At 48.5% G+C, this 144,179-nt stretch overlaps 1 protein-coding gene across 3 annotated transcripts; it reads left to right on the top strand.

The window, feature by feature from the left end:
* Window positions 1-24,997: 24,997 nt before the first annotated feature.
* Window positions 24,998-129,055, top strand: LOC146796804 (leucine-rich repeat neuronal protein 1-like). 3 transcript variants are annotated; one of them, XM_085629518.1, is made up of 2 exons: window positions 24,998-25,130; window positions 126,005-129,055. In XM_085629518.1, exon 2 carries the CDS (start codon window positions 126,204-126,206, stop codon window positions 128,358-128,360), a length of 2,157 nt encoding a protein of 718 aa, XP_085485644.1. In that variant the 5' UTR covers window positions 24,998-25,130; window positions 126,005-126,203; the 3' UTR covers window positions 128,361-129,055. The 3 variants fall into 3 exon arrangements, with proteins under 3 accessions (XP_085485644.1, XP_085485645.1, XP_085485646.1); XM_085629519.1 differs by lacking the exon at window positions 24,998-25,130 and adding an exon at window positions 49,247-49,362; XM_085629520.1 differs by lacking the exon at window positions 24,998-25,130 and adding an exon at window positions 87,557-87,678.
* Window positions 129,056-144,179: the final 15,124 nt, after the last annotated feature.

The raw sequence follows: 144,179 nt of genomic DNA, 5'->3' as shown, positions 1-144,179 counted from the left end.
AGGTGTATCATCCCTAATCCACACAAAGGCCCTTCGGGAATATGAGGAGTAGGAGGTGGCATACAACTGCCCTCAGCACCTGCACCACAGGCTTTCTACTTCTTTACCAGTAAGATGAGTTTCCTGGAGGAGAGCAAAGTGTGTCCCTATGCGCCTAAGATACCTGTGTATGTTGTGTCACTTGATGGCAGAAGCCATCCCCTGGATGTCATAGCCGTAAGACCCTCATGTGGATTAGACATCTAAACAAACAGTCCAGGTGTCTCATGTACTCGACCATTAACCAATACCACCCACTCCGCCACAGCACGCACCACAGTCCTAAGACAAACAATAAACACCCCAACATCAAACTCCCCAACTCAAGAGCATCCCAGCAACCACTGGCGACCCAAACTCATGAGAAACAAAAGTTGTCAGAGGCATGTCTCCGCCAGATTCCTGGCAAGGACCAAGATTTGAGGGGCAGGCAGATGTAGAGTATCCCCATCAAGTCCGTTCCAGCACAGAGAAAGCATGTCACCCGAGAGCAGACCACAGCCCCGGATACACCAGTCAGGTATCCCCAGGCAAGAGGTGTAGATCAAAACACAATGGTGTTCTGTGTGGGCCCCCAGGTGCCCCAGAGGCTAGGGGATGGGAAGGTCATCAAGAGGTCAGTGACAAAGGCAGGGGTCTCTGACTTTACATCCGTACGAGGTGAGTGAAACCCAACAGCCTGACCCCCCAAGCCAAATCAGTATGTGTGAAGACTGTGGGGTCACCTTTGGGGGGCCCCCATCACCTATTGTCGGCCCCTCTGATTCTGACTCCACCGACTGGTGCTCCGATGAGGAGCCTGTCTCCGAGCCTGACGCCTGGGGCACTGTGAAATCTGCTGTTGCCTGAAGAGCCCTCTCAGTCTGCGATCTAGATGGCTTCCTCATAGAGCGTTTATGAGTGTCACTTCGGGAGCATCCCCTGGGTCTGTGCCTCGCCGCACCCTGAGGGCCGTGGGACCAGTGGAGCCAATCCTGATCTGTAGGCTTCCAGCCACTCCTATGCAGCTTTGAGATCGTCACAAAAGTGAATGGCCCCATCCTACATGATTTTCAGTTTGGTTGGGAACCTTAATGAGTATTGGAGAACTTCTTCCCGGAGCGCATTTTCACCTTCAAGAATGTAGCTTATTAAAGTTGTACAGCAACAGTGAAGTTCAGGAACATCAATACCCTCTCATTGTCTATGGTGAATAGGCCATTCACCCGCACCCTCTATAGAATCCCGTCTACATCTCTGAAGTGAAGTAATCGGGCACCATAGGCTGGGGTGGGTAGCCCGGCGCCAGCGGTCAAGCAGAAACCCTTTGTGCCCGCTCCGGGTTGAAGAGGGACAGGTGATTCGGGGCTATTTTGGTCCGCGGCCATTGTTAAAGGTAAGAGACCATGTCTCCACCTTCCGTAACCTCGGGGAGCCCTACAAGGTTGATAAAAGTATAACACAATAATATTGTTAAAAAAACAAGAAAAACTACAAAGTTGTCGACGCGGCGTTTCGGTGAGACATGGATCAACACCTTCTTCAGGACGGAGTTTTCTAAAGACAAAATGAAATAATATAGCAGTATAATAGCTAATACATCTAAATGTTCTTCATAATATACAACATTTGATTATCCTATATGTTGCAATTGCTACAATACAAAGGACGAAGTGATGAGAGATATCGCGCTCTTAATACCTGTAACATAAAAATTCCACTTGCCTTTTTAGTGATACAGGTTTTATTTCCTGCTCTCTTCAGGTTATTCCTGATTCTATTATCAATATCAAAGGCAAGTCTGTTCCCCAATTGAACAAGGGAATTGAGACCTTAGTGTCTCCTGCTTATGAATAGGTAGGTTTATTTAATATGAATGGATCATATGTTGTTTGGTGTTGTAGTTATAGTGTTGTGTTATTCATAACAACAGGGTTAAAATAAATATTCAGTCCTTTGTATTGTAGCAATTGCAACATATAGGATAAGCAAATGTTGTATATTATGAAGAACATTCACATGTATTAGCTAATATACTGCTATGTTTTTTAATTTTGTCTTTAGAAAACTCTGTCCTGAAGAAGATGTTGATCCATGTTTCATCGAAATGCAGCGTCGACAACTTTGTAGTTTTCTTGGTTTTTTAACAATATTGTTGTGTTATATTTTTATCAAATTGTTTTTAAACTGTGTAATGTACAAGACCCCATGGTCTTCATTTTTAAAACATGACGAATAAAAACTGAATTGTAATAAGTTATATGTTCTTTTGCTTTCCTGTGCTACATACTAATTCAAAACATACAAATCTTTTTTGTAACTTGACCCTAGAAGAAATGTGTATTAATAATTAATGCTGTTAATCTATAATTCTACTTAACACAACACATGATCCATATAACGGTCAGATAGGGACTTTTTAAGTTTTTTGATGATTACCCTGTCCCTATTCCAGTTAGAAAGGGTTCCTCCTCTCCTTTGTCAGAACAGTACATTCAGACAATCCACAAGCACCATGCCGCTCACAAGGTAGGGTTTCAGTTCCAAATGCCAATGGGAACATGCCAAGCTGAGATCAGCGATCTTAATCTAGGTGTGTAAGCCACAGACTCCATGCAGCTCGCTGGGTAGGTCTTCAGTTCCCATGGGTCGCCAAGTCGCTAGAGAGGCTCCACATGAGGCTCATGAGGTCCAGAAGGTAGGCAAACACCCTAGGCCCAGCCACAGCACTCTCTCTCTGTCTTCAGGGGAAAGTGGGGGCAGAATATGTCCCCTGGGTCACAGATATGCCACCAGCCAGCACAGCAATCTCAGGCACTTGTGGCAGGGTACACTGGGCACAGCGTATCCAGGTATCGGCGTGTACCCCAGCACCATAGTCTTGCCTCTTCTTGCTCGTAAGCTAGGTTCACAGGCCCACATCACTACAGATGCCCTGGAAACTCCTCACATTGCATGCGAAAAGAGCAGAGTGCAGGGGGAGTCCTCAGGAGAGTCAGGTAGCCTCCTCTCAAGAGAGGCCGGCACCGGGCACCAGCTTGTACCCTGGAAGCTCTTGCATGCAAAGAGGCAGTACCCCAGATAGGGCCGACGATCTCCTCTCCTTCAGCTGTCACTGCAGCAGCACCTCACAGCAGGTGGGGCACCTCGCAGGTCTCCAAACACCCTCAGCAAGAAGGCGACAGCCAACCATCTGTCTTGCGGCCCCCACACGGCACTGCCAGCATTCACCGCACTGCAGCTCAAGAATGTTGAGGAGCAGTTGGCCGTGATGGGAGCACGTCTGACAGCAGTCAGCCAGCAGGGCCTCTTCTCGATCCACTGGCAGGACATAGGTGTAGCATATCACCGCGGCGACCCTGCTGTGCTGGTTCTCAGGACAGTGCAGATGGAGGGCCACATCTTCTAAATCGAAGGTCGCCACTGGGGTCCAACACCGGCCAATACCGCTTCAATGTAAAGGGCCGCGACATGGCCCATCTGCATCCGCCGTCCGAGATGCTGATCTTCCGCCCTCCAAGGGGCCCACCAGCCTAGGCACACTGCCCCCACCAAGGCCCCTAAGCGACCGATGGCAAAGGATAAAGTATGGGCCGGAGCGGAGCCGATCAGTCAAGCAGCCGCCATCTTCGGCATCAAGCCTTGAGAGGGATAACATTGAGAGATGAGAGATGCAGGTAGGGGGTGTGGCCCCTGGGGAGAGGGATAACATTGAGAGAACTGAGCTTCAGGTAGAGTGTGCTGCCCCCAGAGGAGGGAAAACATTGATAAGTGGTACACACTTCATAGCATCTTACAGTCAGCTTACATATTATACTGTACCCTGTAATTTCAGACAACTATGAACTTACAGTATACAGGAGCTTGAACCCACACACCTCACAACGCACCTCTGCATGAGACCTCAAAGCACTTTGTAGGGAGACCACAAGACATCCCGCACATTTGGTCACAGACGCCACAGCATGCTACAGACTGGTCACACCACAGAGAGAACATTCCAACCCCAGACTTCACAGTGATTTACAAACTGATTACACATTACACACCCCTCACAAAACTCACAAATTACACATTATATCACTCCTGCCCGCAGGCCTCATGGCACTTTACAAAAAATGGTACCCCTGGCACCAAGGGCATGAGATACTGAAGAGGGTCCCTAAGAGCAGCAGCAAGAATTGTGCCACCCTAAGGGACCACTCACCAAGCAGATGCAAGGCTACTATCGCCCTTGGTACAGACAAAAATTAAAACACGACATGTCACATATCCTTGTGTGCCATGTCCCCTAACACTGCATGTAATATGTGTACCCCTGCCGCAGGCCTGACAGGCCTGATGCAGGGTGCTGAATATTCCATGCAAGGGCATACCTGCATGAGCAGATATGCCCCAGTGCTGGTCAGTCCTATTACTGCCAGTACAAGATGTGCTGGTAACTGGAGAAAATGAATTCCCCAGCTACATTACGGCTTCACTGAAAATAGGGATATTTGGTATCAAACATCTCTTACTGGTAAACCCACATTGATGCCAGTGTTGGATTTACCAAAACATGCACCCAGAGGACACCTTAGAGGTGCCCCCTGAAAACCTACCCGCCTCTTGTGTGCTTACTGGCTGGTTTCTGCCAGCCTGCCACCTGAGACCCCGTTCTGACCTCCTATGGTGAGAGCCTTTTGCTCTCAGGAGACCCAGGAGAAAAGCCTGTCCGGTAAGAGGGTGCAACAGAATGATCTGCTGATTAGCCTCCGTAGGCCGGCGAGCTTCAAAGAAGCTGCTGCCTTTGCAATGCAAATCTGGCTCCCCTTACAAGAGAGGAAGCCAACCCCCACTCCCCCCCCCCCTGTCCAGAGAGCCCTAGACACCTGGAAAGGCAGGAAAATTAGCTAGTCAGGTAGGCATGCCACCTCCAGGCTAGTGCCACCCCTAAGGTGGGCTACTGTGAGGTGGATACGATTTTTCAGAAGGAGTCATCTTTATGATGTCATACTTAGGAATTCTGGGACAGGGTTATGCCCACTTCCCACAGGAAGTTGTCATATAGGCGGGGTAGTGACTACAAGGGTCAGTAGTCCACTGGCTACTACCCAACACTCCTTTAACACCCCTAAATTCAGTATTTAAGGGAGCCCGTAGCACCAGAGAAGCAGATCCTGGTGACCTAAGAAGAGAGAGCAAACAAAAGAGCCGCAAAAGCAGAGAGGAGAGAAGAAGCAGCTGGCCTGGTACCAGCCCCGCCGGCCTGTCTGCATCCCTCATTGAAAACTGCACCAAAATTGACTCATCCTGCAACTGTTGACTCCAGAAACCTGGGAGTACTGCCTGCCTTCAAAAATGACTCAAAACCTCTCATGAATAGGAGACCTGTTTTGAAGAAACTCCAAAAGAGAAGATTCTTCTCCCCTGAACCGCCAAAACCCGACACCCGAAGTCACCACTGCACCTGTCTCCTCTGGCCCGAGATGAAGTAAGCCAACGGTGTCAACTGGGTCACCCAGAGCTACAGTGCTGGAGTCCAGCGTGGTTCCATCCCTCCTGGAATCTCTGACATCACCTACAGCCTCTGCACGTAGGTCCCCTCCCCATGACTGCTCCGGTAAGGAAAAACCTGATGCCTAAGGACACTCTTGCATCCGTCATCCTGGGGCCTTGGAGATGAGGACCAAAGGTGTCCCTTCATCCCCCAGCATCGCACGGCCTGAACTCACTTGCTGGTTCAGCCTGACTGGCCTCCTGGCCAGAGCCTCTTTCCGCAGTGACCGATCTCCATTGAAGTACATTCGGTTCCCAATGCTGTTTTGCACCATTCACCCGGCCACCCCTGTGCCGCTGGTGGTATACTGCATGTGCTGCCTTGAACCTTGCTCATCACTCACCTTAACTCCTGGAGATTGGTCTTGTAAGTCACTGTACTATACCTGTTTGCAGAACTTGTTCTTCCTTCCATAGGATAACAGTGCAGAGATCAGAAGTAGCACTGTGTCCGCTTTTTAAAGCGAAAAGGATTTATATCTAAAAACGTACTTACCTGAACTATTTTTTCCTAATGCTTAAACATATATAGAGATACTTGCTATTTTTATAAATTGGTGTGGATCTCCTTGAGTCGTGTGCCTTTAATTGATCATTGTGTGTATTTGCGAATGTCTTGCAGTCCTCTGTGTTAAGTCTAAGGCTGCTCGACCACACTGGCCCCTAACAGAGCACTTTGGGATTGCATAGGGGATAAAGGAACCCCTGGAGTCTTTACATGGTATATCAGATTTTTTGATATATCACATAAAGAGGCAGTTTCCTACACATTCTTCCTGACAATGGGTTGCAATTCACATCAAGAGAGATGGAGGAATTTCTTGGTGACAGGAGCACTGATCATAAGAAATGTGATATATCATCCTGAGACCAATGTGATGGTGGAGAGGTTTAACCTGACTCTCACGAAAACAATCAAAATTGCTAAGTATAGTGGAGGTAGTTGGATTCAGGTGGAAAACAATAGGGTGGAGGAATATAGATGCAACCCTTACTCTACTACAGGATAAGCCACCTTGTGATGTTCAAGAATCGCAAGCCATACACTATTATGGGCCCCCCTTGCATTAGAAACGTACAGTAAGGATTCTTTGTGTTCTGAGAGTTTAAAGGAACATGTGAAAGAGAGGGAAATGCAGATGAAGAGACAGATGAAATTTGATGTTCTCCAAGCTGTAAAACCTTTTTCCGTATGTGGTAACGGTAAAGTTGCCAGAAAGAGTTCGAGGTGTCTCGCGCTTTAGCAAACTTTACAAAGTGACACAAATATTTCAAGGAGCTGCCAAAATGGATGATGGTCGCATTTGAAATTTCAACTGAGTTGTAATAATGAATCAACCATCGAGTTTATAGCCTGTCAGTTGTTCTCTTTCCTTTATTTGGTTTTGGGAGGGAGGGTGGTAATGGGTAGTTATATTCTTAGGTTTTTGCTCTATGTTTATATTGTATGTTTTTCTCCCCCCCCCCCCCCCTTAGATTTTTGTTAGTGTTATGTTCCATGTAGAATGTTTATTCTTGATTTTGGAAACTATGAGAAGCAGATACTGGGGAGGAACTTGGATACGGCATTTATTTATTTTTATTTTTTTTATTTTATGCGTTTTTATATAGCGCGGACTTTACCCGAAGGTGTGGGTTCTTTCCTTGTGGAATATACCTATTGTCTTCCTACCGTTTCTTCGTATTTCTTTGAGACATTTGGAGACAACAAGCGAATTTCACAGAAGAGTTAGATGACGGGGGAAAATAAGCCGAAATTAGTGTCCAAGTTTTGCTTTTCTAGGTCGGAGGGGATGGCTGCCTTGTATGTGGGTGACGTGACATTCATTAATGCTAAAATGAACTAACCAGGGGGGAATTAAACCGCCTGCCTCAGATAAATAAGAGCGAAAAGCGTCTCTCTATAACTCTAGAAATTTAATTTCAAACCGGATTGAGATTGCCAACCTGGGAATAGTTAACTCCCAAAGCCTAATCGAATATTTGTAAATATTTATTAAAGTCAACATAGAAAACAATATTTTTGAATATAATATTATGACGATCTGCTTTACAAAAAATACATAATTTTCTTTAAAGAAACTAATAGCAATGAATGCAGTTATGATTTCATCCCCTACAACTCACCATGAGTCCTTGAAAGAAGACAAAAACGAAACCAGAACAGCATTACTCTCAATCTATTCGGCTCACATACTTCAATCATGCACATTCCACCAGCAGACTCAAAATACAAACAAGTTCAAATGGAAACCGAGGACAGGAACAAACTCTAAGACTAGGAATAGAAATCCTAGGTGAGAATATTCGTGGGCTAGCCATTTGAGGAAGTAAAACATAGCTCTTTCTGGTTAACATAGGAGCACTACATTTCGTTTTGTGGTATATGTTTCCAATATTTGATACGTTTTCTTAGTACAAAAGCAGTCTTCTTCTTGCACAAAAAAAAGTTTTTGTCTTTTTTAAATACAGCCAAAGGTTTCTTTTAAGAAACACCACTCTATTGTTCCTGTCACGAGGTGTGCCATTCATCCCTATATGTGACCTTGTAATGCCAGCTCCAGATAGGTGGACCATTTAAACCAGTAATATGAGTGGCTGGCAAGGCAGTGCCTTAGGACCAATGAAAAAAGGCAGAAAGACAGGAGGCGGGCATAAAGGAAGTGGGGTTAGGAATCAGAAGCCTTTTTGCAGCCTGCAGACAGCAACACCTAGTCAACAACACCCTGGGTGGGTGCAAATCCAGGGTGACGTCAAATGCCTTGTTTGCACACCCTTCCCTCGTATCACTTATGCGAGCAAAGTGGTGCATAGAGAACATACAAGTACTGAAAACCCCATACTGCAAACAAAAAAGCTCATACACATAATATGAGCAACACACTCACTCACGTACATAACACATAAATGCAGAGCACAAATGCACGGAGCACACAGATGAATACAAGTGTACCCACAGCACCACATGCACCATATAAAATATAAATGTGCATAAAATATCTTACACTATATTCACGAAACATGCGAAACACGCTACTTGTGCAAGGGAAAAACGTACAAAAAACTCCTTCACGCAGGACGTACACAATGTACACAGAATGAATAAACTTGGGGATACTTTGCGAGCATGCGGACGTTCATGCATGCAATGCGGGCTGCCCGACAAAGTCACCGCAGGGGACCCTCATAAGAGGGCGGCCCCTTCAGTGCCACAAGATGGCACACTGGGCAGCCTAGTGTCTTGTCCAGAGACCCCTTTGGGGTCGCGCTCGTCACTTCCGGCTGGGGTGGGGTCGGGGAGAGGTATAAATTCCTCCCCCGTTCCCCTGGCAGCCTCTTTGTCCCCTCGCCCTGACGCCGATTCCCTCCCTACCGCTTACCCGGCGTAATCAGGGTGAGAGGGGGGAAGGATGTTCTAATCTTTTTATTTGTGTTGCAGGCGGAGTTACATGGTGATCCAGAGGCGGAAAGGTACTCAGGGGTACCCTCTTCAGGAGCACAAAGGGTGCTGAGGCTGAATATCTCCAGGAAGTCTGTGCGGTGGACCCTGGGGTGTGACGGCGCCCCATCTGTCCTACGGGCGGTTGGAAACTTGTACAACCGGGGTCGCTTAAACGCTCCGCCCCTCGTAGGGGGGGGCGTGAGTTATATGGTGGACCAATGGTTCACCGGAAGTGGGAGGGACTATCCCCTCACCATAACCGCTAAGCACCGATTGGCTAAGACCACGATGCAGTTGGCCCATCAGGTGGTAGGCCGCGAGGGGCGGCTTGCCTTTGGATCGCCTGTAAGATAACCCACCATGTTGGCATATTTGGCATGCTAATAAACCTGCAGCATGTTTCACCACCAAAAAAGTTGTCTTGTCTGCTTATTTATGCTACCTGTATGTTGCTGCGAGAGGGCTGGTGAGTGTGGCCGATATTGGCACTATGCACAGACACACAACCTCTATACAGCGCAGCACGGATGCAGAGATGTGTAACGCAGTCAACGAACACAATAAGGTACACACACAGTAAGGCATGCAAAATAAAGCACACACAGACTCCCAGTAGCTCAACAGACACCGTACACGTCCATTCACACAACTCACCTGTACAGACTCATACTCAACAGTTCACACCGGTAGGAGAACAGATGGAAGGAAGCCATTGCTTTTACTCACGCCTGCACAACATATATACAGACACATGTAAACACAGCGAACATAAATAAATGCTGATACACACAGTGAGAGAGTGCGTCTGAGTGTGTACTGCGCGTGTGTGTTGGTGTTAGCGCGCGTGTGGGCGCCGGTATATGTTCGTGTGTTTACCAGACACCAAAGTAACGAGGAGAAACAGGAATACAGCTGAAATCAATAGAGGCCTCGGTTCCCAGCAATTACTCATTCCTCCGCATGGATGGAGCGGAGACCGCAGCACTCCAGGAAATGCAACCCGAGATCGGCACAGAGAGGGACACTAAACGGGTCGTGCTGGTAGCACTAGACGGAACACGGCTTATACAGAAGGAACAGAAAGACATGCTTAATTTGAGCCGGTGGGGCCCACTGGCACAACTTTTGGGGGGTCAGCACCTATTTTCCCTTAACAGCAGGGCTTTAAGGGGGCCGGGTCTCACCGGGCTGAGCACCGGCAGTTTTTTTAAAGGGGCCCTGAAGCGGGTCTCTATCGGGCTCTGTTTCGTGCCCTGGCACACGTGGTCCGTTTTTTTCCGCACTTCAGTGACAGAAGGCCCATGGATGTGTGTGCACTCACACTGCTCTTCTCACTAGTGGGGAAGTTACGGCATGACGTCATGCTAGATGAGTGTTGTAGGAGAAGGGACATCTTTTAAAGAGAGTCATTTTCTCTCTGGATTTTCCTTCTCTTTTTTAAACTCAGGAGCAGAAACATTGTCCTGGTGTCAGCAGGGCTTTAAGTGGAAGCTTTTTCAATATTATATACAACAAGCCATAGTTGCTGCTTATTTATCTTATGCAATTAACAACCATTGACAAAGCCAATAGTCCTGCCTTGTAGCAGGTATGATGTTACTTGTTGTATCATATATCTGGATGAAGTGATAGAAACAGCAAAATCCAAGTCAGGCGGCACACTATGCTAAGCACAGATTTTTAGCTTATGTGTTTTAAGCCACGCCCTTAATTACATTGGCCACACCCCTTTGAGAGACCCCCCAGTTTGTTCATCCCACTTAAAGCCCTGCTTAACAGACTTCGATCTAGAAACAAGTGACAAAAAACTCCAAATGGGGTCGGGAGGGAGGGGGGGGGGAGGTTTAAGACCGAGAAACACTGTCAAAAGGAGGAAGCATGGATAAAACCGAACCTGCCCAGTGAAATAAAGAGGCAGGGAGTGTCTGGCGGTGGATGAAAGAGGCCTGACTGGAATGACGGCTGTGCTGCGTTAGCATTCAGCACCTCGACCTTTGATATCTTCTGAGCAAAACTGTGCGCCCCGCCATTTATTCTTTTACAAATTAAGCACTTTCCTCTCAAGGCATAGATGTTTGCCAAAATATGCACAACGTGCGGCTGATCACACAGCAAAACACAGAAAATGCACAGCACACGTGTGGACGAGCACATACATGCACACTAGCTTGCTCACGTGTATGCACAGCAAAGACAATATAGGAATGCCCGAGATACAGGTAGCCAAATGTTTCACATAGTGCCAGGGCCTGTCTGAACAGGTCTAATAGGTCAGTATGTAGGCTGCCTTTTTGGCTGTTAAAACAAGCATTGGCTGCAGCAAGCTCAGATCCATGCAATCTCCCATACCTTGAGAAACACTCATTGTGTCTTTACAAATACAAAACAACCCTAATTTACAAACATGGGCTACTTTTTTAGCTATCTAATTCACTAAAGGGGGCCACTATTATTTTGGTGCCCCGGCCTATTTTCTGTCCCAGGGCGAACCTGCATACTGTTACTCATCGGTATTAGCCAGATTGTAGGCACGTACAGTTTTGGTAAGTATGGAAACTGAGGCAAGGTACATGAGGTGATATGCCCAGGATCACAAAATGAGATCAGGTTATGTAACAAGATTAGACTGCTGGTCGCTTAAGTTAGCTGTAAGGCCTGAAGATGAAATGTCCTCCTGAGAAAAATACAAGGCACAATAAATTAAGATACAAATCATTGTTATGTAGTGTTATGTTACTGGCATACCTAGAGACGGTTACTGCCACAGTAATGGTCTTGTACTGCTGTATTACCAAATAGCTAATTACTGTGAATACAGACCCTAAGCTTTCTGTTTTACGAGACCCCCTCCCCCAGGACCTGTTAATAAACATATGGGGGCCCATCCCCCAGGCCCGACCTTTTAAAAAATATATATATATATATATATTTGGGAAGGGGAGACACGCAGCTCCCCTCCCCTGGCTGATGTCAGTCTCAGGGACCCCATTCCCTGGGGTCCTGCCATAATTACGTGGGGGAGGTGGCCGCGCGAACCTCCTCCTCCCCCTCCCCCCACCTGCCTCCCCAGGCCAATTTCGGCCTTGGGGCCTGGTCTTTTATTATTTTAATATTTTATTAGGGGAGGGGGCCAGGTGGCCCTCCCTCCATGAGCCGATTTTGGCCCCGGGGACCTCAACTCCCTGGGCCTGACCATGTCACCTGTGTGCAATAGGACCGCGGGGGGCCTCAAGGTCCCTGCAGTCCCAGCCAGCTCCCTGCCTCCTGTGGGAGTCGGCCTTACCCTGACAGGTCAGGGGCTGCTGAAAGGCAGCTCCTTGTCTGTTGGAGCAAATGTTTTAATCTGTTTCCCTGCACGCATATGCGTGCAAGGAAACCGATGAAAACTCCGCTTTATGCAAGTCGGAGCTGTTCGACAGCTCCAGCTTGCAGAAAGCAGAGTTCAGTTTGCTTCAAGCAAAAGCAAACAGCTACCTCCCAAGCGTGGGCACCTCTGGAGGTAGCAGGAGCCGGCCCAAGGTGCTGGCGGTCCCCAAGGCAATTAAGGGTACACGAGGGGGGCCGCGTAGCCCTCCTTGTTTTTATTAAATATTCCTGGGGAGATGCCAGTCCCCCGGGGCCGCAGGGGGACTGCATTGGATGCCTGCATTAATTTTATCAGTGATGTCACTGACGATGTCATGAGTGATGTAATGTGTAAGGTCATAAGCTGTGCATTGCGGGGGCGTAAGTTATAGTTAGGCCAGGTAACTGCTGAATTTCTATGGTTGTGTACAAGTGAAATCTGAGCCTAACTATAATGTCCCTGTGACCTTTGTTTTTTTCACTGGGTTTCTAAGTTTTTTAAAAAATTCTATTTCCTAACTATAACATCCCTGTAACCTTTGGCTTTTTCCAGTGAAGTTCTAAAGTTTTTCAAATTCTATTTCCTAACTATAACGTCCCTGTAACCTTTGTTTTTTAATCAAATTTCTATGGATTTTTAACTGATAGACGCATTTGCAGAGTAATGGAGAAAGGGGGCCGGGCCTCTGAACAGCTCTAAGGAATCCCGCTGTGTTGGATTACTGGAGGTTACAGGCGGGCTTCTTGGCCCCCAAGGACCCTCAGCAACCAAGAGGACTTCATCCCTCAATGACTAGTGCGCCAGGAGGCACATTTGCAAAGTGGTGGAGAAAGGAGATGGGGCCTCTGCCCAGCTCACAGCAATCTTACTGGAGGTAACAGGAGGTCTTGTTGGCCACCAAGGACCCTCAGCAGCCAAGGGGACTTTTGGCCAGGGGTAGCCATCCCCCGGGGCCCAGCCTACCTGTAAGTGGGGAGGGGGCCGAATAACCCACTCCCTAGGCCGATTTCTGCCCTGGGGACCCCATCCCCAGGGGCCTGCCCTTTGATAAAAATATATATTGCTAGTAGGGGAGGTTGGCCCCGCGGACCCCTCCATGGGCCGATTTCTGCCCCGGGACCTAATCCCTGGGTATTGTCCATTTAGAGATGGGGAAGGGGGCTGCTCTGCCCCCTCCCCAGACAGAATTTAGCCCCGGGGACCCCCTACCCTGAGGCACAATCTCTCTTTTCTCGGTGCCCATAGGGCACCCAGTGACCTGTATTGGGGACTGCGGGGAGCCTCAAGGCCCTGCGGTTCCTGCTGGTTCACTGCCTCCTGCAGGAGCTTGCATTGCTTTGACAGACAGGGGGCTGCTGAAAAGCAGAACACTGTCTATTAAAGCAATGTTTTCATTTGTTTTCCTGCAAGCATATTTGCATGCAAAGAAACAGATGAAAACTCGTCTTTCGGCAAGTCAGAGCTGTTTGACGGCTCCAGCTTGCAGAAAGCAGAGTTATGTTTGCTTTAGCTTGGTGGGATCTGGCAGCTCACACCAAGCAAAAGCAAACAGCTATATCCTGAGGGTGGGCACCTCGGGACACAACAGGAGTCATAGCGGTCCCCAGTGCCATCCATGGCTCCATGAGGGGGGTTGCATGGCCCCCGGCCACAATACAAGTTAGCCCTGGGTGGTGGTGGTCCCAGGAGGTCAGCGATGGACCCCCTACATTATTGTGTTTCACCCCTTTATTTTTGATAAAATTGCCCCAGGGAGGTACTGGTCCCCGGGGCTGCAGGAGGGGGGACCTGCAGGCCCTCCGCATTCATTTGATAATTATCTCCAGGGAGGTGGTGGTCCCCGGAACGGTGGGGGAGGCCCTACAGCCCCCGCATTAATTTTAAGTGCAGCTCAAGGGAGGTAGCGGTCCCCAGGGCTGCGGGGGTGCGCAGGTCCCCCACATTATTTTAAGATTATTTGCTGTGGAGAAGTGGCGGTCCCTGGGGCTGCCAGGAGGCCCACGCAGGCCCCCCAATTATTTTTCAAAGATGTGACCCGGTGGTGGTCCCCGTAGCTGTGGGAGGGCCCAGTGGGCTCAAACACACATTTTATAAAGTGCTGCGAGAAGGTGGCGATCCCCAGGGCTGAGGGGAAACTCTGTGGGGCCCCCACATTCATTTACATATATTTTATGGGGTCAGGGTATTCCTACCCTGCCCCCTTTTTTTTATTTTACAATTGTTTTTGGGATTCATCTGAAGACCAGTCTCAAGATGGCTAGTAACACTTCCTGGTTGAAGTGTTGGCAGCCAATCAGAGCTTTGCATTTCCCTGAATGAGTTTGTTATGTTTTGCAAAGTCATCGTTGCCACAGATACCACTAATTCTAGTTTCTTCAATTTCTCAGCAACTAATGAATGGATTTACATCAAATTACAAAAAGCCCATTCTGCGTAACTAAAGGTTTCTGCCAAATTTGGTGCAATTCCATTCAGAAGTTCGGGCTGTAAATGTGTCCAAAAGTCCTATGGGAATTAACATAGGAAAACACACTTTATTTACACCCCTTTTTCTCAGCCACTGCTTGATGGCTCACCCCGAAACTTTCAATGCTCAACAAGTCTCACTATGACACTTCAGTTAGAACATTTTGAGAAGATTCATCAAACGGTGCCAAAGATATAGGCAAGTCAACAAACACTTTCCCAATAGACCTGTAGGTCTTGTAACAGCACCACTCTATGAAGTGGAACTTTCTGATGTTCTTGATGTCAAAGATAATCAGTGTTAGAGTCACTAGAACTTGCTTGTTCTTCCTCTGGTGTTTTTCGTGCCCCAGTGGCATTGGCTGGCATGTCATAAGAATTTTCATAGAGGTGATCATATTTGTGACTGTAGGTCAGAATTCTTCCTGATTCATAGTCCCCACAGTCCCGATGAAGCTTCCTTTTTTCCTCGCCTTGATGTTGTCTTCTAAATTCTTTAGTCTTGGTTTCATCTCATCCAAGAATCTAATTATTGTATCTTGTTCCTTGCTCTTGTTCCATTTTTCCTTGATACGGGTGATTAAAATGGAAGTCAACTACTATTGCATGCAGATGAGAGCACGGACACGAAGACTGAGGTGATAGAGATCATTGTAATGTATTGGGCCTCATCGGACCCTGTAGTCAAAGAAGATGCATTTCAGCTGATAAACACCCTTTTTCAATCCAAAAAACGCAATTTTCCCCACACTTTTATATGCTAAACACATAAACACAGAAAGCATATGAAATGTTCATTAATTCTCCTTTACCCCTGTGGTAACTGTGAGAGGCTGGCCTGGTATATGATGTCCACTTATGTAAGTGGGCACCTTGCACAAGTCCAGACAAACGTTATGGTGATTTAAGAAGTCTTAGACAACATTAGAAAGTGGTAGCTGCGGACAGCAGCCTTGAGGCTTAGTCCAGAAGGAGTGTAAAGCAGCTTGTTTTACCAGAATGCAATCCTATAGTATAGATTAAATGAAAAAGAACCACACAAGGTATTTATAAAAATATGTATTCATTATATAATACTCTGTAACACTTTTAGAATATCTACTTCATGGAGATAAGCACAATGCACACAATACTTTGCATAGAAATACAGTAAATAGCACAGAATACACAGTGGGCCCCAGGGAGGGACCAAACCATATACTAAGAAAGTGGTATAAGAACCATGACTCGGGTCAAGACAATGTTGAGAGGACGTAGAAGTGCTGGGGACCCACTGAATCACCCAAGGTGAGTGACTAGGGACCCCACGGGAAGCGTGTGCAGTGTGGAAACATGGCCGCGTGCTCTGTACAAGTCTATGAGTCAGTCGGGGTTAGATTTTTAAGGATTAAGGACCCTTCCCAGTGGACCCTGATGAAAACCCTGTGGAAGACAGAAGGTTGGAGAGCCACCCCACCCATCGATACCCTAGTACCCACGTTACCTACACCAGGGAAGCCGGGTGCATAGATGTGAAGTGGTATCCGAAACCGCCGTCAAAGTCAATGGAGGACTTCAAGAAAGTGCCACTGTTGAAGAAGGAGAAAGTGTCCAGTAGAATCCAAAGGTGGATTCTAGTTGAGAGGTACCTGCAAGCTGAGGGGACAGAGTCTATGTCACTCAGGAGTGACCAAGAGACTTGGAAGACGAATGCCCTCTGTTGCTGGGTGTTGCAGGAGAGTTGACGATGACTTTGAATCTGCAGCTGTGAGGATCAGGCATCACTGAGGAAGACCAGGACCCATCCATGAGCTGTCCCACGAAGGATGTCGAGTGTTGAGGGGTCGGTGTCCAGCGGGAGCACCAACAAGCCTTGGCAAATGCAACCAATGCAGGAGTGGAACAAGCAACGTTGGGACCAGCAAGGTCCAGGGGACTCACCACAAGCAGAAATCCAGGGCCGGCCCTGATCAATCAGGGGAACCCAAAAGGAACAAAGGTGACACTCGACAAGGCGCACAGGCCGGAGGCACTGGAGTCGCAAGAGGACCTTGAACAGCTCACCAAAAGATGCAGGCCATGGTGCACACTATGCAATGTGGATGAAGATTTTGGTCACTGGAGGTGCATGGGGTTGGGGCTACTTGGAGCTCGAAAATCTTGGTGGAAGGAAGCCAACAAGCCTTTGCAACTACAAGTTGACAGAGTGCACAGGTGTTTGGTTATTGCTACCCTCACAAGGGATATTGGCCTCAAACTTGGTGAGAGGACAGGGAAGGCCTCGAGAGCTGTGGAAAACTATCACCTGTGTTGCAGAACCTTACGGATTCTGGAGGAGCTCAAGTTCAGCAGATTGGTCGACTTAGTTGTGAAGCCTGCGAATGCAGGGAAGTGACTCCTTCACTTCAAGGGAGATTCCTTCAGGTGTCTTTGATGCCCACAGGCCTTGGAAGGATCCTGTATGGTGCACAGGCACAGACAATGCATCAGACTGGAAGGGAGCATAGTCGAGCCCAAACGAAGTCCAGCGAAGTCCAGAGTGCCCAGATGGTAGAAGAAAAAGAGGTGTCTGATCTGATATCTTGTCCCACGACGAATCTAGGGACCTACACCCAGGTAAGCCCTTAGGTACACTAAAGAAAGGGTTGGGATGATTCAGGGAACCCTCCAAGGGGAGGGTCTGGACAGGGGGGCTACTCTCATGTTTTTTGTCCAGTTTTGCACCAGAGCGGGAGACAACAGCTCCTAGGACTGTTTTGAATTGGACTATACACAGGGACACCAAATGTGCCCCTCATGCAGACTTAGTGGCGCTGGCAAGCACACCCACCCAGTCCCAATACAATAAATCCTGTCTGCTCCCTGTGACAGGATGCCTATTGTTCTGACTTTCCCTGCTCGAGCTTGGCTCAGCAGCAGAAGGGCAGAATCGTGTCTCTGGTCGGCAGCAACCATTTTGAGCTGTCCGGGTCTAGAAGGCTGGTACCGGAGACACTGGAGGGTGCTTCCAGTGCTTGGAATCATACCTCCCACACTGTTTACAGTGTGGGGGTATGATTCCAACATGTTTGATACCAGCCATGATAGGATTAGTTGCAGCCAGTTGCGAGATGGTCATCGCGTAATTATGCGGTGCCCCTCTATATGGTATATGGCTGCTTCACTGAAAACCCAGGAGAATGGACTCCGTAGCCTGTAGGGGTGTCCTGCTCATGCAGGGGCACCCTCTCACTTAGAACAAAGCACCCTGCCTTCAGGATTGCAAAGGTCTACTAGAGGTTTGACTTATAGGTTTTAAGTGCAGTGACCCTAGATACAGGGAACCTATATCTTTTGTAAGTGGTGCTAGCACCAGCTCACACAGGCTGCAGTGGCAGGCCTGTAGTTCCATTTTGAATGGTCTCTCGTAGGCGGCATAATACATGCTTAAGCCCATGGGAGACCTCTGGGGTACCTATGCCTTGGGTACCTTAGTACCATATATTAGGGACTTATAAGGGAACCTCAGCATTCAATCTGGCTATACCTAAGTATTGAACACAACCATTTAAGGGAGAAAGCAGATAGACTGGGGTCCTGATTAGCAGGATCCCACTCAGACTAGTCCATAACAGCTTAGCACCAGGCAAAAAGTGGGGGTAAACATAAAAGAAGAGCCAACTTTCCCACAGTCACATAAAAAGAAAATATGAATAATCAACATAATCACACAGGGTTCAAATGAGTTGAAATGCTGTAAATTTAAAACTGATAAAAATGAAAGTAAAACTTAATTTTAAATCCTTTAAACACATCGCGGATAACAGAGTAAATACATTAAATGGAATATCACAAAATCACATTTATATAAAGGCCTTCATGGCCTGACTTTGGCCCCGCAGTTGTGAGCAATCTTCATTCCGACCATGTCGGCACTCACGCTGCTAATTTTCAATATTAGCATTGTTTTACGACCACACAATACACACTGATTCTGTTAAAGTTGTCCTGCCACTGTTTTTTGATGATTTGATATAGCTCTAGGTTCACCAGCATCACACCAATGGGCAACATATTATCCTAAATACATATTGCCGATACTACTAAACATGCAGATATCGCTCCCTGCTGGGAACTTAAACGTCAAGATTCTAAATCAAAATAGGATGTCATACGTAATAGCTACTGAGAACATAATGTTGACAAACCCATAGAAATTCAGCAGTTATAGTTATCTTAAATAACTATAACTTGTTTCCTGAGGTAACTATAACTCGCGCCCTTGCCATGCACAGTTTTCTCATCAATAGTTTAATTGCAAATGTTGCAGTGATATTATCAATGATGTCATTTCAGATGTCATGAGTGATGTAATATGTGGGGTATTTAGCAGTACCTGGCGAGAGTTGGAGTTACACATACCTTAGGGCACAAGCTATAGTCCCTCACAATGCACTGCTTATGACCTTACATGTTACATCACTCATGACATGGTTAGTGACATAACTCATGACATCACTTATGACATCTGAAATGACATCACTGATGAAATCTCAAATGACTTCATCCAGTGATTCTGAGTTTTTTCTAAAAGTTACTGAGTGTTAAACATATATTCTAAGGTATGTTACTGTTGGAGGGCCTTATGGGTGAGTGAGTGGGTGTGTAAGTGGTGTAGAGAGGAGTGAGTGAATATGTGAGAGACTGTATACATGAGTGCATGGCTGATTGAGTTTTTGTATGGGTAAATGAGTGGGTATGTTAGTGGCTGTAAAAGGTGACGGAGAGGGTGCATGAGTAGCTGGATGAGTGAATGAGCAGGTATATAAATGTCAGTATGGGTCAGTAACAGGGTACACGAGTGACTGTATAGGTGCATGAATGGGTGTGTAAGTGGCTCTATGGGTGAGTGAGTGCGTCTGTGAGCGGCTGTATGGCCAATTAAGTGAATGTGAGAGAGATTGGATGGGAAAGTATTTGCTTGCCTCAGTGACTGTATAGGTGAGCACATGTGTTAGTATATCTATGAATAAGTGAGTGGGTGTGTGAGTAACTGTATGGGTGAGTGAGTGGATGTGTAGTGACTGTATGGGATAGTGAGTAGTATGGGTGAGTATCTGAATGGGTGACTGATTCAGTATGAGAATGGCCGCATGGGTGTATGAGTGGGTGTGTAAATGTCTGTATATCTGTATGAATGGATATTGTTCAGTGAGTAGGTGCATCAGTGGCTTTATATGTGAGTTAGTAGTTGTGTTAGTGGCTGTATGGGTGAGTTGATATTTTAGTGGCCCTATGGATCAGCGAGTAGGTTTGTCGCTTTTTATATGGGTCTGTGAATGGGAATGTCAGTGTTTGTGTGGCAATGGGTGTATGAGATGTTGTACAGGGTGTAACTGTGTGTATGTCTGGTTCTGTGGAAGATGTCACCAGTGATGTCATTTGAGAAGTCATCAGTGATATCATGGCTGATGTGACTGGCATGTCATGAGTGATGTAATATGTGAGGTCATAAGCAGTGCATTGCGGGTTAATTATAGTTTGCTCAAGTAACTACAACTGCTGAATTTCTTTGGTTTTGTATGAGTGGAATGTCAGCCTAACTATAACATCCCTGTAAGCTTTGTTTTTTTTCAGTGAATTTATAAGGTTTTTTAAATTCTAGTTCCTAATTATAACGTATTTGTACCCTTGGGCTATTTTGGTGAATTTCTACAGTTTTTTTAAATTCTATTTACTAACAATAATGTCCCTGTAGCTTTAGTTTTTTTCAATGAATTTCCAAGGTTTTTTTAATGGTAATTTCTAACTATAACGTCCCTGTAACCTTTGGTTTTTCAGTGAATTTCTAAGGTGTTTTAAAATTCTATTTTCTATCTAGTGGAGAAAGGAGGTGGGACCTTCACAGGCTCTCAGCAATCCCACTGTGTGGGACTTACTGGAGGTAACTTAAGGGGTTCTTGGCCCCAAGGACCCTCCGCATCAAATGGGACTTCATCCCCCAACCAGTAGTTCACCAGGAGGTGTGTTTGCAGAGTAGTGGAGAAAGGGGGCATGGCCTCCCCCGATCTCTCAGCAATCCTGCTGTGTGAGACTTACTGGAGGTAACAGGTGGGGTTCTTGGCACCCAAGGACACTTAGCATCAAAAGGAACTTCATCCCCCAACCAGTAGTGCACCAGCAGGCGTGTCTGCAGAGTGGTGTGGAAAGGGGGTGGGCCTTGGATGACATCTCAGCAAACCCCTTGTGTGGGACTTACTAGAGCCAACATGAAGGGTTGTTGGCCCCCAGGGACTATCAGCAGCCATGGGTACTTCATCCCCCAACAAGTTGTGTGCCAAGAGACCCCTTTGCAGAGTGGTTGAGAAATGGAGCAGAGCCTCCTACAACTTCTCCCGGGGCAGGTGTTCTATTTTTTTTTTTATAGTTATTTTTCCAATGGGGAGGGGGGACCACACGGTCCCCCTCCTTCGACCAATTCCAGCCCCGGGGACCCCATCCCCCGGGGTCCAACCATTACACGATGGAGAAGGGAGATGTGCAGACATTCTCCCCGGGCCGATTTCGGCTCCGGAAACCCTATTCCCTGATGCCCGGACTCTTTATTCTGTGTGGCCCCAGGGCACCCAGTGATCTGTGTTGGGGTATGCGGGGGGAGCCTCAAGGCCCCAGCTGTCTCTGCCGACTCCTCACCTCCTGCAGGAGCCAGCATTGCTGTGAGGGACAGGGTTGCTGAAAGGCAGCACCCTGTCTGTCAGAGCAATGTTTTCATCTGTTTCTCTACACTAATATTTGTGTACAGAGAAACAGATGAAAACTCTGCTTTCTGCAAGCCGGAGTGGTTTCACAGCTCCAGCTTGCAGAAAGCAGAGTTATGTTTGCGATTGCTTGGTGGGAGCTGTCAGCTGCCACCAAGCAAAAGCAAACATCTAACTCCCGAGTGTGGGCACCTCGGGAGGCAGCAAGAGCCATGGGGGGTGGCACTCCTCAGGGCCATCCATGGGTCCATGAGTGGCCCACCTCCATCATAGCAATTAGCCCTGGGGAGACGTTGGTTCCCAGTGCTAGGGTTCCATGACAGACCCCCTACCTTAATGCATTTCAGCTCCGGGAAGGTGGCAGTCCCCGGGGTTGCAGGGGGTCACATGGCCCCCCTATATTTGAAAAATTGCCCCAGGGAAGTGGCGGTCCCAGGGCTGTTGGTAAAGCTGTACACCCCCCACTTTAATTTTAAGTTTAGGAGGTGGCAGTCCCAGGGGCTGCAGGGAAAGTTGTACGGCGCACCTGCATTCAATTTAAGTTTAGTCCTGGGGAGGTGGTGGGTGCCGGGACTGGGCGTGGGGGGGCACCGGCCATTCCGCATTAGTATAAACATTTGCTGAGGGGAGGTGGCAGTTCCTGGGGCTTTTATGGGCTCTAGGAGGGGAGACCTGCGTGCCCCCCTCCTATTTCATTGGCATGCCTCCGGAACCTGACCCACCCGGGTGTTAATTAAAAACAAGTGCGGGAGTCTGTGGTTGGTTTTTTTTTTGTAAATTCACAAACTTTGCGATTTTGCTGTTTTTTCTAGCCTTTCAGGGTTCCTCTGGGACCCCAGGACCAACTTTATGGGGTCCGGGTATTTCTACCCTGCCCCGTTTTCTTCTTTTGACTTTTTTTGGCATCTCGGTTGAACCCGAATTCCAAGATTGCTACCAATACTTCCTGGGTGAAGTGTTCACAGCCAATCAGAGCTCTGCATTTCCCTGCACAAGCTCCTTATTAGGTCTCGCCTGACCCAGCGCATGCGCTGGTCTGGCAAGACTTATTGAGAGGCCTCCAAAAAGTGCTACCAGGCCAGCCTAGAGCTACAGTGCATGTGCGCGGGCGCGCGCCGGCGCCGCGCTTAACCTCAATTACTTTCACTTTCGCGGCCGCACGGCCGCTTTGATGTTTGATCGTGATCCCGCACGGCCGCTTTGCATAGCCAATAGGTCTCGCTTTTGGGACCTTATAAGTATTTAGTTATGCAACTGTTGCATGGCTAAACACTTATAAGATCCCAAAGGCGAGACCTATTGGCTATGCCAATGCTTGTTTTTCATGAAGTCGTTGCAATCACAGATATCAATAACTCTATTTTCTTATATTTCTTAACAACTACTGAACGGATTTACACCAAATAACAAAAAGTCCAATCTATGGACCAAAATCTAGCTTTCTGCCAAGTTTTGTGCAATTCCGTACTGCAGTTTGGGCTGTAGGTGTGTGCCCCCATTTGATGGTTCACCCCGAAACTTTCCATGCACAACTAGTCCTAACTTGACACTTTTTGGGGAAAATGTTGTGAACATTCTTCAACCGGCGCCAAAATTATAGGCAAGTCAAAAAGTGCTTTTCCAATGGAAACATGTTTCGACCCAGTTTAGACCCAGCTATATGCAAATCAGTCTTGATCCTGCTCCTATTGGGAATAGTCCAGCCCGAACTGCCAAGCCAGGTCCTCCCTGGATCAGAAACAAGCATCCAGGGACAGGTTTTGGGGTATCACCCCTCATCAGCCAGGCTAGCTTGAATCTAGTTGCACAGTGAGCCCAGGTCCAACATCTAGGCAAACCCTTAGGGTGAGAAAGAAAAAGCCACACAGCTTGGACCTGGTCTTGCAGTTCAGGCCGGATTATTCCCATGAGGAGCAGGGTGAAGACTGGTTTGCATATGTCTGGGTCCACACTGGGTGGCATGGTGAGCAAAAGAACGATGGAGTTAACCCAGATCTTTTGACTGGGGTTGAATGTTTGAAATTTCCACCACTCCGTCCGTCATCTAGTGTTTGCTATGTTGGCCATGGGTATGCCAGACGTGGGTCTCTTGCTCATTGTGCCACTGGATTTAAGCTGGCCTGGCTGATGAGGGGTGATACCCCGAAACCAGTCCCAGGATGCTTGCTTCCGGTCCATGGAGAACCTGGTTTGGCAGTTTGGGCTGGACAGTTCCCATGGGTAGCAGGGTCAAGACTGATTTGCATGTGGCTGAGTCCAAACTGGGGTAGCATGGTGAGCAAAAGAACAATGGATTTAAATCAGATCTCTTGACTGGGGGTGAGTGTTTGACATTTTCAGCACTCAGTCCATCATCTTGTTGTATTTGGTGTGTCAACATTGGGCCTTGCTTGCAGAAGGCAAGTGGACAGGATCTGACCCAAGGGCACATATAATGAGTATCCTGCAGCTGTTGGCTATACAAACACAACTTCCCTGTGCACTGTTTATTACCTCATGTGACCTCACAAATTGGAACACTGCTGACACCATTGATTGATGACCAGTGCTTTAAATGGGCCGGTACTGTCCGGTACAAAGTGCTGTCACTTTCTTTAGTTTGAGAAGGGGAGTACCTGCACTTCTAAGGAGAAATGCAATACTTTTAATTGGAGAGTACCAGCAATTCTCAGAAACAAGCAGGTACTCTTGTACAGAGTACCTGCACTTTTATTTTTCCATTTCAAGCACTGTTGATGACATCACCATTGACATTATCAAGTATCCTGTAAATGCCCCTTTATGTAGGTTTCATGTAGTACATTGTGTTGCAGGTAGAACGTGTTCAGAGGTCATCCCATTGGCGTCCTATTCTGTTTACAGGACATTGATGTGCAATTGCTGAGGTGAAGTCATAGGTGACGCCACTAGAGTGCTCTGAGGATAGATAGATAGATAGATAGATAGATAGATAGATAGATAGATAGATAGATAGATAGATAGATAGATAGATAGATAGATAGATAGATAGATAGATAGATAGATAGATAGATAGATAGATAGATAGATAGATAGATAGATAGATAGATAGATAGATAGATAGATAGATAGATAGATAGATAGATAGATAGATAGATAGATAGATAGATAGATAGATAGATAGATAGATAGATAGATAGATAGATAGATAGATAGATAGATAGATAGATAGATCTGCCCCTCACGAACACACACTCTCACTCCTGGTTGTGCCAGGGGCCAGGGCTGAGCTCATCCTTCGGGCTGAGCTCAGAGCACCATCAGCGGCTATTCCTATCAAGCGTGCAATCTCCATCCCTGCGGACCAGAGCGCCATGACATCATCCCTGCCGGTAAGACCCACGCCACCTCTGCCATTGGAGGGCTCTCGGTACTCCACGCTCTCTGATTGGAGGAGAGAACGCCAGTCACCCGCAGAGGGGTCTGATGACAACAACCCCTCCCTTCTCTGCACAGCCTCATAACAGGCAGCGGCAGCCGTCAGGGCAGTAGAGATCAGAAGCTGACCCGGAGCGGTGGCGCGAGGACAGCGCGCGCGGATCTAGCATCCTTCATCCCTTCTGCAGACGCTTCATCGCACTCTGAGGTAAGGCGGGTTCTTAGCTTCACCCCCGTTTGATGTGAGATGTTTACAGTCCTTCTGCCCAGATAGCTGGCGTCACTAGGTGACTCCCTACCAGAGAGCGCGCCGTGTTCCCGTCCTGGGCTTCCCTTTTTCCGAACAGTCTAAATCTGACACCGTAGCCCTTCTAGAAATGTGCTTTTCTTTCACGCGCCTTTTAAAAATAAGACACTTCAGTGCTGCAGGCATGTGCAGTGCTTTCACATGTCATTGTGACCCGGCGCCTTGCTGGTTCGAATCAAGTGAAAAAATACTGGAAGTCGCAGAATGCATTATGAATTGGAACATGGTACGCTCTATGTTTTTAAAAGTCATTTTATACCGTACTTTGAGGGTTTCCAGGCGCTGTTTATACTGTGGTTTAATTGTGGTCATCTTAAGGAATCTTCGAGAGCAGCGGTTGTACTTTACTGTATTTTACGGAATGTATTGCAATGGTATGCACCTTGGCCTATAGGTGAAGGATTACATTTTGTGCCTGGTTGCAAGTTTCTGAAAGGCCAGTAGGGCTGGGGCAGAGTCGGTCCTCCAGAAACCAGGAAACACTATATGCCAGTAGGCCCGCAGGACGCGCCCACCGAGGCCTGCCGTCGTTCACCCATGGCTTGATTGCTGTCCCCCGCGGTCGATATTCACGTTAAGGCTTGGTGAGCAAATCGAAGCTCCGGGGACAGGCCGTCCTCGCTAAACGGTCTTTTCCAAGGGGACCGGCAAGGCCTGCTGTACCAACACCAGCTTCAGAATAGCGCTTCCGCCTGCTGCTTCTAGGCCCTCCCTCCATCCAAACATGCTACCCACTGTCCTCATTTATTTATTTAGGAGTTTTGTAGAGTGTTGCCTGGAGTCTTGTTTTTCCTCATTCACTTATTCAAGCGAAGGGAAGTGATTTCTCTGTGATCTAAATAAATTAGGCCACAAAGTGCCTCGAGGTTATTTAGTTAGCAGAGCTGAGCTATATAGTTCTGTTCATTTATTCATGTACTCATTCCCAGGCAGTCTAAAGACCTGTTTCATTTATAGAAGCTCTCCCCGTACAGTTTGATGGGGCAGCACTAACGCGTCCAGCTGGTAGTTCTGAAGGCGAAGCCGGGTGAGCGCTCAGCTGTGGCACAATGCCATAGTCTTAGAGGTGCCACACAATTTCCGAGCCACCAGTGGTATCTAGTAGAGAACAGCTCTGATTATATATTAGTAGTGGGCGTAACACACATAATTTGCTGTAGCGTAATTATGCAAAATTAGAGAAAAATAATGTGAGATTACGAGGGATTAGGCGAGGAGCATAACCCAGCATTTAATACAATTTTCTTAGCAGAAAATGCACCCTTGTGTTCAAAATGGCCCCGGGGATTTATTTTGTGCTAAGAAAATCACTCTAGATGCAATAGAAATCAAACCGCAGCAGCCGCTCGCCGGGCACTCACTGAATGCATTGTTCCTGTGCTCCTTCAGTAGAATTGTTGTGCCATGTTACTCATCATTATGCGAACCGGCGTAATCACATAATTTTCAATAATTCTGTGTCAAAAGACAAAATTACCAAAATGACTTCGATTACTCCAGTGTAATTAAAATTTCACCCATGACTAATTACTTTGACAATTTCAGAAGTAGAAAACCATCTTTCAGATCTCATGGATGCTAGCCAGCACTGTGTGATCCTGGGCAAATCACACTCTCTTTCCAAGATAGTTCCTGTATCTTCCAATTGGAGGCACAATCTGAATACTGGTCTTGAGTTATGTAAAAAGTGGACGTTTACGTTCCATGTGAACCGGCTCCACTGCCGAGAAGTCCTACCATCAACCACCAACTGTTATGTTATGTTACAACAATTTATTATGCGCACTACTACCCGAAGGTGTCTAGGCGCTCACGGTCTCCAAAACTGTGTCAGAAAAGCTAATTTCTAAAAAGCCATGTTTTAAGCAATTTCCTGAACTCAAACGAGGAAGAGGACTTCCTAAGAGGGAGCGGAAGGGCATATGGTATGTGTTGGGGTTGCAGCTGAAGGGTGGGTACAAGCCACCAACTCGCCCGCCCTGGCACTCATGGGAGGCAGCCCCACTCCTCATCCTGCTTCCTGTGTTTTTAACTCGCCGGTTCCTCTCGGCCTGCATGGAATCGCCGGCAAGAGGGTCGAGATTATTAATGATGGTAGCGAAGCTAGGGATTGATTTATTGATTCGGCAGCATTTTTCAAACCACAATGATTTTATGCAGACTACAGCACTGTCTGAAGCCACAGCTTCTACAGAAGGACTGAAAGAGAAGGAGGGAGTGGGGGTGGGGCTGATGGATGGGTGATGGGCAGCTGTGGGAGCAAAGGAAGCACGCACACATCTGGACTGGACGCGACAGAGCAGAGTCCAACCCTTGCTTCAAGCTGCCGCGCAGGAGTGTCAGATCACATTAGGATGTAGTAGGCAAGCTGAGTGTGAGTCTTACTGCTGGAGTGGTAGCGGTGGTGCATTGGGTTGAGGTGCATTGCTTGAGCTGACAGTCGATGTTAATGCCTGAATTTTAGAGTTGGAGGAACAGGTCGAAGTTGATTTGACAAACTAGGTCTAGGCCTTAGCACCAGAATATAGGGTGTGATACAGTAGGTCGAGATGCATGGGTCAAGGTGACCTTCGGGCATGGTACCAAAGTAAGAGGCGTAGTTGCCCACCACAACGAGATGAGTTAAGGCCTTGGTGCTGGAGTTGTAGTGATGGTAGATCTGGTTTTGGTGCATTGGACGATCAGAGCAGCTGTCTCACTACTGGTATAGTAGAAAGTAATCAATCACTTGTGGGCTTTACAAGAATTTTATAACATAACATAACACTCTGGAGTTAATTGGATGTGTTCGATGTAGGTACTCGTACAGAATCGTAGGACTGGTAGAGCACATTGACTTGCATTGGAAGAGCTAAGTGTAGGGTTAGTAGTGGTGGAAAATGAGGTCATAGTGCATTGGGTGAGCTCAGTCTATGTCCTACTACCAAATCAGTTGAGGGCGGGTACATTTGATAGGGGTGCATTGGGTGAGCCAAGTGGTAGTCTCTTTAAAAATAAGTGTGTGGCAGATCACGATTGAAGTTCATTGGACGAGTTGAGTTTAAGGTTTCGGACTGGATCAGTAGGGGCAGAAGATCTTCTTCTGGTCGTCTGAAGATTTCCCACTCCGCCCTACGGTCACACACACTGACAGCTCTTACACTCCCCGGCCCTGATCCTTCAATCCATCACCCTTTGCAATCCACGCTTCCTCTCCTTCTGCCCGGCCCACTCTAAAACTCTTGTTTACAACGCTTTGTGTTTTTGTAATTAACGTCAGGCAGTGAACATACATGCAAACATAGCACCTAGATTACCCATGACCCCATATCCGCCCCAAGCCCTGTGCATTAGCACGTCTGGGCCTTAGTCAGGGAGGAGGCTGCAGGGTGCAGCCAGTGCCATGATCCAGTGACACCCGTAAAAACGAAAATGGACTCTCTGCAGGCAGCACCAGGGGATGCTGACACCCTGGGTGGGCCATGTGTGCTGCCCTGTACATTAGCATCACGACTTCAGGCAAGCTGCCTCTGCGTGAGTGAGATAACTGTCTCATTAGTATTGGTTTTACATAGTCCTGATTAATTAACCAAGCCTCTTGGACTATGTGGCCTCAGCACAACATATGCCTGCCCGTTGGCCATATTCCGCAATCCTGATGATGACCATGGCATTGATCGTTGGGTTGAAACATCATCACATACCAAAAAGCTATGGACAGCTCCATCCAACATGCCAATAAACCTTGTCTGAGGATTGTGTACAAATTATTTTCCTTGTATTCTTCTGTTCATGCCCTTGTAATTTCAAGAGCATACATGAGAGCTGGCTTGGAGCACTGAGCAATGCATGTTCTGAAACTGTTATATACATACGTCATGAAATGATGCATTAAACATCTCTAAGGATGCAAGACTTGCTGCGGGAATCCAATTTGTTAAGCGATTCCACTGCAGACATTGATTTCACGGTTATCATAATTTTCTGTATTTTAAATTTACTTCAGATTAGGTGTTGGAACAACTCACCTCACAGCAATCTTCTTTAGGTCTGGTGTTAGCCAAGACCTTTTGATTTTACTGAAATTACATGCATAAGATACTTTTAGCAGCTTCTAACCAGCCCTTTTCATCTGTGTGTCAGTTGTTGTGTTACCCACATTTTCTTCTGACCACTACAGCACGGGGCCAGCCCACTTCGGCCTGTGGCAGACTTATCTGTGAGTGACGTCCTTCTGTCCTATCACAAGGATCACATTCGCACACAAGGTAGTTTCCTTCAGTGCCAGGGGCTGTAATGACGATATGCTCTTATAGACCAAAACAATACTTAAAGACTGGCATTTCTATTGACTTTGCCAATGCTTCTTTTTAAAGTGATGTTTGTTTATACGAACCTTCTAGAAACACTGTTCTCTGTGGTGTAACCCAAAAAGCTTTGCCCAGCTGAGGGAAAGGTTGGCTTAAACTCACTTCACTCTAGCAGGTGAAGGGTTAATTAGGGTCCCATGGGTGCTCACACCCGCCACACAATGTTGTGCTGCACTGGTGGGCGTTTGATGTGTATAGTAGTAACTAGGCGCTATGTTTTGTTACGTGTGTGCCCTTGCAGAACTTTAGTAACAGTCTCATAACATACACTGCAATTATCTTACAAATGGGTGTGATTTGCTTTCTACCTTTCGAAGGCTCCTGTGAAAAAGGGTCACAAACTATATTAAATAAACGTTTCATAAAATCAGTTAGATGAAATCTGTGCGGCTAATATAGAGAATTCTATTTACATCCTCTACTCTTTCTGGTGCTAACAGGGGGTCGGGGAGGGCAGGAGTCCCACACGCTCCCCGATGTGAGGAGTCTGTCCATCCTTCAGTGGTGTCCTGGCCATTGGTCACCTGAGGTGTCAATCATGGGCTACGTCACACAATGCCACTCTGCTGTCGCATCTGCCCCTTCCCGTGATGCCCTGCCAGGGGTCCTTTCATATGATCGTCTCTCCTGGCACCAGCCCTTGAAGCACCAGGAAGGGTTGAATGCAAAAGTGTTTCTTACTTGCACTTCGTGCCCAAAAAGTAGTGGAAACCCTGTCGTGCTGTGAAAGTTGTAATTGACATTAGCTGCAATGTTTCTCTCAGTAAAAAGATTGATTCCTCCTTGTTTAATTCCAAACGGTTTTCAACCAAATAGGCAGTTTACGTTTGTTTTATTGATTGTTTTTTGTCTATGTTGATTTTGTTAATTTTTTAACTTTAAAGCTTGTCCCTAAGATTACCACGGCTTTTTAAAATGTAATGCTTGTTTCGGTCTAATGGGTATTTTGACCACGAGTTTTCTTTAACCCTGCAGTATTTGCGGGGCAGCGTTTTCAGTTCACCTTTCTTTCATAGCCCACATATCTCAGCATGCATTCGCACAACAGCAGAATCACGCGGCCTCATCGTCCTCCCGCCCCCCCCCCCGTACCCCCCTCCCCTTCCCCAACCCTGCACAATATCAGCAATTTTCTGATGCTGCATAGCATCGGCAGAAGACATTGGCAAAGTCAATCGGTTAACAAAGCAAGCTCTATTGTCTTGCCAGTGCTTGTTTCAGTATGTACAGTCTCCGTCTAAGGTCACCTGCTCTTTACTCGCTCTTTACCACGGTCTGTAGGGCAGGGTGAACTTTATTATTTATAAATACAGAGGGGAGCGGATCATGGCGCGAGAGAGAGGGGTGGGGGGGGGGGGAAGTTAGAGACAAAGAGAGTGAGGAGAGTGAGAGAATGGAAAGAGAGAACATTCTTGCCACGGCAGCTTTTGGTTCAACAGTCTGTCCCTGGGGGGTCCCGGACACCCATGACATATCTGCCCACAAGAAGCTTATTATAAAACACTCCAGTGGAGCGCCCTTGCTGTTCTTCCCCCGCTGACGGGCTTGGGCCCTGTGGAGGGAATGCTGATCCATCGGCACTGCAGACATGTTTTGGCCCTAGAAACCACAATGGACTGCCCTTCAGCAGGTCACACCAGAGGAGAAGCACAGTGGAACCACAGGACACCATGAAAGAGGGTGCGTTCACACTATGAGCGAGGGTACAGTGCCTCTATTCCAGCACCATAAGAGAGGGCACAGCCAAAGCTGATGGGCACCACACACCAAGTGAGGGCACAGGGATAGCTTAGGAGAGGGCACAGAAGGACACTACACTGACGGCTCAGTCGCACAATTGTGGTACAACAAGGGCAGCATGAGAAAGGACCCAGTAACATCATAAGGGAACCATGGGAGATGACACTGTGACATCACCAGGGCATCAAAGGAGAGAGCACTGTGGTATCACGAGGGCATCAAAGGAGACATCACTGTGATATCACGAGGGAGCCCTGGGAGAGAGCACTGTGCTCCAGGAGAGGGCACTGTGAGATCACTAATGTACCACAGGACAGTACACTGTGACATCACTGTGGTACCACAGGACAGTGCACTGTGACATCACTGGGGTACCACAGGACAGTACACTGTGACATCACTAATGTACCACAGGACAGTACACTGTGACATCACTGGGGTACCACAGGACAGTGCACTGTGACATCACTGGGGTACCACAGGACAGTGCACTGTGACATCACAAGGGCATCAAAGGAGAGAACACTGTGACCTCACAAGGGCACAATGGGAGAGGGCAGTGGGACATCATAAGAGTTCCACTGGAGATGGCACTGTAACATCACTGGGGTACCACAAGAGGGGGCGCTGTGACATCACAAGTGCATCATAGGAGAGGGCACTGTGACATCACTGAGGTACCACAGGAGAGGGCACTGTGACATCACTGGGATTCCATAGGAGAGGGCACTATGACATCTGGAGGGCACTGTAACATCACTGGGGTACCACAGGCGAGGGCACTGTGACATCACTGGGATTCCATAGGAGAGGGCACTGTGACGTCACTAGGTTACCACAGGAGAGGGCACTGGGACATCACAAGGGCACCGTGGGAGAGGGCACTGTAACATCTGGGGGCATTGTAACATCACTATGGTACCACAGGAGAGGGCACCACAGGAGAGGGCACTGTCACCTCACTGAGGTATCATGGGTGAGGGCACTGTAACATCTGGGGGCATTGTAACATCACTACGGTGCCACGGGAGGGGCACCACAGGAGAGGGCACTGTGGCCTCACTGAGGTACCATGGTAGAGATCACTGTAACATCTGGGGGCATTGTAACATCACTACGGTACCACAGGAGAGGGCACCACAGGAGAGGGCACTGTGGCCTCACTGAGGTACCATGGGAGAGGTCACTGTAACACCTGGGAGCATTGTAACAACACTACGGTACCACAGGAGAGGGCACCACAGGAGAGGGCACTGTGGCCTCACTGAGGTACCATGGGAGAGGTCACTGTAACATATGGGGGCATTGTAACATCACTACGGTGCCACAGGAGAGGGCACCACAGGAGAGGGCACTGTGACCTCACTGAGATACCATGGGAGAGGTCACTGTAACATCTGGAGGGCATTGTAACATCACTACGGTACCATAGGAGAGGGCACCACAGGAGAGGGCACTGTGACCTCACTGAGGTACCACTGGAGAGGGTGCAGCATGCAGGGGTATCACAGCCGATGGTGAAGGGGTACCACTGGAGAGGGTGCAGCGTACAAGGGTATCACAGCCGATGGTGCAGGGGTACTAATGGAGAGGGTGCAGCGTGCAAGGGTATCACAGCCGATGGTGCAGGGGTACTAATGGAGAGGGTGCAGCGTACAAGGGTATCACAGCCGATGGTGCAGGGGTACCACTAGAGAGGGTGCAGCATGCAAGGGTATCACAGCCGATGGTGCAGGGGTAACACTGGAGAGGTTGCAGCATGCAAGGGTATCACAGCCGATGGTGCAGGGGTAACACTGGAGAGGTTGCAGCGTACAAGGGTATCACAGCCGATGGTGCAGGGGTACCACTGCAGAGGGTGCAACATGCAGGGGTATCACAGCCAATGGTGTAGGGGTACCACTGAAGAGGGGGCAGCAGGCAGGGGTATCACAGCCAATGGTGCAGGGGTACCACTGGAGAGGGGGCAGCAGGCAGGGGTATCACAGCCGATGGTGCAGGAGTACCAATGGAGAGGGTGCAGCATGCAGGGGTATCACAGCCGATGGTGCAGGGGTACCACTGGAGTGGGTACAGCGTACAAGGGTATCACACCCGATGCTGCAGAGGTGCCACTGGAGAGGGTGCAGCATGCAGGGGTATCACAGCCGATGGTGCAGGGGTACCACTGGAGAGGGTGCAGGGGTATCACAGCCAATGCTGCAGGGGTACCACTGGAGAGGGTGCAGGGGTATCACAGCCAATGCTGCAGGGGTACCACTGGAGAGGGTGCAGCGTACAAGGATATCACAGCCGATGCTGCAGGGGTATCACTGGAGAGGCTGCAGCAAGCAGGGGTATCACAGCCGATGGTGCAGGGGTACCACTGGAGAGGGTGTAGCATGCAGGGGTATCACAGCTCATGGTGCAGGGGTACCCCTGGAGAGGGTGCAGTGTACAAGGGTTTCACAGCCGATGGTGCAGGGTTACCACTGGAGAGGGTGTAGCCTGCAGGGGTATCACAGCTGATGGTGCAGGGGTACCCCTGGAGAGGGTGCAGTGTACAAGGGTATCACAGCCGATGGTGCAGGGGTACCGCTGGAGAAGGTGCAGTGTGCAGGGCAGGGTATCACACTTGATGCAGTGACAACACCAGACAGTTGTCAGTGACATCTCACATGGACACAACGATGCAGGAGCTACACTGTGATTGATGCACAGATCAAACCGGAAGTGACAGCGGGCTGGGGCGATGGCCGCTAGAGTGGGAGGAGCCAGGCATGAGTGATATATGGGTTGGGTAGGGTGTAAGTGACGTAGTGACAAGCCTGGGGATGATGGGGGACAGGCTGGGTCTGACATAGGAGCAAACCAGAAGTGAGGAAGGGCAGTGGTCAGAAAGGAAGTGACCCTGGGGCAGATTCTGCCGGGCGAGGTGCGGTTGGGATACAGACAACAGTGGTCCAATCGGAAATAACGAATAAACTATTTTCATCATGGAATTCCCAATTAATCAACTCCTCCTAGTTTTCTTTGAAAACTCCAATCTGATTCACTCACAACAGATATGAGGTCGCAAAATCAGTACACACACACAAAAATTATATTCTAGAAATGTTGATGATTGTATTACAAAACCACAATATGAATACAATTTACATTAAATTCGTATCTCCAGATGTGTGGTCGGGGGCAGACCACAAGGGATCAATCCGGGACGGTTCTACCAGATCTCAGCGACTGAGGGATGTAGGGTCAGTCTGGAAGTGAGGTCAGACTGTTTCTAACAAAGGGGGAACCTTGATGGAGATTAGAAGTGATGGAGGGGCTCTCTTGGAATGATGAGGGGGATGACTGAGCGTGATGGGGGGACAAATTAGAAGTGATGAACGAGAGCATGCTGGGAATATGGAAGGGAGCAGGCTAGGAGTCATGGCTGGAGGCAGACTGAGTGATGGAGGGAAGTAGATTGGGAGTGATGGGGGGCAGGCTGGGTGCGATAGAGGGGGGCAGACTGGGGGTGATGGAGAGAGGCAGACTGGGGGTGATGGAGGGGGACAGAGTGGGTGTGATGGAGGCAAGCAGATTGGGGGTGATGGAGGGGGACAGAGCTGGGGGTGATGGAGGGGGACAGACTGGGGGGTGATGGAGGGAGGCAGACTGGGGGTGATGGCGGGAGGCAGACTGGGGGTGATGGAGGGGGACAGAGTGGGTGTGATGGAGGCAGGCAGATTGGGGGTGATGGAGGGGGACAGAGCTGGGGGTGATGGAGGGGTACAGACTGGGGGTGATGGAGGGGGACAGAGTGGGTGTGATGGAGGCAGGCAGATTGGGGGTGATGGCGGGAGGCAGACTGGGGGTGATGCAGGGGGACAGACCAGGGGTGATGCAGGGGGTCATGCTGCCCGTGATGGGGAAGGCAGACTTGGGGGTGATGGGGGAGACAGACTGGGTGTGATGGGGGAGACAGACTGGGGGTGATGGGGGAGGCAGACTGTGTGTGATGGAGGGAGGTAGACTGGGGTGATGGAGGGGGCATACTTGGGGTGATGGAGGGGGACAGACCGGGGGTGATGCAGGGGGACATGCTGCCCGTGATGGGGAAGGCAGGCTCGGGGTGATGGGGGGAGACAGACTGGGTGTGATGGGGGAGACAGACTGGGGGTGATGGGGGAGGCAGACTATGTGTGATGGAGGGAGGTAGACTAGGGGTGATGGAGGGGGCAGACTTGGGGTGATGGAGGGAGGTAGACTGGGGGAGATGGAGGGAGGCAGACTGGGGGAGATGGAGGGTGGCAGACTAGGGGGTGGAGGGAGCAGACTAGGGGTGATGAAGGGGGCAGAGTAGGGGTGATTGAGGGGGCAGACGGGGTTATGGAGGGGGACAGACTAGGGATTATGGAGGGGGCAGACTGGGGGTGTTGGAGAGAGGCAGACTGGGTGTGATGGGGAAGGCAGACTGGCTGTGATGCATGGGGCAGACTGGGGGTGAAGGAGGGGGCAGACTGGGATGTTGGAGAGAGGCAGACTGGGTGTGATGGGGAAGGCAGACTGGCTGTGATGCATGGGGCAGACTGGGGGTGAAGGAGGGGGCAGACTGGGATGTTGGAGAGAGGCAGACTGGGTGTGTTGGAGAGAGGCAGACTGGGTGTGATGGGGGAGGCAGACTGGGTGTGATGGGGCAGACTAGGGGTGAAGGAGGGGGCAGACAGGGGGTGGTGGAGGGGGCAGACAGGGGGTGTTGGAGGGGGCAGGCAGGGGGTGGTGGAGGGGGCATACTGGGTGTGATGGAGGGGGCAGACTGATGGTGATGGAGGGAGGCAGACTGGGTGTGATAGAGGGGTGCAGACTGGGTGTGATGGAAAGAGGCAGACTGGGGTGATGGGGAGGCAGACTGTGGGTGATGGAGGGAGGCGGACTGGGGGTGATGGAGGGGGGCATGCTGCTGATGAAGGGGGAGGCAGACTGGGGGTGATGGGGAGGCAGACTGGGGGGAAGGGGATGGCAGACTGGGGGTGATGGAGGGAGGCGGACTGGGGGTGATGGAGGGGGGCATGCTGCTGATGAAGGGGGAGGCAGACTGGGGGTGATGGGGGGAGGCAGACTGGAGGTGATGGGGAGGCAGACTAGGAGTGATGGAGGGAGGCAGACTGGGGGTGGAGGGTGGCAGACTAGGTGATGGAGGGAGGCAGACTGGGGGTGAGGGAAGGAGGCAGACATGGGTGGAGGGAGGCAGACTGGGGGTGATGAAGGGAGGCAGGCTAGTGGGTGATGGAGGGAGGCAGACTGGGGTGATGGAGGGGGCAGACTGGGGGTGATGGAGGGGGCAGACTAGGGGGTGGAGGGAGGCAGACCGGGGGTGATGGCGGGAGGCATACTTGGGGGTGATGGAGGGAGGCAGACTGGGGGTGATGGAGGGGGGCAGACTGGGGGTGATGGAGGGGACAGACTGGGGGTGATGGGGGAGATGGGGAGACAGACTGGGGGTGATGGGGATGCAAACTGGGGGTGATGGAGGGGGCAGACTAGGGCATGGAGGGAGGCAGACTGGGGTGATGGAGGGGGCAGACTGTGTGTGATGGAGGGGGCAGACTGGGTGTGATGGAGTGGGCAGACTGGGTGTGATGGAGGGGGCAGACTGATGGTGTTTGAGGGAGGCAGACTGGGGGTGATGGAGAGAGGCAGACTGGGGGGATGGGGAGGCAGACTGGGGGTGATGGGGGAGACAGACTGGGGGTGATGGAGGAGGCAGACTGGGTGTGAAGGAGTGGGGTAGATTGGGGGTGATGGAGGGAGGCAGACTAGGGGTGGAAGGAGGCAGACTGGGTGATGAAGGGAGCAGACTAGGGAGTGGAGGGAGACAGGCTGGGGATGAAGGAGGGGGACATGCTGCCGGTGATGGGGGAGGCAGACTGGGGGTGATGGGGGGGAGGCAGACTGGGGGTGATGGGAAGGCAGACTGGGGGTGATCGGGAGACAGACTAGGAGTGATGGAGGGAGGCAGACTAGGAGTGATGGAGGGAGGCAGATGGGGGTGGAGGGAGGCAGAATGGGGGGATGGAGGGAGGCAGACTGGGTGACGGAGGGAGGCAGACTGGGGGTGAGGGGGGAGGGAGGCAGACTGGGGGTGATGGAAGGAGGCAGCCTGGGGGTGATGGAAGGGGCAGACTAGGGGGTGGAGGGAGGCAGACTGGGGTGATGGAGGGAGTCAGATGGGGTGATGGAAGGGGGCAGACTAGGGGGTGGTGGGAGGCAGACTGGGGGTGATGGCGGGAGGCAGACGGGGTGATAGAGGGGGACAGACTGGGGGAGATGGGGAGACAGACTGGTGGTGATGGTGATGCAGACTGGGGGTGATGGAGGGGGCAGACTAGGGGGTGGAGGGAGGCAGACTGGGGTGATGGAGGGGGACAGACTGGGGGTGATGTGGGGGTGTCAGACTGGGGGTGATGGGGGAGGCAGACTGGGGGTGATGGAGAGAGTCAGACTGGGTGTAATGGAGGGGGATAGACTGGGGGTGATGGAGAGGGGTAGACTGGGGGTGATGGAGAGGGGTAGACTGGGGGTGATGGTAGGGGGCAGACTGGGGTGATTGAGGGAGGCAAACACAAAGACAAATTAGAAGTGATGAACGAGAGCATGCTGGGAATAAGGAAGGGAGCAGGAGTCATGGCTGGAGGCAGACTGAGTGATGGAGGATGTAGATTGGGTGTGATGGAGGGGGCAGACTGGGTGTGATGGAGGGGGTTAGACTGGGGGGGTGGAGGGACGCAGTCTGGGGGGATGGAAGTGGGCAGACTTGGGTGATTGAGGGAGGCAAACACATTGGAAGTGATGGAGGGAGGTAGGTGGGAGGGATGGAGGGGCTGATAGTGTTAGAGGGAGGGAGGTAGGTGGGAGGGATGGAGGGGCTGATAGTGTTAGAGGGAGGGAGGTAGGTTGAAGGGATGAAGGGGCAGACAGTGATGGAGGGAGGTAGGCTCAGCCTGATGAAAGCAGACTGAGTGATTAGAGGAACAGACTGTAGTCGGCCCATTTGGACGACAGACAAAAAATAGAATCAGCTGTTCCCTGGTGGCTGAGTTATTAATATTTTAAACCACGGCCCTAATCCTGGAGCAGCTGCAAGCGTGATACCCAGCAACGCATGACATAGCACTCGCTGCGCCTGGTGATGTGTAACGTGCACACTGTAGCACCACTGGCCTCAGAAACAGCAGTTGCCACGCCCCCTGACATGTAATGTGCACAGCGTGGCCTCTCTAGGCTCAGAAATAGTCCTGGCCCTACTCCTGACAGGTAATGTCAACAGTGTGGCCTCTCTGGGCTCAGAATTAGTATTCACCACGCCTCCTGACATGTAATGTACGCAGTGTGGCATCTCTGGCCCTAGAAACAGCGCTCACAGCACTTCTCGCGTGATGCTCGACCCACTGTGGCCTTGTAGCCCCCATGCAAAATCATAAGCCAAGCCTACTCACTACTGCCCAACTCTACAAGGGACATCCTCACAGCCAGACTGGCTTACACCATACACTGAGACACTGTAAAAGGCACTGGAGATCGCTTGCAGTGCCTACTTACTCCTACCAAAACACAACACAACATAACATCACACAACACAAGTGGCGACCCACATAGCCACACTGGCTTCCAGCAACAAACTGTGGCACGGGAACCCACTTGTGAAATCACACATATTGTTTACTCACTGCAACCCAACATGACAGAAGACAAGCATCCTCCATCACGGACACACTGGCGCACATCCAACACATAATAACACCCCAAACATCGAAAGTGGGGGCAGTGGAGGGACGGCTGTCAGCAGTCTGCAATGGAAGTAAACTCTAGCATGGCAGTCCTGCTCCTATCCTTATACCAGTGTACCACGGTAGTACGACGTTACAGCGCATGCTTTTACCGCACATGCTTTTACCACACATGCTTTTACCATGCATGCCCTTACCACGTAATTTTTACAGCGCATATATTTATCACGCATCTGTCTTTACCACACAAGTACGTATAAATAAGGTAAATTAAATATATATGTATATGATTTTTTTTTGTTTTTGTAAGAACGATCCCCCAAACTCCCCATTTGTTTTTGAATTCATTTTTTTTTTGTATTTGGGAAACACCCTTAGTTCCCCTTTAGTAAATACCCATATGCCCCTACCCACACCAAAACCCTAAAATACCCATACCAGCTAATACCCTTACCCACCCCTAACCCCTAAAAATACTCTTTCCACCCAATATTCTTACACACCTAAACCCTAAAAATAGTCTTACCACTTTATGCCCCTACCCACCCCTAAACCCTAAAACACCCTTATCATCCAATACCTCTGCCCACCCCTAAACCCTAAGAATACCCTTACAACTCAATACCCTTACTCAAAAATATCCTTACAACCCAATACCTTTATCCACCCCTAAGCCCTAAAAATACCCTTACCACCCAATGACCCTACATTGCCCAAACCCTAAAAATACTGTATCATCCTATATCCCAACCCACCCCTAAACCAAAAAAATACCCTTTCCAAGCCTTGACACTCTAGATTTTTTTTGTAGGTTTTTGTATAGTGAAATCTTGACTGAAGAGTATTAAAGCGCTTTAACAATCGAACCAGAGTGAGTTACACATTCTTAGGTGTTGCCACCCAGACATGTCTGTAGGCTTAACCCTCTTGAAGACCAAAAGCTTAGTATGCCTAGAGTCCGTCCACTGCTTACCACTGTTTGGCTTCCTTGACGCTCTCACATGCTTGATTATAATTTGATGGCTTCCCTTCCCCTCCTTGTGCGATCACCCCCTCCCCCCCCCCCCCCAGAGCATGGCCCTTCACCACCCTCTTGACTGGCTGACTTGTACCCTTCCTCTGCTCCCATTCAGGAGTTTTTTCTTTTTCTTTCAGCTCTCCACAAGAGTGCATGTGTTTTGTAGCTCTCTCCCTCGAGTGCTGCATCTCCTCAAACACTGCTTCCCCACACCCCGCTCCATGTTGTTTTTCATGTCTCTCACCAAGCTTGTCCAATGCTTTCCCCAGCCCTCCCTGCTTTTTATTATATTTGTAAAGGACTCCCTGTACCCAGCCTCAAAAAACCTCCTTTGCTCCTTCAACCCCGGCAACTCCCTGTTATTTCCCCAACCCGCCCCGATCTGTTTCTTTGCCTCTCCTTGAACGTCTCATATGTATATATATATATATATATATATTTTTTTTTTTTTGTTTGTTTTTTTTGTTTTTGTTTTTGTTTTTGTTTTTTTAGGTTTTTTTTTAGTTTTTTGGGGAGGGTCAGGTATCTGTCATTTGATTCCAAGCCACTCTTCAGTGCTAAAAAGTCCTTTAAAGCCACTAAGATTATTTTTGTTTATTTTTTACCAATCCAAGCATCGTCCTCAATCTTTGATCCGTGAATAAAAATACAAAAATGAGACTTGCGTCATTTTCTCGGCACGCATGATGTGTATGGTAATGCATGCATTTCCTGACGTCATTGTGTTGGCATGCTTCTAGGGAATGACACGGCCTCCAGAAGTGGCCGCATTGGCATGCATTTTGCTGCTACACAACACCCGCTAAAAACATTGGCAAAGCCAATAGGTCAGTAAGGCATTAGGCACTGAGCTAAGAAGTGATTTTTTCCCCCAGAATAACAGAATGTTAAATTGAATCTAGGATTCAAACCCGGTCCCAAAGTCAGCAGTTCTAGCCACTAGGCCACATCACCACCCCTAGAAAGTAATTTACACAGTTTCCTTCTAAGAAAGCAAGATGGTGGATGCAATGTATTTCCCTCCACGCCATCTTAAGGCTGTTGCCTTTAGGCAAGGTAGAACAATAAAGCAAATCCTTGATCATGGTCCAGCGGCACAGCTCACATATTCTTTCAAAATGTGGAGCAGAGCTGCACCATCCAGAAGGTTCCATTTGAGAATAGGAGTCTCAAGGTAGCCCTGGACCAACGTAACTGTCAGTGGTTCCTCCTTACGCTGCTGAGGTACCAACATGGATGCCAATCGGCCCTACCTTGGACCAGGAGCACCTCTTGTGTGATCATTCATACTAGCTGCTGACTGATCGTGTTAGGTGTCCGTGGGCTCTGCCTTGATGAAGACTGCCTGATACCTACCGCTTAAATCAACACCTTTGTCAGAACCATATCTTATGGGGTCCTTGACGACACATGAAAAATTTCTTTTAACTAGGTTCCGGCTCAACCTTTTTCATCTCCTGCTAGCAAGACCTAAGGGGGCTTCCAGAGGTCAAGTGCTAGCGTCCTGTGGCTGCGACGGAACGTCTCCTCAGGATTTGCTGCACTTTATGTTTTTTTGTAACTTATATGAAGTCCCCAGGAGGTATTTTTTAGTTCCTATTTTAAAGAAATTATATTTTAACCAAGTCAGACCAGCTCTTATGTACCTTCAATTGTTGAAGGATGATTGTATTATTTTTATAGTAGGGTTTTTAAAACCATCTTTGAAATCTAGGCACTTTATGGACATGTAGAATTTTCTCTTTTAGACATGTCTTTAGATTATTTACAGTGAGGTAACAGAGTCTGTTTTTTTCTAAAAAAAATAGTGTTAATATTTTTTTGTCTTTATGTATTGTATTTTTGTAACTTTCATGGTTTTGCAAACAAAAACCGAATAAAGTTTATTGAATTGAATTGACTGCCTGATACCCCACTACAGAAAATTCCAGATTTTTAAAATACTTTTGCCGGTTGCTCTTAGATGGCCTTGTCATGTGCCAGCTACAAAAAAAACAAGTAGAACTATAGTTGCCCCCTGGATCCTTGATGGATGACTTAATTTTTCAAGTCCTGGCCTTTTTACTACAATTTAGTTTTTTTTGGACTAGTGGTCTTGATTTGCTTCCTTAAAATGTTGAAGGTTTCTTTATTGGGTTAGGTGCCTCATAGACGTTTCTGAAAAAATGTCTCTTTTTGTTTTCTCAGTAGCTTTGTGGTGAAGACTTGTGCCTCTTGCCTCAGGGTTCTGCCTTCTTAACACTGTGATTTACGTTCTTTTCATTATAGTTCACTTAGCATGTTTTTACATCATGATCAACAGTGACCTCCTTGTTGGTGAGTCAAATGCCCAGCTTTGGTTTCATGGGTTTAGCAGGATCTACAATGTCTACGTCAGTTGTGATGTTGAAATAGAAGTTATCAAGTAGTGTTTCGGGATTGACAGCATAGGTTTGGACAGCAACAGAGGTGGACTCAAAGACTGATGGGTTTATATTTCAGAATGTTTTTGTGGGAATGGGAGAGGAATTGTGTCTGGTTCACGTGGTTGGTTTAGAGATGAGTTCAAAGAGGCAGGTGATGACAAAGAAGTGGTTAGACCAGACTTGCGGCTATAGAGACATATTAGAACTTTCACGATTACAAGTAAATGTGTGTGCTCACCTGAGTACATTGGTCTTTGCACCACTAGTTTGAGCTCAGAACCTGCATGTTGGTGAGGAGTTCTTTGGCAGGTTTGGGGTCTGGCCTATCAATCCACCTGGTTAAAGTCTCTTAAAGTCTAGGTTGTTTCCCGGGATGAGTTAGACTACTGCTGCAAAGAAGGTGCTGTTCAGGTTCATGGTTCAGTGAGCCGCTATACATTCGAAGGATGTGTATATGGCAGGAAAATCAGTGTGTATGTAGCGCTGCTACCCTCTCCGGGCCCTAAATTCACTAGAGAGTTTCTCAGTCCCAAGGAGAGAGAAGGCCTTCGTAGGTGGTTATTGCACCGTCCTTGAACCCAGTCTCCAGGAGGCTGAATAAGTGGCAGTGATAGTCAGGCCAGAGGCCATTGATATCATGGGAATGCTTTGAACCTAAGCCGGGGTCGATTAGAGTACGGTTCAGGTCTAGGTTCAGGATTTGAGGTAAATCACCATCAAAGAATTGTACTGTTAGAAGCAGTGGTGAAAGTAACTAGGCAATGGCAGGTGAAGTGCCCAAGGCAGCAATGGAACTCGGTTGGTATTGATCAGAGGTCTCCAGGAAAGCGGTGCATCATTAGTTGATGGAATGATGCTGAGCTGGTTGGTTGAACAAGCAGATGCTTATGCCATTGCACAAGGCTGCTGCCCTGGCTGGCGGTGATGTGTATGAAGTATGGTAGATTTTAGGGGCAGATGAAGTTTTTGATGCGTATCCGGAGAAGGTAAGTGTGGTGTGTACATCAGTGCATAGTTTTGTGTATTTGAGATGCTATGTTGTATTGTAATGTGTTGTGTTAAGTTATATGTTACTCAAACTAGACCCTAGGAAAACACACAGTGTGGTTCCTCGCAGAGGGCAACAGATTTTGTCCCATCAACCCAACTCCTTTCCTCATTGCGAAATTTTCGAGTGATCTTATATCACTCCCCTACTTGCCTTGACCAATTGACAAGTAGTGCCAATCTGCTTTCCAGCTGGATTCACGCTATAGAAATAGACGCACAAAGCTGCACGTGCGTTCCTACTGTCAGGAAGAACCCCTACCGGTGTTTTAGTCTCCCATATACTTCTGCCTCCACCCATGTAGCGCATGCACACCTATACCCACTTCCCAGCACAAGTGCAGTGTGTACCACCTTGTTAGTGTGAACCTGGTGATGTGTGTTTTCCAAAATATTATAGGCCTCACGCCTCGAGTTAGATTTATATGGGATACTGTGAGGAAAGGTGTTTTTGGCTTGACTTAAAGGGAGAACAAACTACTGTTGCCAATACATTCAAATGTACAAAGAGGGGCCTTAGGGCCAGGCAGAGAAGTAATAACCCTCTCACTCCATGCCGTTGGTTGTTTGGTGGAAAAAAGAATTAAATTCAAGTCACAATGCCTAGCACATAAGGCATTACAGGGAAAAGGACCACTGTATTTGAGGACACACCTCAGAAGATATATGTCTGCCAGAAATTTAAGATCCGCTCACTCACAACTACTGTCAATTCCCAGGTACAAGCAGGCTTGCTGGGGGGCAGAAGTTTCTTATTAGGGTCAGCGAAGACCTGGAATCATTTACCGATCCCGATAAAGAATAGCACGTCGCTCATGTCGTTTAGAAGGCTGCTGAAAACTTGGCTATTCGTTTAGCGGGGCCTACCAAAGTTCAGCACTCCTGCCAAATTCCAGCGCCAAGATGCCCTCGGGCATACGTGCGCTTTACAAGTCTATAAATCAAATCAAATGAAATCATTCCGCCTCCAGTGAGGGACTACTTTACTTCTCGAAAGCGTTCTGAGTCATCACACAATAAATTAGTTATCTCCTAGATGCACTTTATACAGAATTTAATATGCGTGATTTCTTTCACTGCAGCAGTCTTTTTAGGTCTCGCCTGGCGTAGGCTGCGCGCATGTGCAGTCTTGCTGGCGAGATTTATTGATATGAAGTATTTTCTGTAAGGGGCATTGAGCCCCCCCCCCCCTCTTTTCCATTGGCTGGCGTCACAGTTTATGCTAAACGGTGGCCAGCCATTGGAAAAGAGCTCCTTGTGACGTATTTGCTCTACTTTTTCGGCCATCCCATTTGGACGGCATTGCCTGCTTTGCTTTCATCGCAAAAGGTTTCTTATCTTTATGGGGCCAAACACGTGGCCCCATAAAGACAAGAAACCTTTTAGCAGGCGAGAAAACCGAGCAAATACGTCATGGCAAGCGCTTGTTTTTAAACAGCAGCTCTTTCCTGTGACCACTTGCACTTTCCTGTGGTCGGACCTCCCCATCCACAGAGCGCCCATCTTTGTGTCAGAACAAGGCGCTGCACCAGATTTAGGCCGCAGCCTGCCTGCACCTGGCCGAGATCGGGGATCCGGCCTTGGGCTCTCATCCGGAGCAGCGCCGGAAGGCCGCTCATGTGCTCGACAGCCCCAGGCCTCCCGGGGACACCCTTGGTGAGTGTTCGTGGCTGATAATGACTGCCAGGCGCACACGGGTTGCCCTCTCGCCACCTGTGGTGGCGCTGTGGGTTGTATTTGGTCGCCAAATTTGTCTTCCACCCTTTGAGATGCCATGGGGTCTTATGGTGTGGTGTGTTTTTTTGCCTCACGTTGACCTCACATGTTCCTGCCAGAGGCCTGTCCATACAATTGCTACCATTGGTGACAGTGGATCTTAAGTTGTGTTTCATAGTTCACAGCATGGTTACCTTCTTTATATGTCCCCTTAATGTCTCGCGTTTACATCGGTCTATCAGTCTATACGTAATTGCCTAAACCTACGCACAATTTTGGGTGTAAACCTATGAGCTACCTTCCGGTGCTCTCTGGTCTGCTTTGGTCATGCAGCAGAAATGTGTTCTTCAGAGCTTGATACATAGTTGCCTCGTCTTCCGCTGCTCCTGCAGTTGTCTGACCTCGCAGTGTGCCTTTGCTGCGGTGACTCCCAGCTGTCATCGCGGCGCATGCTTCCAAGAGGCTTTAACTTGTGCTGCTGTTCGGACCCACAACCCCCTCCCCCCGCCTTGCACAGAGCCTTTTGTGCATGGAAAGAGCCCGCAGCCTGCAGGGTGAAGCAAGCAAGGTGTGAGCTATGTCTGGCACCGCCCCCTGCTAATGAATGACCAGAGAAAGCCCGCGTTGACATTGTGCGTCGCTGCTTCTGGCTGTTAACGATTTGCCAGGGATCGCGGAGCTGGTCCAACCGGACTGACGCCTTCGGATTACTGGTTCGCTTGTCTCCTCAGATGCACTCACTGGGCGTGCATGGCTAGTATGTGGCCCATTCGTTTCCATTCTCCATAGTTCTCATTACCCCCTAACAAACCCCTGCTGGCATGTATGCCCCTCCCCCTCTCAGTCGTTGTAGCTCTCCAGTTGAATCCGCATGCTGCTGCTGGAAGCTGCCCTGTGTGCGCACGGTTGGCTTTCTTGGCGGCCGCCAGTTCATTTCGCAATGACGCTGCGTGTGTACTCGCTCCTCGTGGGCACTTTAAAACCACGAGGGGCCTGGCCTGCTTTGTTTTCCTTATACTAACGACCACTCTACGTTTGAGAGGCGTCGGAGAGGTGAAGGGAGGTCTGGGGGTGCGTAGAGGTTAATTGGAAAACGCGGCCTGGTGTGTGCGCGTCCGGCAAAACAGCGAAATAGAAAAGGTAAAATCATTCCATGTGCTGGGCACTAACACTATGCTGCTGTCTCCTCTGTGAGCCATGCGGAGATCTGCATTTATTCATTTATTTGTGTGCCTTGTTGAGAGTATTTCCCAGCATGCTCGATGGCCAATTAAATGGCGCTGGAAATTAAACTTGTTTGACTTTTAACCCCGGTACAAGTTGTTACCTTTAGAAGCAGAAGTCGCAGTACGAGACAAAGTGGGGAGGGGCTGTATGGTGTGGGGGGGCTCTGGAATGACAGTAGAAGCACACATGCATACAGAACGACACACATAGATTAATCGATATATTTACATCCAGACTAAACCACGCAGGACAGCCATGTCCATAGATCATCTAGGCACCCCTACAGGTGCACATGCAGTTATATACTTATAGACAGCCGGAACTGATAGGAGGATATGATCGAGTCAGTATCCGCCACTAGCAATAGACACATTCCATACCATTGTTTTAAGCTTGTCTGTTTCATTGTAAACGTGGAACTGTTTCACCCCCACTCCCCCCCAGGGCACACACTTGTGCACGGATTTCTACTTCCAGACAGTCTCTGGCTCTTTATCTGACTCCTGCAGGGAACTGCTCTCTCACTTTGTGACTGTTTTTCCATCTTTCTCTTCCTCCGTCTTTCCCCTATTGTATTTTCCCTTCTACTACTTTCGGGAAATGTCTGAAGAGGAAGTATAAGTGCCAATCCCCAACAAGCATTTGCAATGCAATAGGTCTCGCATTTAAGCGAGTTTAAGCTAATGGCATTCTAAATGACATTGCCTTTTATTGATCTGTTTTAAAAACCAAAACATAAATAAAAGGCATTGTCATTTACAATGCCAATAGCTCAAACTCAAGTAAATGCGAGACCTATTGCATTGCAAATGCTTGTTTAAAATATGTTGCTCTGGACTCTGAATGCCAGCCAGGCCTTTTGACTTTGCCAGTGCCTGTTTGAATCATTTTGGCAGCGGAGTGCTTTTAAGCATCTTTGCTCAGTCTACTGTCTTTTATGGGGAGTGGGGACATGCAGAAACAGGGGTGCGGGGGGAGGAGGGGGTCGTCAGTAGCAATGGGGCTCTATTCCGGAAGGAAGTGTGGGGGACGGACAGACTCGAACTGGCTTCCGCCGGATCCATCCTCTGAGCTTCGCGTCCGCTGTCCAGGGTACTGAACGCTGCCCCGGGCCCGGGGATTGCGCTGTCCGCCTCCAGGGCCTCTAGAAATCCTTATTGTTCATTTCCCTTCATTTGTCGCGTGGCAGCAGGGTGCGCTGAGGGAGTCATGGCTAGTCTTGTGATTGGGGGGGGGGGCAGAACGGCGGAGTCGCTATTACTAACTGCGCGGTACACAGCGCTTCCAGAGCTCGGAGAGGGCGAGTTACTTATAGCGCTAGGCTGGGGCATATATTGCGGGGGCTGCATGGGGGCGGGGGTATTGGAATCAGCTGTACAGAGGGCACCCACAGATGGAGGTATAATGGGCGGGGGAGTTGAGAGTATTTTTAACCAGTTGTATTCAGAAGTCGGGAAGTAGCTGGAGCTATAACAGGGGTGCGAAGGAATGGAATATTTTTCACCAGTGCTACTCAGAGGGCATCGATAGCAGGACCTCTAATAAAAGGCAGGAGGGGTATTTCTGTCGGAGATAAACTGAAAACATTTACCGCCCGAGGTATATTACGGAGCTGGGGATGGGCAGGCGGGGGGTTATTTTCCACGAAGTGCTAACCGGGGGTACGTGTAACTGGAGCGGTGTGAGGGGGTACTGCCAGTGCTTTGAATGGGCCGAAGCTGTCCGGTGCTTAGTACTGGCACCTGTTTATTTTGAGAGGGAGGGTACCTTCCAATAATATGCGTGCAGTATTTATAACGGTGCTAAACTGGAAAAATGTATAGCTGCTTAGAAGGGCTAGGAAAGGGGTGTTCATAACAGCGCTACACTTGGAGCACTCGTTGGTTATATTATAACAAGGCTGAGATATTTATACACACTGCTGGACGAGAGGGCATTTCATGTAGTCATTCTAATTGGTGGGGGCATTGAGAGTCCAACTAATGCAATGGGGGAGGGGGTCGGGGTTGACACCTAGGTCCTAGGCTCATTACAAGGCGGGTGGGATATCTTGTAACCTGTGCAGCGCATGTAAAGCGTTCCTTATAACACGGGGGCTCTTGACACCAATGATGCTCGGGACATACCGAGGAGGTCCTAGAATAGGGAGAGGAGCTATGAGCAAGGCGCTACATGAATGAGTGTTGGTGTCTAACGCGGCGCCTGGGAGGGTTTCGGTGCCTGCAGCAGTGAAAGGGAAGCCGTGGCCCCCTCCTCCCGCACCCCCTCTCGGTTTACGATGGCATTCACCGCTGTTGATACCCGCGCTCACCCGGGGTTTATTAAAATCGCATAAAACCTCGTCCTGTAGAGTCACACAAGCCCTTACAGGCAGGGTAATCATGACGCGGGGACGTCCTGTCAGGGGCGCACTGTGTTGCCTGTTTGATGGCGCTGTAAATCCGCGTTCTCTTGTGTTTACGCAGTGGCAGCATCGAGCCGGCTGGTAAAATATCATTTTGCCAATGAACTCTGTTGATATTTTTATGAGGCCGGCGGATTGGCGCTCGCCGCCCGGGGGCTCGTAAATCCCAGCTGGAGTGCCAGGCGATAAGCGATGCCGGCATCCTCTGGGCACGAGCCGGGGACAGCTTCAGATGTGCGCGAGAGAGCCGGGCGGGGAGATGCCGTTTCACCGGCGGTGGCGCCGGCTCTCTTGTTTGGGAGGGAGGGACGGGCTCATATTTCATCAGAGTTTAAACCGGAGGTGGGGGGGAGGGGGTGAGGGGGGGGCAGAGAAAGGGAGAGAAGAGAAGAGGAAGAGCAAGATTGGAAAATAGTGAGGAAGGCAGGAAGAAAGAAGAACCTGCAGGAGTGAGGTGAAGAGGCAAGGAGTATGGGGTGAGTGAAGAAAGATGCATCATTGTAAATTGTATTTATATAGCACTTAGTTCCCCTGATGAGGCGTTGAAGCGCATTTCAGGGAGTCGCCTGCTACTCCGGGACCCAAGATTGGAGTCTAATAGTAGATTAGTAATAAGTGTTTTACCTAAGGGGGGAATCAAGACTAGACATCCTTGTACTTGCAACTTCTTGTTCTACAGTGCTGGCTGCAGGCTCCTCAGACATTCTTGGGCCCCTGCACTTACTTATTTCATTGTGTTTACAATTTGAAGCAGAACCATTTAATCAGGGGCCACAATGCGGTTGATTGTCAGAGACACGCATGGCTGAACCACACGTGCTTCTACAATCTGGTCCCAACCACGAATGCCTTTTGACCCAGCATGCGTTTACCTCGCAATTTTGTGAGGCCTAAAACCTGCCCTGCCCTTAAAACTAGCCCTACCCCATCCCCCGCTGTGAGGCCTAAAACCCTGCCACCTGTAAAAAAAAAATTACCGACCCCCCCCCGCCCTCAGCCTTAGAACGGACCTAACCCCTAAAAACTCTCCCCCAAACCCAGCCCTTAAAACCACCCTGACCCCCTCCCCCATGCCCTGAGCCCTAAAACCCTGGCCCCTTCTAAAAAGTACCCTGTACCCCTTCGCCCTGAACTCTAAAAGCAATCCCTCCCCCCTTAAAACTACCCGACCAAACCCAGCCCCACTTACTTGTCCTGTTTGGAGCTTCCTGTTCTGACACTTCCTCTTCTCCCCAGCCCCACTTACCTGCCCCGTTAGGAGCTTTCTGTGCCGATGCTTCCTCTTCTCCCCAGCCCCACTTACCTGTTCTGTTAGGAGCTTTCTGTGCCGATGCTTCCTCTTCTCCCCAGCCCCACTCACCTGTCCTCTTTGGAGCTTCCTGTTCCGACGCTTCCTCTTCTCCCCAGCCCCACTTACCTGTCCTGTTTGGAGCTTCCTGTTCCGACGCTTCCTCTTCTCCCCAGCCCCACTTACCTGTCCTCTTTGGAGCTTCCTGTTCAGAGGCTTCCTCTTCTCCCCAGCCCCACTTACCTGTCCTCTTTGGAGCTTCCTGTTCCGACGCTTCCTCTTCTCCCCAGCCTCACTTACCTGTTCTGTTAGGAGCTTTCTGTGCCGATGCTTCCTCTTCTCCCCAGCCCCACTCACCTGTCCTCTTTGGAGCTTCCTGTTCCGACGCTTCCTCTTCTCCCCAGCCCCACTTACCTGTCCTGTTTGGAGCTTCCTGTTCCGACGCTTCCTCTTCTCCCCAGCCCCACTTACCTGTCCTGTTTGTAGCTTCCTGTTCCGACGCTTCCTCTTCTCCCCAGCCCCACTTACCTGTTTGGTTAGGAGCTTCCTGTTCAGATGCTTCCTCTTCTACCCAGCCCCACTTACCTGTTCTGTTAGGAGCTTCCTGTTCAGATGCTTCCTCTTCTCCCCAGCCCCACTTACCTGTCCTGTTTGGAGCTTCCTGTTCCGACGCTTCCTCTTCTCCCCAGCCCCACTTACGTGTCCTGTTTGGAGCTTCCTGTTCCGACGCTTCCTCTTCTCCCCAGCCCCACTTACCTGTTTTGTTAGGAGCTTCCTATTCCGATGCTTCCTCTTCTCCCCAGCCCCACTTACCTTTTCTGTTAGGAGCTTCCTGTTTAGATGCTTCCTCTTCTCCCCAGCCCCACTTACCTGTCCTGTTTGGAGCTTCCTGTTCAGAGGCTTCCTCTTCTCCCCAGCCCCACTTACCTGTCCAGTTTGGAGCTTCCTGTTCCGACGCTTCCTCGTCTCCCCAGCCCCACTTACCTGTCCTGTTTGGAGCTTCCTGTTCCGACGCTTCCTCTTCTCCCCAGCCCCACTTACCTGTCCAGATTGGAGCTTCCTATTCCGATGCTTCCTCTTCTCCCCAGCCCCACTTACCTTTTCTGTTAGGAGCTTCCTGTTTAGATGCTTCCTCTTCTCCCCAGCCCCACTTACCTGTCCTGTTTGGAGCTTCCTGTTCAGAGGCTTCCTCTTCTCCCCAGCCCCACTTACCTGTCCTCTTTGGAGCTTCCTGTTCAGAGGCTTCCTCTTCTCCCCAGCCCCACTTACCTGTCCTGTTTGGAGCTTCCTGTTCCGATGCTTCCTCTTCTCCCCAGCCCCACTTACCTGTCCTGTTTGGAGCTTCCTGTTCCGACGCTTCCTCTTCTCCCCAGCCCCACTTACCTGTCCTCTTTGGAGCTTCCTGTTCCTACGCTTCCTCTTCTCCCCAGACCCACTTACCTGTCCTGTTTGGAGCTTCCTGTTCTGACGCTTCCTCTTCTCCCCAGCCCCACTTACCTGTTTGGTTAGGAGCTTCCTGTTCAGATGCTTCCTCTTCTCCCCAGCCCCACTTACCTGTTCTGTTAGGAGCTTCCTGTTCAGATGCTTCCTCTTTTCCCCAGCCTCACTTACCTGTCCTTTTTGGAATTTCCTGTTCCGATGCTTTCTCTTCTCCCCAGCTTCACTTACCTGTCCTGTTTGGAGCTTTCTGTACCGACGCTTCCTCTTCTCCCCAGCCTCACTTACCTGTCCTCTTTGGAGCTTCCTGTTCCGACGCTTCCTCTTCTCCCCAGCCTCACTTACCTGTCCTCTTTGGAGCTTCCTGTTCCGACGCTTCCTCTTCTCCCCAGCCTCACTCACCTGTCCTGTTTGGAGCTTCCTGTTCCGACGCTTTCTCTTCTCCCCAGCCTCACTTACCTGTCCTGTTTGGAGCTTCCTGTTCAGATGCTTCCTCTTCTCCCCAGCCTCACTTACCTGTCCTGTTTGGAGCTTCCAGTTCCGACGCTCCCTCTTTTCCCCAGCCTCACTTACCTGTCCTGTTTGGAGCTTCCTGGTCCGACGCTTCCTCTTCTCCCCAGCCCCACTTACCTGTCCTGTTTGGAGCTTCCTGTTCAGAGGCTTCCTCTTCTCCCCAGCCTCACTCACCTGTCCTCTTTGGAGCTTCCTGTTCCGACGCTTCCTCTTCTCCCCAGCCCCACTTACCTGTCCTCTTTGGAGCTTCCTGTTCAGAGGCTTCCTCTTCTCCCCAGCCTCACTCACCTGTCTTGTTTGGAGCTTCCTGTTCCGACGCTTCCTCTTCTCCCCAGCCTCACTTACCTGTCCTGTTTGGAGCTTCCTGTTCCGACGCTTCCTCTTCTCCCCAGCCCCACTTACCTGTCCTGTTTGGAGCTTCCTGTTCCGACGCTTCCTCTTCTCCCCAGCCTCACTTACCTGTCCTGTTTGGAGCTTCCTGTTCCGACGCTTCCTCTTCTCCCCACCCATCCGTACACTAGACCGATATCTGCCTTAACCACGCATACGCGTGGTTCAAGCAAGTGTTGTTACACTTGCGAGGAAACAGCACACATGGCTCAGCCCACGTTGTAAAGGCCTTTTCCCTCACAATGCTGACATTGGCCGTGAGAGGGCCAGGTTTTGCTAGGCGGCCATATTGAGAACCTCGGAAGGAGGAAAGGCCAAGACTGCATTTTCCACACCATGGTCTTCAGAAGGCGTCCATTATTACACTGACAATGTAACCCAAAGCGAGGAGACGTGGCACGCCCGCCAAGCTGCGGCATGCCCTTTACCCTGACTATCCTTCCATTTTCACCTTTAGTACTTTCTGTAACTTCTGACAAACACTTCCTTGTGGTGTCTGGCCCTGGTCCCTAAATTCTATACCCCCACTTCTTGAAAAAACTGCTGTCCACACCCCCATTCAATCTGCTGTTTTGGAGGTTGTGGTTTTTCCAAGTAGTTATTTAATTATAAAGATTTGTTGCTCCCAGGGATATTCAGGTCTCAGCTTAATTAGTCCATTAGGACAATCATTTAATCAATTGATTTCCATTAGTACTAATTTAGATGCAAATCAATCACGTATTTCTATCACCTCTCGGTCACCATACTACGCGCAACGCGAAATTTGAATTCATTGTTAAAAGCTGTTTTTCATCCACAGTCAGACCAGAGTGCCGAATCTGTTAGACATAATACCAGAATTCACAACACATTGGACTCAATTTGTGAAAAATAATTTGTGAAAATTCTGCTGATTACTCAATGTTAGCACTTGTGTGGCTCCATAACTTTCCACATATTATAAAGTAACTCTGTCTTTTATTTTTTATCTTTTCATTTCTTTCAAAAGACTAATGTTTTTTCATTATAAATGAGGGGGAGAGGAATTATTGTCTTGTTTATTTAGGATAACAACAATGAATACTGGGTTTCATGTGTCCCTAATCTGAAATAATCGTTTTATGGTTCCCGACATGGGTCTCTTCAGGGCCGGCTATAGGGCGGTGCGACTGGTGCAGCCCTGGAGGGGGGGGAGATTAACCTCAGGGGGGGCTGTGTTTAGCAATAAGTACGATTTTAAAAGCACCTGCTGCAGAGTTCCTTGTGTATGCAGCTTTCAAGCAGCAATACAAATGTCAAGAGAACTCTTGTGTTTAATGCTCCTGCTAGAGAGAGAGATCGGAGTTTTGTCTAGTGGCAGCTTTGACTCACCTTAAAGTAGTGCAGAGGTTAATATGCCAGCTGCAAAGAACAGATCTGCATTTTATGTGGGTAGCTGAGTGGATTAGTAAAGGCAGTCTTTACAAGCGCTTTAAAACAAATGAGATGAGTGGTACTTTTGCCCCAGTGGTAGTGAGAGAATCTGAGTAGAAGGTCATGTTGAGGGGGCAGGGGGCGCCAGAAAAAATTGTTGCACCGGGCACCACCAGCGCTAAAGACGGCCCTGGGTCCATTCAGGGCCGGCTTTAGGGCTGTGCGTCTGGTGCAGCCGCACTGGGCGCTGACCTGTGGAGGGGTGCGCTGTGACCTCAGGGGGCCGCTGTGCTAAGCAATATCTTATGATATGAAAGACACTTTTGCAGGTGGTAGTGAAAGAATCCGAGAAGGCAGTCAAGGGACGTGGGGGCGCCAAAAGTGATTGTCGCACCGGGCACCACCAGCGCTAAAGCCGGCCCTGGGTCCATTTCATGAGCACTAAAAAGCACACAGAGAGGCAACACAAATAGTACAAAAATGCACAAATGCACAGTGGGTGAATCAATCCGGACTCTTCAGTGATGTAAGATATATTCTTTTTAATGGATTCTTGAATCACTCATGGCGGAAGATGATCGGACAAGGCAGCCAAAATACAGCCAAGCTGTATTTTGGCTGCCTTGTCCGATAATCTTCCGCCATGAGTGGTTCAAGAATCCATTAAAAAAAATATATCTTACATCACTGAAGAGTCCGGATTGATTCACCCACTGTGCATTTTTGTAATATTTGTGTTGCCTCTCTGTTTGCTTTTTAGTGTACTATATCTGTGTGGTCTTGTGGCAGTGGACCAGTGAGGTGGGCAACCTTAACCGAGAAGTGAATTTACGATCTGTGTATAGCAAGGTGGTGCAGCTTTTATCCCTCACTGCCTATCTTTCTGCTTTTGTCCATTTCATGAGCAGATGATTACACCAAATTTCTTTGCTCTGAGTCTCAGTAGCCTCCAACACACAATTTGGCATCATTTTTTCAGTGTCCTTCCCATGGCCTTCTCGCCACATGGCTTGTTACAGCACATTTCGCCTCTTCGGTCACCTGGATGCTGCTCTTTGGAGTAAACTAGTATTCGATAATTCTTGTGGTGGTTCTGATATTCACTACTCTTAATTTTAAACCATTTTATGGTGCTGCCAAAATATATTAAAAACACAAAGGCACATGGCAGCGGTTTGTCGAGCGGGTCTTAGGTGTGGCACCCTTTCATAGGGAATTACCAATTTGGATACTGGCCCCCATGGTGGACCTGGAACGCCAGGTGTCCTACCGGGACTGGAAGGAGGGGGGTTGCGAAGTGTTGGCAGATCTGTACCCCTCGGACACCTTCCTGTCATTCGAGCAAGCGGAGGAATTTTATGGCCTTCGTGGGGGACAATACCTACATTATCAAGGGCTGCGTGCGGTGGTGCGTTCGGTCTGGCCGCAGTGCCCGGAGATGCCCTCGATGACCCAGACCCTTCATGTAATCTTGACGTGCGGCCGGGGCCGCAGATTGATTGCATTGTTATATGCGGCGATGAAACGCGACTCGGCTCCTCCGGAGCCTCCGGCGTGGGCGGCCTGGGAAGCGGACTTGGGAGAGCCATTAGATCAAGGGCAACGTACGCGAATCGGAGCATTGACGAGGCGAGTGTCCTGTAATGCGCGGTTTAAGCTCACCCATTTTAACTTTATGCACCGCACATACCTTACTCCGCAGGCGCTGAGTAGATTTGGAACGGGCAGGGGCGGCGACTGCCCTCGGTGTGGCACGGCAGGGGCGGGGTTTTTACACTTGGCCTGGGACTGCCCGCTGGTCGAGCGGTTCTGGGTAGGAGTGGTAGGCCGCATCGCGGCTGCCACTGGCCTCCGAATCCAACGGACACCCCTGCACTGCCTGTTAGCCCTGGTTCCCAAACCAAGGAAACGGAAATTAGCCTATAAATTGCTGCAGTTAATGCTGGTGTTGGCGAGGCGCAGGGTCGCAATTACCTGGATGGGACGGAAAGCCCCGGAGCTTGATACGTGGCTCAGGGATGTGAGGGAATGGACGCTGGCGGAAGAAACACACATGCAGTGTTCTCGGAGGGACGAAAAATTGCCGGAGGACCTTCTGGCGTGGCGAGCTCTGTGTATGAAGGGATTGGCGGTGGAGGGACAAGGGTCGCAGAGTGAGTCGGAGGGAACGAGTGGAGAGTTGTATTCCCTGCTACTTTCTGAGGGGGAGGGAGGGGGGCGATGACGGCGAGGCTGCTCCTGTATGTTAATGAATGGGGCTGGACCAGTTACTCACATGTTATGGCCTGGGCCATGTCTCACTTTGAGGTACCACAGAAGTATACATGTTTTTTTGATTGGACCTGTATGTACTGCCGTGCTCTGATGTCGGGGGGAGTATTACGATTGTTTGTTGAAAACGAAAAATAAAGTTAAAAAAAAAAAAAAAACACAAAGGCACTGACAGACACACTACCAAAGGTGTATTCTGATGGGTAAAGGTATTAATCTAGAATTTCTCCTTTCCATTCTCTGTCACATATTTATTATTTGTACGTGGGGTGTGCATCCAGGTATATAAACAATAAACCCTTTATGAAGCTGGCAGATTCCTGGGTATTTCACCCGTAAAGGTCCAAGGCTTTTCTCTTACACATCACTGTAGTACGTGCCGGATAATTGTGATTATATGGAAGGTGTGCACCGCACAGTCCATACCGCCAAGCCACATATGTGGCTTCCTCTGGCCTAACTTTAGAGCTTGGGTTTGGTGTCCCTAGTCCAGTGTGGTCTGATCTGATGCAACCACACCAAAGCCTACCAGGCCAGACCTAGAGCGGAGCTGGAAGCATATCGGGGTGTGGAGGGCCCCCAAGAATGACTAGGTGAACACAGATGGTGAAGTACTCACACGTAATGGTCAGGGAGGTAGAGACACACTGCCTAAGAGAGGGAGGTGGAAGACCGCAAGAGGAACTGGGTGGGAAGAGGGTGTGGCAACTGAGAAGGAGAGGCAGTACAATCCTTTGGGGTGGTTGAATGCAAGGAAGGGCCGAGGTGGACGTACGTTGGGACAGGAGAGGTTGGAGGAGTGATCTAGAAGGGATGTCTACTTGGCACATGGGTAGGGCAATGGCTCAGGACAGTGGGCTGGCAGTGAGATGGAGGGGCGGCAGGACTGGCCAGCAGGGTTGAGGCGACGTGGCCATTTCCCAAAGGGATTACAGACAAACATTATGCAAGGAGGAATTCACAGGAGTCTCCCATTGCCTCCCTTTCCTGTGACCACCTCACCAAACAGCTGCAGACAACAGTGGGTGAATCAACTCCACAAAACCTGATGCAGTCCAAACAACCCAGCACAGAAGCAACAATTTGTCACTGTGGAGAAACGTGTTAGATGGACGAATGCTGCATCATATTAACATTATGCGCTTTCTTCATTTTAGGTAGGGAAGCCAATGCAAAACATCAGTAATTTCCACCCCCCCCCCCCCCACCAGGAACGCCAAAGCATCTCACAAGCTCCTTGATACGCTATATGTCCCGTAACCTCCACAGTGATCACTCATAGACCGCTTGGGCAGTCAAAGATCCCATCTCATGCTGAGGCCAAGAAGAGCAACACTTTACGTCCAAATCTTAATTCTAGAGAGATGTAGGTAGAAAAATGTAGGTCAATGCACTACTGTGTCAACTTCCTGTGAACTCACCGAGCCCTGAGTCATCTCACCATGGTGGTCTGAAATAAGAATCACAATAGAGGCCCGCCTCCTTACGATGCTCGTCATCGAGCGTGGGCCTGGTGGTGGCTGTATCCATTCCTGGCTCCACACTTTGCAAACCTAGACCAGCAAGAAACTGACATCGGCAAGACGGCTTTTGCTGAGCATCGCTGGCCCTCTAGATTTAATAAATCAGGGAATTGTGAAGCATGCTCTTCACCCGTAGGGGTCTCAAGGAGCTGGGGGGTGTAGCTCGTATCAGTCTAGGAGCCAGGTCTTGAGGGTCTTGCTGAAGATGGGAAGAGTGAGGGTGCATCTGATGTTGATAGGGAGCTTGTTGCAGGTCTTTGCCATGATGTAGGAGAAGAATCTTCCACCCGTTCTGGCTCTGCGGATGCTCGAGGTTTTGGCGAGTTCGGCAGATCAGAGGTTTCTCTTGGGTACTTGGAAGGAGATTCTTTTGTTGTGATATTGGGGTCCTTTGTTGTGGAGGCATTTGTAGGTGTGGGTGAGTATCTTGAAGGTTACTCTCTTCTTGACGGGAAGCCACTAGAGGTCTTGCAGATGTTGGGCGATGTGTTCGTGTCAAGGGATGCCGAGGACGAGTCTGGCTGTGGTGTTCTGTGTGGTCTGGAGCTTGTAGAGCAGAGATTTGTTCATCCCGGCATAGAGGGCGTTTCCGTAGCCCAGTCTGCTGGTTATGAGTGCATGGGTGACGGTCTTTCTTGATTCAGTGGGATCCATTTGAAGGTCTTGTGGAGGATGCGGAGGGTGTTGAAGCAGGTGGAGGCAACGGCATTGATCTGTTGGGTCATGGTGAGGGAGGAGTCGAGAATGATGCCGAGGTTCCAGACATGGTCCGTGGGGGTGGGGGCTGCCGGGGGTGAGGGGCTGCCAAGGGCAGTGAGCCACCAGGTGTTGTCCCATGCAGAGGGGAAGGGTCCGAGGATGAGGACTTCTGTCTTCTCTCAGTTGAGCTTTAGGCAGCTGCTGCTCAAACAGGATGCAACATCCATTATTCCTTCCTGGAAGCTGAGTCTGGTGGTGAGGGGTCCTTAGTGAGGGAGAGCATGAGCTGGGTGTCGTTGGCATAGGATACTATGCTGAGTCCATGCTGTCTGACGAGGGTGGCGAGGGAAGCCATGTAGATGTTGAGCACGGGGCTGAGCGATGATCCGGGGTACTCCGCAGTTGATCTCTGTGGGTTTGGAGAAGGAGGGCGGAAGTCTGATTCTTTGGGTTCTGCTGGTGAGGAAGAAGCGGATCCAGTCGAGGGCGGCTCCCTGTGTGCCGGCATCATGGAGTCTGGTGGTGAGAGTGCGGTGGGAGAGGTCGAGTAGGATCAGGGCTGCAGTGTGGCCTAGGTCGAGGAGGGTGCCGATGTCGTCTGTGGGGGCGAGTAGGGCGGTCTCTGTGCTGTGGTTGCTGCGGAATCTGGATTGGGAGGAGTCGAAGATGGAGTTCTCTTCGATGAATTTTGTTAGTTGGCCATTTACTAATTTTCAGGTGGAAGTAGGAGCCGAGTTGTTTGGAGAGATCCCGGGTGGGTGTGACATCTGTGGCTTTGCTGTGTGACTTGGTGAATTCCTGAATGATGTTGAAGAGTTCCTTGGCGTTGCTGGCATTGGCGTGGATTTTGTTTCGGATGAAGGTCATTTTAGTGGATCTGATGAGTTGGTGGTATTCTGTCATGGCGTTCTTGTATGTGGTGCAGTCTTCTGAAGTTTTGCTGTTTCTCCAATTCTTCTCAAGACGTCTGCAGGTGCGTCTGGATTCCTGGAGGTCGGCAATGAACCTGGTGGCCTTCCTGGGGCTCTGTCTGTCGGCGTACTGGAGGGGGGCGAGCTTGTCTGTGCAGTTGGTGATCCATCTGTGATAGAGTGGCCGAGACTAGACCCAATGGCGGGAACCCTTACACCAAGAACAAATACTAGCGAGTTGAAAGCGCCCCATGGAAGTCCTGGCTCGGTGATAAACAGCGATTAATTCTGGAATAAATTAACAGTAGATTAATGTAGCATCATTGATTAGAGAGCTGGGTCACAATGCTAATTATTGGCCCTCAAGCTGAGGAACCATAGAGATGGTCACTCAAGCCAGAGGAACCCCAAATATGGTAATAAGCAACGCAAACTGGTCTTGTTCTCCTCACTGGTGGGTAATGTGGATGCCTTTTCTAACGCATCACCCCTTCTTTCCCATTCTCTCCCCAGTTTTCTGTTGCGAGGGATCCGGATCAGCGCCTCTACGTGAATTACAGCCTCCTCTTCTGGCAACCTGATTGGCCGCTACTCTCGCTCTCAACATTCCAAGGAACGCTCTAAGGTTGTCTGCTGTGCTTGGCTGCACGGAGAGACGTCCATCATTTAAAATTCGTGCCGCTACTGCATTGCGTTTTGCAATATTGCAAAAGTAATAAACAGAGCTTCTTCCAGACACAGGCATCCTTCTGGTGCTGATAAGAGGTGTGCAATTTCCTTGTCAGTTTGAGCGATGGAGGGAGATTCTCTGGCAGGAAGCGCTGTCTGATTCATTCCTCGCTCTCTCCCTTGGTGTTCAGTGCACTGATACCCCTCTCAGTAGCAGACTCCCCTGCACGCGCAGTCGGGTTTGTTTAACTCAAGACATTGAGAAATAACCAAAAGAACAAACTAAAAGAAAAAGAACGGACCTTTAACCTAAACCCGTATCATTATTTATTTAACTGTGTTGTATCGAGCCAATCCATGGCCTTTCAGGCGCTTCAGCGGGGTTTCAGGCGCTGTACAAGATACAGAAATGCAAAAGAAACATTATTTAATATATAGAAGGTAGACACTGTTGCCAAAACGGAAGGGGCTGGATCACAAAGCTGTTTCTTCCCCCGAATAAAACCAAGGTGTGGTTGCCCCAGCGAATATTTAATGGAGGAAACATGCCACCTCGGCCTGGAATTCTTGAAGAATTCCCTAAAAGCCCGCAATTTGATCCTGGTGTAGGAGTAGCGCTGGGAACAAATGCCATTCTTTTTCCTGGGAGGCGGAAGTGGGGGCGGTGAGCCCGGCCTGGGCACGTGGCCCGTGTTACAGGAAGTGACCCATAGTCGAAGGGCGGCTGCTGGTTGGCTGGAGGTTCTAAAGGCCCTACCCTTGAGAGTGGGGCCGGAGAGTCCCCGGCAGAGTGTCTGCAGCCAGCGAGACCCGGGAGGCTTGTGGTTGCCTCCTGAAGTGAAGCATACTCCCACCACCAGCCCCAAAGGAGGGATTGAAACCTTAGACACTCCTGGTGGGAATGAGTTACCCGAGGTGGATGCGGTTCCTGGATGTGTCTCTGTGTTTGAGCCGCCAGCACGTGCTCTCCACCACAGAGGCCCCTCTTTCTGTGTTTGGTGGTCTGCGCTCTCCATTAAGAGAGAATTCAGGGACAGCCCCACCCCAATTCTTTTATCCAGAAAGCATCGCACTGGGTATCCTCAGCAGGCCCAATGGTTCCCCTCAGAAGGGGTCTCCAAGGTTTATGGGGACCCCAGGGTGGTTCTTTTAATTTTTATCCCAAGGGCAGAGTTTGCCAAGTTCTCAAACATTGGCCTCCAAGTAGTTCACAGTTTTGTTTCTCCTTCTTCTGTGCCAGGGTAAGATTTATGCCCACCCTTGCTAGTGTGAACTCACCAGCAGTGCCGCGGCGGACACGTAACAAGCTATAGTGAACTACACTTACACGTGAAATGTTAGCGGTAGGAAGAGAGTGAGATTAAAAGCAGTGAGAAAGGCCTGGTTTTTCAAATGGAGCAGTCTTCAATAACAGAGCCAACTTTGCCCTTTTTGTAGTTTTTGTGGAAAAATGCGCAAAGCTAGCAAGAAAAAAAACGGAATGCAACACAACGAGCCCACCTTGCAATATTTCCCAACAAAACACAAGGTAACCCATCACTATCACCAGAAAATGCTCGTAACAAATATGTGCCTTCTTATTACTATTGCCACCTGCACAAATCTGCTTTCGTATTACGGTGGCACAGGCCTGCCAAAAATTACTACTAACACATGGAATAGCGCCAGTCACAAATGTTTTGTGATCCGGCCTTGGTTTCTGCCAGAGAGGATTGTTGTCTAGGGGTGAGTGGAGTATCTCAGTGCCATTTCAGCCCTGTCCCTCTTTCTGGAAGAATGATTTGTCCATGCCCATATATCCACATGCTCATTCAAACCTTGGCCTCTCTGACAACAAATTTGATTCAGTAATCTAGCTATAAGTTGGATCCACCGAGAGCTTGGCTTGTTTCGTGGGGCAGGAGGGTGTCTACTTTGGTTATCTGTGTGGATGCTGCCCTTCCCGTTCAAACTATACCCCCCCCCCCACCCCTCCACAATATGAATTATTTGAAGGAATGAGCGGGGATCTCACATAAAGTGGCCAATTTATCTGTGGCCTCTTGGGGGGGGGGGTGTATAACACCTGGGCTGAAAGAAGAGCAAGAAGAAGGAACACACGTGGATTCATTGTGGATTGCTTGGCCAAAAACATGGGTGGAGCCCCCTTCTTCCATATTAGGCCAAATTGTGTGATCCTGGGCAAACAGCTTTGTGTGACTGCGCCTCATTGTCTTTTACAGCACATTTTGGGAGCACTAACACATAGATCAGTCCAGACTTAGCCTTGTACGTTAGTCATGTATAGTTTAGTCATGTATAGTTTTATTTGAAAGTAATGTTGCTCCCTCTAAAATGTTATTGACCAAAAATATCCAACTCTTGGCAACATTGTACAGACTTTCTTTTTCCAACTATTCTGATTGTTTTTGAAATTACACATTTTAAAATAAACGTCCCTTGATGCAGAAATCTAATATAACACTCAAATGTCCAAAGATTTGGTTTTTTTCCACTTTTAAATAGACACGTGTTTTTTTAGTTTTTTTTTTAACAAGTCATCCCCTGGGGGATTTACAGGAAAGGACTTCCAATGGCTTGGCTTGTTCTTTGGCTCTTGGGACCAAGCTCGCTTCTGGTTGGCTTCTGGTTGGGCTCTGGTTGGCTTCTGGTTGGTTTCTGGTTGGGTTCTGGTTGGGCTCTGGTTGGGCTCTGGTTGGCTTCTGGTTGGCTTCTGGTTGGGCTCTGGCTGGGCTTTGGTTGGGCTTCTGGTTGGCTTCTGGTTGGGCTCTGGTTGGGCTTTGGTTGGGCTTTGGTTGGGCTCTGGTTGGGATTCTGGCTCGCCTCGGACTCTGCTCTCTTTATTATTCTTGACCCATGCCCACTTCTTTCAGTTACTTGGAGCAGGGTGAAAGACCGTTTGATGTCATCTGTGGCCAAAGAGAACGTGATGTTACTGGCGCTGGCCCGTATGGTGAAATGTCGCCCCCTGGAGGCCTGTGGCTTCATATCATGCCTTGTGAGATGTTCTTGTAAAGACCAGTTCAAGAGCCTGTAATCCCTTCATCTGCCGGATTGCTATACCCTGTGCTCTTCTGTGCTGTGGCCCCGCTCTCTCCTCTAAGTGTGATGTGGTCAGAGGCTCCTCAAAGCCTTCCCTTCTGAGGGGATTCTGTCCCCACTCTTCACTCCCCCCCCCTACCCAAGATCTCGTCCCATCTTTCCAGATAGTTCTGTGTTCCATCCTCTCACAAGCTAAGTTCCTCTCTCTCCACCCCACCCCATCAATCCAATGAAAATCAATTCACTAATGCTATATTGCTATGATTTATAGCCTGTCGGATATTACAGGCCACACATATTGCAGGAATTTGTGGCATGGCTTTTTAATTCTCTCATGGTGCCATAAGCGGGAAAGGGATCTGTTGAGGTTTCTATGTTATACAAATATCATATAGGAGATTACAGCAAAGATACAGTGTTATAACAATAGCGAAAAACACTCCACATAAGTAATAGAATGAATGCTGTAAAAGTCGATTTACACCATTTTTCAAAAGTCAAGGAAATCATTCTCCCTGCACCATAAGAAAAACATTCCAAATTGTGACAGTGGATGAATACGATTAAAATTCTGTATAATGTAAATGCAGACATGTATTAAACAAGATAAAACTAACCTTCAGCGCTGCAGACCAATGTTGTATTGGGGGCAAATGGAGGGATTAGGGGTTCCTGCAGAGCAGTTGGGGTATTTAAACCGTTTGAGTGAGGAACATGGACGAAAGTCCAGCTTGGAGTTAGGGGGGCTTACCAGCCTGGATTGATATCTTCAGTGGCCTAAAGCAGGGGGGCATTATGCGCCCCTGATTTTGCCTTTTTATTTCTGATCTTCCTGTATATGTTTGTATGTGAGATAGATACAGCTTTATTGTATCAAGTTATTTAAAGCCATCACAATATAAAAACAGCAATCGGGATAAAACACGTAAGACAAAAAGACATAGCGTAGCTCAATCAGTCAATACATTGAGAAGTACTCAACTGCCTTGCAAACCTGATCCCCTAAAGTCCCCTAAAAATTCAGCAAAAATAATACCCTACTCCTAACACATAAGGTTTGTGCACTTCCAAAGAGAGCAGATGGTCAATAAATAAATGTCAGTCCTGGGGAGGGGACTCGGCAATACCTGGCCATAATAAATAAATTGTTATTGATAAAGTACAGCGTGCAGAATCATCAAAAATCACCTCTGCGGCGTATCCTATGACAGGAACACAATTACCATCTTCAATTCAACGGAGTGCCGCAGCAGCCTACTAAGGAAGGGTCACTTTGGCTGGGGTCGGCTCATCCAAGTCGCTGCTGGAGGAACCCCGGCCACCCCGGCCGGTTACATTTTATTCAATGACCGGTGCAGGGAGATCTAGGGAGTGACGCTGGAGTCGATCTAAAACTGCAGTAAAAGTCGATCATTTAGATAGGATCAAATACAAGTGCAACTTCATATGAAAAACCATTTTAACTATAGTCTGTACATCTGTTTGAAAAATAAAACATCAAGGCACCAAGGGGCATATTAACAATGCGGCGATAAAAAATTATCGCCGTTTTTGGCCGAAAAGCGGCGATAATTTTATCGCCTTATCAGCAAAGACAAGCTATCGTGAGTTTTGCTGATTTTGCTCCCGTTTCCAGCAAGTCTAACTTCGCATCACTAATGAGATGCAAAGTAGGCGTGTCTGTGGAAACAACATGGGTAAATATCGCGAAGGCAGCTTTGCGATATTTACAATGCGGGGAAGCGATTATTTTAATCGCCCTAAGTATGCCTTAACGCAGGAATTTAACGTCTGTTAAATTCCTGACTAAGGCATACCTAACATGGGGGGTGGATTCATGTGATACGACCACAGGGTCGTATCATCAAGCATATCGCTGTTTTACATGGAACATCGCTGGAAAACCAGCGATGTTCCATGGAAAAGGGCGCTATCGCTGGAATATACATCGCCATGGCGCTAAGCGTTGTTAATACAACATTAGCCTGGCGAAATATTCCAGCGATAGAAAAAAATGTGATATACAAGGTCAGCGATAATTATCGCTGCCTGTTGCAAATATGCCCCCATGTATGGTCCAGCTAAAAGGAATAAAAGTGATAGGCACTTTCTGACAGGTAGGACAGTTACAAACTCTCCCGCGGTAAGTTCAGTACCTTCAGTGCTTCTCCGAGGAATTTCACACATCTAGCTTATAGCTGCGGGTTCACACCACTCAGACATGCGGCGATAGCCGTATTGCATTGTCTCATGCAAAGTTTACGAAACAGGGGTTTCAGCCCGTAGCATCTTAAACTTTTCAAAGCCTGGCGCAGACATAATACGTAGGAAAGACTTTCCCTCTCATTACATAAGCGGCAGTGCTGTTTCAAAGACCCGATTAACCGCCCAAATTTATAGCCTTTTAGTGGAATTAGACCACATCTCCGCCTCGGCAGGTCTTTAATAACGGCCAGTTTTATGGGGCACTGCCGAGTATCTGTGCGCGCTACAAATTAAATTAACATAACATAAGTACACTGCTTTCCTCGGCTCTCGATACAGGGACTCACATAGACTGGCATGGGCTTTTCGAGACATGTGAGTGATTTAGCTATAGTCCATCCTATATCACTAGGTGTCCATGAACAGGAGAGTTCATGTTAATATCTTTATGGTTCTTTGTCGTTGTCCCTTTTGCTAAATGCCTATCTGCATAAAATCTATATGATGGCCCTGGATGGGGCTGCACCTGTTGATCCTGGATAAAGTCATCGATTTTAAGAGCCGGGCGCGTATAAAAGGCCCTTTTCACTGCCAGGCTCTGAGACGAACATAGAAGGGGAGGCTTCAGGCATTACATTTCTAATTGGCCTTTGGAAAGACAGAATCTCTTCTCTTGCGTCTTTTGTGTTACCTATCAGTTAAGCGGCGGGACTGATTGAGTGGCTCCAAGGGCTTCCATTAGTCGGAGATTGTTTTTTAAAGTGGCCGTCCATTGTGTGAGAAGAAACTGTTCTCCTTACCCAGTCCTGCATCACTAACAATTGCTAACAATAAGCATTCTAGAAGGTTTCTTTGTTTGATGATGTCACCTTGAGTCCTATAGTGACATCATTCACCAGGAGCAGTAATGGGAAACTCATTTGTTGCTCCAGTCCCTTGGTGAGAGAGTTCCTGGTTGTTTTGTGGGCAGCCTCAAACTAAAAGAAATCCAAGTCTGAACTTCACTCGGCGCATACTGGGAGCGAGCCATAGGGCCATCGCTCTCGCTCGAAGCTCGCTTATGATCTTTCTGGTTACTTGGGTTGCTACCAGATCCTGGTATCAAACAAATATTGCTACCTGATACTCCTGGGACAGATATCGACAATATTTTATATAAACAAAGATACGCAAAGTCCAATAGGTGAGGCTTTTTCAAGCCTCATACGCTTCTTAATGCAATTGACCATGTCCTTCTCCTTTGTCCAGATTCATGACTCTATGTTGTTTATATCTTCGACCTGTGCTAAAGGAGAGCGAAATACAAACTGCGAAAGAAGCGTTTCAGTAATTGTCCTAAGTGAATTGTTCATCTATTGCATTAACGCTGAGTTGTTGCGTAAAGCAACTCTTGAATTTCAAAGTTTTTAAAAACTTCTAATGAATTTATTGGATAGTCTGCTGGCTTTGATGGGCTATCATTTTTTAATAAACCCGTCTTTATAATAAAATGTTGATAAACCAATTGACATAAAACATAACAATGGAAGTAAAGAGGTAAACATCTTCCAATGTATTCAAACAATTAATTAAACTGCTTGGCCGGCCCGAGACGGCCGGCCGAGCAGTCTTGCGCACTTAGTGTGCACAGTCCACTCCTCCTCCCTGAGCCACCAGCCCCGCCCGCTCTAACCCAGCCCTGCAGAAACGAAACATTAAACGCTAATAACAAGGTTATCATTTTATTTTTCCCTTTTCCACGGCTCTGAGAGCAGTGGGGCAACACTCCTCCACCTTAGCGGAGGAGCCGCCCCTGACAAAATAACACCCTGACTACCAATTAAGGGCCTGATTACGGGGTTGGTGGTAATGGAACCACCGTCAAAACAGTGTCGGAAACCTTGCTGCCTAGTTGGCAGTCCACCTGCCGTATCACGGCAATGGTGGTTTGCAGAACGAAAGACCGCTGGAGCACCGCCGCCACCACCAGCCAGTCGCCGACCGCCTCAACGGCGGCATGGGTAAAGCAGCTGTCGGAGGGCGGTACAGACAAGTTCACCACCGTCGGATGACTTAGCTTCTGTCGAGCCAACTGTGGCAGGAAGACCGCCTACTTCAAAGGAATTGGAGTGCATACTCACCAATTTCCTTTTCTTACCTTTAGTCTCCGATGTGATCGCTTCCTCCAGGTTCCCCCTTCACAGCAGCATCTTGACCCCCGAAGAAAAGTACCCTATTGGCGCTGAAATCCAGGTAAGTCTGTTTTGCAGTTTTCACCCCTTGACTGAACTGGTCACATATGGTCCAGATTCTAGCAATGGGAAAGTACTTGTAGTAGGTTTTTTTCACATGTCATGCATATGTGCACATTTAGCACGTGTGCAGTCAAAATATGCACACATGCATCGACACATATGAAAAAATATTCCCAGTCATCACAAACACCACTTCTGCCTAGCAGTGACATCATAATATGCCGGGCGGGAGACCGCTGCTGAAGTATGGCGATAAGAGCACAAGCTCGTAATCAGGCCATAAATCCAAGTGTTTGAAAAAAAGGTTTTTTTCCTTGTCACTACAGACCGTAGGGCCATGCCTGTAATCCAGTTGTCCATCAGTTGGCTGATTTGTTCACAAAGCTGTCTTCTATTACTGAAAGGTAATTCCAGAGGTTTTTTTCTCTTAAAAATGGCTGGCTGGAAGACATTTCTGAATGGGTGTGTGTGGCAGAGATTGTGTAAAATGGCTCAATGGGGCGAAACATAACATTAAGCTCACATAACCTCTACAGAGAATATTATGTCAATTTATTGGCTACTGGTTTAAATGGCGCATAGGGATTGGCTGGTTTTGATTATCGTTGGAATTGTAAACTGGCTGAATGGCACATGTCGTTTGGAGTTGTCGGAAATGAACTGCCTTTTAGAGTGAATTATTACATTGGATAGAATTAGTTACTGGATTTATCATCAATCAAACACGGTTTACGTTATTACGTTGGTGGTAGAACAGGAAGTGGCTGCGCAAATGGTCATAATTTGAGTATTGATTGTAGCAAAAGAACAGATTTTAAAGAATGGAAATTTTATGCCTTTTCTGCCACCTCTGGTTTTTTTCCAGATGACCAGAGATCTTGTGGAAGGAGTCAGTCTTTGTGAAATCTGTAATCCTGCCACTGGATTAATCTCCACAGTACCAGTTCCTTGGTGTCTCCATACTTGAGACACCATACTATGGTCAATATCCTTTTTATGAGGCCTGGTCACATCTGTGACCGGTCTAGTTACACTCTGTGTCCCAGGTCTGTCCGTCATCTCTCTTTCTCAGCAGTTTCTGTAGCGCCTGATCAATCATTTTTCACATTTCTCTTAGCTTAGTACCTGTAGTTTGGGTTTCCCAGTGTGCTGCATAGCGCTTGGAAGCTTACTCATTTGTGGAGTTTACCGGCATTTGACACTCGTTTTTATTCGAAATCTTACAGTGTTCCTGTAGTACCGTATCTTATTCCCCTGGTCCTGGGCCTTTCAATGGGAACTTCCTTTTGCCACAGCATTTTATCATCCATGGACAGTGGCGGCCGGTTCAGATCATGGGTGGTGAGGCGGGGGTTAAGAGGGTGCTAAAAAATAAATACATAAATAAAAACATTTACCTAAATCGCCGCGTCTCTCTTCCACGTCGGACTCGGAGCAGGAAGCACCCAGGCTCCTCTAAGTCAATCACAGCGCTGCAATGCAGGGTTGTGATTGGTTTGAGCGCCGTGGTTCAGCGCTCAGACGGGAAATGGGAGCCTGGGCATGTTCTCCGACCAGGCTGTAGGGCAGCCTGGGTGGAGAACATCCAAAGCACTCATAGCCAAATAGTCATGTGCACTTAGTGTGCCCACCAATCCTCCGCCCCCTGCTCTGTGAGCGGAGCAGCACCGCCCCGCCCCGCACAGCTGCCGCAGCGGGAGAAAATGACATGATAATGACATCGAGTTATTAGCATTTTATTTTTCCTTTATTTGACTGCTGCAAAGCAGTGAGTGGGGCGACGCTCCTGCGCCATAGCGGAGGAGCCGCCACTGACCATGGACCCTCTCAACTTTATTTATTCGTTCTGTCACTTTCACCTGCCCACTTTCGTTTAATCTCCTCCTCAATTCTAATAAAATTCCAAGTGAATGATTCTGGAAGTGTGGAAAGCTATTCTGCATCGAAGTATAGCATTACACATTCTATAAGTGTTGTAGACTGCGTTAATAAAATACAATTTTTACTCTGCACTGAAGGATGACTGATTAGGCACCGTTTGAAGCACCTGGGCAGGGAATTGCAAAATAATAGCTGATTGAGAGGATCACCCCAGACCAGTGGAGATTGGATCATCAACTCGGGTGTGTTTTGAAGAGTTCGCTTTTCAGATGACAGGCTGTCAAGGTACTACTTTTTAAGGGACCCCTCCTTGAAGTGTACTCTCCCTACCGCAGCGCTACTGGAAGTCGACGCAGAGGTTTGGGACCCTGATAGATATGGTCTCTCCTATTTAAGTCTTGTTTGAGTGAAACTCCCGCATTTTGCATCTCGCATCTTCTGCGACTTGAGAAACAAGGCTCTCTGGTGGTCGGCATATGAAAAGGAGCAAGACATGGGTGCCCTTTTTTCAGGACTGTTACCATCATTACTTTTTAAGGAGTGATGCATGGAGAAGACCTCTTGGGTCTATTGTGGTCCATGAGAACTCTTCCGTGTCTGCCCCCTACGGTCTGCAGGGCTTGCCTGTCAATAAGGGAATCTGACATTTGTCTAACATAGCCCCAACTTTATGGCCACACGCGATCACCTCTGTCTTCAACTTTGAGTTGAATATTGCTCCTAGGAGATCTTGATACGGAAGCACGAGATCAAAGCTGGTGTCCCTTCAAATGCAGGTGTTTTTTCCTGGTGTAAAGATTCACATGTAGTCTAGTTTTTCAGTATTCATCGACCAGCAAATTGGTCCCACATACAACCATCCATGCAGGTGACTCGACCAGTGTGCGATAGGAGGCTTGCGTGGAGAAACATCACCAAGGTGGCTCACCTTTGTTGACCTTGTACTGAGTTGAGAAGGTCACAAGTCGGTGAATAGATGTGTTCTAGTTGCACTGTGCAGTTAGATCAGAAGCTGCTGTTAAAGCCTGTTTCCACCGCAGCCGGGAGGCTCTTCCGCAGGTTCTCGATTTCTGTTTAATCCGGCATGACAGGCCAATGCGGATGCGACGGTAACCTTCAAATGTTGAAGGAGATGGAGAAACTCTGTGAACGCCTCCCAGCTGCTGCAGAGAGAATCCTCTGGAAGACAGGCAGCGCCAGACAGACTGTCCTACATATGCTAAAGCGACATGTGATCATCTGAGCATAACAGGTGGAGGCGTGGCCCGGTGCGGTGGCAGGCGGGACTGCGGCAGCCTAGCTTGGGAAGAACCGCATCGCTGTGCTCCTCATGTCCGACCCTTTCTAGTGGTTTCGAGGTACAATCTGGTGCCCCCTTCTGCTGGGGTCCTAGCAAATGACGCTGATTCTACTAGCAAAGCAGCCACTTCATCACCCTAACTTTTTGTAAGCAGTGGTGCCTTGCAACTGTTGTAATCTGGAAAATGGTTGGCTATGCCTGCTTGTTTTTCTGCGATGGCTCTCTACTTTGCGTTGACATATTGTTAATGCTTGATAAACCAACTGTTCTGAAGGAGAGCATTTGGTTACAAGACTAAGCATAAGTTGCTTCTTGTGGTCGTGTATATCTTGCTTACGTCCTCATTTCCAACTTCTAACCTAAGTGATAATAGGAATAGATAGTAATCTGGGGTTTAATAATGAGGTGGAAGCTTTTGTATTTATATCTGTGGCGGTCCTCAGGATATTACTAGCGGCAGGATGGAAGGATACTGTAGTACCCTCCTTTCAGATGTGGTTGGCTAGACTCCTCGGAATACACAATATTGAATCCACTTTATATAGGCGCCGGGGTAGGAAAATGAGGGAATTAGGATTAAATATCTGGGCCCCGATTAAGGGCTGGAGGGATTCCCGTTTGTAAAGTAGCCCCAGGGATACCATCTGAAGGATGCCGGATATGTATTTTTTATCCTTGGTAGGGAGATACCAGTTTAGGTCCATTCTGTAATAATGAAATATTTCTTTTTTGTAATTTTTTTTTCTTTTCTTTTTTTTTCTTTTTTTTAAGTCATGCCTCAATCTATTCATTGTAGAATGTATTTTGTGATTGTATGATTATATATGTATTAGATCTATGTATTTTGGATTATTAGCAATATTATAATGGCAAAAGTATTTATTATGGGATATACCAGGTATTTTTTCATTAATAATAATTAAAAAAAAAGACAAACACTTCTAACACAGAAACTTTGTATTTCATTTCAGCCGGGCTCTTCTACATTTTCATGAGGACATAATGCTTCATAGGGCTGTGCAATTGTTGCATGTCTGTGTAAGACTTGCATAGTTTCTCTTGCTTTAAAAAAACACGTTGTTTCGTGCAGTTTGCACTACAGCTCTCCTGAAGTCTTCATCACCCTGATGTATTTTATTCTGGTATGATCATAAACACACAAAATAATTCCCTGAAGGAGATTTCCCCCTAGTATTTTGCTTAAGTAAGAGCAGTAAAGAAAACATTTGCTCTCCTTGTTACATGCAAAGAATACTAAATCAACAATTGGTTGTATCTGATGTGAGGTGTACTTCTGTATGTATAAAAATATCAAGTACAATTTATTATTCACCCCAGGATATTAATCACACAAGAAAAATTGGTTACATAAACAAGGTAAAAAAAATGAAATGAATAAATCACAGTATTCCATAGTAGATCATAACTGAAAGTCCAAAATGATGATCCGAGGTGCCACAGAGACCACTCAATATTATAGTCCTCCTTATAGTTAAAAGAAAATGTCTTTAAGGCAAGGGATTTGCAATTCTTTATGATTAAATAATTGTGATGATCGCTGCGTCGACGTTTCGGTCCCCAATCATCTGGAGAGTATATGGGGCCATCCTCAGGACGAAGTATCGAATTTTATTATGAATATGTAGACCCATGTAAGGTAATGAAGCAATGAGTATCCAAAGGGGAGTAAATAGATCCAAACCATATAGCTCACAATGCATGGGTCATTAAAGAATCGTTGACTACTGAATCTGAACAAACGAGCCGTCATAGGAATCAATCAATATTATACTACCTTTTCATCCAAAAAGTGTGAGGAAAAGTGCAGGCGTCTCTCGGCTCAGTAAATCCTCAACATCTGCACTTATCCTCAAGCTTTTCAGATGAAATGGAATCCTATTGACTGAGCCCTATGACGGTCTGAATGAATCTCTGCAAATCTGTGGACAAAGCTTTTGGCCCTCATTACTAGTTGACCACAAAATTGGCCGATAGTTCCTTCCTTTCCCTCCTGTGTAGTTTCCGATATTGGGGGTACCAGTAACTAAAGGGGTGGGGAAAGCCTGCCCATTTTAAATTGAACCCTGAGGGTCTAATACGAAATAAGGAATAGGGCAACTAGTAATTCCAGGTCTGATTCTCTGGGATAATTCCTTCTTTTTTTAACCAGACTTTGACTAAGAGATTTTGGCTTACTGTGTTCCTGCAGACCTCATAAGCCCAGGGGCTAGTAACCATTTTTATTGGCCCCTAGATGAGTTGGGGGAAGGAACTTCCTCCTGATTTAAAAGGTCAATGTATTTGTAATTTATTTTGAATGAGTGCCTTTTTATATAAGCTATTAAAATTAATTAATTACCGTACTTTTGGTTTTAAAGCATATTGCTTGTGTTGTGGTTCAGGGAGAACCTGGCCTGTCAATTCAGGCTGGACTGCTTCTATTGGAGCTCCATCAGGACTGATTTGCATGTGGCTGGGTACAAACTGAGGTGACATGGTGTGCAAACGAATGATGGGTTAAAAGGCTACCCCCGAGGGCTTGCCAATGGCTAGACTCCTCCTCTTTGGCTTGGACAAGGAGAGGGGTACCGACGGATAGAGCGGGGCCTCAGTACACTGAGCAGTTGCCGGGTGAGGTGAGGCGTACTCCCACATAATGCTGGGAACACTCTGACATCCCTTAAACTACTGGACAAATCAATGACTGTTTGTTTTTGGTAGAGTATTGTCATGGTGATGTTCTTATCAAAGTATCTTTGTAAACACATATTTCTGCAGTAGCATTTTACCATACATGGTCCTGACGAAAGCCAGGTAACTGTAACCTTTTGGCTGAAACATGTCGACCTCTATTGCTATAAGATAGTTATTTTTTAAAACTATCAGTTTTTCACTTGCTTTTTTAATCTTGGCACTTTTTTTGACACCGAATAAAGTTGGGTGGTGTTATTAGGTAGCCATTTTTAATACACTTCTCTTCTGTTTTGCACTACATCTCACATCTTTCTCAGTACCACTATGTTTTGAGACTTTTTCTCTGGAAGACTGCAAACTCATTGCATATACACAGTGATGGTTCCCCTGAAATAGGGTGCACTGCAATGAGTTGATCCACCTTACTCCCAGATGATTATGTTCTGCCAAAACGGTGGGCTGATGGGATTTGTCTCAACTTAGTGGGCTGAATCTGTCTTCTTCTCTTTGGCTCCCAGTTTCTTTACATTTTGACCGGCTCTCTCCTCTTTTGTTGTTTTTGTAGACTCATTTCAAGCCTCCTCCCATCACATTTTGTGTGTTCTATGAATGAATATGGCTCATGGTTTGATAAGCCAAAAAGCAAACTAAATAAACAAAAAAAAATCCACGTTTCTAAATCTGTACATTTAGTTTATGCTTTGAGATCTCTAAATGTATACGTTCAGTAGTCTAATCCCATATGAGCAGGACACCCCAGAAACCCAGAGAAAGCACTTGTTTAGCTACAGTGTAGCTTTGCACAGCGCCTCACACCCCTGGCGAGTCCTTAAAGTGCTTCTGGGTGCTCTGAAAGGAGGGTACTACAGATGGGTGCTAGATGAGTAAGAGGCTACCCCATTGGCTGTGCTTGGTTGGTAGAGCGTGGGATCATTGGTTGGCTGGTATAGGACGAATTGTAGGGTCGTGACTGGGGTCAGAGGGCTGCTCCAAATGTACCGTGGTGAGCTTGTAGCTGCACTTAGGCATGGCGTGCGGCTCAGAGGAATAAAAGATACACTGACATTTGCATATACTCATCATATACAAACGTGGAGGAGAGTGGAGGACAGAGGCTGCAGGATTTCCTATGATGCGATACTTGTAGCTTTTACCCTCATACTCGGGGCAAGAGGCATAAACTCTATTCAATCTCCAGCACAAGAAGCTGCCTCTCCCTCCCCATCCCACCCCCTCGCCCCCCCTCTCCTTCACCCAATCTAAAAGTGCCTAATTAGCATACATACATCTTTCCCTCTGTTCCTTTCTTTTGCCCTAATTGCCTCCCCTCCCCTGCCTCCATCGCTGCTCTTATCACAGTGTTTCTTCTGTCTCTCCCCGCAACAGTGACTCATTCCTGACTCGCTCGCTCACTAACGAGCCGCTCCGTCAGCGCTGTCTCCCTCCTGTCAGCTGCGGGCTTCTCTCTCTCTCTCTCTCTGAAATTAACTTTGACTTGATGAGTTATGCAAGAGTTGCCACAACTCACCCTCTCTCCACTGCCCTCACTCCACATTTCACTGTCTCTTTCGCGCTCTCTTGCCTTGTAATGCGCTCTCTCCTTCCTATTCTCCCCCCTACTCTCCCCCCTTCCTCTTGGTTCTCTCTCTCTCTGCCTAGCCCTCCTCCCCTTTAATAATAACAAACTGGTTTTAAATAGCCTTTAATTGCCTAATTCTGACATTTCTAAGAGCTGTAAACAATAGAATTTACATTTTACCTGTACCCTTCTAATGGTTCTCGTCACCAATCTCGGGAAGACAAAAGGTAATTTGTACTTGTGACATGTGGATGTCAGAGACGAGTGTGTAACTCACTGAGCCATCCTTGCACTACCTTTCAGACCGTGTCAGAAAGACGCATCCCTCACCTTGCAAACACCTCGCTGACTTTTATTCCTTGGGGTTTATTTGGGGGCTAAAAGGGGTCTCCACATTAGCAGTTCCATCCTCCTAGATTTCCACCACAATCTCCACGTGACACTGGATGTCTGTGCCCCATACGAGTCACCCTCGTGGAGGTCATGCCCTCTGCAGCTTGCCCAGCCAGGCCCGTGTTGCCACAGGATACCCAATCAGACACCAAGTAAAAGGGTGGAGGAGGCCACAGATGAAGGAAGACCAGAGGACCCTAACAAGCCCCTGCTCTTCCCAAGGTCAGCTCGTAGAGGTCAGGGCAATCATCAGTAAGGCGTCCAATGGAACCGGACAGTCTTCAAGGCCATGAATGTATGCTTCCCCTCCCTCAGTGAACCCCTCATTCATCCACTCAAAAGCCGAAGTGCCCAGTAATCAACAACTTCTTTAAGAACGAACTACGACTACCTGTTGACTCTGGGTGAATGGACACAGAATAGGGGAGCAGGGTCTGCAGAACTGAAAGATACCACCAGATGCGCAAGTTGTGGGGGACGTTCTGTACACCCACAGTAGGGTGGAAGTGGTTCAACTACTTCATAATACAGGTTGCTCAATCACAGCTCTTTGGGAGAGGCCACTCAGTGAAGTGTTACCCCCATGGATGAGACCACTCAACTGAACCTGTACTCCATAGGAGGGATCACTCAATGCACTACAGCTCCGGGAGGGTGCTTCCGCTCAACCACACTCTTAGTCCTTGGGAGAGCCCGCTCACTGAAGCATTAAACCCCAGCGATGACACTACTCAGACACAACTCTACCCGTTGGAAGAGTTAACTCAACTACAACTGTACTCCGTAGGAGTGAACACTCAATGAAGCATTGCAGCTCCGGAGGGGTGCTTCCGCTCAACCACACTCTTAACCCTTGGGAGAGCCACTCACTGAAGCACTACACTCCAGCGATGACACTGCTCAGACACAACTCTACCCGTTGGAAGAGATAACTCAACTACAACTGTACTCCGTAGGAGTGAACACTCAATGAAGCATTGCAGCTCCGGAGGGGTGCTTCCACTCAACCACACTCTTAACCCTTGGAAGAGCCACTCACTGAAGCACTACACCCCAGCGATGACACTGCTCAGCCACAACTCTACCCGTTGGAAGAGTTAACTCAACTATAACTGTACTCCGTAGGAGGGACCACTCAATGAAGCATTGCAGCTCCGGGAGGGTGCTTCCGCTCAACCACACTCTTAACCCTTGGAAGAGCCACTCACTGAAGCACTACACCCCAGCGATGACACTGCTCAGCCACAACTCTACCCGTTGGAAGAGTTAACTCAACTATAACTGTACTCCGTAGGAGTGAACACTCAATGAAGCATTGCAGCTCCGGGAGGGTGCTTCCACTCAATCACACTCTTAGTCGTTGGGAGAGCCACTCACTGAAGCACTACACCCCAGCGATGACACTGCTCAGACAAACCTCTACCCCTTGGAAGAGATAACTCAACTACAACTGTACTCCGTAGGAGGGACCACTCAATGAAGCATTGCAGCTCCGGGAGGGTGCTTCCGCTCAACCACACTCTTAGTCCTTGGGAGAGCCACTCATTGCAGCACTACACCCCAGCGATGACACTGCTCAGACACAACTCTACCCGTTGGAAGAGTTAACTCAACTACAACTGTACTCCGTAGGAGTGAACACTCAATGAAGCATTGCAGCTCCGGGAGGGTGCTTCCGCTCAACCACACTCTTAACCCTTGGGAGAGCCACTCACTGAAGCACTACACCCCAGCGATGACACTGCTCAGCCACAACTCTGCCCGTTGGAAGAGATAACTCAACTACAACTGTACTCCGTAGGAGTGAACAGTCAATGAAGCCTTACAGCTCACAACATTTCTAATCATTATGAGAAGCCACTCAACTGCACTCCAGGATTGGTATGTCTCAACCAGTGAGGGACCATTGACTGATGCATCTCACCGGAGGGATGAGGCCGCATAATTACACTCGTACTCCTTGGGAGAGGCTACACACTAAACGGTACACTGCACTGGTGACGAGACTACTCAATCACACCTCTACTCCTAGAGAGGAAGACCACTCGGCAACCTCGCCAAGGGTGAGACAGTGCCAAGAATGAGACCGCGCCATGGATGAGACCGCGCCATGGATGAGACCGCACCATGGATGAGACCGCACCATGGATGAGACCGCACCATGGATGAGACCGCACCAAGGATGAGACCGCACCAAGGATGAGACCGCTCAACTGCAACTCTACTCATTGGAAAAGCCACTCAATGATTTGTTTCACTTCACAAACAAGACCACCCAACCATACGTCTACTCCGAGTGAGAGAGAGACCATTTAACAAAGTATGACATCCAAAGGCTGAGATTGCTCACTCGCACCTCTTCCTCTTGGAAAAGCTGCGCAATGATACGTCTCACTTCGCAAATGAGACCACTCAATCATACTCCTTGCGAGTAACACAATACACCATTGGAATAATACTTCCAAACAACAAAATGTCTAATCCGTGGTAGAGGCCAGTAAATGGAGCATTACAATCCAAGGATGAGACTGTGTAAAGACACTGCCCCTCGGGTGCGGTCGCTTCGTCCCTGATACGTCTCACTTTAGGGATGAGATCTCACAATTACACTTCTACTCTTTAGAAAAGGCCACTTGAGGAAGTGTTACACCCCACACATCTTCCCCCTAAGAGTGGCAGCTCAGTGAATTGTTTCACCCCACAGACAAGGCTTCGCAACAACATGCCCCTTAGAGTGGACATGCAACTAAGCCATTACCCTAGGGATTGTACAGTTCACCACATTGCTACTGCACGAGAGAGGCCACCGAATGATGCTATAAACCCAGGGAAGACACTGCTTGGTCACACTGCGACTTAATGGCAGGGGCTGCGGGATGAGCCAACCTATGCATATATCTACTACTTTGAGTGAGGCTGCTCGACCACAGGCCTACTCCTGGCCAGAATCACTGGTGCATCTCTCCTCTGGAATAAGACCTCTACTGCTTTGAACGAGACCGCTCCATCAAACCTGTACTCCTTTGAGTGAGGCTGCTTATCAAGTTGTCTACACCTGTAGGGAAGTAACTAAGAGGGGCATCTCACCTCTGGAAGAAGACTGCAAAACTACCACGCTACTCCTTTAGGCAAGCCCACTCAACCACACCTCTTCTATGGGCAAGACCGTTCAACCACACCTCTACTCCTTTTGGACAAGACCACTTAACTACACCTTGTCTCCTATGGGCAAGACCATTTAACTCAACCATACTTCTACTCCTTTGGGCAAGACTGTTCAACCACACCTCTACTCCTTTGCACAAGACCGCTCAACCAAATCTATACTCCTCTGGACAAGACTGCTCAACCACACCTCTACTTCTCTGGGAGAGACCACACCTATACTCATTTGAGTGAGACCACTCAACCACACCTCTGCTCCTTCGGGTGAGACCACTCAACCACACCTCTGCTCCTTCGGGTGAGACCTCTCAACCACACCTCTTCTATGGACAAGACCATTCAACCACACCTCTACTCCTTTTGGACAAGACCACTTAACTACACCTTTTCTCCTATGGGCAAGACCATTTAACCCAACCACACCTCTACTCCTTTGAGTGAGACCACTCAACCACACCTCTATTCCTTTTGGCGAGACCTCTTAACTACACCTCTGCTCCTTCGGGTGAGACCTCCCAACTACACCTCTGCTCCTTCGGGTGAAACCGCTCAACCACACCTGTATTCCTTTGGGTGAGCATGCTCACCCGCACCTCCTATTTCACATGAACATCTAGTCATGACATTTCAAAGGACATGTTTTCATAACTACAAAACACATGACATTACTAAAAAATAAAAAAAATTGAAGGATATGGTATTGCATGGTAATGTCCACTTAGAATTGTTGTATTACCTAGTGGTTAATTTGTAAAATAATGGTTGCTGGGGCCAAACTCTGCTCAGAAGCCTGTGGCCCTTGGCTGGTGCTATTAAATGTGAGCACTCCGTGTTGTGTTCCACCTCATGCCTCCGTAACCTACTACCAGATACTCCCTGCCTCTTTATCTCACTCTTGCAAGTTACTCCTTCCTCCCTTTGTGATGGGTTCCCCATCTTCCTCTTCCCCTTTCATTCAGCTATGTTTATTTTTCTCTCTCTTGCTCTTTGTAAATGTCTGATGAAGAAAGATAACAGCCGGTGACCCGTAAATCAGTGCCAGTGTCACCCACTGGAACCACAGGCTCAAATTAAGCACTGGATTACCATGTCCATGGATTTTCTTTGATTATGTCATTTTTAGTAAAGTCATGTGTTTTTTTCAGTTATGAAAGTATGTTCTTCCAAATGTCATCGCTAGATGTTTATGTGCGGAGTATGAAACTGCCCCTGAATAAGACACATTAAATACATATGTGCACATGAATGTATTACGTTATTCCGCAGCCTTTTATCCCGCAGGGAATCACAACGCGGTCGTTACAACGACAGCGTTGTGTTTCCGCATACCATTACTCCGCAAGTCGGAACAACGACTTGCGGAGGGGGGGGGAGGGGGGGGCGCTGGATGTTGGAATAGTATAATTTACTATTCCAACTCCAGTCTGTGCGGACACTAGGGAAGGTGTTGGATTTTAAATACAAAACCTCCCCCCCTCCCCCCCCCCCCCCGCAAGTCGTTGATCCGACTTGCGGAGTAATGGTGTTGTAACGCCCGTGTTGTGATTCCCTGTGTTTAAAAAGTTCGGGGTAAACATCGTTTACCGTGCATATTGGTTGAAAGCTATGTGTAGATTCTTCAATATTTATAGTTGGGGTCTCCTGTCCTTTAAATTTCATAAAACGAGTAAGCAAGGCGATTGCTAGGATCTGGCGTGTGACGCAACCCCTTGTTGGCCCGGTGAAGGCATCCTTGTTTGTTGTGATTTGCTAGCACTTTATAAATAGCTTCTTATTGGGCCCCCAGAGATTAGAGCCTCGCCTGCCACCGGTGCTTGTGCCACAGAAATCAATGCAGAACATAAGGCATGGCACCAGCTGGAAAGGACTGCTAAGACACACATTTTGGCGGTGCCTGTAAGCTGCTTCTATGCACCCTTGATTTACACTTGGGAGTAAAATTAATTTCTCCTGCGGTCCCAGTGCGCAAGGTGATGCAAAGATGCCAGTGGCCTGCTCTGAATCGCATGGTGCCAACAGCGACTGTCACTCCAGTCCTCCATAAGGGGTTATATGGAAACCAAATATGAAAAAACCTATTGCCACATGACTAACTATAATGGTTATAATGCATTGTAACTTGAGTGGCAAATAAGCAAATACAAAATTCAAGAGGATGTGAGCAGGCTAAAAGCAAAAGATGAAATAGCATCCGCGATGGAATGGGAGAGCTGAAAGAGATAAAGTGGTATTAAAGCCAATAAATGCACCTTGATGTTATTTAGTATGGCTATGTGGAGACCACCTACATTATGGGCCCATTGTAAAGGGTCATTAGTACCAGTGCAGTATTCCCAGTCTCAAAATTACAGATGGACAAAGATGAATACTGCTGTATTCCAACATTGACCTGGAGGATGCCCTACAAAATGTGGAATTCCACTGGAATAGAGGTTACCACACATGATTCCCTTGGTAATTCCTAATTTCACCCCCAAGATTTCTAGTTGAATCTGGAATTCCAGAGCCCTTGGAATGGATCATATTTTAATCCATTCACCCACGCAGATGGTCTAGGCAGCTATCCCAGGAACCCGGCTGATCCACCATACAGCTGTGACGCGGACACACTAGCAAGCTGGAATAAAGCCGCTAAAAACAGAGCTGAATGCACACTGGTAATCGCTGCTTTATTGGTCTTTGCAGAGATCATGCTGTCTCCCATTTCCAATGGCATTTAAATATTATCAAGTTTTGTCCAATGTCACTGACCCCAATGTGTTTTAAAACGCAACCTTTCCCCTTAATTTAAGCCGGTCCTTTTGCGCAACACCTGAACTTCCTCATCCTGTCACAAGCACTTCCTTTCATTTTCTTCACAAATTCACCATTAACAATTATAGAACACAAATAACTTCTTGCTTTCCCTACTTCAGTTATTTATCACTGGGCTGACTTTGTGGGTGAGGAGCAGAATTGCACATGTAAGGTTGGGCGCTCAGTTATGCCACTGGTGGTGGGAATCTTAGAGGGCCTGAGAGCTTACGCGGGTAAGCTGGCCCCTCCGTAACTGTGATGAATTTGAGGGACATGGGAGGACATGTTGAGTGTACTAGATTCTGGTCTAGGACAGTAAATCACGCTAATACACCGGAAGTTTGGAAGAGTGTCTGGTCACATGCTCTTTTCTACCTACTGCCATAACGGGAACACTATGGGGTTTGGCTTTCCTCTCTGCCTCATTTGGTAATTCCTGTGTCTGTCTCTGATCACCTCACATTCTGTTGTACAGTGTCTATGCCTATGTTCTCCCCATCAGCTGGGAAGACACTAAAATTCACCAGACGCCACTATGCTGTTTGTGTCATGATTTCAATTATGTAAAAGGCATATATAACTACCTCAAAGTTGAATTGATTATTTAAGACCTAAAGATCACAGCCCTGGGAAATAAAGAAACACTTCAGGTGGTTAATTCTCATTCTCATTCTCTCTCTCTCTCTCTCTCTCTCTCTCTCTCTCTCTCTCTCTCTCTCTCTCTCTCTCTCTCTCTCTCTCTCTCTCTCTCTCTCTTCCCCCTTATACCATAACAAACTCTCTATATATTCTCATAGCCTAGCATCTCTGTTGTGATCAAAATGTGCATCTCTTGTATCTTATTTATACCATTTGGTGAGAGTTACATCACTTTTATAATCCACCTTTGTTTCCTTCATGCTTTATCTTTTTGTGTTGTGTTGTGTTGTTCTGCTCTAAAGAGGGTCCATAGTGCAAAAGCTGCATTCCTCAGATGGCTTCACACTCCAATCAAGCCTCTTCATGCCCTGCATTACATCCCACAGATAATCCTTGCACCCCAGGAGTAATAAGATCCATAAAAATGGCAGTGGCGATGAGGATCCATAGATCACGTCTATCCCCTTGACGAACAGTAGATAATAGATTATGCCACAGCTGACCTCCTGTCATAGGGGTATTAACAAGACCCAAGAAGGTGGGAGGTTGGTATATAGCAGCTCACAGACAGGCCTTTTCCGACATTCAGCGGGTGCTTTTTGTAAATCTCTTTTTAATGCTAGTACTTTCTGACAGGCGTCAGAAGCCCGCATTTACATGTCTAATTGCATTCATTAGCATGACAAACCGATAGGCATCGTGGGCGCTGAGCGCGAGGCACGATTCCAGACCCCCGTTGGCGTTGCCGAACAAGTCATGCCTTCTACTGCACGTGCACGAGAGGCGTGAAGACGACGTCATTGAGTCCCACTTGGCATTGCTGTCTCTCAGATTGGCACCAAGACCCTTTTAAAGGTTCAGTAATGTCCCCCGCCCCATAAAGAACAGGCCCTCACGTGCAGTCGAACAGCACAGTGAGAAAGGCTGCCATACCAACAGGTGAAACTCCAGCGATGCTCCCAGAAGAGGACTCTACGCCGAACAGCAGCACCTTCACCCACCATCCAACTCCTATACAAAAAAGATGATTGGTGGAACGCCTTTCCAAGGTCAGGTGGCAAAACTTTGGCACTCTTTGTCAGCCAAGATGCAAAATATATAATGGACCATCAGGAGTTCAGGAAGGAAGCAATTCATGTCTCTTCTAGAGATGAAATTGAGGAACAACCAGGCCCCTCAGCACCAAAATACAACACTCCAGAACAAAACACTCTTCCTGTGTCTGCTACAGGCGGCACAGCTCTGCCAGGGCAGTTCGAAATCCAGTTTTTTTGGGAGGGTCTGGGTACATTGGTGGGAGGAGAGAGAGAGAGAGAGAGAGAGAGAGAGAGAGAGAGAGAGAGAGAGAGAGAGAGAGAGAGAGAGAGAGAGAGAGAGAGAGAGAGAGAGAGAGAGAGAGAGAGAGAGAGGAGAGAGAGAGAGAGAGAGAGAGAGAGAGAGAGAGAGAGAGAGAGAGAGAGAGAGAGAAGAGAGAGAGAGAGAGAGAGAGAGAGAGAGAGAGAGAGAGAGAGAGAGAGAGAGAGAGAGAGAGAGAGAGAGAGAGAGAGAGAGAGAGAGAGAGAGAGAGAGAGAGAGAGAGAGAGAGAGAGAGAGAGAGAGAGAGAGAGAGAGAGAGAGAGAGAGAGAGAGAGAGAGAGAGAGAGAGTCCCTTGCGCTGAGCAGCTAATACAGATAGTGTAAGTAGGCTTGCTTTCGAGGTGCCCTAAGGACAAGCTACAAATTGTGCTCATAAAAAATGTATAGGGGCAGATCTATTGAGTGTATCAGTGCTTGTTCAGTGATTTAAGTACCTTCTCATGGCCGTGCTTGTATCCAAGCAGCAGCAAGTGTGCCGTCTTTCTCCACATTCAACACTGGCTCCTTGCTCTCTGGATTTTACTTGTTTTTGTTCTTTGTGTGTATTTGCCGCTTTGTCCTGCCTGAGAGCTGACGCAGTGCACTATGGGAGATGGAGTGGAAGAGCCGTTTTCAATGAGAGCGCTGACTATCTATAGAGTGGCGAAGCCTCTCGAAGACGCTGGGTCAACGAACACCTGCACCTTTATGTTAACATTTCAAGCACTGAGTTTGGAGGGATGAGGAGCGAGGCCGTGTTTTTCACGCGTGGTTGGGCAGCGGCAGAGATGATGTGCCTGGTGCTTGTGAGGAGGCCGTGCAGGGCTGCATTGAAAATGTACCTGCAGTGTTGGTGGGCTTGGTGCAGCCTGGGTCAATCCATCTAGATGTATTCCGCCTCTACAGATGTGTTAACAAGAGACCACGGATGTAGCATTGTAGTAAGTGGGATGGGCCCCCTTAACATGCCCTGGCAGCAGAGCCAGTCTCTGTTAAGATAGCGCCCTGGGCGGAGAGAAATTTGGCACCCTTGCTGAGGCTAGCGAATAAAGGGTAGCATGTCGACGGAAACATTTTGCGAGCTCCTAATTGCGAGTTTTTGCGATTTACAATTAGGAACTCGCTAAATGCGATGTACAACAGTTTATCAGACACTGTTTGCGATTCCCAATGGGGTCGCAATTGACCAGCCTCATCAATATTGATGAGGCAGGTCGCAATTTGCGACCCACTGGGAATGGCCTGTAATCACAGGGATGGTGGCCTGCTGGGGTCAGCAGTCCACCATGTCTGTGAGTAATTTTTTAATCAAGCTATTTTTTGATTGAAATGCAGCACGTTTTCCTTCAGGGAAAACGGGATGCATTTAAAAAATAAAAATGAGAAGCTACCTTTTACTTTTTTAAGATCAGGCAGTGGTCCGTGACACATCTGATTTTAAAGAATAGCCGGTGATCTAGGTCCCTCTTGAATAGACGGTATAAGTATAACCGCTATCCCGTCACACAAAGTTGGGTGTCTACACATTTGGAGGGCGCAGTGAGCAGTTTGTTCACCTACAGAACAGGTTCATTGTTGTGTATGATTTCGTGAGTGGGGGGCGACCTGTTTTTTTACCCCCTTTAGCTCCTGGATGTATATAGTGGTCCGTGGGACCACTGCCTGCTCTTAAAAAATGTTGGTGCCCACATTCACAAAGGGGACGGAGTCCCCTGGGGGCACCTTCTCATTAGCAAATGGGTTGCCACCTCCTTCATGTAGTCAGTAAAATATGAATGTTTTGCGACCACATTCAGGCCGTAAAACATTCGTACATGCCTCTGCAACTCGCTTTTAGGAAGGGACACCCTTGAAACCCCCCTACCTAATAGCGACTTGCAAACCCTATTTTGAGTCGGTAATAGGTTACCAACTCGCGAAACAGGGTTAGTACATGCCAAACAACTCTTTAGCAGTCGCAAACGTCTGGTTCTCCATTTGCAACTGCTAAAATGTGTCATACTTGTGGCCCTTAATGAGACAGCAGGGGACCCCTTTTGAGTTCACTGGTCAGTGCCTGGTTGAGCAGTGACTGTCCCCTGGACACAAACATCTCCGGATCTTCCCGAGCTCACCTAAATCCACAATAGCGTAGCTGCCTCACGCTGATGATGGTTTTGTTGCCATATGTCAGCAGGGTGAGAAGGTGAAGGGAGGACAAGGAATAGGGCAATGGGGTGTTAAAACATTGCCCACGGTACAGTGCTTAATTTGAGCCAGTGGTTTCCGATGCTCAGCATCGGCACTTAATCATCAACGCTGGCACTTTTCATGAGCAACAGTTAAGGACACATTAATTTATGGTAGGCACGAAGAGATTAAATGATTTTCCCAGAATCGGAGGATGTTAAGTCGACGCTGAGACACAAACCTGGTTCCCCAGCTCCAAAGTCAGAAGCTCTGGCCATTACTCCACATCCTCCTCCCACTTTCATGATTAGCAGTTGGTTCTGGCCTGGTCCAACCTGCTTCCTGACGAGAGCCCCAGCACTTATTTTTTTTCCTCAAATTAACCACTGCCACGGTATGATAATGAAGGATTAAAACCACTTACTGGCAAATCAGACAGAAACGAACAAGTAGGGACATGGCTGGAGCAAGGCGGCTGGTGTGCGGCTGTTGGCATTACCTTAATGCACACAGCTCTGTGCGCCCCTCAGAATATTGCCACTCTGTGCCTGGGCCTAGCTCGCCCATGCTAAAGGCCGGCCCTGCCTGGCAGAAATTTCCTGGGCCGAGACTTCGGCGCAACAGGTGGAAAAACTTGTTTGTCTTGTGTACTAGGCGGTCTGTGAGGGAGAACACAACTGTGCTACATACCAGTAAAGCACAGACAAGCTCCCCAGGAAACCTGGCAGGGACAGCTTTAGCGCTGGTGGCGCCCTGTGCGACAATCCTTTTTGGCGCTCCCACACCCTATGACCACCACCTCGGATTCTCTCACTACTACAGGGCAAAAGTGCTCCTCATCTGTCCAATTATAAGTTAATTGATAACCAGAGCGCCCCCCCCTCCCCCTCCTGAGGTCAGCGCCCAGTGCGGCCGCACCGTTCACACTGCCCTAATGCTGACCCTGAAGCCTGGACAAGGGTGCGTGGTGCCGGATAGTAGCACCTGGGTAAGACTGTGTTCTTATTGCATTGTCAACATTTTGTGCATGTGCTTCTAGGTCATGGAATGGCCTCCCCTACACCCGAGACTGTCGTCCCCCACTGCGCCGCTTCAGAAAGTAATCTATAAAGGCATCTTGTTTCTGCCCTGCTGACTCCCCGTGTCTGCCTTCCACCCCCAACCTTCTGCTTGCCTTCTCCCCCAGCTCGTGCTCGCACCACCTTCCCGGAGCTGTGTAACTGTCCCTGCGTGCACCATGATGCAACCAAGCACGTGGGGCACGTGCTCTCGTTGCTATGCAAACCTCTCCGTCTCCCCAGGGGGTCACGTCCACGCTATATAAAGACTACCGCCGATGAGTGACATAAAGCAACTGAGACCCTGGAAGATAACATGATTTGCATAAGGTCACACAATTAGAGCAAGTGGGGAAGCTGGTAAGACAACGCACATCTACTGGAGAGACACTCGCCCCTTCACCTTCAATCGAAATGTGTGGACCGAAAGCTTTGGGCCAGTGGCTCCATTTATGAAGGCGCAGAACGAGGGTGTAGACTCTTGACTGCTCTCCTATATGAGCACTTAACAGTAGCCTCCATTTTGGAAAGTTGCGAGAGAGAAGGGCCATGGTAGTCCACAATTAGTTAATGGCCGCTCGCGCTCTTCAGACCTGATCTGTGGCCCCTGCCTGCCCATCACCTGCTCTTTCAGTCGGCCTCTCACCATCGCCTGAGCTGGGGCCAGAAGGATCGACAGGCCGAGGCCTCCCAGACACCAGGCTCGCCGTAGAGGCCCGTGTGAGCCAATGAGAGGGAGTCCCCAATCGTGGGCCAATGAGCAGCTCCCTTCCTCTTCCCCAAGAGACCGTGGCCCAGGGGTTGCTGTGGCAACAGCTGGCCAGCTGCAGAGCTGCAGAGACGCATGTGCATGGAGCGTGAAGAGGACACGATGGACGAATACATCCAAAGAGGGACACAAATGAGGAAATTAAAGTCTCCTGCTCCCCTAGAGGGCCGCTAGGCCCCGCTCCTCCTCCGACCTAGCCCGCCTGGCTGCTGTGTGTGAGGGCGTGGCCGCACCCTGCTGCCTAGAGTGGTTGAACGCATCACCAGCCAGGAAGCGACGGTAGTGCAGGGTAGAACCTATGTGTACTGGCAGAGCTCTGGCAGCAGATATCCGTGTTTATTTATGCAGCGCGGGGTGATGCAGATTAGAATTAAGGTGCCCTCCCTGGCACCTTTGAGATCACGACCTGGGACAGCAAGACGGGCTGCAGGCCAAGGGTGAGGCGCTTTGGCAGAGTGCTGGTCAGGCCTGAGGTGCGCTGACTCAGCTGCGTGTGGTGGTCCGGCCTGAGGTGCACTGTCTGAGCCGTGTGTCCTGGTCAGGCCCGAGGTGCATTGACAGAGCTGCGTGTGCTCGTCCAGGTTGAGGTGCTTTGTCAGAGCCGCATGTGCTGGTCCAGGTTGAGGTGCACTGACAGAGCCGCGTGTGCTGGTCCGGGTTGAGGTGCATTGTCAGAGCCGCGTGTGCTGGTCCAGGCTGAGGTGCTTTGACAGAGCCGCGTGTGCTGGTCCAGGCTGAGGTGCATTGACACAGCCGTGTGTGCTGGTCCAGGCTGAGGTGCACTGACAGAGCCGCGTGTGCTGGTCCAGGCTGAGGTGCATTGACACAGCCGTGTGTGCTGGTCCAGGCTGAGGTGCACTGACAGCGCCGCGTGTGCTGGTCCAGGCTGAGGTGTATTGTCAGAGCCGCGTGTGATGGGCCGGGCCAGGCCTGGAGTACACTGATAGAGCCGCGTGTGCTGGTCCAGGCTGAGGTGCATTGACAGAGCTGTGTGTGCTGATCTGGAGTGAGGTGCACTGACTGAGCTGCGTGTGCTGGTCCGGGTTGAGGTGCACTGACAGAGCCACGTGTGCTGGTCCGGGTTGACGTGCACTGACAGAGCCGCGTGTGCTGGTCCAGGCTGAGGTGCATTGTCAGAGCCGCGTGTGCTGGTCCAGGCTGAGGTGCATTGTCAGAGCCGCGTGTGCTGGTCCAGGCTGAGATGCAGTGTCAGAGCCGCGTGTGCTGGTCCAGGCTGAGGTGCATTGACACCGCCGTGTGTGCTGGTCCAGGCTGAGGTGCACTGACAGAGCCGCGTGTGCTGGTCCAGGCTGAGGTGTATTGTCAGAGCCACGTGTGATGGGCCGGGCCAGGCCTGGAGTACACTGATAGAGCCGCGTGTGCTGGTCCAGGCTGGGGTGCATTGACAGAGCTGTGTGTGCTGATCTGGAGTGAGGTGCACTGACTGAGCCGCGTGTGCTGGTCCGGGTTGAGGTGCACTTACAGAGCTGTGTGTGCTGGTCCGGGTTGACGTGCACTGACAGAGCCGCGTGTGCTGGTCCAGGCTGAGGTGCACTTACAGAGCTGTGTGTGCTGGTCCGGGTTTAGGCGCACGCTGAGCTGATGATGGAGTACAAGAATGACTGCCTCCAGAAGTGGGTCAGTGCAGCCAGGCGGCTTCAAGGAGACTCCGGCGAATGCGCATTTGTAATAGGTTTCCTCTGCGCCCCCCGCCGCCGTGGCCCACCCCGCCCCCACCTCGTGCTGCTGCGAGCCCGGGAGATGCGCCGAGAGGGTAATATTAGCCTCATAAAATGACAGTCTGCGGAGAGGCAGCGCGAGGGTCGGGTGCTGCGTGTGGAGAGACGGCATTAAATGGCATGCCATCAGAGTACGGGGGGGCGCTGCTTCCCAGCGCCCCCTGGACCTCCCGCTGGGCAGCCCCTCCCCCTTCACTCACTCACTCGGAATGCTTCGCTATCCCTTCTCTCACACCTTCTTGTCTCTCTCTTTCCATTCTGTCCCTACCAATTCCCTTAGCATCTCTCTTCCCAGCTCTTACTCTCACCCCCCTCCCTCTCACTCTACTGTCTCTCTTTCACCCAGCCTCTCTCTCTTTCTCTCTCTCTCCCCTAGCCCGTCTCTCTCTTTCTCTCTCTCTCCTCCCCTCCTCCGTTCTCTGTCCCCGCCTCTGAACCTTTTTTGTGTGTCTCTCTTTCCCCTCCACCATCATTCCACAGTGGTGCTGAGGGGTGCTGCCATCAATGTAACATCACTGAAGTCAGAGGTCGTGTGAAAAATCCAAACATCACACCAAGAACAGGTTTAGTAAATTGTCAATGTCATTGCATTTATATAGCGCTTCCTACCCCTGACGAGGCTTTGAAGCGCTGTACAGTGAGTAGCACGCTACTCCTGAATCGGGGTCCCTAGCGCCCACTTGAATGTTACTCCTACATAGTACGCATCGATCAGTTATGCAGTGGACAATAAAGGGGGGTGCCCTCCCAACATCCATACGTAGAACCCCACAGGAGGTTCTACCTAGACATGGTGTATAGTGCAGTGTCATTTCCACACCGCACATTTTCCATTGAAGTGCCAACTACATTTGCTCAGATAAGTAGTTTTACTGATGAGATCATACAGGACACACAACACACATTGTGTGGGGTGCCAGCAAATACGTATCATTTGCACATCACCAAATAAAGGGCCTTCATTTGTTTTGAGCGAATTAAAACTTTTCTTTCCATCACACTGCAGAGTTACAAAAAACTGCTTCTTTTGTGCTTGACTAACTGCTGAGAAAGTTTGAAATATTTGTAGAGTACATTTACTGGTATTTATATGTTGTTGTGTGCTTGGAAGAATAGACACACTACCCCCCCCCCCCCCCCCCCCCCGCTCCCTGTACTCCAGTAAGAATGTCAATAATTCACTTTACAAAATCCTCTCACTTTCTAATCTGAGAAAGAAAAAAGGAACGCATGCCGATGTTAAAAGAATAAGCAGCAATTTGTCAGAAGACACATTCTGACATTTGGCCTCTGCTTTGAACCACAGCAAATGTGACAGGATAAAATCAGAACGTAAAGGCATCGGTATTGCTCCTTTACCCTCTGAACGCCAGCAACCCCCATGAACCCCACTTCCAGCGCCTGTGTCATTCCAGGAATGGTTTCTTTTCCACGAACTTCAGGCTTAAAATTATTGCCAACACCTTGCAGGTTATTAAATAATGCCAGTTTCACGCATATGTCTAAGGGGAAGATTTGCAAAAAAAATAGCAAATTCACGCAGGTGTACTGGTGCCAGCCTACAATTTTAAAATTTCCAAATCTGACCGGCACGTCCATGAGAACAATGCAGCTGTCTTGGCTGGCTGCCGAGGCCGGACAGGGCCAACGTGGCAATTACAAAATGTCCACTTAAGGAACAATCATCTTTCACAGGGTTAGTATTCTGGCGCAAGGACATGTTTATGTTCCTTTTGTTTCATTCACATGGAAAACGTGATCATTGCAGGAATTCACTTCCGTGATATTTGCCCCCTTTAAGCGCCCTATTTACACCTACATTTTTAGGGTCTGGTTTACGTCAACAGAAGGGGTTGGGAATACATTGCACATGTCAGTGCTTTGCACAATGGACAGGAAGCAATACTATAAAACTATTTTACATGCTCTGACATGCCTTTGTGAATTGCCCCGAAACGTCCAACTCGCTATTAGTAAAAGTGCAAAGGGGTATTTAGTCCCTTCTGTTTCTACTAACAATATATGAATAGTCAACTAATATTCTGATTTTATTCCCGTTTTAGATGTTTTCGGCTAATTCACAAAGGCATGTAGGTGTATTTTGAACAGTGTACTCAGTGCTTGAAATGGAAAGATAGAAGTGCAGGTACTCCGTACTAGAGTGCCTGCTTGTTCCTGAGAAGTGCCGGTACTCTCCAATTAAAAGTATTACGTCTCTCTTAAGAAGTGCCGGTACTCTCCAATTAAAAGTATTACGTCTCTCGTGAGAAGTGCCGGTACTCTCCAATTAAAAGTATTACGTCCCTCGTGAGAAGTGCCGGTACTCTCTAATTAAAAGTATTACGTCTCTCATGAGAAGTGCCGGTACTCTCCAATTAAAAGTATTACGTCTCTCATGAGAAGTGCCGGTACTCTCCAATTAAAAGTATTACGTCTCTCTTAAGAAGTGCCGGTACTCTCCAATTAAAAGTATTACGTCCCTCTTGAGAAGTGCCAGTACACTCCCTCTCAAAATAAAAAAGTGCCAGTACTCAGTACCGGCCCATTTAAAGCACTGAGTGTACTACATGTGTACTACTTCACGTTCTTCAAAATGCCTTTGTGAGTAGGCCCAGTCTGCTGACTTCCAGCGTGCCCAATGCTTGGTTCACAATCATATTGTTTGCTTTGTGCCATGGGTGTGGCCTCACAGCACTGGTCAAGTTTAGCACCTTCTTGCACTGGTATCTTAGGTTCCATCACCTTTCTCCTGGTGTTTGTCATTTTTCATTGTGATTTTTGATGCTTTCTTGATGGTTAGATATATTCTAAGTTTGTTTGGCATGGCCAGGGTTGTATCCGAGATGCCTGGGTGCTAACTGGGTTATTTGACTTGTGCGTTGAGAGGTATTAAGCCGTGTCTGGCAAGCTGTGCAGTGTTCGATACACAGGAGGGGTTCTGTTTGAGAGGTGTGTTGGAAGTTTAAGGGGCACATTTACAAGAAAGTGGCAAAGCAGGTCGTTAGGCCAAGAAGGCGAACAGTATGCCTGGTCACTTTAAAAAATGCAGGGCTGCACCATATTTACTAGAATATGGTGCAGCCATGCGTTTCCCCCTGCGCTGGTGCTAAATTAAGCTGCCTAGCACCAACGCAGGCACCCTTGCTTAATGCAGCACACATGGAAGTTGCAAAACAGCATTTGTTAAAAATGATGGGGACCTTCCTGCACTTAAACAATCATTAGTGTTATGCTGTTTCCACGTGTGCTGCCCAAGGCTGCACACATGGAAACAGCAAAAATGAGGAGAAATAAAGCATTTCTCCTTGTTTTGCCTGTTAAAGACCAGGTTTTCCCGGGTCTTAACTTTGGCGCTATTTCCTATTTACGCTGCTCTTCTAAATAGGGGACAACGTCATAATCAATGGGTGTTGCAGTGGAACGCCCACCACAACACCCATTGCTCACCTCTTTCACGCTAAGTGTAGCGTGAAAGGGTGCCTTATTTACAAGGTAGCGTTAAGCCATGTTAAGTGGCTTAACGCTGCCTTGTAAATAAGGCAAAGCTCCTATCGCCATCACAACATCACTAAAAGTGTCGTGGTGGCGACAGTGGCTTGTAAATATATCCCTGTGGATCTTGTTATTTGGAAATGTGTAATGCTAACTCCCATTGAATCCTCTGTTTTATCTCTACCAGCCTCCCTTTCAAAAGCAGACCGCGTTGGAACCTACACAGTGAAAGACCGATCAGCTGCTTCAAACAGCCGTCCACCTTTCACTAATGAGCTGCCCTCAACAGACATATTTTCACGACTGCCCGCGGGTGGAAGAGCATGGTCTGTAATAGGGTGCACTGACCAGGTCTTTGCCCAGTGCACCTACTTAAAGGTGCACCGCAGCCTAGGCCAGAGCAGTGTGCCCTATGTATAACACAGCCCCTTGTCATCTGCAGGAGAAGGCTCAACATTTGCACGGTTTCACTTACGTGCAGGCACGTCAAAAAATGTTTATGGTTCCCCGGTCAGCAAACGTGCAGACTGACGTAATCGTGTGCTACTAGCCATGGTAGATGCCTCGCGGCGTTATATATGTATTTGTGAATCATACTATTACATGCGAGGGTAACCTGGCGCTGAGCAGGTGTGTGTGTGTGTGCGTGCCTAGGTATGCCTATGATAGGGGGGTTCATTGAAAATACAGGTCTTCAGCTTCTTGCGGAATTCAAGAATAGATGTGGAGTGGGAGGCCATTCCCCGCTTTACGAGCACTGTAAGAGAGTGGGCGTCCTACGGATCTGGTTCTGCGTATGCGTGGGATGAGTGTGAGCAGGAGTCCTGCGAAGCAGAGCTGTCTGGATGGTTGCTGGAACGAGATGCGACTATTCCGGTAGGTGGGGCAAGCTACATTATTAGAGCAGGCTTGCTTTAAAATCTATAAATAAATGTTGCTGCATGAGCCTGAGTCAGGGAAAAACCAAAGGCCACTGGGAATAATGACCCCCCCCACACCCTTCCCTTCTGGCGAGCATGCTTACCTGTGAAATGTTCTGTGAGTCGCGCCATGTGCTTCTGCCAGTGTCCTATGCTGGCACTTGCTCTGTTGCTTCTTAATGCAGCTCCACATTTCTCCCAGCAGAATGGTGATATTGTATTTATGTCCCTGCTGAATACCTGGAGATTTCACTCTTGTAGCTGGGCCTTGTTTTCTCTGGCTTGAGTCTGTGTCTGAGGAACTCATTTTTATGTCTCAGCTGAGACAGTGGAAATGCGCTCCTGCTTGCAATGATCTATTGTGTCTAAAAAAATAAAACCTCTAAAAAGGGGCTTTTAGCCCAGCTATACCGTACCATTGGTTGGCTTTGTTGTCATTCGTCTTCTTTTTTGTTGGTGAGCGCATGTCTGCGCATGTCTGCGCATGGCGGCTTCGCTTCACCTCTGTTCTTTTCGTTTTCTTTCCTGAAGCATGGACCTAGTACTGATTTTTTGATTAGTGTTCTTTCACGCTGCTTACGCTTAGATTGTGGTACTTTTCGTTTTTGCGAGTGTGTATTGTTTGTTTCAATGTTCTATTTTCACACATCTATGCTACTCTGTCTTGTTTTTAGCTGCTTTTTTGAACATTAGTTTTTGCTTTTTAGGGCTGACGCCCTGCGTTGCACTGCGCAGCAGTGCTCGCACAGGCAAAAGCCCTTTTGTCCGGGGTTTGAAAACGGACCCTGGAATCGCACACCCTTGTGCGTGTGGTTTTCCTGTTGGGTTCCGCTATTGGGCTTTGCGTGCGTGTTTTTTGTAACAGAGCACACAATAGGCCAAAGGCGGGCGCATTGCTCCGCCCATGGCCTATTGGTGTCTGTTACGCGCACCAAAGCCCATATGTTTTCAATTATCGTGCCCAGACACGGGCGCGATATTGGCAATGATGCATATATGGATTCCGTTTGCATGTCAACTGTCTAAATGTATGATTATTTATCAAGCGCAAATCTCTTTAGAAGAGACGAGGGGCATGTATTCAACAGAGTGGCAAGTATACTTTGCTCATTGTCCCCTTATGTTGTCTTGCCGTGTACAGGAGTGGGATGAGGTTCGCATGCTGTGAGTGGCCCTAACCCCCAGTTGTCCATGTCCAACCTCAAAAAATATAGTGAACACACAGAACGGTACTTATGGATGAATAGTACTAAAGCGAGCCACCTTTGCAGTACTTTGGGCACTGCCACGTACCTACACTGCTGAGCCTCTGTATATCTAGTGCTTTAATATGTCTCTAATTTTGAATGTCTCGATTGTTTTCGGTCGACGTTTAGGTTTAAATCCTATACGGTCCCATGAGGGGCCTGTTAGTCCCACTACATATGATTACAGTGTGTCGTTGGATGGTTTTATATTGTGCTTTTTGGGTGGTCAGGTTCTTGCTTGGTGTGGAGGGTTTCGTTCGGGGTGGATACTTGGTTTTGTGGTGCTCGGCACGGATGGTATGGTTTGTGGTGCTTTGCATGGGTAGTTCTTTTTTGCGTCAATCTATGCTGTGTGGTATCTTTTGTGTTGCTCTGTTGGTTTCGTATTTCGCTCTTGTTTGTTTTGTGTTACTCCTTGAGTGGGTCTGTTCTTGTTACTTTGTGAATTTTAGTAGTTTGTATATTGCTCTAAGAGCGTCTTTACTGTTGGCTTTTATGTTTGGCCTCGCATTTTCGTTTTGCATTTCTCTGCGTTTGTTTCTGGACTTTTGCTGTTGGGCATTGGCTAGAATTACTCCGCTTTGGCGGCTGCAGAGAAATGCAGTATTCAGTTGAAAGTTATTCTGTGTTTGGGAGCAAGTTGCTCAGTGCTGGTTGGCATGGGTTGCCTTGCACCCCTGATGGTTGTGCGATTGGTTGGTTTTGCCGGACACTTTTGTTTTGTTTAAGACATGGTCTGCTAGCAGGAATGCAATAGGTCTCGCATTTACGCGAGTTTGAGCTATTGACATTGCAAATAACAGTGCCTTTTATTTTTGTTTTAGTTTTTAAAACATAAATAAAAGGCATTGTCATTACAATGCCAATAGCTGAAACTCGCGTAAATGCGAGACCTATTGCATTGCAAATGCTTATTTATCTTGGGCCAGCAGCTCACCTCATTCATAGTTTGCTTTCCAGTTTTTTAAAAATGTTTCACTTTCCAGTAAACCACATTTCTCCAGCCAGTCTTGTTCAATACGCATAACAACACAATTTATTTAATTTGAATACATTTACATGTTGCAACACTTACTAAGGATGCATTTTTTTGTGACTCATCCACGTTTTGGTCGCATTCTGTCTAATGCCACCATCCATCCCAATTTGGAAAAGCCATCATAAGTTGCCTGCTTTTAAATTGTACCAACTGGTGATATCCACTTGTATCCTTATGCTGCTAACTTCAGACCATGCAGTGCATGAGTGACTATTTCATCTCGTTCTCTATCTTCTCTGTCGGCCACCACATGCTGCTAATGCAGCAGCCAATGTTTAAATGGCCTCTTAACCGTTCCAAGATGACTGCCTTTCCATGCGCATGAGGGTATACAACCTTTACAACGCAACTTTTACAACGTACTACACTTACAACGCATTTTTTACAACGCAACATCCACTACAACGCATTCCATTACAACGCAGGACACTACAACGCATTTTTAAAAACTACCTTTACAACGCATTCCATTACAACGCATACTACCTTTACAACGCATACCATTACAACGCAGAATATTACATTAAAACCCCTACACTATCCAACACTTACCCTACTGTTGCACCCCCTGGAGTTAGAATAGTAATTTTTACCCCTATACTATCCAACACTTGCCCTACTGTTGCACCCCCTGGAGTTAGAATAGTAAATTTTACCCCTATACTATCCAACACTTACCCTACTGTTGCACCCCCTGGAGTTAGAATAGTAATTTTACCCCTATACTATCCAACACTTGCCCTACTGTTGCACCCCCTGGAGTTAGAATAGTAATTTTTACCCCTATACTATCCAACACTTGCCCTACTGTTGCACCCCCTGGAGTTAGAATAGTAATTTTTACCCCTATACTATCCAACACTTGCCCTACTGTTGCACCCCCTGGAGTTAGAATAGTAATTTTTACCCCTATACTATCCAACACTTACCCTACTGTTGCACCCCCTGGAGTTAGAATAGTAATTTTTACCCCTATACTATCCAACACTTACCCTACTGTTGCACCCCCTGGAGTTAGAATAGTAATTTTTACCCCTATACTATCCAATACTTACCTTAAATCCAATGTAATATTATGCGTTGTAATGGTATGCGTTGTAAAGGTAGTATGCGTTGTAATGGAATGCGTTGTAAAGGTAGTTTTTAAAAATGCGTTGTAGTGTCCTGCGTTGTAATGGAATGCGTTGTAGTGGATTTTGCGTTGTAAAAAATGTGCGTTGTAACGACATACATCCGCGCATGAGTGGTGGCCATCTTGAAATGCTTTTTCATTAAGCTTAAGAAAATGCATTCCAAGATGGCTGCCATACAAAGCAGTAACCTGGGGGCGAGCAGCGGGAGAGCATGGGTAAAGTCAATAGGTCTACACCTCATATAACTGGCAAAATCTGTTGGATTTGTGACTGCTTGTTTCTAAGCTGGGTCCAGAAGTATGTGACATTTTTACTGACTATCAAACAATAGGGAAATGTCATAGCTATGTACTGATCAGTGGCGGCTGGCAACTTTCCAAAGTGGCGTGGCTAAGTAATACTATTTTATGAACTATGCTTACATTTGTATTGCAGAGGTGATCGGGGCACATTCTATTTAAAGGTGCATTCTGTTCAAATAGAATGTGCCTGATCTCCTCTGCAATACATATGTAATATTGCACACTGCTGTAAAGTAAATAAACATCTTGTTACCTTCAGTAAATGTGATTCTTCCGCCTCGCACAACCTGGAAAAGATGTGCATGCTGGGAATTTGCATCCCAGCCAATCCAAGCACTGCTGTCATGCTGCTTTTAATTCCAAACAGTATAAAAGCAGTGCCAGGAGTGGCTGGGTCAGGGAGGCACAACGCTCCATCAGAGACCGATGGGGCTGTGCCGCTGCTCTCCCAGCTTCCATTAGTGTTCATTAGGGAAGCGTTAACTACGTATGTGAAATTGGTCATATGAAAAACACCAGTCAATCTCACATGTGCAGTTCACTCAAAACAGCTTCCGATTCAATCGTCGCCAGGAGAGAGAGAGCTCCTCAGCCCCGCCCCCACCCTAAAGGAACAAACAAATGGGTGTACGGAGTTTGTCTGAGGTGTAGTGGGTCGCAGTAGGGGGTCAGCGCCCCCATGCTCTAATGGACGAGCCGCCCCTGGCACTGATGGCAGCATTTCCGTGGTCAGGAAAAACAGCAGAACAAGAATGTTTACTGTTTACAAGTCATTAACTCTTGGTGCCGACAATGCCATAAGCCAGCAAGTAAAACATGCAAAACCACATTTTTGTTGATGGACTGTGACCAGAGGGACAACAAAGCTAGAATGGCGGCCCTGTCTACTGTGTGCACTGAGCAGAGTCTTAATGGTGCCAATCCTAAGGTAAGTACATGGAATCATAATAATTTTTGTATAAAGTACAGATGCTTATCTGAAGCTATCTGAATTCCTTCCTCATGACGCGAGTCAAGATTTGAAGAAATAAGGGATTAGCGAGTCAGCTGACTTGAAAGTAAAGCGTTGGGAGATGCCGGGATGATGAAAAAGCAGAAAGCTTTCATACAAATTCTGCTGATAAGCTTAGCTCAACAGACAACCGCCCAGGAATACAAAAGGACTGGTCACGAGCGGGGTTTTCAGATCTGGCGGGCTAGGACATGACATAACGTGGTCCAACCGCACCCTCTGCATCAGAGCCTCCTTCTCTCTTCTTGAATTCTGCAAGAAAGCTGAAGACCCGGCTTTTCAATTCCCATAGGCAGTCTGGCACACACCCCTGCCCAGCGCCAGGACACCCTCGCGGGTGATAGTACACTTTACAGATACATATAACATAACGTCTATGTTTGCATAGCAGGCGTTCTCCCAGATATCTAGGCACCGTTATAACAGATGTTTATTCTCACTTGTGAACACAGCCTTATTTTACACCCACCTCTCTGCATCTTCAACAAAAGTTGTCACTTCTGTTCTGAGTGTCTCATAAAAGGCCAAACCTGGACAGTGATTTCATTCTTGGATGAAGCTGGACACTAGATCAGATTTGGAGTGAATATTCTGGAGCTGGTGCATCGAACTGCACTGGTGGGAAACTACTGTTAGCAGAGAGAAGTTAGGAAATCTATGCAATTTACCAAAACACCTAAAAAAGGCCACGCAAATGGTGTGGTGGTTGGGGTGAGCAGGGTGTTGGGCATGTAGGCGTTGTAACTCACAGCTCTAAGTGCAGATTGGAGTACAGTCATACTCGGCAGGCATGTGAGGGTCTCTCCAGACTGGGTCTTTAGGCACGAGCCACTGTCTGCTTCTCTGGTGGTCCCTGGAGAGCTTTGATCAGTGGAAATGTAGATTTTCCATTGCTCATAAAGTGTCTTGATATCTTTAAAGTGAACAAAGACACTTCAGCACCACTTTGTTTCTCGGCTTGAAAAACGCCCTCGGTGAAAGAAAGAGATCTGGACATTGCCTACCTCACTGCATTACTTAAAGCACTGGGTTGTGTCTTGTGGGTCAGGGGTATTTCCTGAGAAGGGGAGAGTAGTGGGAGCGATTGGTACTGATAACTTGCATAATATATACCTGTTGCACCTGACAGTGACAGCACACAATGCTAGTAGGGTGCCGACGGAGTGACAGTGCACGCTGCTAGGGTGCCAAAAGAGCGACAGCGCACACTGTTAGGGTGCCGACAGAGCACACTACCAGGGTGCTTTTTTTTTTTTTTTTTTTTTTTGGTTTCCTCATATACCGTTATGGAATTTCTTGAAGGGAGCTTAGGCAACTCAAGTTGAAAAGGTCAATCCTGCCCGTCCCTGATGTTAAACAACCAAGCCGTGCCTGGTCCCTCAAGTTACCGCTGCTTTCCCAATCCGCTCCTTTTCACGCCATTGCTGGCTCCCTGCGTTACTAGGAAGGTTTAGGAACCAACAGGGCCCAAGATAAATCATAGGAGCACCAAATTACCTTTACCTGTCTTGCCATGCCACCAGGGGCTTCCAGATTTTTTCAAAGCTTGTGTGATCACATGCTATGTCTGACTTACTGGTAAAAATAACATGTTTAAGGCAGTTTGAAAAAGAAGGAGGTAATGGATCCTTCCAGGCTCTGCATAACTCTCGCTTGGCTAGGAGTATGACATAAAAAATGAACCTTGTGTTGAGATCGTCAGTGTTATAAACTGCTCCAATTCCGGAGAGAATAGTGCTAGTTGTTATTACCATTGGTTTCTGGAGAACCTCCCCCAGAAAGCCCTGTACTGAATCCCAGTAATTTTTATTTCTGGACAGGCGGCCAGCATATGCACATCATCGGCGGCCAGGAGTCTGCATCTTGGGCAATAATATTCTAGATTAGCAAATTTCATAAGTTTCTTTGGGGATATATATGCCCTATACATGGTGTACAAATGATTCCGCTTTAATGTGGCCGGCTTCACCACAGCCTGCAGGGTAGTAAATGAATCAACCCAAATATCCACCGAGTCTGCACTCTCTGATACTAGTATATTATTCCATAGCTTTTGTACCTCTAGTTCAGAGATGTTTTCGGATTCTAACATAGCTGTATACCAGTATGAGATTTGATTCTTCCACTTGTTCTTCCTGTTCACAAGATCAAAGTTTGGATTAGGGTTATTGAGATTCCAGGGCTTAGTTAACCACCATCTGGGTAGCTGGTGGTATTTAAACCTAGTGAGTGAACCCCCGGTAAGACCCGATATTGCCTCCCAGCTGAGAAGCTGCGAGTCGACCTGAAGATCTCCCCAACACTCAATCCCAGCGGCCCTGAGAGGGCGAGACAGTGAGTCATCAAGGCAGTCCGGTGTTCCTGGAGAATCCCAGATTGGAGCCTGCACTGCATAGTAGGGAATATCAAGCTTCTGCCTTACAAAAACCCAATTTCTAATAACTGTCCCCAAAACCTTTAGTCTCATTTTTTTTTTTTAATTTTGGGTCTCCAAACTTAAAAAGAAAATATGATTGGCCCTGTGGTACATCCCGTAACAGCGCTTGAAATAATAAGCCTAACGATGTTGCCTCTATCTCCCCCGCTAAGGGTCTAAAATTTTTAAAATGGAAAGCATGGCAATACACCAATAAATCCGGGAAGGCCAGACCTCCTGTCTTTAAAGATCTCCTAAGCTTCTTCCATGCTACCCTTGGCGATTTAGAGTTCCAGATGAAGGAACCCAGTTTCCCTTGCAGCTTTTTAATAGATGCGGTATTAAAGGATAAGGGGATGGAATTGAATAAAAAAGTAAGTTTAGGAAGGATGATTATCTTAATTAGATTCACCCTCCCAAAGATGTTAAAAGGGAGTGATGACCATCTTTGCAATAGAACACAAACCTCCTTAGAAACCTTATCCATGTTGGTTTTTAGTAATATCCTCCAATTTATGGGTCAAAAGGACCCCCAGGTACCTCATTTTTGACTTAGCTCCCACCGTACTGACCTCTCGGTTCCACTCCATGATTTCAGTTTTTTCTTTATTAATGGAATAACCAGAGAACTCCCCAAATTCTTCAGCTAAAGCTTTCATTTTGGGCAAGGCAACCCCAGGGTTTGAAGTAAACATAAGAAGATCATCTGCATATAAAGCAAATTTTAATTCTAAATCAGAAATACTAAAGGGTTCAAATACTAGGTCAGACCTAAGCAAACAAACAAAAGTCTCAATATATAAATCAAACAATAAGGGTGACAGTGGACAGCCCTGCCTGGTCCCGCGGGCAATTGTTACCCAGTTGGTTAAAAGACCGTTGATTAATATCTTTGCCCGTGGGGAGCGGTAAAGAGACCTCATAGCCATTATGAATTTATTTGGAAAACCAAAGGCTCCCAAAACCCTCCATAGATATAGCCAGTCTACCTGATCAAACGCCTTGGCGGCATCCACTGCCGCCAGGGTCAAAGGAAGCTTCTTACTGATAGCAACATCTATCGCTGCGATAGCTTGAAATGTCAGTTCGTTTAGTTGTCTATCTGGGATGAAACCCCTTTATCTTGATGGATAATGGTCTTAACCGTTTTAGCAAGTCTAGCTGCAAGCACGCCGGCAAAGACCTTATAGTCTGTATTTAATAGTGAAACTGGCCTATAGGATTCAATCTTTAATGGATCTTTATTTGGTTTCAGGATTAAAGTTACAGTAGCCTCTGCCCATGAATCGGGGGCATTCCCCCCGTCTGCAAAGATTTTGTTGCACAGAGTTGTAAGGACAGGCACTATTTGGTCTATAATTATCCTATAAACTTCCACAGGGAGACCATCGGGCCCAGCTGCCTTACCATTAGCCATTCTCATCAACTGAGCTCTAACCTCACCTTCTTTTATGTCTGAGGCAAGGAAACTATTGTTCTCTTCCGCCAGACATGGAAGCTGTATCTTACTTAGCCAGTTTTCTAATAGCAAAGGGGATTGGTTTATTTTAGCCGTGTACAGCGTTTTGAAAAAGGATTCAACCTCCTCCCTAATTTTCTCATCATCGCTTGTAACAATACCCGAGCTTCCCTGGGTTAGACTGGTGATCAAATTTCTATTTCTATCTATCCGAGATTTCCAAGCACGGAGGCGACCACATTTCTCCCCATATGAAAAATGTTGAAGTTTGCTAGCGTCCCATCTGGCTTTGAGGACCTTGTCCAGGCCCGCTTGATAATCTGCTCGCAGGCCATCTAGTTCCTTTTGCAGGAGAGTGTTTCATACTGGACTGATTGGCTGTGGCTACTTGAAGTTCCAGCTCTTTCGATTTAATTTTACGAAGCTCTTCTTCCTTCTTCTCTTTATTCTTCCTGTTCCTCACAAGTGACAAAGAGGTCAGCATACCACGCAGAAAAGCTTTAAATGATTCCCAGACCACTTGTTGGGAGGCTGAGCCTATGTTATTATTAAAGAAGTCCACAGTCAAAATTATCATCTCCATTTTTATCCCCTCCTCTAATAGAATAAGTCTGTCTAGAGTCCATCTCCTTTGTATTTCTTTTGCTTTAAAAGTAATGGCTAACTCCACAGTTGAGTGGTCCGACAAGATAGCTGGGGTATATTCGATAGTGTCAACGGCCGCAAGTAGCATCTGATCAATGAGGAAAAAGTCTATTCTGGAGTGGTGGCTGTGCCTACGGCTATAGAAAGAAAAGTCCCTCTTTGTGCTGTTTCTATATCTCCAGACGTCCGTAAGGTTATGATCTTTAACTAGGTTTTTGAGCTCTCTCCGGGATTTTACTGGGGGTGTAAATTTAACCCTTGATGTTCTATCCAGCTTGTCATCCAAAATCAGATTGAAATCACCCCCTAAAATAACTGGCCCTGTGTAGTCTAAGAAAGTTGCTCTCAGCTTGAGGAGTGCCCTTGGTAGGTCTTGATTCGGGCCATAATATACAGCACATACAAAAGGAATACCCTGACTTTGTAGAGACGCCACCAGCCACCTCCCTGACTGATCCGTATCAAATTTCACGACCTTAATTCCTGCATTAGCTCTGATCAGTATTGCTACCCCTCTAGTACTACCACTCTAGTCTGAGCATAGGACTTCTTGTATCCACTTAGCCTTTCCCAGACCGGACTCACACTCTCTTTTCTCTAAATGGGTTTCTTCCAATAAACAAACCTGAGCCCCTGACATAAATAAATATTCATTAACCCTTGAAAGTTTCCTCCTGTCTCTTAGGCCATTCACATTCCAGCTAACAAATTTGATTTTATTATTCATATTAACCATTCCATCCACCACCACGAACCCTGCTCCCTTCCATAACCAGTGTATTCATTAATGTGTATAAGAGAATTTTTTTTTACCCCTTTTGCCCCTACCACCCTACGACCCGCCCCCCCCTGAGGAACCCCTCCCATACCTACTCTGGCGATCTTGTCGCCTGTGGGGGCTCCTGTAATCTGACCTAGCTCCCTCCCATCGGTTACTCAAATACAAAAAAACAAAAAACAGACTCCTATATACGAGCCGGGTGACTGATGACTAATGACTAAAGGGAAAAACCTGTCCCCTTTTTTTTTTTTTCCCTTCCCTTCTACTCTCTCTTTCTTTCCTTCTCTCCCATCTTCCATTCTCCCACTTCTTACATCTTATCTTTCCTTCCCGTTGTTCGTCTTTTCTCCTCCTATCCTTTTTTTTTTTTCCCCTTTTCCCTCCCTTTTTTTTCCTTTTTTTTTTTTTTTTTCCCCCCCACCCTTTTCCACTTTTTGTTTTTCCTCTCCTTCTATTTTCAATTAAATTCCATTAGGGAGTTTTACTAAGAACTCTCTCTTATTAAGGTTATGAAGGAGTCAACTTCATGCGGGGATAGAAAATTATGAGTCTTATTCCTCCAAACAACTTTTAAGAATGCAGGGAATTTCATTTGAACCTGGGCACCAAGGCTCCTCAGGTCGGGCATTCTATTTCCCAGCTCCCACTGCCTTTGTGCTGTGGCTTTTCCTACATCTGACCTGATCAGATATCTGATAGAATCTATCTGGAGGGTTGTATCAGATAGTGCTCTGGTCAGTATTAGCTCCTTTACCGTATAGGTAAGGAAATTCACCAGGATTTTCCTGGGTGCCTTCCTCTCCTTATGAAGCCTAAAGGGATCTCTGTGAGCTCTTTGAATTTCGGCCTCAAGGTCTATATCCGGCCTATCTTTTAGTACCCCATCTCTAAGCAGATTGCAGATAAATGCTTTAACATCCCCTTTCTCGGCTCCCTCAGGAATCTTCAAAAATTTGAGATTGTTCCTTCTCGAATGTATCTCGAGTCTCTCGATATCCATTTGGAGGCTTTTGTTTTGCAACCTGAGAGCCTCTAGATCTCCCTCGTGTCGCTGGGAGGCCCCTGTAAGCAGGGACACCTCTTCTTCCAATACTCCAGTTCGCTTAGACACTTCGTCCAACTTAGCCTCTAAGTTGGCACATTGATCGTGAATGCTTTTTTGATTTGCGTCAGAGATTGCAAACTTAGTTAACAAATCCTCCCTCATGTTTAGTAACAAAGACTCTAATTGAGAGAGCCTGGGACCAACAGGGGTATCCATACTCAACTGTGGGGCTACCCCATCACCTGGTGGAGCCTCTTGTATTACTGAGTCACAGTCTAGAATAGAGTATCTGTTGGTTAGAGGTAAGCCCCCTTGGGCCGTACTAATACCTGCAGGGGGTTGTGTAGTATGAATTGAGCCCCTCGATGGTTGAGTAGGAAGCTGTGACGCATTTGGAGCTTTCTTTCCTGTTAACTTAGATGCTGACTTGGGTAAAGAAGTTAGAGGAGGTGAGCAGCTCCCCTTAGAATCCATGGCCTGCTCCAAGACACACTACCAGGGTGCTGACAGAGCACACTGATTGGGTGCTGACAAGAGTGACAGCGCACACTGCTAGGGTGCAGAAAGAGCATCAGCGAACACTGTTAGGGTGCTGACAGAGTGACAGAGCACACTGTTAGGGTGCCAAAAGAGCGACAGCGCACACTGTTAGGGTGCCGACAGAGCACACTACCAGGGTGCTGACAGAGCACACTGATTGGGTGCTGACAAGAGTGACAGCGCACACTGCTAAGGTGCAGAAAGAGCAACAGCGCACACTATTAGGGTGCTGACAGAGCACACTGCTAGGGTGCCAACAGAGTGACAGTGCATACTGCTAGGGTGCCTACAGAGTGACAGCGCAAACTGTTAGGCTGGCTGGCAGAGCAGGACTCTGTGCTTTTAACTTTGTTGTCAGAGTTGGGTGTAAACATGAGCAATTACTTAATGCTGGTTGTGTTCTGACTGTCAAGGAATGCTGTAGGCTCACCTGAGGGGAAGGGGAAGAGTGTGGGTGGAGTAAGTCAATACTCTAGCAGTGAGTAGCGAAGAGTGTGGGTGAGGGAGGAGGTATAAACAAAGCTGAGCAGGAGGGGGGGGGGTTTGGAGAGTAACACCGAGAGCATAGAAGCGGCAGGGATGTGAAAGGGAAGGCAACACAAAGGGGAGAGAGCTAGAAAACATGCACACCCAAGAAGTGCTGAAAGCAAAAGAAACAACAAATGTTCCCAAAATGTGAGAAGTGGAAGAATACAAGTCAGCCAAGTAAGAGAATGGTAAAGAGGCCATGCTCCAGGAGAGGGACTAACACAAGATGGACAAGGAAATCAAGCAAATAAGAAGCAATCAAATGAGGGTGACGATAATGGTAAGCATGGGTGGGCTAAAACCACGCTGGAAGTTCTCAGTAAGCCTACATTAGTTCTTTTCCTACCAGATAGCTTGCGCTGTCTGGTTGGCTCGACTCGACCTAATGAGCCATTCTGGAAGAGCAAGGCAGTGCAGAGCTATTGCACTCTTTATTCATTCATTCAATTCTAGGTAATACATAAGCAATATATATATGTATGTTATTCCAGGAATCACCATGTGAGTTGTTTGAGCTAAAGTAATATTCAGCCAAGGGCTGAATAATAGAGCCAGAATAATGCAGCTGCAAGCTGGGGGCCCTTCTAGCAGCTGGCGGAGGTACCTCCAGGGGCCAAGAGAAGGCGTCTCGGGGATGGATGGTCTAAAGAGGAGCCCTGAGGATGATGGATGAATTCTGTGAGATGGGCACCAGCAGCAGGAACCTCGTACACAAGTCTTGAGAAGTCCCACCTCTTCAAGAGGTACTCAAGTATGTACCGTTTGATCCAGGGGACTTGGGGGCAGACCACAGCTCCAACCCTCTCTCCAGCAAACTGTCTCAGGGATAGAAGGGCTCCATGGCAGGGTCATGTCCCCATACACCCTCCTGCATATGCTACTGGGGTCTGGAGGATGTACCATAAGCCCCATCCTAAGGCTTGCTTTTCTGCTGTCCACCCTATACCGGGTTTGTGTGTAATAAAAGCTAGTACTACTGCTTCCTCTGCAGGACCAATGGTGTGTTTGAGGGAATGCTTGCACAGCTCCTGCCTATGCTGCACCTATTCCTGGCGTGTTAGGGAAGCTTGCACTGCTCTTACCGGTAAGGTTCTTAAGCAGTGTGTGGAAGGGGAGCTCTCGGTGCTGCGGCTATTTGTGCTGGCGAGGAGAGGGCATGCACCTGTGATGATCATGATTATTCTGTGGTCTCTGATTTAAGCCCCCATATATTAATTGGCTTTTAATGAGCTCTCTGCCAACACTATTCAAGGTACAATTTAGAAGAATACTTCACGGGAGGAGGGTAACATGGTGGCTGTAGTAATTTTTAGGTCTGACGTTAGCCAAGACCTTTTTATTATCCTAAAAGTATATGTATAATATGCTTACATGGGGTTTGAGCCAGCCCTCTAAATCAATTTTTTATTATGTCATACACATTTGTCTCATGGCTACTACAATGTAGAGAATAGGGCAGTGGCTAACTTCACTGCGAGTGATGGCATTCTGCAACTGAGTAAGCTAGACCTCCCCAAGAATGTTCAGGTCACCCTTCCATGCATCTATTCATCTCTCCATACATCCATCTATCCCTTCACTGTTCCAACTATCCACCCACTCATACAGCCACCCTTTATCTCATCCATCCAATCACCAGTCCATCCATCCAGTCGCTCTTCCTTTCACCCCTCCGTCCATTCATCCATCTTTTCACCCTTCTTCCTTGTTTTAGCTACTGAATCATAAACATGTTGATTAGCCTTGGGCTCAGTTAGCATCTCTCCTCCTCCTCCTCCTCCTCCCCCCTTGCACCTGCTTGATAGCTTCTGTCCCCCTGGTTGCTTATTTTCACACTGCATTGTGTTTGCAAGCACATTTTAATCACACCAAACACCTTCTTTCCAATACCACTTTAGAGAAGTTCTTGAAAAATGAATGTGTGTGTGAATTTGTTTATATTCATTTCTTTATTTAAATTTTATATAGATTGGGATTTGTGATGGGGACCACTTCATAGTACTGTTGAGGACAGAAGGAAAGCTCTAAAGAGCTGCCTCCTCTTCTGTGAGGATCCAGAGCTGTAACCAGGACGTTACTCAGTTATGGGTTTACAAAGGCTTATTTTTGCCTCTTTGGGGCCCTAGGAGGATAGGATAGGAGAGCGTCTGTGAACAGGCTAAGGGATTATTTACTGAGTCTTTGAAAAGGCAACGCTTGTAGGGCACAGAAACAAAATGTTGATTTACTTACCATTTTAGCCAGCGGCTAAGGTGCATTAAAAATTATGGTAACTGTGATCCTGGGCACAATGGGGGTGGGATCAAAGGCATGGCTAAAAAGAACAAAATATTCTGTAACTATTTAGTTGGTCTATCAACTGCCAATATCTGCATAGAAATGGGGTTACTGGTTGAGGGGGGGGGGGTGAAACCCTACTGAAGCAAGAACCACAATCCTTGTCAGGGTGAAGTCACAAGAAAACCCTAAATTAACCCGTGTTCAACCCTGGGCTAACTTAGCACAGAGCAATCAGGCTTAGTTCAGAGGCAATGTGTAAAGTATTTGTGCAAAACTTCAAACAGTTAAACTGTGAAAAGACACCACAAAAAGCTCCAACACCAGACTAGAAAAATAGAGTAATTATTGATTAGTAAAACAAGTCAAAATGAGCACTCCTATTGTAGGAACTGCAGATATACAGATTTAAAGATTTTAGTAACTATCGCGCCACAAAGTGCCAACTGTGGTTATCTGGTTGCAGTAGACCGGGACAATGCCACAAGTTCAGGCCAACTACGATGGAGCACAGGCTGGCTACGGGGTCCCACTTAGGTCCGTTGAACACAGTACCATAAATCCTGGCATGTGGTCCGCGCAGCGTTCCTTTACGAGACTTTGCGTTGTACAGCGTTGGTCCCGACGAGGCTTTGTAGCGCTTTGCGTCTGATACGATGAAGCTGGCAACTGTGCAGTGAGGCTTTGTGGCACTTCACATCGGTTCCGATGAGGTTGGCAGCTGTGCAGTGAGACTTTGCGTCACTTCGCGTTGGTTCCAATGGGGACCACACCTAGACTTGGCAGAGCACCTTCAGGCCCACTTTCAAGGGTACAGGACTAGGGTGGCACCACTTGGTAGGGCAGGACCCACAGATGGCAGACCCCAGGGGCTGGGTTCAAGGTTGTTGGAAGCTTGTTATGTCCCTGAACCTTCTGACCAGGAGGCCAGCCAACTGGCCCTTGTAGTCACATTGGGGTCCTAAGTTCAGAGATGCAGGTCCAATCCTTCTCACCCAGGCAAGAAGGCAGCAGGAAGCAGGTCAGCACAGCAAGGCAGTAGTCCAGTAGGGCAGCAGTCCAGCAGAGTGGCAGTCCCTTCAGCAGCACAGCAATCCTTCTGCTTGGCAGAGTTTCCACAGATCCAGAAGTGTACTGAAGAGGTGCTGTCTGAGGTCCAATATTTATATCTGGTGCCCTTCCTCTGGAACGTGTGAGAAACTTCTAGAAATTCTCTTTGAAGTACACAGGCTTCCTGCCTTCTCTGTCCTAGCTCCACTAACTAACTACAGGGGGTATGCAGCTCTTTTAGTGTGGAGGCAAGACACAGCCTATTGGGATACATATAGGGCTGTGCCCAGCTCTTCCCTCCCATCCTGTCTGTGATGGCTCATCCAGGCACACCTAAGCTCCCTATTGTGTGTGGCTGTCTAGGAACAATACATAGAGCCCAACTGTCAACTACACCAAGTCATGTGACCCAGAGTAAGGCTGCAGGCACTAAGGGATGACCCTGCAGAGAAGACCAAGTCCAACAATAACGCACACATTATATGAAAAATAAATGCAAATTAAACTAAGCAGTGAGAGATGCATTTTAAGGTTTTTATGTTGTGAAACACTGATTGGTTAATGTGATCACTGCTCATGTTTGTGTATGTAACAGAGAGCCACAGAATGTAATTCTGGTTGGGGGCAGTGGGGAATAGTGACTTGTGTTTTTAATGAGCTGAGGTCCCAGCCTGTGACAGAAAGCACTGAGAATAAGTAAATCGTCATTCTAAACTTGCATTACACAGTATGAGATAAGCTGACAGAAAATGTGCAAAAAATATTTAGGTATAAGACTGGAAAAAGTACTTTAAAAATATAGATATAGTAATAGACTGAATAAGGTATAAACATATTCTATATAGGTCTATTAAATGCATAAACTCCATAGGCCAGTTGTTGGCACCCTTGCAATAACCCTCAAAAAGAATAAATCTTTACCCACACCAAGCTTCAAGAGAACACCATCAATTAAAACCAATACAGACTCCCAAGCTGCCTTTACATTTGCAGATTAACCAATTGCACACATTTACATTTCTTGCAGGCTGCAGCCCCTCTAGAAAGAAGGATTGATCTTTGTTTAGTAGTATGTCCATCTCTGGCCTTCACAGCACTGGAGACTCCTTACCATCCACTTCAGCGGAGGCGTCTCAACTATGGAAATTAAATGTCTCAGGATGGCTCTCTTTAAAAGAAAAGTTGGGGAACTATTTATGTCCATTTAAGAAAGTATGGGCACTTTGTGCCCCCTCAAATCCCATCCACTTCGACCTCTGATTTTAACAGCCTGCAGGTGCAACACAAAAGTGCTGGTGCCACAAAAGCACCTGTGGAGCCCAAAGTAAATCTAGGCACTGGTTAAACTGTTTCCTTGAACACCTCAAGGCTAGGAAGATTTATGAGGTCTTGCCACAGTGAATTTCAGAGTTGTGCACCCAACACCTGAGTTACCTCCCTCCTTGCAGTTGAGCTTGGTTTGTACAGTTAGATTTCCTTGCTTGATCTCAGGTTGCAGGCAAGTGTGTAATTGTATTTATATAGCGCTTAGTACTCCTGATGAGGTATGTAAGCGCTTTTCATTGAGTAGCATGCAACTCTGGAATCCAAAGGATTAGTGGTGGATTAGTAAAAGGAAATATAAATTGTTAATTTGAGCGGTGGACATGTGAGTCTGTTAGTTGGATTGAATAGGATTTAGGAGGGATAGAGGAGGAAATAATCTAGAAAGTGTCATTTGGGAGATCATAGTAGTAAAATGAGGTTTGGGATGAGTCAATGGAGGCATACAGGATGGAAGAGTCTATGAAGTATTATTCTGGAGATCATAGTAGTAAAATGAGGTTTGGATGATTCTAAGGAGGGAAGGGTCTAGGAAGTGTTATTTTGGAGATCATAGTAGTAAAATGAGGTTTGGGTTGGGTCAAGTAGGTATACTGGAGGGAAGAGTCTAGAAAGGGTTATATGGGAGATCATAGTAGTAAAATGAGGTTTGGGGTGGGTCAAAGTAGGAATCGAGGAAGGGTCAAGAAAGTATCTTAGGGAGATCACAGAAGTAAAAGGGGGGTTTAGATGAGCCAGAGAGTGGAGGCAGAGGATATATTAAGAGAGGAATAGGATGAGACATAGTATATATTAAATTGTACAGGTATATTCGCCCTGTACTGAGCAAGCCTCCGAGGATGTCCATAGTGCACATAGGCGAATGTTCTCCTGAGGCAACGCCTGAGAGACTTTACCGCACACACCACTCATAAATCATTTTATTGGTGTTATGTGTCTCATCCATTAACTTTTACAGCGCAGTCTCTTCCAATCTCTCTCTCTCTGCATCTCCCCTCCTCTTTCCTAAGTGCTATTACTTTTTTCTATTATTTCTTTCACCCCATCTACAGCTCTTGTTCTCTCTTCTCCCCCTTTCTTTCCTTACTTTCTCTCCCTCCTATTTTTCTTTTTCATTTATCGCCTTCCTCTAAATAGATTTATTGCTCCTGTTTCTCTCTCCTTCTGTCTTGGTTTATATCCCCATTGTCTCTCTCTCTTTCTCTGTTCATTGCCTTTCTCTCTCTCTCCACCTGTTTCTCGCGTTCTTTATGTTCTCCTTTCCTTCTCTGCTTCTTACTGCTAGTCTCTCACTCTCCTTTTCATTCTCACCTTCCACTCTCTCTTTCTTTGACCTCTCTTGATCTTTCCCTCACCCTTTTTCCTCTTTCAGACACCCTCAGCCCTGTTTTCTTGCTCAGTCTTCTTTTCTTTCTCTCTTTTTTCTTTCCACTCCTCCTCCTTCTTTCCTCCCTCTCTCCCTTCTCTCCCTCCCCCTGCCATATTTTCTCCGGTCCCACAGCTTTGGACGGATTACCCTCCTGCCCGCGGCGCGCCGTCTGTCTTCTCCCGCCACACTCCAGTGACCCCCTTGATTGCGCGGTGGAGGGGGTAAAGGAGGCGGTGGGCTGCACTGCCCGAGGAGGGACGTGCGGTCGCCCGCCCTCGCACTTGGCACCCAGCCTGCCCTGCCGCCGGCTAACCTTGAGATTTAGACTCCGCTCCTCGCATTGATCAAAACAACAGCGACGCAGACGTCAAGGTCACGACGCGCGTCCGTAAGCGGAAGCGACGCCATTCCAAGGTTTAGCCAAAGGGAGAGCTCATGCTGCTAAGCGACTCGTTTGCTTTTATTTATTTTATGTTTTCTGCAGATTACATATGTTTGTAGAAAATAAAGTCACGTTTTACACGGTTTGCTTTGCCAAGGCGTGTTTATAATCAGAATCAGAACAAGAAAGATAAAGGAAGAAAGAAGGAGGAAGAGAAAAATAGGGGAACTGTGATAAATGGAGAAAGCGAGAATGAGAAAAAATGGCAAGAATCAGATAAATATAGTAAGTGTTGACTTGTAGAAGAAAGAGGTATGATGTGGAATCAAGACTAGGCAGCCTTGATACTCGGCAACCATAGTATGGGGCAGCACCAGATTCAGGGTATTAAGAACATTCTAGGCCTTTGCACTTATGTTTTTACAAGTTACGCACAGCAGTTGTGCCCCACACTGCCATAGAGTGAGGGCATTTACTAGGACGTGTTGCTGTCAGTTTGATCCTTCCAGTAGAACAGAGTAGCCGCCCCACTGTGGACTCGCTGCCATAGAGCGCGGGGACATTCAACATGAAGTGCTGCAGAGACCACCATTCCAGGAGAACAGCAAACCCTTACCCACTGGCATAGAGATGAGACATTCTCTAGGAAGTAATCCCCTCCCAGGAGAACCGTGAGCCCCCGACACAGCCCAGTAATGGCAGAGGACACTCTCCAGGTAGAGATCCAGGGATTCCCACAACGTCTTCCTGGCGCACTGCCATAAAGAAGGGATGCTCTCTAGGAAGTGATTCAGTGAATTCTACCCTCCCACGAGAAACAAGACCACCACCCCTTAGCCCACCACCACACAATGCCATAGAGAGAGAGGTAATTCTGACGGACATTTTCTTGGATTCTGATACTCCAAGGAGAACAGAGACGTCCTGAGAAAACGCGTTATCTAAGAAGAGATCCAGGGAATCCAACCGGCCTAGGAGAACAGAGACGCCCTAACACATAGCCACAGAAGGAAAACAACCAGCTGTGCTCATGGACTGTGTCACTCCTACAAAACCCACAACACCTTGACACACTGCGGGGACATTCTTTGTGTGTAGTTATAATAACCTAGGTCATTATTTCGATTTTGTTTGTGGAACGCACACATCTTTACAAGGGGTATTCCAGCACTTTACAGATTACTCGGTCAGACATGGACCTCACACCAGAGGTGGCAGCTGAGACCACCGGCTTGCCCTTTGCAACACCTTTTGCAACCCCTGACCCCAGAGGTAGCAAAATCAGTGCCAAAAAGACAAGGGCAGATTGCCCTTATGGATTTCTACCCATTTTATGTTACACTTTTAGTAAATAATACTTTTTTATTCACTATAAGTGTAATAAAAATGGAGCACCAGGAGCTGGAACGAGACCTCCAGTGGCAGATGATTTAAGTAAAATATAAATAAATAAATGTATGTTGCTCACGAGCTTGTGGACAAGTGTGTTTGTGTGTGAGAGAATATGTGTGTTTGTGAGCGTGTCAGTTTGTTGGTGAGTGAGATTCAGTGACAGATAGTGAGAATGAGTGAGATTGAATGTCAGTGAGTCAGAGTGTGTGTGAGAATGTTAAAGGATGACTATGAGGGAATGTGAGGGTGTGAAAGGGAGTATAAGAGCGAGTGAGAATGCGTGAATAAGAGTGAAAAAGTGTAAGTGAGAGTGAATGTGAGTGAGTCTGAGTGTTAATTAATGGGTGATAATGATCAGTGAGAACGTGGTATTGAGAGTGAGTGCAAGTGAGTGTCAAAATGAGTGAGAATGACTAAGAATTAGTAAGAGTGAGTGCAAGAGTGAGGTATGAATGCAAGTGAGTGAGAATAAATGAGGGAGTCTTAGTGAAAATGAGTGAGTGAAGGAATGTAAATCAGGGTAAGGTCATGTGACGCCGCTTCCTGGGGACATTCAAAGTCAAAGATCATATGAGTTCACTTTCTGTGATGTCATTATGGTCAAGGGGTGTGTAATGTCACTTCTACATTACTCCATATCATGGGGCTGAAGCCTGAAAAAGAGATGGATAATTCTGTGGTTTTGTTGCATCGTTTAGTTTCAAGTTAGAGATTATTAAGGTTACTCATTGCGCGACTTCTTGATATTGTGAATTTCTTCCTCAGGTAGAGGAGTGCGTTTAGTTTCAGTGCCTTAAACTGAGGCAGGCTGACCAGAGGGAGCCTCAAAATTGGGAGGTAGCCTTTTTAGTTTGATCAGTAGAGACATAATGTGATCAGATTTTTCCACATCATCAACAGGGTCTGACTGGGACAGAAAATAGGCTCGAGCACGAAAATGAAAGCAGCACCCTTTAGAGAATTGGAAAGCTGTTTTTGTAAATTGGGGCAGTTTTGAACTTGGAAAGACACACTGTATAAGTGTTTGTAAAGTATAGAAGACTGCATGGATTTTAGTTTGATAGCACCAATGTGTGTTTTAAATTAACAGTAAATTAGCAGTTAAAACCAGCATATGGCTGCAGGGTCAGACTTGAAGGGAAAATAGGCCTGGGCACTAAATAAAGTTGGCCCCATTAGTGAATTAGATAGCTAAACAAGCATTTGCAATGCAATAGGTCTCGCAGTTACACGAGTTAAATCTATTGGCATTGTAAATGACAATGCCAATAGGCATTGTTATTTGCAATGTCAATAGCACGAACTCGCGTAAATGCGAGACCTAATGCATTGCAAATGCTTGTTGTCTTTGGGAAGTATTTCTGACTCGGGGGGGGGGGAGGGGCGGTGACGATGGCGGGATTGCGTTCTACACTGAAGGGCGCAGCAGGCGACCTGACTAGAAAATGTGATCACACAGTGAGGCGTGTGCTCGCAGAGGGGGGCAAACTGTTAGAATAAGGTGCCATAATGCACGCCTGGCCAGGCTCCACTCCTGCAGAGAAAGGTCAAAAGAAGGGTCAAGGGACACAGAACCCAGCAACTAGGCTACAGAGGTGTGTAAGAACCACTAAAGAAGCTGACGTCATGGGGACGTTCGCGTGAGGGACAGACTCCAGACTCCAACCTCCAACTCCCCATTACATGCTTTAGATACATGGGGCCTGCGCGACGCACACGCCGTTAAAATGCATTTATATTTTGAAAAAAGTAACCCACTATTGAGATGCTCGATAGAGTTTAACAGTACCTCGTTAAAACGTATTAAAAATGTTTCATGTACTTTATTTTATGATTTAAATCAGGTATTACATGACTAGTTATAAAATGCAAAACCCTGCTATAAGTTGACGAGGAGGGAGTGGGAGGGGGAGTGGGGGCGGAAAGACAAGCGCGCACTGAAGTTGACGAGGAGGGAGTGGGAGGGGGAGTGGGGGCGGGCACAGTGGTGCGGGACATCAAAGGGGCCCCGAAAGTGAAAGAAAACGAGTGCTTTCAGGCTGCCAAATGGTGCGCGCGCCCGGGGCACATGCACTGTAGTTGGAGGCCTGAAAGCACTCGTTTGCACTTCCAAAACGCGCTTACTATAAGTCTCGCCAGAGCCAGCGCTAAAGCGCTGGTCAGGCGAGACCTAAAAAGTGCCCCATGTTTGTAAATTGGGCCAGTTTTGAAATTGGAATGACACGCTATATAATTGTTTGCAAGGTATGGGAGCCTGCATGGATCTGAGCTTGCTGCAGTCAATGTCTGTGGTAACATGAGAGAGATCAACAGTAACAAACAGCCCAGCAGGCCATAACACAGGCCGAAAAACAGCCAAAAATTCAGCCCACACCCTGACCTTTAAGACCAGCGCACCGGGCACTGCCCGATAGCCCAATAGGCCAGTCCGACCCTAGTCATTGATCAATCTCGCTGCCATATTGAGGATAAGAGTGGCTGTTCCACTAGGGCATGCTCCAAAAACAGACCACCCAATAGCAAGAGAGAGGGGACAATTGCACCCCTCTGAGAAGGGTTGCCTCAGTAGGAAATGCTTCATGCAATATTCTAGAAACACACTCTGGGCCCCTCCTGGTCAGTTTGTGTCTTTTACATTTCTAGAAGGACATGTGCAACCTTTGCCTGCTCGCTGTCTAGGAATATTGCTGAACTTTATCTAACCCGGAGAAAAGCAGATTTTGATTGTCGGCAAATCCCTCATTTCCTAAGGAGCTGTACACAATCCCCTTGTATGCTGCATAGACTGAGACATTCTCCATAATCAGGTTAGCTTTTGAAAATTGTTTGCTGTGCCCCATCCTTTTTAGGTTTCACCTACCAGACAAATGGCTTCCTTTCCTTGGCTGTGAAAGACCTGTTTAGGAATTTCCCAAAAACATACAGTGGTCTTGGAAGCCATCAACTGCTTCCATTGACTGGCTTTACTGTCCCTCTTATTTCCTTGTTTCTTACTGAATAGCTTTCTTTTCTCTTATTGGGTGTGCACCTCCTTTGTGCAGATGCTCTTTGCCATGCTTTTGATTGGTTGACCTGTATCCTTCCACTGCTCACTTTTAAAGAACTACTTTTTTCTTTTTATTAAACACTCATTGAGTGCACTTGTTTCCCAGCTCTCTCTCACGTGTGCGTCTCCCCTCTTGCAAATGCCCATCCCCTGTGTACCATGTTGCTCTCTCCATTGTGTGCTGTTCTTTCTTGTGTGCTTCTTCCTTCGCAAAATACCTTCCACACTCTGTGTTGCTCTCTCCCCATGTGCTGCTTTTTGCCTCATTATCCTCTCACCTCCCTGGTGCTTCCCCTCACATGCTCCTCCGTTGCTCAACTATCTGTCACCGTGCGTTTATGTTTTTTTCCATTTTGTGGCAGGTCCCACAGCTCCCACTTGCTGATGGGTCTTTACACTTGCAGAAAAATGGTGCTTTAGCTCAACTTAAAATCTATTTTCTATTTACCGCTCCAAGTGGCATGCGCCATCTTAGATCAGCAATTAAAAAAAAGGAAAATGGCCCACACGTCACTCAGTATGACGGCGAATATTTGGTGACACGTGAATTGACGATTCATCACACGTGCACGTGCCTACTGAATCATGCAGGGTGCCAGTAGCGTTATGACCCTTGCATGCAATGCGTGTGTTCTGGCACCACAAAATGGGCCAGTGTGCCCAAAGTATGGTTGTTTTTTTTACTACCCAGCTAGGGGGTGATAGCGGCATAAATCTTGGTGCATTAGTGCATGTTGCACCATTTCTATGCCACTGCGTTGTGAATACACATAACCTGGATGGCACAGCCAGCATTGAACTCTGGCAGGGCAGCTCAGCAGTTCATCCTCTTGAGAGATATAACATGAATGCTGGGAATTGCGACATGTTGTCTCAGCAGCAAGCGGTGTTTGACAGCTATATAAAATATGTATAAAATACGTTACTATTGCTTTTGTTCCTAAGCTTCACTGTTTGACTGGCTCAACCAGCGAGCATTTTAAAACACAAAGCCCATGAGAAGCATGAAAGGCATAAAACAGCGTCATCCATCAAACCAGAGCAAGTGAATTACAGGCGCGAGACTCGTTGAACCTGGTTATTTAGATGGACGCTTTATACTGCCCCTCTCGGGTGCAGAGCTAGTGCGGAGGAGCCACAGAGGCCGCGCTTCTCTGGCATGCGGGGCGATCAGAGGTATCCTCGGAATCAGGACAGCGAGCAGTGCTTAATCTGAGCTGGTGGTGTCCGGTACTCGGCACCGCACTTAGGGGGTCATTACAATGGCGGGCGGATCGTGGTGGGAATCAGGACCACCCGCCATGCATGCAGCGGTTCCGCACACCCAATTAAGATGCGACCGCTACCATGGCAGTCTCATTTTGCACTTTAACATTGCTGTGGGTGCTGCTGACAGGGTAGCCGCCGCAATGTTAAAAATGCATGTTGTGCATTTCACTGCACTGCGTGGCAGGCACCACACAGTGCCTGCCACCTGGTGAAGTGAAATGTGGGGGTACCATGGGTACCCCCCAGTGCACAAACACCACCCCCAGACACAAGGGGGGCCTGCAACGGGCCCCTAAAACCAATCCCTGCCAGCCTTTCAATGGCAGTTTACCCGCCATGGAAAGGCTGGCTGAAGCCAGCATCCCAATTTGGCAGATGGTGCCTGCTAAGCACGGCCACCATTTTATGGATGCAGACCGCTCCGCCAGGTAAGCGGATCGATTACCTGTGGCGGTTCCGTGGCGAACGGTCTTTGCATCCGCCACAGTCGCAGTCTGGATCTCCCCGCCATCGTAATGTGGCGGGGGAAAATCGCGGTCCGATGGTGGAATGCCCGCCACCACACGGCTGACGGTGGCGGGCCTTCCTCCATCATAATGACCCCCTTAATTCTCAACACTGGAGCTTGTGACAGCTGCCACAAGGTGGCACTGTCTGGCTAATTTGGAGATGACCACAACAACAGGTAATTATTCATTCAATACACATTAAAAATTATTATTACAGATTAAACACATGCAGCGAGCAAGGCATTCATCTCTAGTAAAAGGGGCTTGGGGGAGGGTCCCAGTTGCTAAGCAAGCAATGTGTGCCTGAATATACAAAAAACAGGGGCAGAGTCACCTGACTACAGGGAACATATGGTACACATTCGATTTACATCAGGAAGTCAATTTTTGTAATAGAGCCAGTTTTAGCAACAGACTCGCAGTTGGAGTTGCGGTGGAAGCAGGACGTTGTGACAAGCAGGCTCGCCGATTTTTAAAGGTTGGGAGTAAAAGTAAAAACACCCCCAAGAAAACCTACAGTGTGGCTGACAGCGCTTAAAGAAAAGAAGACAGCGTTGTCAAGATTCAGGCTGCCACAAGATATTGCAGGCTCTAACTGGTATCAGGACACCACTTGAAAAGGTGCAGGGAAGGACAGCCTGAACTTAAACATTAGGCGAAAAACCTATTGGCACAGCTAAACAACTGAATACAGGCGGTGCATATCGAAAGACGTACCTGTTTTAAGACACCATTGAACATGTGTCAACGTGACTTTTTAAAAAATTCTATGACTCCACTGACTATGATGCAAGTGGTCTAAAATCACAAAAGGTGAGAGGTGATAAAGTCGTCCTGAACACCCACAGAAGGACTTCAACCCCTACACTTAAAAAAGAAGAACAAAACTTTGGTTTTAAATTCTCGTCCGTCCTGAGGAAGGTGCTACTATTGTAACCTATGCACCGAAACGCGTCGACAGTGGGACTTTTTAAAGTATATGAAATGTATTTGTGTAGTATTTAATTTGCAATATTGAAAGTACATGATTTGAACTGTGTGTGACTCTGAGATAGATACCGTAATACGGAATTGTTAGATAGCATATATAAGATTGTACCAGAGCACCCAATCAGAGTATATATTGAATGCAATTTTAAAATATGATTTTATTGAATATAAGTGTTTTCCTATGAAAAATAAATTTTGAGAGTAACAAAAAGTATATTCTAGTCTGGAGTAATAATATTTGTCCAGTGTCACAGTCAAAAATCAAAGGTTATTGATCTAAATGTGTAGGCCTCATGGTCGCCAACTAAAAGAGTAATACACAGAAAGGAATCTTTTTTGATAAATAGTGGGAGAAAGATCACTTTACCAGGGGCTCATTGGAAAGTGGGGGTCCTTGACAATTGCCTGCTTTGCCCATGCCTTAAAACATGTCTAAGAATTCCCAACAAGCGACCGACTCACAGTCTGGGATTCCCTCAATGACAGACTCACGTATACCAGGCAATTCCCTACAAGTGGCAGACACACAAATGGAGATTCCCTTCACTGACAGAGCCACTTACACCAGGGAACTCCCTAGAGTGACATAACTCATGAGTGGGAATTCGCTTCAGAACCTGCAGCTCCAGGAGGACTGCCCTCCTTCCTAATGCCTGCCTTGTGCCTTCAGAGACTACCCTGCTGCTTGAAACATGCTGTTCTGCTTGAACCGAGGACTTCCAGAGTGACTCCAAGGGCTAATTGACTAGCCTCCTTATCAGAGCCTTCGGGACAGAAAAGGATCCAACCATCTTGAACCCCCGCCTGAGTGAGTCCTGACCCTCCAAGTGGTGCTAAGAAATTTTTGAGCTAAAAAGTGCCCTGAGAACCAAGGAGACCCGATACCTACCTGCTCGCCAATCTGCCCCAGGTGCATCGCAGCTCCCCCTGACTTAGTGGTATCTCTGGCTATTTTCTTCTCCACAGGAGCAAATCCTGTTCATTGGCTCCTGACCAGAAAGGTATCCGGCCTTGTGTAGCCCTCATCGGTTGCAGCCTGCAGTTTCGTCCTGCTGGAGATGTTCAACTACCAAAAAAACCCTAATTCCGTATGAAGAAATCTTCACTACAACTTCGTCTAGCAGCTCCCTGACGAAGATGCTTCCTCCTCTGACACCGCCAGCCACCTTGCCCCACTGAACTTTACCTTTCCACAATTATTTTTTTTAAATTCTAATACGAACAAAGGTAAGTGGAGGCCAGACAGTGGTGTAGCTAGTTGTACTGGCACCCGGGGCGGCCCCTAAGTTTGCCGCCGGGGTGCAGGTAAGAACAGAGGAGGGTTGGCATCTGACAGACGACTTGTTCTGGGGGAGGGTAGTAGCGGCCGTGGATGGCCGGCTGACAACTTCTTCCCACGGGGGAAGGGTGCCGGCCCGACGGACGACTGGTTGTCGGGCCGTGGGAGTGGACCCCCCCCCAGCTGCGCCACTGAGCCCAGGCCCAATCCACTTCATGTATCTAAACCGCACTCAGTCGCAGCTGGCCATAACTTTAGACTGTGCCTCGTTCTTGCATGTCTAGATGTCAGCGGTTGGCACTTTGATCTTTTAAGCTCTATTTTTCACCTTAAACTCCAAAAATTCATAACTCTGGTTCTACTGATTGGACTTTTATTATTTTGCTGTCAAATAACGTATACAAATTTACTCTGTTTTTTTTTTTAATTTATGTGGCATTTGTCTAGTGTTTTCACTTTATTGCTGTTTAAGTGCTGCATAAATACTTTACACATTGCCTCTAAGTTAAGCCTGGCTGTTTTTGTGCCAAGCTGCCAGAGCGTTAAGCAATGGTGAACTTATTGACTTTTTATTGTGCTTCCCCGTGACCAGGATTGTGGCTATTGTTTGAGAAGGGCTCACACCCACCTCAGGTAACAACCCAATATCTCACACAAGGGCTTCTGACACTGACTCACTTACATCAGGGGGTTTCTTTCACTGACAGACTCACTTTCCTGCAGTTCAGATTAACTTTCATGCAATTACAGATTCACTTCCCTGCAGTTACAGACCTGCTTCCTTACAAGCACTCTCTCACTCACAGCAAGTTCTCTGCAGGTAGACACACTTGCACCAGTTCATCAACTCAGACACCAAATCACTTTCTATAGGGTACTCCGTGCAGTTGCGGAATTACTTGCACCACTGTTCTCTGCACTTACAGACCCACCTCTGACCAGTCATTGAAGTAACAGACTCACACCTCAAAACTCCCTGCAGCCCCACTTACGTCAGAGGGCTCACCTGCACAATGGGGTTCCCTGCCATGAGAGAATGACTTATACCAGGGTTGTCACTCCAGAGACCGACTGACACCTGGGAGATTCCCTAGTGACCGGCTCACTTGTTTCAGGTGATTGGCAGCATTCACAGAAACATTTACAAGAAGGGTTCTCCTTAGTGAAGGGCACACGTGAACCAGGGGATTCTGTATAATGGGATCTAAAGATTCACTCTGGTTGCTGGTTCACTTACAACAATGCTTCCCTTCAAGCCCAGGCTCACACCATGAGGTTTCCTGCAGTTATAGATTCCCAGCTGTTACAGACCCGCTTTCACTAGGGCATTTCCTTCAGGGTGAGATTCACTTGCACCAGGTGTTTCACTGCAGTACAGACTCACAAACAGTAATTACTCAAAACATGGATTCCTACAGTCACGGACTCACAGCGGGGCATTAACTGAGGTTTCAGACTTATTCAATCAATCAATCAGGGATTTAAAAAGCGCACGGGTGAGGGTCTCAAGGCGCTAGGGGGAGGTGGCGAGGGGGGTGGGGGGCAGCTCCGATGTCATCCGAAGAGCCGGGTCTTGAGGTCCTTATTTACAATAAGGGGGTTCCTGCTATTACAGACTCGCACCAAGGCATTAACTGAGGTTACAGACTTACTTATGTACACCAAGGGACCCCCTGCAGGTACAGCCTCACACCAGGGCATTAACTGAAATCATGGATGCATTTACCCCAAGGGACCCCCTGCAGGTACAGACTCACACCAGGGCATTAACTGAAATTATAGACGCATTACCCCAAGAGACCCCCCTGCAGGTACAGACTCACATCAGGGCATTAACTGAAACCATAGACGCATTTACCCCAAGGGACCCCCGGCAGGTACAGCCTCACACCAGGGCATTAACTGAAATCATAGATGCATTTACCCCAAGAGACCCCCGGCAGGTACAGCCTCACACCAGGGCATTAACTGAAATCATAGATGCATTTACCCCAAGGGACCCCCGGCAGCTACAGCCTCACACCAGGGCATTAACTGAAATCATAGATGCATTTACCCCAAGGGACCCCCGGCAGGTACAGCCTCACACCAGGGCATTAACTGAAATCATAGATGCATTTACCCCAAGTGACCCCCTGCAGGTACAGCCTCACACCAGGATATTAACTGACATCATACATGCATTTACTCCAAGGGACCCCCTGCAGGTACAGACTCACACCAGGGCATTAACTGAAGTTGCAGACTAATATACACTACGGGGATTTCTGCGGTTCCAGACTTACTCCATGGGATGAACTGAATTTACAGACATATTTATGCCAGGAGAACCCCTGTAGTTTCAGGCTCACTTTCACCAGGATTTTCACGGGAGTTACAAACTTATTTGCACCAGGGGTTTCTTGCAGTCCCTGAATAAATTGCAGGAAGAGGTTCCCTATGTTTACATACTCACAAGAACCAAGGGATTTCAACTGGTTACAGGCGCACTTACTACAGATACGAGCTCACACCAGGGGGTTACCTGCTTTAAAAATTCACTTGTGTCAGGGGATTCCCTTAGTTATAGAATCATGTGCACAATACGGGGATGGGTACACTCCCTACACCTATCGAATCACTTATATCAGGAGACCACCTGTAGTTACAGTCATTTAGACCAGGGACCATCCTACAGAGTCAGACTTACAATAAAGGAACTTTCCCATGTCACGTTGGGTGTGTGTATAGTGCTTGTGTTTGTAGAATCGTTTACACCAATGTGTAAATTTTTTCACTCAATCGGGATTTCTGAAGCGCGGATCATCACCCGATAGGGTATCCAGGCGCTTGCAGGCCCCTGAGGCTTATTTGAACAGTCAGGTCTTAATGGCCATTCGGAAGTGAGGTGATGGTCTGGAGGTGCTTGGGGAGGCTAGTACAGGTCCTTGATGTGGGAGAAGGAGTGTCCTCCACTTCTACTTTGGTAGATGTGGGGAGTATGGGCAAGTGAAAGAGAGACAGAGCGTAGTCTTCTCGACGGTTGTTGGAAGCTCAGGCGGTGGTTAATGTAGGCAGGTCCTTGGTTGTGTAGAGACTTGTGTGCATGGGTCACCAGCTTGAATTGGCATCACTTCTATACGGGGAGCCAGTGGAGTTTCCTGAGGTGGGTTGTGGTGTTGGTTCGTCGGGAAGGGCAAAGATGAGTCCGGACATGGCGTTCTGAATAGTCTGATGTCCCTGTAGGAGGTGTGCTGTGAATCCTAAGTAGAGGGCATTGCTGTAGTCCAGTCGGCTCATCATGAGGGCTTGTGTCACTGTACATCTCATGTGTAGGGCTAGCCACTTGAACATCTTGCGTAGCTGTGTGAGGAAGCAGGTGGAGGAGATGGCTTTGATCTGTGATTTCATGGTGAGCTTGTTGTCAATGAGTGAGTGCGGGTCATAGATCTGATGACAACCAGGAGTCATTCCATGTGCTGCTGCTTTTGCCAAAGATCAGTACTTCTGTCTTGTCTGTGTTCCGCTGTAGGCAGTTATTCTTCATCCAGTCAGCGACATTTGACATGCATCTGTGAAAGTTGGTTCTGGTGGTGGTGGTGTCATCGGTGAGTGAGAGGATGAGTTGGGTGTCATCTGCGTAGGAAAATATATTGAGACTGTGGGATCTGACGATGTTGGCCAGGGGGGTCATATATGCATTGAAGAGTGTGGGGCTGAGGGATGATCCCTGGGGGACACCGCAGGTGATCTCCTTGGGTTCAGAGGTGAAAGGTGGGAGGTGGATCCTCTGGGTTCTTCCGGTGAGGAAGGAGGTGATCTATCTGAGAGCGTCCCCTTGGATGCCGATGTGGTGGAGTCTTTCGATCAGCGTGTGGTGGGATACGGTGTCGAAAGCTGCTGAGAGGTCGAGGAGGATCAAAGCTGCTGTTTCTCCTCAGTCGATGAGAGTTTGTATGTCATCTGTGGCTGCGATCAAACGGTTTCAATGCTGTGATTGCTGCGGAAGCCGGATTGGGAGGCGTCGAGTGGCTGGTTCTGTTCCAGTTGTGTCATGAGTTGATTGTTGATGATCTTTTCCAGCACCTTTGGTGGGAAGGAGAGCAGGGAGATTGGCCAGTAGTTTTTGCATTCACTGGGGTCAGTGGAGGTTGTTTTGAGTAGTGGTCTGACTTTGGCATCTTTTCAGGCATTGGGAAATGTAGTGGTGATAGAGGTGTTGAGTAGGATGATAAGTTCCTGGACGATTCTTTGGTTTCCGATGCTGAAGCAGCCACTTCTCAGCTCATGGGGTTCAGGTTTCAAGGGTGATGTAAACAAGAGCTTGTGGGTAGGGTATTGGTCATTTTGTGGTTTTGTAACAAGTATACGCTTTTGAAGAAGACTGCTAAAAATCAGGTCATCTGGTCAGAGTAAAGAGCAGCAGCTTCTCTATCTTACTGTTTTCTTGAGTGCCAGTTTTTTGCCCATTACTTAGGTGACTGAGTTGGAGGCCAGTGGCGACGCTGCCTTCCAAAGAGTGGAAGTAGACTGAAGAGTCCAATGGGTCCATACTAGTGTGCATCCTGCGTAAGAGAATAATAAAATGGAGCCCTGGAAGAGGACCCATGGTTTTCTAACCACAGCCGCCATCTGTGGATAGAACGAAAGTTTATAAGTAAGGTGTACTATCAAGTCAATGCTAAGTCTGTGACATCAGAATGATGTTGCTACTCCACAAGCTCGCTACCACCTCCCCAACTCTACTCTCAAACGTATTTTCAATCTTATGAAAATCCAGGTTAAATTTGTGTGCCATTGAACTTCTCTCCTGCAGGTACTTTTTTTTCCTTTCTTTTGGACATGCACTCTCACAGAGTGCATGTCTGCAGTCTGACTCTGACCCCTCCCTTGTGTTGCTTGTTCTCCTGTCCTTCCGCCGCACTCCTCCCATATGCCTTGTGTTGCTTTTTCCTCCCCCTCACCTTTGTGTTGCTTGTCGGCACAAACAAGGGGAAGTGCGTTGATTTTTTCCCAGGAACAACTGCATTACACGCATGCTGCAAACACACCACACATCCAACGTATCTGACCCTTCTGCTGTTGTCAATGCATAGGAACTTTTACTGAAAGTGTATTCCTTCCGTACAGATTCTATGCTGGACAGCAACATTTGCCTCTGCGTCATGGTGTGAGATTGTGCTTTGTGCAAGGCCGCACATAAGCACCAGCACATGAGATGATCACAACAGCAGGACAGTCTTTGTAGATATGGCTCTACACTGTTTTTCCTTCATGCAATGCAGCACAGCAAATTTGCATGGTGTGAAATCCAAATTAATCTGGGCATCATTATATTAATAATTTCGTTCCAATATTTGTTGATATCTTGTAAGTTCTACATTCGAAAATAATGATAATCAATTTAGCTTTTAATCGCTGTGAGGTCGGTAAAATGAGTAACATTGACTAGTAATACTATTAAACACTGACCCACAATATTGCTTCTAGTGTGCACTGTGTAAATTGTTAATATCAAAGTTGAGTTTGTAAGTTGTTTATGGATATATACCAAAGAAGCAGTTCATTTATCTGACGCATTTCTTTTCCTTTTCATTTAGACATGTCCTCCTGCCTTTGAACCGTCACTGGGAGCCTTGCCTTTCCTCATTGGCAGACCATCACCATCCGAAAACTTGCAATAATTGACATCTCTCCTACTACAACCTTTCCATCTCACATCGAGAAGACTTCCCACCCTCCAAGCGGAAGACAAGACCTGTGACACTGGTTGCCTGTGCTCATAATATAAGAGTAGCCATGTCCTTCATGCAGTTGTCTATGCTGGTGGTCTCCCTCCCCGGCTTCTCAAGCGTCTTTGGATACTGTCCCCCTCAGTGTGTATGTGAGACAAGACCATGGTTTACTCCCCAGTCCATTTACCACGAAGCCAAGACCGTCGATTGCAATGATCTCCTTCTCACCAGCATTCCTGTGAACCTTTCCGTGGACACTCAGGTGCTCCTGTTGCAGAGCAATAAGATTTCTCAGGTATCGGCCGAGCTGCAGAGCCTATCCAACCTGACGGAGTTGGACCTGTCCCAAAACCACTTCACCAGCATTGGGGACGTAAGCCTGTCCAACCTCTCCCGGCTGATCACCCTCTATCTGGAGGAGAACCAGGTCAGTGAGTTGCCTGACTACTGCCTGAAGGACCTCGGAAGCTTGGAGGAACTTTACATCAACCACAACCAAATAAGCAATATCGGCCCCATGGCCTTCTCTGGTTTAACCAACCTCTTGAGGCTCCACCTCAACGCCAACAAACTGCAGGCCATTGACAGCCACTGGTTCCAGTCTCTGCCCAACCTGGAAATTCTCATGATCGGGGAAAACCCAATTATGGAACTACAAAGCATGAATTTCCAACCACTGGGGAAGCTGCACAGCCTTGTCCTTGCAGGGATGGAGCTGAAAGAAATCCCTGAAGATGCCTTCATCGGACTCGACTATCTTGAAAGCCTCTCCTTCTTCGACAATCGTCTCTCAAAGGTTCCCAAAGAGGCACTGAAGAGTCTCCCGCTTCTCAAATTCCTGGACCTTAACAAGAATCCAATTCAGAAGATTTCTGGAGGTGACTTCTGGGATATGCCCCACCTGGAAGAGCTGAGCCTCAACAATATGGAATATCTAGTTAGCGTAGAGCGCCATGCCTTTCGGCTTCTTCCAGAGTTGGCCAAGTTGGAGCTCTGTAACAATCCCAGGCTCTCCTTCATTGACCGGTCAGCCTTCCGGGATGCTCCCTCTCTGAGGACTCTGCTCCTCAGCAACAATGACCTGCGCCTTGTGCAAAGGGGAATCTTCCAGTCTCTGCCCGCCCTCAATGAAATCAGTCTGTATGGGAACCCACTTCGATGCGACTGCTCTGCCAACTGGAGGATCCTCAACAACCAAAGTATGCGGCTAATTGAGCCCCAGTCCACGCTGTGTGCTTCACCAACCCAGCTGGATGGCCACCAATTTAAGGAGATCCTTGAGCAAGGAATGCTGAGTGGGTGCTTGCCCATTATCTCCACCCACATCCTGCCTTCCTATATCAACGTGTCCGGCAGTGATATGGTCTCACTAGACTGCAGAGCCACATGTGATCCCGAACCTGAATACTACTGGATGAGTCCAACAGGGATGAAGCTATCCCCGGAGATAAACTCAGAGAAATTTAAGGTCCGGGCTGGAGGAACCCTGGAAATCTATAGTGTGAATGCTGACGATTCAGGCCTCTATACCTGTGTGGCGTGGAATACAGATGGGTCAGACACAAGAACAACTACCCTCCACATCAACGGCACCCAAGGGTCAAAAAGTGTGGCTCTGCTCGTGGTGGCGAAGAAAGTGCAGTCGCATTTTGTGGTGGTGGAGTGGAAGGTCTTCCCAATCCCAGAGGCCACTGCCCCCATTGTCATACCTGAATGGTCGTCGGCAACTATGCGTATCCACAACCCGCACATCAGCTACACAGCTAAGGTACCTCTGGATATCAAGGAGTACAACCTCACCCACCTTCAGCCAGCTACCAGATATGAGATATGCCTAACTGTAGACTCGCTCTCGCACCAGTCCCAGCGGTCATGCCTGAACGTCACAACCAAGGATGCCTCTTTTGCTGTGGAGATGGTTGGGCAGCCAGGCAATGTGGCCTTGGCTGCTGTGTTGGGATCCCTCTTTGCTATTCTTAGCATGGTACTACTCGTCTTGTACACCGGCCGTCGGCTCAAGCAGAAGAGCTGCCATCACTCATTAAAGAAGTATATGCAGAGGGCCTCCTCCATACCACTCAATGAGTTGTACCCCCCACTCATCAATCTCTGGGAGAACGAGAACGAAAAGGAGAAGGACAGCAACCTAGAGCAACCGCCCCCCACTGTGCCAGCGGACCTGCAAATCGACACCTCCAAAACATACGTGTGGCAACCATGAACATACTTTTTTTCTTCCTTCTGATACCCTTCCCTTTAGAGACACAGAAACGTCTCTCTAACTGTATCCCAGGAGGCGCATGAGGGGCAAGACTTTCCAGTCGTTGTCTAGCTGGCCGCCATCTTGATCAAGGTCAATCGCTCATGCGGCGGCCATTTTGAGCAGTGCCAAGCTCTTCCACAAAAAGTGGTATGTTGATCAGAAGCTGAAAACACAGGTGGCTGCTCCTTCGATGGGGGCATGCACATTTCTATAGGGTAGTTACGTCACATCTGATCAGATGGCAGCAGTGTCTTAGGGTCACTAGACAGCACGCGGCTGTCCATTAGTGAGTAGACTTGTAACATGTTCTACAGTTGCCCTTGTTCCTAGAGAAAATCAAAGACTTCACTGGACATTTTGAGGTGCCTAGAAGAGACTGTTTGGGACCAGGAGTATAAAATGGAGGTGCGGAAGAGATGGCTGTCCGCAATATTTGCAATGTGACACCCACACCCAAAAAAGCCATCTTTGGACCTTGCAATTTAGGCCTTGCTTTTATGTGCACACAACAGCTGGATTTAGTAGCATAGAAAGTGTGTGTGTGTGTTTATACAGGGATTTTTGGACACGTTGCCACGGTGTGGCTGATGTACTGTGAACTGGCAGACTAGCAGAGTTCGTTGTTGGCGTTGTTTTAATAAAAATGTCAAGTTGAAAAAAAGAAAAGTGCCTGGGCGTCTATAGTTCTGGTTCACACTACCCACTTGTACATGTAAATCATTCTTAGGAACGTTCATGCTTGCACCACATGTGCAAAAATTCACGACTGTCACGTGGAAGTCCAGCTATATTTCCAGAAAATACACCACATTCCAGTGCTTAATTTGAGCCAGTGGTTACCAGTGCTCGGCACCGGCGCTTAATTGCCAGAACCTGCAATTATGACAGCTGCCACATGATGGCACTGTTTGTGTAATTTAAAGATGACCAGATAAACTGTTGTTTGTTAATTCAATATGCATTAAAACCACTAATGCCAGCCACCCAAGCCATTCTTAAAGCTTTAGCGGCCTCAAACAGTTTGAATTGTCACACATGTAGCAGTGTAATGGTTAGTAGTTGTGTAAGTACAGTGGCAATGTTTGGTGCAAACTGCGGGGGGGCTCCTGACGAGGGCCCAGGCATTTATTGTTTTACAAATTAAGCACTGCACATTCATCCTGCTGTACTTACAATATGCAGCATATTCAGTTTCGTGGCACCTAGTCTCGGGTGTTTACATAAGGTTAGCCATCCAGTGAAGGAGATTCACTGAAATCATAGAAACTGCAGAAGAGTCCTCACATAACCTTTTAACCCACGACGTCAGAGGAAGTGTCATTATGTAAAGTTAAACCACATGACGTGTCATAACAGCCGCACCCAGTTCAAAATTAGTAAAATTACTTCGAAATCTCACAAGAAAATCACACTGTCCAACTAAAATTGTTCCCGCAGACAAAACTATTGAGTTAGCCCTTTAACCATTTGACCGGATTTTTATTGAAAAGTTTTCTTTTTAATTATTTGTATTACATGTTTTCTTGATAAAAGAATGAATTGCTATCACCTAATCGGCAACCTTTTAACAAAGTCTTACAATTGGTGTAATATTGTTAAATTACTATGTTGTAATACAAACGCCCTTCCCGTCACTCATCCAGTGCTTACTTTTGAGTGGTGGGTGCAGGTGGGGGCCACCACTCATTTTTGGCGACCGGGGTTTATTTATTTTTCACCAACAAACTTTGATCTAGAGTAAGAGAGAGAAACACAAAAGGGAGGAAGAAGGAGTTAGAGAAAAAAGGCAGAAGAGTGAAAAAAAAGCAGGTATGAAAAAGTAACTTCAAGGAACAGAGGCAGCGAGTGTCACAGCCGGACCTTGTGGCTTAGAGGACTAATGCATCCCCCTTAGAGGCCTGTGTTTGATCTCACAGTCACCGGTTCAAATCCCGGCAGGTCCACTAAGCCTTTCAACCTTCTGAGGTCAATAAAATGAGTACCATTAAGTTGGGTAACAATAAACATCTGCTATTGAGCGCCAAGACGCCCTATTGCGTAAACGTGTGCTTTACAAATACGCATGTTATGTCTAGGGGTGCCTTCAAAAGGCATGAGGTCAAATCAAGACTGTTGCCTTGGCATTCAGCACCTGGTCTTTGATAGCCACAGGCTTTTGAGCACATTTTAGGGGCCATCAACACAAATTTGGCACTGCAGTCATCCTATTTCTCAGCACAACATCATCATCTCCTCCACCATCCTTCACTTGCAGTATCAATTTTATTAGCATGTAAACAGAGCACATAATCGTAGCACGTCCAATAATTTCATCATCATGCCATGTCTACATCAGCATCAAAATGATGTTATGCCCTCCTCAGTTCCAAGGTCATAGCATTGTCCCTCTAGGTTTGGAACTATAGCCTGTCCCCCAGGATCAGGTCGTTGGACTGCCTCTTTCCCCCCATCGGAATCGCAGCTTATCCCCAGGTGTCACAATCATGAGATGCACTCCTGGTATCGAATGAAGGCTTTTCCTCCAAATTCCTACCAGACACATGGGGGCACATCTATAAGGCGGCGATATAAAATTATCGCCGCTTTTGCGGCCGTTTTCGGCCGAAAAGCGGCTATAATTTTATCGCTATATCAGCAAGGTCACGCTATCACGTGAAACCTTGCCTTAGCGCCTGAATTCCTAACGCCCATCTTTGCATCTCTAATGAGATGCAAAGTGGGCGTTCCTCCCCAGGGTAACGGGAGAAATGTCGCTAAGCGACATTTCTCCTATTATCAAGCCTCACGCAAAGCAGCATAGCGACAAGAAAAGTAGCGATAACCTCTGTATTCGCTACTTTCTTTACACCTGCTTTGAAAACGGAATTAGCCATGATATCCTATGTAAGGTTGATATCATGGCTAAGTATGTGAGGCCCTATCAGCAAGCTATCGCCAAACTTCGTGGGATTATCGCTGGGTTTCTAGCGATAATCTCACGTTTGGCAATTAGCGCTAGGATTTTTATCGCTTTTGAGATAAGCGTTGCTAATAGCACCCTATCTCAGCGATAAAAATCCACGCTAGCCAGCGATAATTATCCTAGCGCTAAGTGCGCTTAGCGATAATTATCGCCGGTTGTTGCTGATATGCCCCATAATCTTGCTATTTACACCAGATTCTGCATGATGACTGTTGGACCCGGCCTCGTGGCGTGGTCCTGACTTCCCTGGGGTTGGGCCCGTTCCCCGCCCTGGCCTCCACGGGCCACCCGTTCGAGCCGCACGAGGTCGCATACACCTCGGGGCTCCACCATTTTGTTGCCTGCCACGTGACCCTGCACCCCAGTCCACCTGACTCCGCTCAACCCGGCCTCGGCCCCAGCGAGGCCCAGACATTGAGGCACCAAGAACTGGCCAGGGGGTATCACGTGAACACCTCATCGCCCTGGCAGAGGGCGGTATCGATGAGACCCCCAACCGTCCCCACACACCGAGGTGCGATCGGCCTCCATCTCTCCTGGGCCCGGCGCCTCTCCTGCTGGGCGTCTGGCCGCTCCCAACCCGGCCTCTCCGCCCCTCCGGGCGCAAGGGTCCGGACTTCAAAGGGCTCCAGGCCTATATCTGGGGCGACCCCACAACAGACCGGCAGTTGTATCCCGGAGTCGAGAGCCCTGCTGATTGAATCGCGGCCGACCCTACGGAGAAGAACTCTTGCTTGAAACCACCACGAGCCCTGCAGACTGCGTCGTGGCTCCTTCTTGCTGAAACCTTGAAGCCCCCCGGAACATCGGGGCCCTGCTGACGCTGTCGCGGCCCAACCTCGCTGAAACCTCCCTCGGAGCCCTGCTGATGACGTCGCGGCTCGAGCTGAGCGGAAACCATCTTGAGAGCCCCGCTGACCTGGTCGCGGCTCTCCACGAACTGAACGCCAGAGCCCTGCTGACGCCGTCGCGGCTCGACCCCTCCGAGTTCCGGAGGCCCTCCAGCTTGAGGATAAGAACTGGGCCCCAGGTACCCTCGTACCAAGCTCCTGCCAAGGACTGTCCCGCTACCCCTTCCCTTCTAAAGAGACACTGAGACCTTTGTGGATCCCTTGATCCCCTTTCGTGTAAATATTGATCCCGTAACGTGCTGATAAAGAATTGCTCGTCTTGAGACAACCTCCTTGAGTCCTGTGTGGTGGTGTTACTGTGCTAGTACATAATAGGAGAAGGATCTCCCAGGAGGCTTCTCTGCAGCGCTCGGCTACTTCGTACAGTGTGGGGGCCCCTCTGGGTGGTCTCTCCGACTCCCCGAGGTCCGCCTTCCAACATTTGGTGGCCAGCGACGGGATCCGAGCCGAACGCAGTACGTACCAGCCAGTAACCCACTAGCTACCCATCCAGACAAACAGAAGTCATGAGCAACCAAGGAAACAACGCGACCACGGAGTTCCAGCCCGAACGGTTGGAGGAATACACGCACAAAGAATTGAAACAGTTCTGCAAGGACAAAGGCCTTACAACCACCGGCCTAGGTACCAAAGAGGAGATGCAGAAAGCCCTAAGGACCTGGCTGGAGGCCGAGGCAGGCCACTCCCAGGAAGAAGGTCCCCTGCCCCTGACGGTGGCCACATCAACCGCACCGACTCCGGCAACCGGAGGAGGAAAGAGCCTAGAAACCGGCCTCTCCGAAGAAGAGATACGAGAGCGGGAGAAGGTCTGGAACCACGAACTAGAGCTCGCACGACTGCGGCTGGACGGCGAACTCCAGCTGGCGGAAAAGAAACTGGCCCTAGAGCAGCTACGGCTACAAGAGGAGATAGAAGAGAAGAGACGGCACCGAGAGTTGGAGGAAAAAAGACTGACCCTTGAGCACGAGCGAAGTCTCAAAGAGCTCGAAATCAAGGCAAAGAACGGGGGGACCGACACCCCCAGTAATAGAGACACCCTACCGCCTGTCGAGGCCAAGGTACATATCGCGAAAGATGTCGTCAGGGAGTACTATAAGAATGACGACATCCAACAATGGTTCAAGGCATACGAGGTGGCCATGACCTCCCATCGGGTGCCCCGAAAGGACTGGGGCGCCGGCCTGTGGGGTTGGTTCCTGAGTGAAGGTCGAGACACACTGCTTCAGCTACCAGAGGAGGTGATGACCTCCTACGACCACATGAAGGAGGCCCTGCTCACCCGCTACGGGCTAACCGCGGAAATGTACCGCCAGCGGTTCAGAGACTGCAAAAAGATCCCGGGTACTACCTGGGTGGAATATGTGGACTTTTTCAGCCGGGCCCTAGAAGGATGGATCAAGGGTAGCAAAGTCACCACCTACGGGCAGCTGATCGACCTCATTGTTTGGGAACATCTCTCCAACAATTGCTTCGTGGAGCTAAGGCAACGCCTCCTCGACAGCAAGATGACCGACCCACGAAAACTCGCCGTCGAGGCCGATCGATGGGTCAACACCCGAGTTCCCCGGAACTCGATGGGGGAGTACCAGAGGAACCCCACCGGACCTCCCCGCCAACGCGGTGGAGGGGGAGGGCCGAACAGGAACCGGGACCCCCCCGCCGGGGCCCCCAGGAGCCCACCTCGAGGGCCGCTGCAGCAACCCCTCTCCCCGAGCATAGCCCGAAGAGGGGCGACCCCAGCCAGAACCGGACCACGGCCCCCAGTAACATGCTACGGCTGCCAACAAACCGGACACTATGCCAGCGATCCGGTCTGCCCCCTGAACCGAAGAAGCGGGGTCGGCGGGCCCCCGCCCCGACAGCTGGCGGCCGCCGCCCTGGGGGAAGGAGAAGAAGAAGAAGAGACCCTCGACCGAGGAACCACCGAATGGGAACCGGCGGCCATGTCCCTGGTCTGCCTGGGCAGCCGAGAAATGGTGCCCCGCACCCCCATCCCAAGCAACACCCAGAAGTACCGACAGCAGGTCACCGTCAATGGACAACGGGCCGAAGCCCTTCGTGACACCGGCGCCAGTGTCACCGCTGTCCGCTGCCACCTGGTGACCCCCGAACAGATCCTACCCAATGTGCTGTGCCCCGTCCGGACGGCCGACAACAGCGAAAGCCTGTGCCAGATGGCCCTGGTCCCCTTCGAGTGGGGAGGGGTGACAGGCCTACTAAAAGTGACTGTCCGCGACGATGCCCCAGTAGACTGCCTCCTGGGGAACGACCTGGAGAGTTCCCCCTGGGCTCAAGTGGAGCGACAAGAGCACCTCCAAATGCTGGGACTATCCGAATGGGCCTGCGCCATCACCCGGTCCATGACCGCCCAGGCTCCCCGCTCGTCCCTGGCCCCCGGTGCCGCCCAGCCCGAGGGGCTCGCACCACCCCCCGCCTGCAGCGAGGGGGAGGCGGACACCGACACTGGACCTACTGAACCCTCCCCCGAAGAGATTGCTTCCCTCGGCGCCCTACCAGAACTTGCACAATGGCGCCACGAAGGGGGCCCCACCCATGAGCAGTTCCAGCAAGAACAGCAGTCCTGTCCCTCTCTCGAAGGGGTCCGACAACAAGCGTCCGCACAAGCCAACGGGGACCAGACCGGCACCCACTGGGTCGACTGGGCCGAGGGCCTGTTGTACAGTGAACAGAAGGTGGCAGAACTCGGGGCCAGCCGCGTGTTGGTGGTCCCCCTCGGCTTCCGGGAGTTCCTTCTCAACCTGGCTCATGACGTGCCCCTCGCCGGACACCTAGGGCAAGACAAAACTTACAGCCGTCTGGTGACCCACTTCTACTGGCCCCGGATGCGGAGAGACGTGGACAACCACTGCCGGTCCTGCCGGACCTGCCAAGCCAGCGGGAAGACGGGGGGTCGGGTCAAGGCCCCCCTCCAGCCCTTTCCAGCCGTCAGCACCCCGTTCGAACGGGTCGGGATCGACATCGTGGGGCCCCTGGACCCCCGGACCGCCCTGGGCCACCGCTTCATCCTGGTCCTCGTGGACCACGCCACCAGGTACCCGGAGGCGGTCCCGCTAAGAACTGTAATGGCCCCCGTGGTAGGCCGGGCCTTGATGGGGATCTTCTCCCGAGTGGGATTCCCCCGCGAAGTGGTGAGCGACAGGGGCACAAACTTCATCTCCAAGTACATGCGGTCCCTGTGGCAGCAGTGCGGGGTCACGTACAAATTCACAACCCCCTATCACCCTCAGGGGAACGGGCTGGTCGAGCACTTTAACAGAACCCTGAAGGGGATGATTCAGGGCTTGGAAGAGCCCCTCCGGCGGAGATGGGATGTCCTACTACCATGCCTCCTGTTCGCCTATCGGGAGGTCCCGCAGAAGTCCCTGGGGTTCAGCCCGTTTGAACTATTGTACGGACATCCGGTCCGCAGACCGCTCAGCCTGGTCAAAGAGGGCTGGGAGACGAAGCTCCAAGGCGCCCCTCCTGACGTCTACCGATACCTCCTGACCCTACGAAACCAGACCCGCCAGTTCCGAGCCATGGCCGAAGCCAACCTCGAGGCCAGCCAGGAGGACATGAAGCGGTGGTACGATCGGAACACCTCTACCATCGAGTTCGAGCCAGGCCAGCGAGTCTGGGTCATGGCCCCTGTTGAGCCCTGCGCCCTCCAGGACAAGTGGACTGGGCCCTTCAAGGTGGTGGAAAAGAAGAGCCCCGTCACCTACCTAGTTGACCTAGAGTCCCCCCGGAACCCCCTCCGGGTTCTACATGCTAACAGGCTCAAACCCTACTTCGCCCGGACCGAACTGAGCCTGCTGCTGGCGACCGACGAGGGGGGCGAGGACGACTCCGAGCCCCTACCCGACCTCTTGCAGAACGACGTCCACGACGGATCCATCAAAGGTGTCCAGCTCGCCTCCTCCCTGACCCCGGAACAGCGCATCGACTGTCAACAACTGCTGCAGGACTACGCAGCCCTCTTCTCCCTCACCCCAGGGGTGACCCACTGGTGCGTCCACGACGTCGACACCGGGGACAGCCCCCCCGTGCGACACCGAGCCTACAGGGTACCCGACCGAGTACAGGCATGCATCCAGGCCGCAGTAGCGAAGATGTTGGCCCTCGGGGTCATCGAGCCCTCTGACAGCCCGTGGGCCAGCCCTGTCGTCCTGGTACCAAAGGCCGCAGCCCCCGGCCATCCCCCGGAGCTGCGATTTTGTGTAGACTACCGGGCCCTGAATGCTGTGACCAAGACGGATGCCCATCCTATACCCCGGGCCGACGAACTCATCGATCGCTTGGGGTCCGCCCGCTACCTGAGCACGCTGGACCTCACCGCCGGGTACTGGCAGATTCAGCTTACCCCCGGCGCCCGAGAAAGATCCGCCTTTTCTACCCCTGATGGGCATTACCACTTTCGGGTGATGCCCTTCGGCATGAAGAATGCCCCGGCCACTTTTCAGAGACTCGTAAACAAGGTCCTGGCCGGGCTCGAGGCCTTCAGCGCGGCCTATTTGGATGACATTGCCGTGTACAGCCACCACTGGGCTGAGCACCTAGTTCACCTCAAGGCCGTCCTGGCCGCCCTCAGAAAGGGCTGGGCTCACGATTAAGGCCAGCAAATGCCAGGTCGGCCAAGGATCGGTGACCTACCTGGGCCATCAGGTGGGAAGCAGTCAGGTGGCCCCCCTCCAGCCAAAAGTCGATGCCATCCAGGCATGGGAACCTCCCACTACCCAGACCGCTGTGCGGGCCTTCCTTGGCCTCACCGGATACTACCGGCGGTTCATCCGGGACTATGGGAGCATTGTGGGGCCTCTCACGGAACTCACCTCGAAGAAGCAGCCCAAGAAGGTGCACTGGACTCCCCGCTGCCAATCAGCTTTCGAGACTCTCAAGGCCGCGATGTGCACTGCCTCTGTGCTCCAGGCCCCTGACTACAGTAAAGAGTTTATCGTACAGACAGACGCCTCCGAATATGGGATCGGGGCCGTCCTGTCTCAGGTTGATGAGAAGGGACTCGACCGCCCAGTGGCCTTCATCAGCCGACGGCTGCTGCCCCGGGAGCAACGATGGAGCACCATCGAGCGCGAGGCCTTCGCGGTAGTGTGGGCCCTTAAGAAGCTCCGGCCCTATCTCTTCGGTACCCACTTTCGGGTCCAGACCGACCACCGGCCTTTGCGGTGGTTAATACAAATGAGAGGCGAGAATCCCAAGCTGCTGCGATGGTCCATTGCCCTGCAAGGGATGGACTTTTCGGTTGAGCACCGACCCGGCAATGACCACGCCAACGCTGACGGCCTGTCCCGCTTCTTCCGCCTTGACGAGGAGAATCCCCAAGACGATGGGTGACTCTCCCTGCCTTCGGCTGGGGGGGACGCCTTTTGGACCCGGCCTCGTGGCGTGGTCTTGACTTCCCTGGGGTTGGGCCCGTTCCCCGCCCTGGCCTCCACGGGCCACCCGTTCGAGCCGCACAAGGTCGCATACACCTCGGGGCTCCACCATTTTGTTGCCTGCCACGTGACCCTGCACCCCAGTCCACCTGACTCCGCTCAACCCGGCCAGGGCCCCAGCGAGGCCCAGACATTGAGGCACCAAGAACTGGCCAGGGGGTATCACGTGAACACCTCATCGCCATGGCAGAGGGCGGTATCGATGGGACCCCCAACCGTCCCCACACACCGAGGTGCGATCGGCCTCCATCTCTCCTGGGCCCGGCGCCTCTCCTGCTGGGCATCTGGCCGCTCCCAACCCGGCCTCTCCGCCCCTCCGGGCGCAAGGGTCCGGACTTCAAAGGGCTCCAGGCCTATATCTGGGGCGACCCCACAACAGACCGGCAGTTGTATCCCGGAGTCGAGAGCCCTGCTGATTGAATCGCGGCCGACCCTACGGAGAAGAACTCTTGCTTGAAACCACCACGAGCCCTGCAGACTGCGTCGCGGCTCCTTCTTGCTGAAACCTTGAAGCCCCCCGGAACATCGGGGCCCTGCTGACGCTGTCGCGGCCCAACCTCGCTGAAACCTCCCTCGGAGCCCTGCTGACGACGTCGCGGCTCGAGCTGAGCGGAAACCATCTTCATCTCCTCCACCATCCTTCAGCTGCAGTATCAATTTTATTAGCATGTAAACAGAGCACATAATCGTAGCACGTCCAATAATTTCATCATCATGCCATGTCTACATCAGCATCAAAATGATGTTATGCCCTCCTCAGTTCCAAGGTCATAGCATTGTCCCTCTAGGTTTGGAACTATAGCCTGTCCCCCAGGATCAGGTCGTTGGACTGCCTCTTTCCCCCCATCGGAATCGCAGCTTATCCCCAGGTGTCACAATCATTAGATGCACTCCTGGTATCGAATGAAGGCTTTTCCTCCAAATTCCTACCAGACACATGGGGGCATATCTATAAGGCGGCGATATAAAATTATCGCCGCTTTTGCGGCCGTTTTCGGCCGAAAAGCGGCGATAATTTTATCGCTATATCAGCAAGGTCACGCTATCACGTGAAACCTTGCCTTAGCGCCTGAATTCCTAACGCCCATCTTTGCATCTCTAATGAGATGCAAAGTGGGCGTTCCTCCCCGGGGTAACGGGAGAAATGTCGCTAAGCGACATTTCTCCTATTATCAAGCCTTACGCAAAGCAGCATAGCGACAAGAAAAGTAGCGATAACCTCTGTATTCGCTACTTTCTTTACACCTGCTTTGAAAACGGAATTAGCCATGATATCCTATGTAAGGTTGATATCATGGCTAAGTATGTGAGGCCCTATCAGCAAGCTATCGCCAAACTTCGTGGGATTATCGCTGGGTTTCTAGCGATAATCTCACGTTTGGCAATTAGCGCTAGGATTTTTATCGCTTTTGAGATAAGCTTTGCTAATAGCACCCTATCTCAGCGATAAAAATCCACGCTAGCCAGCGATAATTATCCTAGCGCTAAGTGCGCTTAGCGAAAATTATCGCCGGTTGTTGCTGATATGCCCCATAATCTTGCTATTTACACCAGATTCTGCATGATGACTGTTGGACCCGGCCTCGTGGCGTGGTCCTGACTTCCCTGGGGTTGGGCCCGTTCCCCGCCCTGGCCTCCACGGGCCACCCGTTCGAGCCGCACGAGGTCGCATACACCTCGGGGCTCCACCATTTTGTTGCCTGCCACGTGACCCTGCACCCCAGTCCACCTGACTCCGCTCAACCCGGCCTCGGCCCCAGCGAGGCCCAGACATTGAGGCACCAAGAACTGGCCAGGGGGTATCACGTGAACACCTCATCGCCCTGGCAGAGGGCGGTATCGATGGGACCCCCAACCGTCCCCACACACCGAGGTGCGATCGGCCTCCATCTCTCCTGGGCCCGGCGCCTCTCCTGCTGGGCGTCTGGCCGCTCCCAACCCGGCCTCTCCGCCCCTCCGGGCGCAAGGGTCCGGACTTCAAAGGGCTCCAGGCCTATATCTGGGGCGACCCCACAACAGACCGGCAGTTGTATCCCGGAGTCGAGAGCCCTGCTGATTGAATCGCGGCCGACCCTACGGAGAAGAACTCTTGCTTGAAACCACCACGAGCCCTGCAGACTGCGTCGCGGCTCCTTCTTGCTGAAACCTTGAAGCCCCCCGGAACATCGGGGCCCTGCTGACGCTGTCGCGGCCCAACCTCGCTGAAACCTCCCTCGGAGCCCTGCTGATGACGTCGCGGCTCGAGCTGAGCGGAAACCATCTTGAGAGCCCCGCTGACCTGGTCGCGGCTCTCCACGAACTGAACGTAAGAGCCCTGCTGACGCCGTCGCGGCTCGACCCCTCCGAGTTCCGGAGGCCCTCCAGCTTGAGGATAAGAACTGGGCCCCAGGTACCCTCGTACCAAGCTCCTGCCAAGGACTGTCCCGCTACCCCTTCCCTTCTAAAGAGACACTGAGACCTTTGTGGATCCCTTGATCCCCTTTCGTGTAAATATTGATCCCGTAACGTGCTGATAAAGAATTGCTCGTCTTGAGACAACCTCCTTGAGTCCTGTGTGGTGGTGTTACTGTGCTAGTACATAATAGGAGAAGGATCTCCCAGGAGGCTTCTCTGCAGCGCTCGGCTACTTCGTACAGTGTGGGGGCCCCTCTGGGTGGTCTCTCCGACTCCCCGAGGTCCGCCTTCCAACAATGACAAGCCCACCACATCCAGAATCATGAGATGCCCATGGCATGCCCACCAGATCTGGTATCATGGTATGCCCACCTGAACCAAAATCATGGAATGTCCAAGGCATGCCCTCAAGATCTAGAGATAGATGGGATTCCCACCTGTTATCAATTTCATAATCTATGGTCCAGTTTTGTGCTCATGCTGTGCCTAGCACCCACCGCTCCACCCACCTCTTCGTCCCATGAAGGCTCTTCACCTGCCATTGGCTGTATGACATTAAATGCCTGCCTTTAGCATGCATCCTTTTCCATACAATGCCTATAATACATATAGATATGACAGAGTGGCAATAGCCATCGCTAGTTATAGTTAAGGTTACCATAGATAGGAATTCCTCCGATTTGTGTCCCTTAATAACTTTTCACCCATTTGACGAATCTCAGGGAAACTTTGCAGACCTGTCATTGTCAGAGGATTGAACGTTTTGAGGTGTTTGATCAAGGGGATGCAAAGAAAAAAAAGGGGGTCCAAAAACAGATTTGACCCTAAATGGATTTTACATCGATTTTTTGGGATTGGAAGTAGCGCAAAAACTGTCAGTCGGACTTTGAGTAATTTTGGCAAGATTGAAGAATATTGTGTGCTATGATCCTTTTTAGATCTCGCCTACGTAGTGCGCATGCACTGCATAGGAGACCTTTAGCCGTCGTGCAGCTCTTTTTACAAAGCACATACTCGTGCTTGTGGCGGCATACGGGTTGCGGGAGTGCGCACAAGCACGAGTATGTGCTTTGGCAGCCACACGCCACAAGCACGAGTATGTGCTTTGTAAAAAGAGCAGACTCCTGCGTCCCCGCGCACTGCTTTCTGTCATGGCTCATTCAGCGCTCGCGGCACGTACAGCCGGTGGCTGTAACACCTCCTGCTGCTTGACCAGACCATCCAGTATCGCTCGCACCACCTTGGTGATGCAAATACAAAAAATCTTCCCTCTTTCCATAAAACACATAAACTATTCTAAGCACTTTTTCACTCAGTGTCGCTTTAGTTCTTTCACTCTTAAACCCACACACACTTAAATGAAACCACTTTTTATCATTCTCCGTTTCACGCTCTTTCTTGCACTTATATAAACGTCCTCTATTGCACAGACGTTCACACATACTGTATATAAATCAGACAGACATACACCACTCCTGCGGCATGTTGTGTACCCTCACAACCTTCCAAAATCTAAGCCTGGCACTGATGACCACAAACAGTATCCCATTCCACAGAACACATTTCTGACAGCATGCTAGCACTGACTCGTTTGTATACTACAAACCTGCGATGCTCCTATCCCGCCTTGCTCTGCTGGTGGGTGGGCTCCTCTCTGAACCATCATGAGGGAGAGAGGCGACATAACTCATCCAGGCGAGCACCTGTTCCAGTGGCAGATGGACGCGGATTCTTTTCACTGCAGTATACAAGCTTTAGTCTTCACAGCGCTGATGCTGTGATTTAAGTGTGCCTGAGATTTATTGCAAGCTTCTTTCACAGATCTGTCCAGACAATAGAGGGAGTTGCCGTCACTTCTCCCAGAGATTGTGACAATAACTTCCCACCATTGCACAAACCGCACGCACCCATGAGGGACTATGTATATGTGTGGAGGATTGTAAACAGGGTCGACTTGGCCATTTATGACACTGGGCATTTCCTGGAGTCTGGAGCCATCGGAGGCCGGGTTTGGCAGTTGAGGGCCACTGCCTTCAGTTCCCCAGTGTTTATGGCAGCAGCGCAGCAGGTAAAAACAAGCATTTGCAATGCAATAGGTCTCGCATTTACGCAAGTTTAAGCTATTGGCATTGTAAATGACAATGCCTTATATTTATGTTTTAAAAACCAAAACATAAATAAAAGACATTGTCATTTACAATGCTAATAGCTCAAACTCGCATAAATGCGAGACCTATTGCATTGCAAATGCTTGTTGTGGTTGCGACTAAAAAGGTATGTATTTTTAGAGTTATTAGCATTCTTAGCTTGCTGATAGCGGTTTCACCCTATTTTAGCAAAAGTTTGCGAAACTACCTCAGTACATAGCGATGACAAGTCATTATCTCATTGGATAATGATTGCCTTTACAAAAATTCAAGGCAGCCATGTTGTTTTAAAGACACTTTGCTGGTATTGTGGCTTATTGCCTTAAATATAGGTAAGCATTAGGGTTTATATGGTTTCCCCTACCTATTACCATTTAATTTAAGTTGTAATAGGTAGGTAAATATATTTATAGGTTTCTATATATTTAAAAAAAACAATATTACGGAGTACGAAAGTACCTTTAAAAATATGTAACAATATTGAGAAATCACTGTAAAACACTGTTTACAAATATCGTGTACTACACTGTATTGAAAATTTTCTACATATTTAATTATGACCAAAAAAGCCTATGCCTTACTGTGGTAATACCTACAAATTACCGTATTACTTCAAAAATGGCCAAAAAAAGGTACATTTTGTACAAACCAGGGCAAGTGTCCGGTACTACTGCATAAACTGGTTAAATAAATATATAGAAAATTATTTTTAAAGTTTCCATACCTATTACCATTATAACAAAATGGTAATAGGTTGGGAACAAGAATAAATCAAATCAAATCAGGTGTTTGTTAAGCGCGACTACTCACCCGTAAGGGTCTCAAGGCGCTGGGGGTGTGGGGGGGGGGGGGTTCGCAGGTTCCAATCCATCAAGGAGGGGGTCTGTCGAAGAGCCAGGTTTTTAGGTTTCTTGCGAAGATGGGGAGTGATGTTATCTGTCTGAGGTGGAGCGGAAGGTCGTTCCAGGCTCTGGCCACGCGGAAGGAGAAGGAGCGGCCTCCCGATCTGGTCTTTCTGGTGCGGGGGACCATGGCGTAGGAGAGCTGGACTGATCGTAGGATCCTTTGTGGTGCGTGGAATTCAGGTATGCTGGTCCGGTGTCGTGGAGGGCCTTGTGAGCGTGGGTTAGCATCTTGAAGGTGACTCTAGGTCGATGGTGTCGGAGGCTCTGTTGAAAATGTGGTAGGGGCAGGGGTCCATGGGGGCCCGGAGTGGATTGACTTCATTGTCTTCAGTGTGTCTTCGGTGGTGAGGGCTGTCCAGTTGTCGATCGCTGGCTTCAGGGTGTCGTGGGTGGTTGGTGAGGGTTCAGTGGGTTGGTTGTCTTCGTCAAAGTTGTCATAGATGCTCTTGATTTTGTGGTGGAAAAATGTGCTGAGTTTGTCGCAGAGGTCTTGTGAGGGAGGGATGTTGGTGGACTCGCTGGTGGTTTGGGCGAACTCCTTGATGATGTTGAAGAGTTCTTTGCTGTGTGCATGAGTGGAGATTCTGTCTTCAATAGCTTTTTTCCTAATTTTTCTGATGAGTTGGTGGTGGGCGTTGGTGGCGGATCTGAAGTTGTTGTGGGCTTCTGTGGATTTGGTGTTCCTCCAGACCTTTTCGAGGTGGCGGCAAGTGCGTCTGGACTCTCAAAGTTTGGTGGTGGACCATCTAGCTTTCTTGGCGTGGGTGTTGTTGTTTTTCTTGAGGGGGGCTATGGTGTTGGCGCTGTCGGAGATCCATCTATGCATGGTTTGGGTTGCGGTGTGGGCATTGTCGTTTTCCGCGATGGTTGGGGTGGAGTTGCTGAGTGATGAGGTTAGCTGTTCGTCGGTGATTCTAGTCCAGTTTCTTCATGGGAGCAGGTGCTGGTGTCTGTGGATGGTGGGTGTTCTGAAGGTGAAGTGGACGCATCGATGGTTATGTTTAA

This window comes from Triturus cristatus, chromosome 10, assembly GCF_964204655.1.
Source record: "Triturus cristatus chromosome 10, aTriCri1.1, whole genome shotgun sequence".
In the NCBI taxonomy this organism is placed as follows: domain Eukaryota; kingdom Metazoa; phylum Chordata; class Amphibia; order Caudata; family Salamandridae; genus Triturus; species Triturus cristatus.
The sequence above is the reverse complement of the archived record's forward strand: the minus strand, read 5'-3'. Positions and strand labels throughout refer to the sequence as shown.

Bases quoted from the DNA above. Each gene is read 5' to 3' on its own strand.
- LOC146796804 (XM_085629518.1), top strand. From the start codon at position 126,204: ATGTCCTTCATGCAGTTGTCTATGCTGGTGGTCTCCCTCCCCGGCTTC.